Source organism: Notolepis coatsorum (assembly GCF_963971535.1).
Source record: "Notolepis coatsorum genome assembly, chromosome: 10".
NCBI classification, from domain to species: domain Eukaryota; kingdom Metazoa; phylum Chordata; class Actinopteri; order Aulopiformes; family Paralepididae; genus Notolepis; species Notolepis coatsorum.
The window spans coordinates 35,163,354-35,307,532 of record NC_140174.1 but is presented as its reverse complement, the minus strand read 5'-3'; the positions used below and the strand labels follow the sequence as shown (position 1 = coordinate 35,307,532).

At 44.3% G+C, this 144,179-nt stretch overlaps 8 protein-coding genes across 11 annotated transcripts; 5 read left to right on the top strand and 3 right to left on the bottom strand.

The window, feature by feature from the left end:
• Nucleotides 1-24,777: 24,777 nt before the first annotated feature.
• LOC311236257 (catechol O-methyltransferase domain-containing protein 1-like) lies at nt 24,778-39,246 on the top strand. Of its 2 annotated transcripts, none has more exons than XM_084323918.1 (7): nt 24,778-24,950; nt 27,831-27,961; nt 28,119-28,224; nt 28,400-28,518; nt 31,101-31,155; nt 34,837-34,970; nt 38,579-39,241. In XM_084323918.1, the coding sequence occupies exons 2-7, from the start codon at nt 27,857-27,859 to the stop codon at nt 38,729-38,731; spliced, it is 672 nt and encodes a 223-aa protein (XP_084180044.1). In that variant the 5' UTR covers nt 24,778-24,950; nt 27,831-27,856; the 3' UTR covers nt 38,732-39,241. The 2 variants fall into 2 exon arrangements, with proteins under 2 accessions (XP_084180044.1, XP_084180043.1); XM_084323917.1 differs by lacking the exon at nt 24,778-24,950 and adding an exon at nt 25,502-25,649 and having other exon boundaries at nt 38,579-39,246.
• Nucleotides 39,247-39,376: 130 nt separating this feature from the next.
• On the bottom strand, nt 39,377-48,654 carry LOC311236256 (non-selective voltage-gated ion channel VDAC2). Its single transcript, XM_084323916.1, has 9 exons — nt 48,570-48,654; nt 47,099-47,170; nt 46,423-46,472; nt 44,366-44,518; nt 42,899-42,951; nt 41,942-42,169; nt 41,504-41,654; nt 41,271-41,328; nt 39,377-40,326 (listed from the first exon to the last, which is right to left on the bottom strand). Exons 2-9 carry the CDS (start codon nt 47,163-47,165, stop codon nt 40,235-40,237), a joined length of 852 nt encoding a protein of 283 aa, XP_084180042.1. The 5' UTR covers nt 47,166-47,170; nt 48,570-48,654; the 3' UTR covers nt 39,377-40,234.
• Nucleotides 48,655-49,725: 1,071 nt separating this feature from the next.
• Nucleotides 49,726-73,659, bottom strand: samd8 (sterile alpha motif domain containing 8). Of its 2 annotated transcripts, none has more exons than XM_084323914.1 (6): nt 73,494-73,659; nt 72,017-72,595; nt 68,550-68,645; nt 59,142-59,259; nt 55,001-55,151; nt 49,726-53,295 (listed from the first exon to the last, which is right to left on the bottom strand). In XM_084323914.1, the coding sequence occupies exons 2-6, from the start codon at nt 72,571-72,573 to the stop codon at nt 52,991-52,993; spliced, it is 1,227 nt and encodes a 408-aa protein (XP_084180040.1). In that variant the 5' UTR covers nt 72,574-72,595; nt 73,494-73,659; the 3' UTR covers nt 49,726-52,990. The 2 variants fall into 2 exon arrangements, with proteins under 2 accessions (XP_084180040.1, XP_084180041.1); XM_084323915.1 differs by having other exon boundaries at nt 72,017-72,588.
• Nucleotides 73,660-74,154: 495 nt separating this feature from the next.
• Nucleotides 74,155-76,510, top strand: LOC311235533 (dual specificity protein phosphatase 13A-like; the record flags this gene model as incomplete). The annotated part of the gene is made up of 3 exons (XM_084323001.1): nt 74,155-74,291; nt 74,482-74,699; nt 74,825-76,510. The coding sequence occupies 3 exons, from the start codon at nt 74,155-74,157 to the stop codon at nt 75,034-75,036; spliced, it is 567 nt and encodes a 188-aa protein (XP_084179127.1). The 3' UTR covers nt 75,037-76,510.
• Nucleotides 76,511-78,213: 1,703 nt separating this feature from the next.
• Nucleotides 78,214-79,760, top strand: LOC311235266 (dual specificity protein phosphatase 13A-like). The gene is made up of 3 exons (XM_084322683.1): nt 78,214-78,355; nt 78,608-78,825; nt 79,426-79,760. Exons 1-3 carry the CDS (start codon nt 78,228-78,230, stop codon nt 79,638-79,640), a joined length of 561 nt encoding a protein of 186 aa, XP_084178809.1. The 5' UTR covers nt 78,214-78,227; the 3' UTR covers nt 79,641-79,760.
• Nucleotides 79,761-84,740: 4,980 nt separating this feature from the next.
• Nucleotides 84,741-86,912, top strand: LOC311235532 (dual specificity phosphatase 29-like; the record flags this gene model as incomplete). Its single annotated transcript, XM_084323000.1, has 3 exons — nt 84,741-84,895; nt 85,381-85,604; nt 86,716-86,912. 3 exons carry the CDS (start codon nt 84,741-84,743, stop codon nt 86,910-86,912), a joined length of 576 nt encoding a protein of 191 aa, XP_084179126.1.
• A 773-nt stretch (nt 86,913-87,685) lies between these two features.
• On the top strand, nt 87,686-112,724 carry LOC311235531 (uncharacterized protein; the record flags this gene model as incomplete). Its single annotated transcript, XM_084322999.1, has 7 exons — nt 87,686-87,816; nt 89,975-90,192; nt 103,437-103,636; nt 105,008-105,068; nt 105,609-105,804; nt 105,912-106,135; nt 112,447-112,724. 7 exons carry the CDS (start codon nt 87,686-87,688, stop codon nt 112,722-112,724), a joined length of 1,308 nt encoding a protein of 435 aa, XP_084179125.1.
• Nucleotides 112,725-113,046: 322 nt separating this feature from the next.
• kat6b (K(lysine) acetyltransferase 6B) lies at nt 113,047-139,295 on the bottom strand. Of its 2 annotated transcripts, none has more exons than XM_084322562.1 (16): nt 138,631-139,295; nt 130,257-130,365; nt 128,991-129,106; nt 128,662-128,743; nt 128,044-128,173; nt 125,507-126,486; nt 124,187-124,308; nt 123,907-124,019; nt 123,596-123,737; nt 123,303-123,464; nt 122,926-123,019; nt 120,779-121,010; nt 120,336-120,495; nt 119,577-119,846; nt 118,289-118,622; nt 113,047-117,581 (listed from the first exon to the last, which is right to left on the bottom strand). In XM_084322562.1, exons 1-16 carry the CDS (start codon nt 139,258-139,260, stop codon nt 114,379-114,381), a joined length of 6,879 nt encoding a protein of 2,292 aa, XP_084178688.1. In that variant the 5' UTR covers nt 139,261-139,295; the 3' UTR covers nt 113,047-114,378. The 2 variants fall into 2 exon arrangements, with proteins under 2 accessions (XP_084178688.1, XP_084178689.1); XM_084322563.1 differs by having other exon boundaries at nt 119,577-119,843.
• Nucleotides 139,296-144,179: the final 4,884 nt, after the last annotated feature.

Genomic DNA, 144,179 nt, shown 5'->3' with positions numbered 1-144,179 from the left:
TTGGTCAAACATTGAGGTGAAACATTAGCCATAGGTGAGTGGACGCAGATGGCGAGTGGCAAAGGGGGGGGGGGGGGGGGCAATATTCAAGATTCACTCCAACTACACTATACGACTCCCCACAGTTTACTTGATAGCCTCTTAAATGTTCATGACTGTGGAGGCAGGGTGGGTTTAACGCCCACCATGTGTAGCATTTCTATCCGACAAATCCAGCACACCCACCGCTCAGCTTACACTCAGTGTACAATTGCTCTCTTGATTAGCATAATAATTGAGCCCTGTCTAAAACCACTGGAGGTAAGAGTGATGTGAGTATATGATTGAATTAGCATTTGATTATACTCAATTGATTCCTTCATAATTTCTCCAGCACTTGTTTTGATGTGAGCCCTTTGAAACGAGCCATTCGCCTCCTTGAAGCGAGAGTGACGTTTGCAGAGCTTGTCAGACTTCCTGTCGTTATTGTTGTAGATGCCTATCAGTGACATGTTGAACACGCGCAGAGTTACCTTTCAAAACACTTAGGCTACAGTGAGAGTAACACAAAAAACAGTAGTTGTGGTTATTCAACAGAGGGATTCAGAGGGGTATATATTATGTGGCTGAATCACAAAGGACACAAACAACCCCGCTTTCCCTCTCTGGACTGAAAGCAAATAGGGTGCTCAATAAAAACATTGCACCGGCCCTTTCTGTTAAAAAAGAAAAAAAAAGAAAATCAATAGCAAGAGGACAAAGAACCTATAGTCATCACTTAATTCTCTTATCTCTGTGATTTAGGGGACACGGGGGATGTTAAATAACTGTAAATTCTTATCTTTGACTTTGTGGGTGGTTTATGGCAGTTTCAACAGCAGTTCAGAGACAGAATGTCCATACCTTCCGCAGGAGACACGATTTATAGCTTTATTAGTCTTTGTCTAAAAAAGGAGCGGAGAAACATATAATTGAAAGGGAGAGATAGTAGCTAGCGAGTGGAAGAGCTGTGTGTGTGTGTGTGTGTGTGTGTGTGTGTGTGTGTGTGTGTGTGTGTGTGTGTGTGTGTGTGTGTGTGTGTGTGTGTGTGTGTGTGTGTGTGTGTAGGGGGGGGGGTTTGAACATCATCACTAGAGACCTATCACAGTGACAGTTTTATGGCTAAGAAACCGGCCCTCTGTTTTTTTTGGGGGGGGGGGGGGGGGGGGGGGGGGGGGGGGGCTCCTCTTTATGAAATGAACAAGATCCAATTTTCTGATTCATCTGCAAACTGTCCAGGAGGGTTTTTTAGTAGTCCTGTGTTAGTAGTTGTCGTGCCCCCCCCCCTCCCCACACACACACACACACACACACACACACACACACACACACACACACACACACACACACACACACACACACACACACAGACAGAGAACACGCCTGCCTTGAGCTTAGAGGTCACGGAGAGGACTAAAAGCAGGGAGTCGGAAGTCATGAGTCTGCACTCGCGCACTGACACAAGACCCATGTGTAATTTTTGTTGTTGTCTCAGTGACAACCGGCTTATTGTTCCGCCTGGTAAGGCCTGGATGTACACGGTAATGAGGATTAGGGGGGGGGGGGGGGGGGTGTAAGTCACACGGAATTGGGTGACAGCAGATCAATAGATAGTGGTCGGGTTCTTCGAAACCCAGAGGGGCCATTAAGTGGAGGGGATCCTCTTTGTTTGTCCTGGCTAGTGGAGAAAGTATTAAAGGGTGTCGTTCTGTTGGGAATTAACTGCGTAAATGAGGGGAACACAGTGAGGTCAGAGGTCAGAGAGGTGCTGGGTGGGACAAGATGATGAGACTATATAATCCTATGCTTTTCCCCCTAAACACTGGGCTATCAAATGTATAAATCCATTTATACAACAGGTAGGTCCAACCACGCATTGTGATTGGTCGAGAGCGTTCTAAACCGTGAGTATATTCATGATACATGGTTAAATCACCATGAATATACCACTGCGCTGGCTTTCGAATGTTGTAGAAAGTTTCAACTGCATCATCATCAAATTCATCAAACAGAAACATGACCTACTCCACAGACAACATTACGTTTGATTTAACGTACCCGTTAAAGGAAAACTCCAACATTTTGGGAAATTAGCTTATTTGCCATCTACCCTGGAGTTAGACAAGAAGATGCATACCTTTTTCTTCTCTGTGCATGCAGTAGGAGTAGGAAGACGTTGGGAACTAGGCTAATGGAGGAACCTACTTCCAGTGACTGACGCTAAGCTAGGCTAACGGTGCGCGTCTTCCTACTCCTACTGCATGCACAGAGAAGAAAAAGGTATGTATCTTCTTGTCTAACTCCAGGGTAGATGGCAAATAAGCTAATTTCCCAAAATGTTGGAGTGTTCCTTTAACTATAAACGAGTGGATAGATATATATAGAGGACAGGCCTACATCTAACGGTATTCATAAAAACAGAATTATTAGACATGCCAATCCAACAAAAGATGAGCTGGACGCGCTGGAGAAAAGCCGCAATTAATCCTTCAACACCACCAAGTCGACGGCCTGGGCATTGAACTGGCCCAACTCCCGGAAATGTCCGAGGTGCTGATGACTTTTTCCGACTTTCGCTTGCATTAGAGTAGACTAATACGTAATTCGTTTGCGTTGCCAAGCTTTTTGATAGCCTGCTCCATTTGAAATTCCATAGCAACGAGACATCTTTAGGAACTATTTTTCTAGTTCACTGAAATCAATATAAAATATCCTAGAATTGTCTGTATTCATCCTATATTTTCCAGACGCAACCTGATGTATAAAAGCAATAATACACTCGGAAGCCTGTGGGATGTCATGAATATTGCCACGGCTGTGATGCCTACGCCACTCGAGCTTCGCTCTTGTGGCTGCAGGCGCATCACAGCCGTGGCTATATTCATGACATCCCACGGCTCCTTGTGTATTATTGCTTAAACATGTTCTATTTCATGAAGAGTATATATTGTGTTACAGGTATAAACGGTTTCACCGGAATTCTGTTGCTCCCGCCTACCTCTGGTCTCTAACTACACACCCTCAAGACCCCTCCGCTCTACATCCTCTGGCCGCCTCAGACCCACTCCTATCCGAGCTCCTGGGGGGTCATCAAAGAGAAGCCGTCTATTCTCGGGTGCTCGCTCCACAATGGTGGAACAAACTTCCCACCAGTTAGGACAGCCGAAACCCAACCAACCATCTTTCGCCGTCGACTAAAAACACACTTCTTCAATCAATATCTGACATTTTTTAAATAAATAACAACCTTCTTACTGTCTTATACTATCATGCACTCTTCCTACTATACTGTTATGTCTTTACTACTATGCACTCAACACTGCAGCACCCAAGTTTCAACACTGTTTGATGAACATTGTTACTCAGCTGTAAGAGTTGTACCCTTCCTGCTGACTTGTCATACAGAACTTGTAAGCTGTTTTCGGTTTGGAATGAGTGCGTTGCCACGGTACTGAGGGGTAGACTGTGCTTCTGTGCTGTAGGAACGGTCTGCTCCGCTATTAGAAAACCCCCGCAGCTCTACACTGGGAGCCGGAGAATGGAAATGCATTAGCCCTAATCTTTACAGTGTTCAGAATGATTAGCCAGAGCATGTGACAATAAAATAGAGGACCCCATTAAGTTCTCAAGGCAAATGCATATTGTGGCCATCACCGCAAGACTTCCCCACTCAAATGCACTGATAATTTGTTGTTGCGTTGCATTATTCCTAACCCATAACTAGACTCCAGCTGAGCGAGCAATGTGCCAACGATAACGAAAGATATTAATTAAGTGTGTTATGATGGCGGCACATGCGTCTTCACAATTAATAAATTCCAATCCATCGGGTTGTGATTTAATTATGAATTATGTAAATGGATGCCATGAATCATTTAGGCCTGTGCGTTTTATGAGCCGAAATGGGAGAATAGAATGGGGCGCATCACAATGATGAGGATGTACACTCTCCCAAGTGATGACAGCCGAACCAGGAGAGTACTCAGTGACCATATCACACTGCACACAGGCTGGCCCTCTCTAATGGCTTAACACATTTCAGACCAATGAATAATTGACAAAAGAGGTGCTTTAATGGCTGTTAACGGGTCAGGTTTAAGTCTTAATACATGAATTGGTGTGAATGCATTAGGTTTCCTGTGCTACATTATACATGAACACAAAACATTCACATTGGATTATGTCACAAAAGGTGCAGACGTAGCTAACTTGTACCGCTTTCAACTTTACGCAACAGTGCTGCCGCTGTGCCCCCCCCCCCCCCCCCCCCCAAGCAGAATTTGTGAAATAAAAAATGTGGTCCCTTTTCGTGTGATTGTTTTTCTCCCAATTCTATTCTAGAACTCTGTAGCTTTCAACGGCCCATATAGCCACTGTGATGATGTCATTAGAATGTCCCGACTCCAAACAATTCTAATGTCAACGTGAGCTTGTACAGCTGAAAGGGTTAACAGGCACAGGTACTGTGATATAATAATGAAGGTTAGACGGAGGACAGATGCATGACGGGGGATTTGGAGCTCATGATTTGCTGCTATACTGTACATGTGTACACACATAATATGCTACATTTCTTTCATCCTCTAGTGAAATGTGTGGTAGGATGGAGATATCTACCTCAAGTTCTCTCTCTCCCCCCCTCCCACTTCTTTTCCCTCCACCGTTGTCAAGATGATGTAGTGCCGGGAACAAGGAGTATATTTAGTTTGAAGAGGGCTGTCAAATCAAGCTGTCAGGCTGCACTTTTTTGATGGAGTCGTATCGCTCGCTCATCTGTCAATCAAGGAGAAAAGAGCTCTGCCAAAGTCAAACTCGGAGAGTTGAAAGAAGCGGTTACATGACAAGCCAACGTTTCACAGTCTGAGGGGGAAAGAGTGGAGATGTCTGAAGGACGTTGCTAAACTCTTTTTCTTTCCCCGTTGTACAGTGGAGAGAGTGACAAGAAAGATGGCAGACAGAGAGAGTAAGGAGGCGACAGCGGTCGTCATTTGGACTCGAACTCACCGGTGGATGTGTACAGGAATGTCACATAGCCCACTGAGCTATGGAGTGCACCATTGTTAGAGACATACTACACAGTACTGTAACCAGATGTATGAAACAGAATCTTTTCTCTTCATTTTTATGGGCATACCACATATCTCAGAAGAGGTGAATCGTTATATTGGGGCATGCCAACGGCTACTTTTCATATCCGACAGATAGTGTATTCTCTGAATTGGCCAATAAAAACCACATCTCCTGCTGATGATTGTGTGTGCCTGTGTGTGCCTTTGTTACAGTGTTTACCGACATCAGAGGGTCGCCCCAAGGCAGTCTCTCCACACCTCACTGGCCCAGTCGTGAGTCCCCCGCCCAACCCTCCACCCCCTCCCTCCCTCCCTCCCCTGGAGATAATACTCTATCCTCCCCTGCCATCCGGAATCTACTGGTAACCAGCATCTCCAGGCAAGCAGCCAAACCTGCCTTGGGAAAAGTGGAGCCCACTGTGGAGTGTCTCGGGCCAGTAAGCTATTCATCAGCTTGAGTGGGAATGAATAGCTGTAATGCAGAGAGCAGCTCTCCAGTCCGAGTCTTGCCAAGGCTGGTCTCAGTGGGGAGGGGAGGCCACCCCACGCACGCTGTTATCCTTCAACAGGAGCCTGTGGTATGATGACCATGGCATAGGAATAGAGTTGGTGTCATGGGACTGTCCACATTTTGACATATGTATTTTGATATGGGGACTTTGTTGGTCGTTAGTCCTCATAATGCCCATTCAGTTGGTTATATTGTATTACAAGGAGATATCATAATTTCCAGGCATCCAACACTCTGTTGGCATGTCTAGTGATGCTCATCAGCACCCTCTAGTGGACATACCTCTGCCAGTGGAACTCTAAAAGAAAAGAGCAAACCCCACCATGACACTCACGCATGCTGTTTCAACACAGTCAGCCAGTCAATCAGTCAGTCAATTAGGGGCATTCATTCATATTGTAGGCCGGCCCTCCGGGTCCAGCAAAAGAATAAGCCTTAAATTGTCAACTTCTTTAACTACACTATGTGCTACATGTATTACCAGGTTACAGTATAATAATTACAATACAATAATTCTGATATTCAGCTAAATAAAAAGCATACAATTCAAAATCCTTATCATAGTGAAGTAAATTAAAGGGTAAAAGTTCACCACTGTTGGCACAGCTGACACAGATTTACACACTGTGATTACTCAGAATGATATATTAGCCATTTCAGAGTGAAGTAACATATTTGACATGCATTTTTGCACCCTTGTATATGCCTGTCTGCTGGAACCCCCTCCTTCTCCGCTGAAGTCAATTATCTACAGCACTTCTCCCTGACATCATGGTTAATAACGGGAGCTCCTCTTGACCCGCTGCTCATGTGTCTTCAGCAGATGAAAGGGAGCACCGCTCCCTCATGACTGGATTAACAGCAGATACAGAGTGTGTCTGGGGCTATTATACACGTCTACGTGACATGCACACACGCACGCATCGGCTACACAAACATGTATGTGTATGCACATGTGTGAACTCACACACACACACACACACACATGCGCACACACACACATGCGTGCACACACACACACATGCATGCACACAAACCCTGTCTCCCTATAGGTGGGTGTATGACCACACAATCATAACCACACACACACACACACATATACACACACACACACACACACACACACACACACACACACACACACACACACACACACACACACACACACACACACACACACACACACACACACACACACACACACACACACAAAGACACACACAAAGACACACACACACATACCCTGTCTCCCTATAGGTGGGTGTATGACCACACAATCATAACCACACACACACACATACATACACACACACAAAAAGACAGCCAGACAGACAGACAGACACACGCGCACACACACACACACACACATAGCCTCCCTGGTGAGTGCATGACCACGCTATTACACAATTATAAAAACAAGCTTGACAGCAACTACAAAAAGGCTAACAATGGCTAAGTGTGTCATTGTCACCACAATTTATAATCTGGCTTTATGGAATGTCTAAAGCCTAATGCCTTCCAAGCTGCAATCAGCATAGTGACTATACTAGATCAATAGTGTGAATCTATCTCAGATCTGGGAATTTATATGAGCTTCATTCCCATGACAACACTGCCCCTCTCAGTTTGAAAGGCTGCATCGCATTTCCTTACCCTCAGCTTTCTTGTTGCTTGTGTAATTTATTTTGTATTAATGATGATGAAGCCTTGTGGATGACCTGGCATTTGTATGTGTTAGAGACAGTTTCACTGGAATTCTGTTGCTAGGGAACAGTTTGGACCCAAGTATATTTCCTGTTAACGATTGCATTAGCTAACATTGCAACAAGGAAACTATAAGAGAAGGAAGGGTCATCACGTCAGAATACCAGTGTTCTATGCTCTGCTTGGTGCCAGACTTTGCTGCCAATTCTATTGAAACCTATATTAAAATTCTAAATATAGCAGCTATCTGAGGAAATATACATCAACCAATATATCAAACGTTAACTACCGTAGTTAACCATGCACAAATTCCAGATGATTCTGACATTCCGAGGTAATAACCTGTTTAAATGACGGGGAGATGATGATCCCATTCAACTCAATGTCAACCGAACTGAACGTTTCCACACTTGGCACCAGTGTGCGTTCACACACTACAAGGTGACGCGATGACCCTTCTTTCTTTTATAGTTTCCTTGCATTGCAACAGGAAATAAACGTGGGTCCTTTTTGAATACCATTGTTGTCACTTTTAAACCATCTATATTCTATAATCTATACCATGGTGAATGGCGTGCACACACACACACACACACACACACACACACACACACACACACACACACACACACACACACACACACACACACACACACACACACACACACACACACACACACACACACACACACTGCATCTCCTACCAACATGGATCACAGCTGCATGTGGTGGGTTCCCACATGACCACAGTGCTGGAAGCATTATGTATTAATAGATCTGGGTACCAGGGTGACATTGTACTGTTTGGCCCCTGTTATCTCTTCCCTAAAGTTAATATGCATTTAATTACATTAGGCCTAAAATAATACACATAGGTTATATATATAAGAGAAAGAAGTTATAGATGTTATAAATAAATTTGTAAAAACAAAACATCCACAGATGGGAATGGGGTCAATATGGCCTTAATTAAGGAAGTTGTTGATGGAGTGGTAAATCCTCTGACATACATCTGTAATTTGTCCTTTAAAATAGATACATTCCCAAGCTAAATTAAAACGGCTAAGGTTATCCCTCTGTATAAAACAGGAGATAAACATATTTTTACAAATGATAGACCTGTATCTCTATTATGTAAATTCTCAAAGATCTTGGAGAAGCTCTTCATTGTGAGACTGGATAGCTTAATTGAAAAACACAACTTGTTAACTGACAGCCAATGTGGATTTAGAAGAAATAGATCAACAACAATTGCACTAATGGATTTGATGGAAGAAAATAAGAAATAACTAACTGTATTGACAACAAGGCATATGTAGGAATATTTATAGATTTGAAAAATACTTTTGATACCATTGACCATAACATATTACTGTATAAAATGGTACGATATGGGATGAGAGGTGTAGGCAGCATTGAGCTGGTTAAAAAGAAAACGGTTTTTGGGTGGCCGGGTAGCGCAGCGGACTACGCGTCTGTCTACCACCACAGAGCCAGTGGGATCGAATCCGGCTGTGGTGCCTCCGGCTTGGCCGACCGTCCATACTAACACAATTGGCAGTGTTAGCGGGTGGGAAGCCGGCGTGGGTGGGTCCTGGTCCGGGCGCCTGGACAGCAAGGGAAGGATCTGGGAGAGGTAGTGTGACCTTCCACACGTTACACTCTCCCAGTGAGAGTCCACGCTGCCAGGTGAAAAGAAGAGGTGGGCTGGCTACACATGTGTCGGAGGAAGCATGTGATAGTCTCCGCCCTCCCAGACCGACGGTAGGGGGTAGAGTGCACAACGACCAGGAAGGGGATTGGGAATTGGCATAACGACTAACGAAAAATATAATTCAAAAAATTAAAATTAAAAAAAGTTTGTTGGGTTAAAGTCTAGACATTTCCTGTGGAGTCCCACAGGGGTCAGTGTTGGGCCCCATATTATTTATTTTGTACATAAATTACATTTGTGAGGTATCAACTCTCTTGCATCCCTAGCAATGGTGGAACTCGCTGGGCTTAGGAGATGAAATGATACATCATGTTTAAAGCCATATAATTTTAACTGTTTACTATTTTTAAAACATTTTTCTACCCATGATTAACAGTAATAGCATAATCTCAATATATCTCTCAACAGATTACTCATATTTATGAATTATAACCACTCAAACCTGTGTTTGTTTGATACAACGTGTTTTTTCATCGAGAAAAACGGATAAATGTTGTTTTTGACCATATTTCTCATATTTTTTTTTGATAAATTACATTTAGAAATATCTCGACGAATTACCTCTGAATACGAATCAAAAAAAATATTAAAGATTCAATGACTAGTTCGGCCAGAAACGGCGTTGAGGCGAAACGTTACTAAGCGCTCAACTTACCCAAATCTGTTGCGAGCTGTTCCATGTTGTTATGCAGCAGAAATATTGGACACGCCTCGCTGTTGGGAAGAGAACCAGACTTGCTCCGTGCATGCCACTTCCTCGTTGGCGCGCGCCGGCGATGGGGGGCTTGTATTTCGGCGTATGGCGCGCTGTCGACTGCGCGGTCCGGTTCGTATCTGGTTCTGTCTCAGAAAATCCACTCGCCCCCCCCCCACCACCACCCCAAACGATGTCTCCGGCGTTTCAATCACTATCAGCCCGGTACAGCATATCTCACCTCCCTTGAATTGTGGCAAAGTTATCTGTGGAGCGATTACGCCACCATGCGTTTTACATCGGTAACAGGCTAACAGCACATCCCGGCCTAGACAGGGTCCTTAGCTTGTGGAATATGCAAAGGTTTGGAAGATATATCGAGAATTGAACGAATAAGAGCATATTTAAAAATGGTTAAAAATGCCGTTTTAACATGGTAGCGGACGGAGAGTAGAAAAAGGGACCAAGGGTAAAGAAGGCAGTAAATACTGTAACTATTCTTCTAGAGTGTTTCATGTTATAAGCTTTTCACACAATGAACATATATGTAAAATTAAGATATTTACCCAATTTCATGAAATAATAATAAACACAGACACCGCTGTGCTCACACACACACTCAAAATATTTCAAAAAAGTAGAAAAAGGGACCTGGGCCCTGGGCCCTGTTTCATGTACGTGGTTCAACTAAGTCGATCAAGATGTCCATTATCCAGCTTCAGTTAACCCGATGTTCGAAGCCGGGATTTTCCTGTTTCACAAAGGTGGATTCAGTCTCGTTAACTCAAGCCAGACTTGCGAGTCAGGCTAAATGCGCGCGGCCGTTTTAGGTGAAAAGCCAGCACGTATCGATGGCAGAGACCCTGATTCTCAACGGCATTGATTGATTAATTGATTTAAGACTTTATTGACAGATTGCAATACGGCTCAATCGCCTCGCCGACAAGTTAAATGCGTTATCTATAGGCTAATTCTAAGTCCCTCATTACCTCAATCAATCAGATTATATTTCTTTAAACTTGCCTGCTGGATTGAATAATCAAATGAGATCTTGCTAGCGACAATAATAAGTTAACTGTTATACAGAATTACGATACGGCCCTCTTGCCCATTGATTGATGTATAGTCAATCTTTAACTTATCTCCAATGTGGTCTAACGGGTTGTTCTTTTGACTTTCACACGGACGACCGGGGTTCAAGACCCTAGTCGTCTCCTTTTTTTTGCAATATAGGAATAATTCAATTTGGTGCACGTTGAGAGCTATATAAAGAATGACATCCTCAATGCATGTAGATTTATAATATTTTAACTTAAAACCAGGCTACTTTGGCGTATAATCATTAATATTATATTCAAAAAAATCATATTGGAAACACCGGGATTTGAACCCGGGTCGCAAGGTTGGCAGGCTTGAGCACTACCGCTGGGCCACTGTGCCAGATGGGATAAATTCATTGTTTATACATTAATGAACGAGAGACCCGTGTTTAGAATATTCCTTATTTTGAATGAAGTTTTATTTCTTTATCCTCATTCATTCATGTGACGTCAACGGCTCATTCAATTTCTCAAATCCGTCAAACAGCGCATCTTATCAGACATCTTAATCCCAGTTACAATTAAAATAACCACATTTTTGTGTACATCGCACGAGCGAGCGCCACCGTCGCCACGGTATATATAACGTGCATTATTTAGGACAAAGTGAATTTAATATCAGCATTTTGGGTCTATTTTACATTTCAAAAGCCCCCTCTGGAAGAATGGAGCACAAAAACGTAATTCAGAATGGTATAATGCAGATCGTAGACTGTGGGAATAGTTTCAGGAAACGAGCTGTCACTTCTTTGCGGGGGCGTGGCTCTGCGTGATCGGGCTAACTTGAACTTGAACTCTGCTTTCGAGCAGGCTCAAACTTTTGGATCTGTTGGCATGGTGATCTGGAAAATCCACGTACATGAAACCGGAAAGTCCGGCTAACCCAGTTATCCAGCTAAAGTTATCCGGCTAACTCAGTTATCCAGGTACATGGAACGGGGCCCTGTTTCTTTTCCAAATCACCATGACAACAGATCCAAAAGTTTGAGCCTGGTCGAAAGCAGAGTTTAAGTTCAAGTTAGCCTGTGAACCATCGCCACGCCCCCGCAAAGAAGTGACAGCCCGTTTCCTGAAACTATTCCCACAGTCTACGATCTGCATTATACCATTCTGAATTACGTTTTTGTGCTCCATTCTTCCAGAGGGGGCTTTTGAAATGTAAAATAGACCCAAAATGCTGATACTAAATTCACTTTGTCCTAAATAATGCACGTTATATATACCGTGGCGACGGTGGCGCTCGCTCGTGCGATGTACACATTATGTGGTTATTTTAATTGTAACTGGGATTAAGATGTCTGATGAGATGCGCTGTTTGACGGATTTGAGAAATTGAATGAGCCGTTGACGTCACATTAATGAATGAGGATAAAGAGATAAACTTCATTCAAAACAAAGGATATTCTAAACACGGGTCTCTCGTTCATTAATGTATAAACAATGAATTTATCTCATCTGGCACAGTGGTGCAGCGGTAGTGCTCAAGCCTGCCAACCCAGCGACCGGGGTTCAAAACCTGGTGTTTCCAATATGATTTTTTTGAATATAATATTAATGATTATACGCCAAAGTAGCCTGGTTTTAAGTTAAAATATTATAAATCTACATGCATTGAGGATGTCATTCTTTATATAGCTCTCAACGTGCACCAAATTGAATTATTCCTATATTGCAAAAAGAAGGAGACGACTAGGGTCTCGAACCCCGGTCGTCTGTGTGAAAGTCAAAAGAACAACCCGTTAGACCACATTGGAGATAAGTTAAAGATTGACTATACATCAATCAATGGGTAAGAGAGCCGTATCGTAATTCTGTATAACAGTTAACTAATTATTTTCGCTAGCAAGATCTCATTTGATTATTCAATCCAGCAGGCAAGTTTAAAGAAATATAATCTGATTGATTGAGGTAATGAGGGACTTAAAATTAGCCTATAGATAACGCATTTAACTTGTCGGCGAGGCGATTGAGCCGTATTGCAATCTGTCAATAAAGTCTTAAATCAATTAATCAATCAATGCCGTTAGAGAATCAGGATCTCTGCCATCGATACGTGCTGGCTTTTCACCTAAAGCGGCCGCGCGCATTTAGCCTGAGTCGCAAGTCTGGCTTGAGTTAACGAGACTGAATCCACCTTCGTGGAACAGGAAAATCCCGGCTTCAAACATCGGGTTAACTGAAGCTGGATAATGACATCTTGATCGACTTAGTTGAACCACGTACAAGAAACAGGGCCCAGGGGTACACAAGGGTTAAATGTATTATTTTTGCAGACGACACCAACATCTTCTGTTCTGGAAATAGAGATTATTACGACTGAATTGTCCAAACAAAAAATATGGTTTAGATGTGGTTGAATGTTAGATAGTAAATGCTGTTGGAAATCTCATATAAGATATGTTAGAACCAAAGTAATAATAATAATACACTTTATTTGTATAGCACCTTTCATACAGAAACTGCAGCTCAAAGTGCTTCACAACAGAAAAAAAGACAGGCATAAAATTAGCACATAAAGTGCAGACATATAAAATAAGTTTTTCACATTATGATCTATACATCCCAACAGGCCACATTGTTTATGGTTTGATTCAGTTTTAAATAGACAATAATAAAAAGAGTAAGATAGAATAGACAGAGTAAAATAGTGCACATAAAGTGCAGACATATCAAATCTGTTTTTTACAGTGCAATAAAATAGTTATAGTCTATTAATAGTCCTCAAAAACAAAAACAAAAATGGCCACTTTTTGGGGCGCCTGTTAAGAGGTTAACAGTTTAAAGTCGTCTTTACCTTCTGTTTGGTATCCACAGTTTAAAACTTGACAGTCTTCCCTCCTGTTTGATACTCACTTTGACCCTTCGAACCTCCCACTCAGGGCAAACCTCCCTCTCAGGCCGCAGTTCCCTCTCTCAGGGCGCAGAGGGCCGGCTCTGACCAATTGGCTGCCCTAGGCAGGATTTTGTCTGGCACCCCCTTGCATCACAGTTTATTCACTATACCAATAACATGACAACTTAAGCTAACTCTTAACTTAAGAGTAAAACAACTTAAACTAAACCACATGTATAACATTGTTAACGACAGGGCCCCTGAATATTTGAAAGGTCATGTGGTTATGGTAAGAGAGCTACACGATCATAACACCAGAGCTAGCATTATGTCTTGCAGTGTTCCTAAAGTTAGGAGTAAGATAGCAAGAAGCTCCTTTTTTACACAGGTGTTGACTTTGGAATGAACTACCTCTGCCTACCAAGCAAAGTCAAACCAAAAGCATTTTTAAAACAAAGGTAAAGGCTCAATTATGGGAAGAGCAAATGGCTCAGCAGTCATAGGGCATAAAATCAGATTCCAGGGCTAGAGTAGACATGGGGTACTGAAACTCTAGTTCTTCCTAGTAGGCTATATATGTGCTGTGTTTTTATGTTTTTATGTCTTCCATCAAGGACCACCTTGGAAATAAGTGTTTTAATTAATGCTTGTTTTAGGTGATATCCTCAGGAATACAAATTGGTCATGATACATTTTTGTATGTGTTTGTAATTTCCAAATAAAAATCAAATCAAATCAATGCACTCACACTTTTGTTTAAAAAAATCTGAAAGCTCCACCTCTTTCAGAAAGTTGCCATTGTATGGTTTTTTTTTTTATTATTATTATTATCTTTCTTCCCAGCCTTTTTCCCGATTTTTTCTCCCATCCCACCCTTCCTGGTTGTTGCGTACTTTCCCCTACTGTTGGTCCGGGAGACCGGAGACTGTCACATGCTTTCCTCCGACGCATGTGCAGCCTGGGGCAGGCCAACCTGGCCGCGCAGGTTCTCACTGGGGAGAGTGTAGCGTGTGGGAGGCCACACTATCTCTCCTTAGTTCCAACCCTTGCTGAGCAGGCGCCCCGACCGAACTGTAGGGGTCGCTGTCCACAACGCCCAGGACCCACACTTCAGCTTTCCCACCCCCTGATACAGCCAATTGTATCAGTGTGAGAGGCCAGCCAAGCTGATAGCAACGCCGGGAGCTGGATTCGAAAAAGCTAATCCAGTGTCTCCCGGTGTTGGTGACGAACGTAATCTCCGCGCGCCACCTGCCCCCGTATGGTTTGTTTAATGTGTCTGTGGACCCCCTTAAAGACATGTTTCTTTCAGCTAAGGACTGAATTATTGCCTGTGTGAAGCTGTTTTTTATTTGGAATGGTCCTCTGTGAACTAACTCTCTTCTTACCTTATCAGTTAGAGGAGATGGCCAGTCAGCGGGGTCTATTGGTGGTGCCTTTATTCCTGAGGCTGCATCACTGGGCTCTTCTGAGGTGGAGGGGGTGCTCGATGGTGCTGTGGCTGTCCGTTGTGAGCTGGGTTGTGCAGAGGTGGAGGGGGCAGGGGGAGTGCTCGATGGTGCTGTGGCTGTGCGTTGTGAGCTGGGCTCTTCTGAGGTGGAGGGGGTGCTCGATGGATGGTGCTGTGGCTGTGCGTTGTGAGCTGGGCTCTTCTGAGGTGGAGGGGGCAGGGGGAGTGCTCAGTGCTTCTGAGGTGGAGGTGTCTGCAGGTGGCCCAACATTTGCAGGGGTGGGATTCAAATATTTCAGAAGTGCATCTGAAGAGAGAAGAAGAGTGTGATTGATTGATTGATTGATTGATTGACTGATTTGATTGATTGATTGATTGAAAACTTTACTAACAGATTGCAGAATGGGTACAGTACAGTACAGCTCAATACATACAATTGTTAAGGGGATGCAGACCAGAGAAAGACTTTCGTCTTGTTTACATCAGGGTCCCCCATGTGTATGACCATTGGGTGTTACAGTCTATATATTTATTTTACAATAATACAGATGAAAAACTTGCATGTCAATGTCTGCTATACTGTACATAAGATGGGCATGCATACTAATGACTGGTACTAGTTTTCTTATTTGTACTATTAGTTGTTATGTAGCCTACTTGTAGTTGTACGCATACTGTATGCACGCAGTAGCCTAGTCTATGTATTTTAGCTAACGTTATTGTCGTCCAAAAGTAAGCTAGCAAGTTAACATTACACTCTGTTACACTAGACAATTAATTTCATCATATTAATGTTACTGTACATCTGCCCTTTTCACGTTGTTCCTCCTCTTCTTTCCTTCTTTTCCTTCCCTGAGCACCGGACTGCTTTGGTCTTTTCGAAATGCGAGGGTCACGTGACTCACGTCAGATAGCCACACTTTACCATTGCCCAGAGAGGCGTCTATATTAATCCCAGCCGAAGAGTGCAAGAGCGCTTCCGCATTCTTCCCCATTCGCCGGTAAGCATTGCGCATTTCCTTTTCCTTCGCCCAGGTGCTCGCCGCGCATGCGCATGAGGTCCTCGCTTGGTTCAGACGCCCCATTCAACACGGTTAATCACAGATGCCAGAACGCGCCATATTAAAGCCTTTGGTTCATATTAGCAACGCTGGTCGCAACCAGGCATGCGTTCTTATAAGATAAGATAAGTACTCACTATTTGCATATCAATAGCGCCAGTCGTCAGGTGTGTTAAATACGTTCTCAGATACATTCACACCTAACATGTGTTACATCCCATTCATAGAGGCAATTAGGCACTGTCTTTAGTCTGTGCTCAAGTGAGGGGACATTAAATGCTCATTCGCGGGAGCGCGCGCACGCACCGGGAGTGCACATGCACGTGGCGCCATTAGGTGCGTGCAACCCCAGATATAACGCACCACTGGTCGCAATGCTGGTCAATCACATTAACGCTGGTCAATCACATTAATCACAGAACACGCCATATTAAAGCGCTAATACGGTATATATATTATAATATATACGCGATGGACGCAGCAGGCAATGTTTGCATACTTCATATATGTGTCTACCTATTCTTGCTGTCATTACATCCATGTATGTGATTGATTGATTGATTGAAAAGTTTATTAACAGATTGCAGAATGGGTACAGTACAGTACAGCTCAATGTGCATCTTCTGTGTTTGTTTCCTTATTTGATCAATTGCAGGTATGAAAAGTACCTGCGGTACATTGTGTCGTGTTACTTCACACGGTAACAAATACGTGAGTCCTCTGCTTTGGTTGTTAGTATCTTTATTAGCTTATGCCTCGCTACATTACACGGGTGTCTTCCCCTGACCCCCAGTACGGTGGCCTGTACACTCGTGTATAGCGCACACACATTAACATAACACCACATCTCCCTTTCTAGAATCAATGGGTAGACTGCCATTGATTCCCCAGACCTTAGAGGATTATTCTGCCTCTATATCTAAAAGGTCTGTTCCGATCTGAACTGATCTAAACAATTTCTTTAACGCCATATAAACCATAGGCTATATTAAACATAGCAATTGCTTTCTTTCGAACATTATATCTAAACGAATATATATATAAACATGAAACACATGTCTTAGCTTAACCATAAACCTCTTTCATTCTATCGCAGGAATGTCACTTTTCTTTACTCTCTCTCTACTGTCTCTTACAAGTCCAACCTAGTTGGTTTCACCACACATCTCCCAGACCTGGTTCTGGGAGTAGCTGGTGGTTCCAGGACCTCCTGCTCCGTAGGTTCTGCTGCACTCTGCTCCGGTGAGGGCTCCATGGGGACGAGATGGCGACGGTTTCGCCTTAATGTTCCATGGGGTCCATCTATGATGTACGAACGTGGAGTGGGGTGACTGCTGACCACAACTCCAGTTGCACTTTGATCTGTGACCCACACCTCCTTTCCTGGAGTGAGCCTGTCGAGACTTCGCGTACGATGACGCCGGTTGTAGCTTTGTGCATCTCTCATTCTCTTCTCCTCTTCCTTCAGAACCAACGCCTTACTGTCAGGAAGAGTAGGGACCAGTAGAGCAGGAAGCGTTGGCACCGTTGTGCGGAGTCTCCTCCCCATAAGAAGCTGGGCTGGACTGTATCCGTTATGCAACGGGGTGGCTCTGTATGCCAGCAGAGCACGGTATGGGTCGGCTGCCTTTTTCAGGAGGCCTTTTATCGTCTTGACAGCACGTTCTGCCTCCCCATTACTCTGGGGATATCTCGGGCTGCTTGTGACATGGCGAAACCCATATAATGTCGCAAACGCTGCAAAGGCCATTCCGGAGAATTGCGGCCCATTATCTGTCACCAGTTCCTCCGGGATCCCGTGCCGTGCGAAAATTGACTTCAGGTGGTGGATGACGTCTGTTGATTTTGTGGGAGTCAGCAGAGCGATCTCCACGTACCTTGATGCATAATCCACGACCAGCAGGTAAGTCTTGCTCTCCAGCATGAACAGGTCTGCTCCCAACTTCTGCCACGGTCGCCCCGGGTATTGAGATGGCATCAGGGGCTCCCTTTGGTTCTCTCTCTCTTTGCTGCATGTTCGGCAGTTGAGGACCAGCTCATTCAGCTGCTGGCTGAGCCCGGGCCACCATACAGACTGCCATGCGCGCTCCCTGCACTTTACCACCCCCTGGTGGCCTTCATGCAGCCTGGCAAGCACGCCGTTTCTCATTGTTGAAGGGATTACAAGCCTGCTTCCCCTCAGCAACAGTCCATCCTCTACTGTGAGTGACGCCTGTTCTGCCCAGTACAGCCTGAGAGCCGGTTTACTGTTGTGTGATGGCCATCCCTCTGCACACCGCTGCTTCACCTGTGCGCACACACTGTCCCCCTCCAACTGCTCTCTCAGCTCGTCCAGGTAGGCAGTGCTCGCTGGCAGGTTCTCCATTACCATGTCCACATAGATATTTGTATTCTCAAATAACTCCTTCTCCTCTGGTGTCTCTCTCCTCTTCACAGGAGCACGTGAGAGCGTATCAGCAGTCCACAGGCTCTTCCCTGGCACATGTGCAATGGAATAGGAATAGCGCATCAGGCGCATCCGGAAGCGCAGAATCTGTGGAGGGAGATCATCCAACGCCTGAGACCCCAGGAGACTCAGGAGAGGCTTGTGGTCCGTCTCCAGCTGGAAGTGTCTGCCGATGAGAACATTTCTAAACCTCTCGCAAGCCCAGGTCAAGCCCAGGGCCTCCTTCTCAACCTGTGCGTATCTCTGCTCAGTCTGTGTGAGAGACCGCGACACATAGGCTACTGGTCTCCACACTCCATCCCATTCTTGGAGAAGCACACTCCCCAAGCCGTACGACGACGCATCCGCTGAGACCTTGCACTCCCTGTGGTTATCATACATGGCCAACACTGGTGGAGATATTAGTGCATCTTTTAAATCTTGAAAGGCTCTGGCCTGCTCGATGCCCCACAGCCAGCAGTTCTTCTTTGACAGAAGGTCTCGCAGGGGCTTGTCTCTCTCCGCCAGCCGCGGGATAAACTTCCCCAGCTGGTTTACCATGCCGAGAAAGCTTCTCAGCTCACTGACATTTGACATTTGTCGGCTCCTCCATCCTCCTCACGGCATCCGTCTTACTCGGGTCGGGGTTAATGCCACTGCTGGAGATCACATGGCCTAGAAAGGTCACCTCTTCTTTTGACAGGTAACACTTGTCTGTGTTCAGGGTGATTCCTGCTTTCTCGATCCTCCCCAGCACGACATGCAGACGAGCGTCATGCTCCTCTTGTGATCGGCCCCACACCAGCACATCATCCATGTGGCAGACGACACCCTCCAGCCCCTCTGTGACCTCAGTCACCATTCTGTTTTGGAAGTGTTCTGGGGCGGAGGCGATGCCGAAAAGTAGGCGATTAAAGTGGTAACGACCAAACGGCGTGATGAAGGTTGTATACTTTGACGACTCCTCAGTCAGGGGTATTTGCCAAAATCCCATGTTTGCGTCTAACTTGCTGAATATCCTGGCTCCGGCCAGCATTCCCAGTGTTTCCTCGACTGTTGGCAGGGTGTATTTCTCCCGGCACACTGACTCATTGAGGTTTGTGAGATCGACACATATGCGTACGTCACCCGTCTTCTTCTTAGGGACTACTACCATGCCAGCACACCAGTCGGTTGGCTCCTCGATCCGGCTGATCACTCAGAGGCTTTCCATGCGGGACAGTTCTTGCTTGACTTTGTCCATAAGTGGCAATGGAATCCTTCTGGGCGTTTTCAGTGAGAATGGTTGAGCCCCCGGTTTCAGCCTGATTGCATACGGCTGTTTCATCTCACCGAGACCACTGCATATCTTCGGGTAGGTCGTCTTGAGCGTCTCCATCGTGATACTGTCTAGACGTGCCACAAGCTCCATCTTGCTGATAGCAGGTCTCCCCAGCAATGCTGAGTGCAGGTGTCGAGCGACGTACACGTCCTCCAACACCTCTCTCTCTCCTCTCCTCAGCAACAGCTTGGCGACGCCCACAACATCTAGTGGACTCCTCCCAGGTCCCATCAGTGGTTTTGTTGCTTTCTGTAGGGTAGGTGGATCCTTGTGTCTGTATATCTCTCTGAATACAGTGTGAGGCATCACAGTAACATCAGCGCCAGTGTCTATTTTGAATGGCACACCTCTGCCATTGATGTCTATGTCGACCATCCATGGCTCCCCATCAGTTGTGATGCTGCCCAAGAACATGTGCTCCTCCTCCCCATCACAGGAGCAGGAATAGTCTTCTTCAACCTCATGTACATTTTTGGAAGATTTACACACACGTTTATAATGCCCCATCTTCCCACATGAATGGCATTTCCTCATTAGCAGGGCAATCGCGCTGTGGGTGGAGCTGAGAACTGCCACATTTATGACACTGGACACTTCTCCCCCTCGAGTACTGGGTACTGAGTGGTTTGGCTGGGTAGCTGTTGGGGGCTGTTCTTAGCATAATTCTTGCTACTGCTCTTAAACACCCTGTCCACCGATTTAATGTCACTTGCCTCTGTCCTAGCGTCCCCTCGCAGAGAGGATTGCTGTCGTTTCACCTCCTCACTCTGCCTCGCCATGTTCAATGCCCTCTCCAGGGTCAAGTCTGGGTCCAGCTGCATGCGTTCTGACAGCCGCTTATCCATCAGACCGACGACAAGCCTGTCACGTATAAGTTCATTATGTAACACTCCGTATGTACAATGCTCCGCCAGCGCATACAATGCCGTCACAAAGGAGTCGACTGTTTCACATTCTCCCTGTTTGCGCATATTAAATTTGGCTCGTTCATATATCACGTTCTTCTTGACCACGAAGAAACCTTGCAATCCATCCCGCACTCCTTGGTACGTACGTCGTAGATCAACAGCCAGATTCAATCCACGTAAAATATCGTCCGCCTCATCGCCCATACAATATATTAGCGTGTTGACTTGATTATCTTCAGAGCTAGCATTTAGGTTACTTGCCAGACGAAATCTTTCGAACCTGCGTATCCACTTGGCCCACTCTTGCGGGTTTGAGAAGTCGAAGGACTCGGGAGGCTGCATGCTAAACGTAGCACTTGAAACCGCTGCCGCTACCGGGGCTACAGCGTTATCAGCCTGCATCTTTTTTTTTCTCCTTCTGCTTTTCTTCGTCATCAACAAGTCTCAAATGGCACTTTAACGTCCGACCGAACTCATACACAACTCTAGCAGGACTTCTGACACCATGTCGTGTTACTTCACACGCGGTAACAAATACGTGAGTCCTCTGCTTTGGTTGTTAGTATCTTTATTAGCTTAGCCTCGCTCCATTACACGGGTATCCATCCTACAGTAGGTTCCTCTCGAACTCTACCTGACCCCCCAGTACGGTGGCCTGTACACTCGCGTATAGCGCACACACATTAACATAACACCACAGAGCGCCCTCCAGTGGAGACAGATATATATATATAACTGGCTACATCTGGTAGAGACAATGATATACACAGGTAGCCTGTTACAGGTGTAAACAGTCATACACAGTCACTAACATCCCCACACAGAGTCCCTTAATTCAACAGACTGGATTTCAGTTTTGTCCTCATTTAATTTTAGGAAGTTGTTCGTCATCCATTTTTTTATTGCTAAGAGACAGGCGTAAATTGAGTTAATTAAGTTAATGAAGAATTATTGGTAATGTGGATATTCTCCATTATATAATTGAATAAGTAATTAATGTTCCCACTTGGAAGTGGCGGATAGGGGAGGGGATGATACGCTTAGGCTTCTTCCTACTCCTTTTCGAACAGTGTATATTTTTCGTTGTTTGTTTTTCCCTTTATGTTCGAAATAAAGATTAATTCATTCATTAATTCATATATTAAAAGGATACATTTTCTTAATAAGCTGCTACCATGCAAATGTAATAACCATGATAACATGGGTGATTTGTTAACACGACTCTGTGCTCTACAGTCCATATTAGCAGTAGGAGTTAAATCATTTTGTGTCCTGTATGTAATGTTGTAATTGTGTAGGGACTGTCCTGCTCCACTAGGGGCAGGCTTTTCTCATTCACTAGGCTGGGCGCGTGATTTTGCGCGCCGCGTGGGAGCAAATTCGAGACACATATTCGGTTGCAAAAAGGTGTCCCACGGTCTCCTCTATGGCCGTGAATATTTTCACGCGGATCGGAATCACGAGGCGCCCGTGGGACACTTTACCGTTTCGGCGAGTTTATTCCACGCTTTCAACTTTCCTTTTCTAAGCGTTTTCGGGGCTACATGTGAATGGGTAAAAGTTGCGGGACGCCCAGATGTACCCACGGTAAAAAGCTTGCATGGAGCCTATAATAGGCTCACTTAATACAGCGTTTTTAAAATCACGCGACATTTTCAGGGTCGCAATCCGACCTTTTCCCCTCGTTTTCGATGATGGAAGTGATTTAGGAAAAGCTTCGGCACCCGTGGATTTAATCTCGCAAGGATCGGGGTAATATTCGGCCCGTGGGAGAGAGAGAGAAAGAGAGAGAGAGAGAGAGAGACAGAGTGAGAGAGAGAGAGAGAGAGAGAGAGAGAGAGAGAGAGAGAGAGAGAGAGAGAGAGAGAGAGAGAGAGAGAGAGAGAGAGAGAGAGAAAGAAAGAGAGAGAGAGAACACAGAGAGACCAAGCCTCACCCTTGTATTTACTGTATGTCACAAACAGGGACGTGCACAGGACTTTAGAGGGGCCCCTTTTTATGCTTTTTGGGGGGTTTTGGTGATCAAATATTGAATATTGAACTATAATAATCAGTGCAGGAGCTCACTTATCCTTGAAAGACACTTTTATCACTGACTTAAAAGGCCCATACATCTCCATAAATGTTCAGGGGGGAGGGAATAAGTGCTTACCCTACAGACCCCAAGAAGTGCTGTATATTCTGTATTGTTTAATATAAATGCAATTTTTATTCCAATCCCGATTTGTATTTGAGATTCCCAAATCCCATCGGACTTGACTTCTTCGTGTCCCTCAATGAGTGTAATACCAGCATTCAACTGTATGCGCCACAGTGGTTTCTATCATCATCATCATCACCACCCACGCTATGCATAAAATATATAGGTCCATGGAGAGGCACGCTGAGGAGGCCGTGCAAACTGCAATGGAATATGGGGCACCTCTCTCTCTTTACCTAATATTTTGATTCTATCCTGACATTTTTCAGTTGGAAGGGCAGTCTATATGCGTAACGGTAAAAAAAGAAATTTATTTAATTTTTTTCAAAAAGGGCACTTTTTGGATGAGGCTGAAAAAGGCAGGTGCTCAAGCACCCCATGACCTCCATGTGTGCACGTGCCTGGTCACAAATGTAACAGTACTGCATTGAGGTCTTTCTCTGGTCTGCATCCCCTTAACAATTGTGTGTATTGAGCTGTACTGTACCCATTCTGCAATCTGTTAATAAAGTTTTCAATCAATCAATCAATCCCGCAGTGCAATACTCCAATTCAGCCATTGGGTGGGACGATCACGTGACCCTGTGACGGTCATGTGACCCAAATCAGCCAATGGGAGCGAGGGTCCTGAGAGTGTCTTAAAGGGAGGAGCCTCGTATGGGTCCTGAGAGTGTGGAATACACCTTTAACTGTCCTGCTACTGTTGAATCACTGTGATCCACTGTCCTGCTACTGTTGCATCACTGTGATCCACTGTCCTGCTACTGTTGCATCACTGTGATCCACTGTCCTGCTACTGTTGCATCACTGTGATCCACTGTCCTGCTAACCATTTGGGTGGAATACACCTTTAACTGTCCTGCTACTGTTGAATCACTGTGATGTACTGTCCTGCTAACCATTTGGGTGGAATACACCTTTAACTGCCCTGCGACTGTACACATACTGTACTGCTACTGTACTGCTACTGTACACCTACTGTACTGTGAATGTACTGCTACTGTATACCTACTGTACTGCTACTGTACACATACTGTACTGCTACTGTACTGCTACTGTACTGCTACAGCACACCTACTGTACTGTCACTGTACTGCTAATGTACACCTACTGTACTGCTACTGTACTGCTACTGTACACATACTGTACTGCTACTGTACACCTACTGTACTGCTAATGTACTGCTACTGTACACCTACTGTACTGCTACTGCTAATGTACGCCTACTGTACACCTACTGTACTGCTACTGTACACACCTCCTGCACATTGTGATGGGGCTGTCCTGCTAACCATTTGGGTGGAATACACCTTTAACTGTCCTGCTACTGTTTAATCACTGTGATCCACTGTCCTGCTACATCACTGTGATCCACTGTCCTGCTACTGTTGCATCACTGTCCTGCACAGTACAGGACACAAAATGATTTAACTGCCTCTCCATATTAGGCTACTATACTCAAACATACTGTTCAAACACGTTCAAAAGACTGAGGGAAATCAATGGTGAAGTTACACTCATCTCTTCTTATGCAACCATGACAAATCTATAACCAACATTCAGCCAACTGTACTTTTTCATATAGTTGAAGGTGGTGGACTTAGACTTAAGTATTATAAAGCGCATCACTGTCCGAAGCCGCATACATTGAAAGCATAAACAATGAAATAATGGAATAATGAAAAAAGAAATGTGAGGTTCGATTATATGCACCAGTGAACTGTAGCTATCTGGGCGGGGACATTGAGTGATCTAGCCTAGATCAGCTTTTGCAGTTACCACCGCGGATGACTGCTATTCTCTGAGGTTGGCTACTTTGAATTCAAGAAAAGCTACTGTAGCACAGAACCTTCCATCATTATTTCCGAACCATATACTACTTATCCAGTGTACGGTAGTCGATGTAGAAGGATAATAAGCGAGAGCATCACAACCAGAGGTGGTAAGTATACATGATGGCATAATTTCTTCCATCTACTATGCAACATTTTGAATGTTTCGATCATGCTTGCTGTCTGCGCCCCTGTCCGCACTCTAGGCGTTGTTATCATTTATCATAATAATATGACATTATCTATTGACCTATATGGGCTATGGATACCCAATTTCTGATTTTGTCATTTAAAGACTCGGTTCATTCTTATTCTTCTAAATACGTGTTTTTGAACACAGCTAAATACATATTTTGAAAGGAAATGTTGGACTTGACCAAACATTCAACATATGTCATGGTATATTATTGTACACCCGTCAATTTAATTTTGGTAGTCTAATAAATAATACAAATTTGTTTCTCTGAAGATGCATGCACCATGAATGACGGTCACATGACGATCATCACACTACTCGTTTAAAACCCGTGTGTAATACAAGCGCAATACAAATCCTTAGTAGGTTCTAACTAAGAGCTCATTGTCATTATGGAGCTTCACACTTAATCCCAACATTACGGTAGCGTGTACATGTGCAAAGTGCAAACAAGGAAATGGTCTATCTGTGTCAAGACCTTGATGCTTTAGGTCAATTTAATAGTCGAATAGGCAGTGAATCCGTTTCACTATGCCTTTTCATAATATTTCCAAGGAGGCATTATTCGGATCCGCAACACTAGGAGTGGTATTTGTTGCTGGTTACTACATTGGTAAGAGATGGGAAACATGAATGAATGAAAACTGTATTTAACAGATTGCAGAATGGGTACAATACAGTACGGCTCAATACACACACAATTGTTAAGGGGATGCAGACCAGAGAAAGACGTTTGTCTTGTTTACATCAGGGTCCCCCATTTTCAATTCATAGTGACATTTATGACATACACAACATATGACATCATGACATTTATGGCATAGCTCCTTAATATTCTCCTAGGCTACAGTATAATCATGTAGTAGCCAAGTTGGATTATAAACAGTTTAACTGTCTATGTGTGTATGAAAGACACGGAATGACATGGTTAAAGGTGCACTATGCCGTTTTGTGAGAGTCAGAGTAGTGAACAAACTGTCCTCAGAGGAACATTTGATCCCTGGAACACTGTTCGAAGCTAAGATAAGATAAGATATTCCTTTATTGAGCTAAAGCTTCCTGAAAAGTGGCTATTACATTGCCGTCATTTACAAAGGCAGGGCCCACAATTTTGTTAACAAACATATTCTAGGCTTGCATTTGGTTCACAGTGCCTAAAAATATTTTGTTAACATTTATGATAACAAAATAGAAAAATTGCAGTAAAAATTATATTTAGCAGGCTCTGCGAACAAAACCCCCTCCTCCAAAATGGTATAGTGCACCTTTAAGAAACTAGAAACACCTGCTGTGTTAGTATAGTATTCACTGAGCTGGTTTCTGTTGTTAACGCTTCTACGCATTATCCCTCCTTAGAAGCATGGTGGTTATCTGTGCTTTTGTCATGCAGTAATAATAATATAGAACATAATAAAAATCATATTTTTACTGTAGCTTCAATAATCCAAATCACTGGAAACCCAAACCATAAACCTTTTCAGCTGGTGCCGTCCGGCAAACGGTACTGCAGCCTCAATGCCCGGACCAGCGGACTCTGGGACAGTCTTTCCCCAGGCAGGCAGGCAGACTCACTCACTCACAAACCTGCCTGCCCACTACTCATATATATACACACACACACACACACACACACACACACACACACACACACACACACACACACACACTCATGGACACTCCATACTGCACTTTTCACACACTACACACACTGCATCCACACTCGATAGATGCTATTTATTGTTGTTTTTAGGCTGCTATTTGTGCTGTTTTTATTGTCTGTTTTGTCATCTCCATTTCTGCTGTGAGGCTAAGGAACCAAACACAAATATATTGAGTATATATTAGGCTTGGGCGGTATGACGGTATTACGGTATACCAGGGTATTTAGAAATCCCGACGGTATTGAAAATCAATACCGTCAAAATCACAGATGCGTTTCAGTTTATATTACACTGAAACGGAGTTTTGACAGTGGTTGGTTGTAGTGCACACACACGCCAGCAGAGGGCACACGCAGAGCTGGTTGTCTTCTACACACAGGAGGAGGGGAAACCCCGCTTCAGTGGTGGAAATTAAATGAGACACGCTTACCGTTGCTGGTGCTGCTGGCTAACTGGCTATTCTGAGAGCTAACTGTTGTGTATGTGGATCACAACGGTGTTCACGCTTTACGGTAATGTTGCGACAGTGCTGTGAAAATACCGTAAAGCGTTGTGGTAACGAGACTGTGTGTTGTTGTGCACTGGTGGCGCAAGCAAATAAACGGTAAAACGTTACGTCGCAGTCCGGTGCGTTTTTGAATACACAATACTAACGTTACTAGTACTAGGGTGCTGCAGGCTTCTGGCTACCATTCTGAGAGCTAACGTTAGTAGTACTAGGATGCTGCAGGCTTCTGGCTACGATTCTGAGAGCTAACGTTAGTAGTACTAGGATGCTGCAGGCTTCTGGCTACCATTCTGAGAGCTAACGATAGTAGCACTCGGATGCTGCGGGCTAATTGGCCATCTCCGTGATTTGTTTACTTGGTAACACGGGTTGCCCCCCCCCCCCCCCCCCCCCCCTGATGAAAATGAAAGTCATACCGTCATATACCGTATACCGGGGTATTAGGTCATCAAGGTATGAAGGTATGAAAAAAATTATACCGCCCAAGCCTAGTATATATATAATAACATTATGTGAGGAAGATTCTGATCTGGTTTCCGGATACGATCTGAATCCGGCGCCATAGAGTCTCTCTTACTGTCTTACTACAGCCTCTAGTCTATACCATGTTTATGTTCTCCCTCAGGGAAGAGGAAATCCACATATTCCAGCATGGACATTTTCAAGAGTCACTCCGGGGCTAAAGATAACCCCCTGATGCAGTACGTCCTCAACCACTCAATGAGGGAGCATCCGGCCCTGAAGAAACTCAAGCTGGTGAGGAAGGCATCTGGAGCATGGTTATTAAATACCCATTGTGAAATGTATGTGTATGTCATTAAAATGTGCTCTGGCACAGAGTGATAGCGTGGGCTCTTAACTGTGTTTTACAATGCTATTTGAGAAACTAACGCAATCTGTCTTGTTTTTTCAGAGGACAATGGAGCATTCCTGGAATTTCATTATGGTTGCTTGTGAGCAGTCGCAGTTCATGGCTAATCTTGCAAAAGTAATACAAGCCAAGAAAGCGATCGAGATAGGTAACGACATTAGATTCTATTATTTAATGCGTCACTTTTGTGGTCGGGATCAGACTATGATCGGCCCATTAGGAGAATGTTATACAAGCCTGTTTCTTTTGCTTTATACAGTTTTCTATGCATTAAATACCTGTGTACATTATTCATCCTGATTCCCTACATGTGTTGTTTGCAGGGGTGTACACAGGCTACAACCTTCTGAATCTAGCGTTGGCTTTGCCTGAAGATGGAGTTGTGGTGGGCTGCGACGTCAATGAAGAATACACCGACATTGGCAAACCCTTCTGGAAAGAGGTACAATTTTTATTTGTCTTTGACATTGTATTTTTTTTGTATGCTCCACTCTGTATGATGGCTTGTACGGGCTAACACTACCCGCCAATGGCAACTTTGACTAGTTTGTTATCAACATCTTGTGTAAAACTTGTGTTGACTACATCTTGTGTAATACTGTGTGTGTTATTCCCATTTTGCTAAGTGCTAATCAATGCAAAGGATTGCACGGCACCCCCAGGTAAAAGATGGCTAGTTGTTTCAAACAAGTCTTTGCATTTGCATTGCATTTGCATGTGTATCAGAGGATTTACATGTCTCCCATGTGGGAAATCAGACATATACAAATCTAAGATTTGGGCTTTAAAGGGCAAGAGCTGTACTCGCTTTCTCTTGCCCTTCTCAAACTAAGAAACCCAAGTCTGGTGCCAGAACAAAATTCTAATCTGGATTTCTCACATGGGAATCCAAACATCTACCAGTCAGCCCCAGGAGAACCCCCCCCCCCCCCCCCAATGTAGGTCAAATGTAGGTCCCAGGCTGGGCTACACCACGTGCATGCCATCATGGAAGTCACATGACCCCCTCCTTGCTAGGGTATTTATGACTTTGCCATTTGAGTGCATACCCAAGTATTTTGTTGATATAGATACTGTACATATAAAACACAAAGCAGTGTGGTCAGTTAACTTTAGACGTGCAGTTTGTAAGATTTCAAACATTGGAATATCTCAAAAATGTTATTGATAGAAAGGGATCAATGAGAGAAACTCCTCCGTGGAAAGTCTATTGTCTTCGAACAATGTTTTATCCTCCATGCAACACTTTTGAATAACAAGGTGTTTGCCAGGCACATCGATCAGGAAGTCATGTCGCCTGATGAGTACCTTATGGTGAAAATCTGAAAATAAAATAAAATGTATTAAAATAAAATGTATCTGAAATTGAATTGGTATTCTTTTCCATTGTTGAACCAAAATGTGATTGGCGGGAACCTACTGTGGCAACAATGTTGGCGACAGTATGCTCAGGCAAACATCTACTGGATGATGCACTTTTGTCAAATTTACAAACTGCATTTTTAATATTTCATCTTTTTTTGTGATGGGTTCAAGTATGATAACACCAGTTTAAAGTGGTGAACACAGCATGTTTGTAAATAAATTTCACGTCAACAAGATATTAACTTTCCAACGTTATGATTTAGTCTATATATTATGGACTGACTGAATTTATATTGATCTGTCCCAGTCCTGGAATGCAGATCAACACCTCTGCTTCTCAATGTGTGTTCACATGCAAACAGTATTCAGGCATAAGCTGTTCCATCTTCGTCTCCCGTTCATGGTCATCCCCTTGTATACATGAATAAACAGCTCATTCTGAAAATTGCCATGGTAACTGAGCCAATGTGTATCAATGTGGACCATGAAAGCCAGCAGTAAACTGGATGAGTTCTACACACATGCCTCAGTGTCCAAGATAATATCTGTAAATCCCAGAGCTTATTCGGGGGTTCCCATAGTCGGGATAAGAGTTTGACTGGGTTATTGTGGATGGGATATCATGTTTACATGATCCAACTGCAAAATCATGGAACAGCCTACCTGAGAACAGAGCTTGGCAGTATATTGATACAATATCCTCTTAGGTATGGACAATTATTAGCATTGCAAGCCAGAAAAAGAAAACTTGCATTATTATTTCTCAATATTGTGTTTTTTTTCCTGGCTTGCAAGGCTAGAAAAGGATGTGATTGTTCATCATATTGGACCACAGGATAATGGGACTGTAATTTATAAAAGAAAATTTACATTCTGTGAGAAATCTGACTTTACTATTGAATCACAATTCACAATATTTAAAGAAATCCCATGATTGGACAACGCGGATAGATGATACACGTTGCCCAGCCCCACTTGAGAATCCTGAATGATGATTGGATATTGATGTGCATGTAAACACCCTTAAAGGGATATTTCACTTTAGTAGAATGTTGTCTTGTCTCACAGTCTTACCTTTATCTACTGTAAGTGCATCTACAAGTAACCTAGCGACCACTGTTGTCCCTGTCAACACCACCATTCCTCCCAGGTGTCAGGCCCCTCATTCACTTCCATTCATTTTGAGGACCACGTTTAAATATCATACAGAAGTAAAAACAAACTACTGCTGTGCATATTTCAATAAAACAGACAATTCTGAGGCAAAGGTACGTGTTTTGGCATTTGGTGTGTCTTTACAGAATTATTGTCTTTAAAAAATAAAAGCAGATCCGGTCAATTTATTGTAGGTTTGAGTGTGCTGTGTGTCTTTGCCTTGCATGGAATGTTCTGGGAATAGTGGTGTTGACAGCGGATGACAGCGACAGCAGTGGTCACTAGCTTACTTGTAGATTACTTTAGATAGAGGTAAGACTGCTAATGAAAACAATACAATTCTGATATAAGGACTCATCTTTCTGTCCTTATATCATCTGTCATCTGAGATTACTCACTACTCTATTACGTATACGCTCAACCAAATCTCTTTATTGATTATATAGAAAAGTGTCTTTTTATATAGAAAAGTGTCTTTTTAAAATGTTCTCCTTCTGTTCACAGGCTGGAGTTGATCATAAAATTGATCTGCGCATACAACCAGCATTGAAAACTCTAGGTAAAGTTACTCTCTGTGTTTCCTGGAGTCAGTGTTTAGCAAAAGGGGCAATTTTGCCTAAATGTTTTCAACATGATGGATCCTAACTAAAGGGATGGCCTCATGCTATTTAGGAGGCCTGGAGGAACAAATACAGCCCCAGGTGATCTTGGTTACTGTGAGCAGCGTCAAAAAGGGGGGAATATCCGCACTCACAAAATAAGTTAAATTGATTTAATTTAATGCACAACAGCAGACAATAAACACATGTGTTTCAGCCTTCTGGCCTTTGTCAGCGTTTACACCGCCTAGGTGGAAATTATATTGTCTACTTAGCTATGTTTCACCCATTTCATCCCACTCGCTAGCAGGGCCCCAGATTTACAAACACACCCTGCATTGATGAAGCAAAGGCATACACTGTATCAATGTGGATAACTAATGCGTGGTGGAAACACTTGAAAAGGCACATCACCAACACAGAAAGATGTTTACTGACATCTTTCACCTTGTAGAAGAAACCTTGCTCCTGATATAAACCAAGTATCCAGGGTCTAGTTGAGCTCCGTCGTGGTGAGTTTGGCACAGTGGCTACAGTAGCTTCTCGCCATATGTGCAAATTTGCATAAAACATTATATTTTCATCGGCTTCCTATTGTTAATATAACATAAGGGCCCCATATCTGATATTGAAATGGACCCCTGAACCCTGAAGCAAAGAAAATAGAAAATACCACAAGAGAGCTAGCCTTGAGGGATTTAATTATTTATAAGAAACAATTGAATGATAATCAATACCTCATTCAGTCTGTAGAGCGTGAATCCAATACGCTACTACTTCCACTACACCACTAATTGAATCCACTACTTCACTGGCCCCCGTAAATGTCAAAATCCCCCCTCCCACCCACCCACCTCCTCCTAATGTAGTTTCCTCCCCATCATATGTATATATTTTCTGTTAGGATCTCTGTTTAACAGTACTGTATATCTGTATGTCATGATATATATCTGTATATCTGTATGTTGTGTACGGTATGTCATAAATGTCATTATGAATTGAAAATGGGGGACCCTGATGTAAACAAGACGAAAGTCTTTCTCTGGTCTGCATCCCCTTAACAATTGTGTGTATTGAGCCGTACTGTATTGTACACATTCTGCAATCTGTTAATACAATTTTCAATCAATCAATCAATCAATCAATCAATCAATCAATCAATCAATCAGTGCCCTGGTTTACAGGGGACTTTTCATCGTGATTTCTAATATTGCTCTCATGTTCAGAGACTCTGGTACTCAATTCTTTGGTCTATTGTTTGGAATAATACTGAAGCATATGAACAGAGATGTTGAGGAACAGAGACGTGGAACTCCCTATAGCTACTTCTGTTACCAGCTCTGGGGAAAATAAGCAAACATGGGGACTATGAGATGAATGGAGTGCAGTAAAAGTAAGAGGAGGCTTATTCGATTGAGCAACATATTTGCCATGTTTAGGGTCTTAGAAACATATTGACATTTTAAACTCGGAATGTCATTCAGCGGATCTTCTTCAAATGGGATTTTTGTTATATTTTGGGATCATACTGATGACGTATTTTCTTTTATGACTTACAAACAACGAGGGTACAGTAAGCCAGGCTAATGATTTGGCTAGTTTAAATATTTTATTTACAATACTGAAATCGACATTCCTGATATCTAAGCAGTTGATCGCGATCTCACAAGTCAGTTTCACTAATGACGTGAATTTTCATTTTCATTTAATTTTTTATTTTCCCGCCTGTCTCCCCTCTTCCTATATTCCAGCCTCTTTGGTATAAATATTGTTTTTCCCCCCACTCATCTCTATTCCCCTGCTACTTTGACCTCTGACCCACAAAGTAGATCTTTGTTCAGAGCATGACAAGCATGTGCCATATTAGACATGCAATTCAAAAGTCACTGCTCATAGGATCCCATTCAAATCTCCTGCTAACAACTATCCTTGTCAGTCCAAAGCTATAATCATCAGTGCAACAACCTGAACCCCCCCCCAACAGCTTCCTTGTCAAATACAAGGAAACTATAAAAGTAGGTCAGAACAGTGTTAGTAGTACTCGAGTCCAAGTTCTGGACTGATTTTCAGGACTCGTGACTCGACTTGGACTTGAGCACTGATGACTCGGACTTGGACTCGAGCATTGACTGCATTCGGAATCGGAAGGTGCAGACAAGGACATGGACTTGTTCATTGATAAATAGTTATTTATATAAAAAAATTGAATAGGCTCTAATCATTAAGCATAAGATATTGATGGCTAGTGCATTTGTTTGGCTATTGTGTCACAAAGTAAATAAACTCCCTTTGAAATGGTGACTGCTGTGTCATTTATGTTTAATGTAGACTCTTTTTTTATTTGTATGTCAGCTCTTTGACTGCCAGAGTGGAGTGGACTCAACCTTGATGACTTGGACTCGGACTAGGGTAATGGGGATTCGGCTCGGACATGACTCAGGGGCCCTTCTTTGATGACTCGGACTCGAACACTGGGGACTCGAGATTTAGTGACTCGACTACAACACTGAGTTCCCACACTTGGCACATGCCACAGTGACGTAATGACCCTTCCTTCTTTTATAGTTTCCTTGGTCAAATAGCTATCAAATAAGTTTGCTATCTGCCAATCTATGGCTGAGTGTTGTTTGAATACATTTGCCCAGTAGATACTGTAGAGATCATGTTAGCATTGAAAGCTACACGTTTATTTGACAGATACTCCTTATCAACCAGAACATTCTCAGCTACCAGGCAGCCATATGGATAAGCATCATATGACCTCACATTAAAGGAACAGCACCTCCCTAAATTATAACAAAGCCATGCAATGGGAAATGCCCCATTTCACAGAGTGAAATAGAAGAGTGATGATGAAGGGAAGGAACCCCCCCCCCCCAAAAGAAAAAGTTAAATATACTATATACAGTAGTTATTTTCCTTAAAGGTGAACTGTTAGGGAGAGCAGCTTGTGTACATCACTTTCCTAAACATGTAATTCTTTGAATTTTACCATCTTATTTGTATCATTGATTGATTGATTGATTGATTGATTGATTGATTGATTGAAAACTTTATTAACAGATTGCAGAATGGGTACAATACAGTACAGCTCAATACTAACAACTGCTAAGAGGATGCAGACCAGAAAAATACTTTCGTCTTGTTTACATAAGGGAGCTCCATTTTCAATTCCTCAATACATTTATGACATAGGCCTACAAGACCTACAAATATACAGTAGGGCCTACTGTTGTAAGAAAAAGAAATCATAAAATATTGACCGAAGGGGAAGAAACTGTACATTGGAGGGGGTTGGGTGGGTGGGGGGGATTTTGACATTTACCATTTATCATGAATCAAAACAAAATAATTTTGAGACTTGTGAACCAAATGTACGCCTAAAAGAAACGTACGCGATACTTACAAACAAAATAATGAATAAACATTGCTTTGTAGCTTCAGACGGTGGTCCGTGGAGCCAATCTTCCTCTGAGGACAGTTTGTTTATTCAGTTATGAAAACATACAATAGAATTCCTTATTTCTCCGTTTTTAAACGTCTCCCCAAACGTACATAGTGCACCTTTAATCTACGGGAGTGGGTTCTTTATATTGTGTGAAAGTATATTTCCCTCTCATCATTGTACTCACTTCTTTCAGACGATCTTCTGGCTAAGGGGGAGGCTGAAACCTTCGACTTTGTCTTCATCGACGCCGACAAAGTAAACTATGATAACTACTATGAAAAGTCACTGCAGCTGCTGAGGAAAGGAGGCATCATTGCCATCGATAATGTAAGTGGTATATTTACCGTTATTGTTCCATTCAGTGGCGTCGTGAATGCGGCGGAGGGCCCTTTTCCGGATCAAGAAATCCTAATACAACTTTGCATTAGACATCGCTGCCATCTATTTCCTGGCTGAAAGAGTGTCTAAAAACTTTGATTGTGAGACTTACAGTAGTATTTCGTCTTTGTATTTTATAAGGGGCACTTATAGGGACCAAGGACTACGACTTAGCCCCTTTCGTGACTGTGATGCACGCCAACAAGGTTTGGCCGAGTGAATCCACAGTCCCTTGCTCCCCCATAGGAAACCACCCTATTTTAACTCTGAAGAACTGGTCCGACGCGAAACGTTCGTTATACAAGTATCGCAGAGAAATGTCAAAGGTACTCACAGTTGCACGAAGGTCTTGGACAGAGAACGGCAATGGTTTGAAAGCTCGCCGTTGTTATCAAGGACCAGTCTCACCCAGCACATCACCTCTTTCAGCTCCTTCCCTCAGGGAGGAGATACCGGTCCATACATGCCAAGAGTTCAAGATTCATGAACAGCTTTTTCCCCCAAGCAGTCAGACTGTTAAACTCTCATTGACTGTCCCCTCACGTGCACCATGCACTTTACCTGGACTTGATAACCACTATGTTTACCGCTCATCATGCACTTTATTATTTAAAATATTCTGTTATATGTACAGTGTTATGTGCTACATGTATATTGTACTACGGTCTGTGGGAGCTCCCCTGAAATTTCGTTGTATACTTGTGTGCAATGACAATTAAAAGTTTATTCTATTCTAATAAACATTTTAAATAATGTTTAGTATTATTTAGTTTTATAGTATTATGAGGAGTAGGGTATTATCTGCAGAGCCGCACTGCCGTCTCGGTGATGTTTACACGTTTATAAAAATTATTTAAAATGTTTATTAGCAGCAACGCCGAGCTTTCAAACCATTGCTGTTAAAATAGGGTGGTTTCCTATTGAGGAGCAAGGGACTGTGGATTCACTCTGGCAAACCTTGTTGGCGTGCATCACAGTCACGAAAGGGGCTACCTACGACTACACCTGTTTTGATTCATTCATTGGCAACAGTGGCTCAGGAGGTAGAGCAGTCGTCTGGTAATCCGGAGGTTCCCGGTAAGTTTCCGACTCCTCCCGGGCAGCGTGTCGAAGTGTCCTTGAGCAAGACTCTTAACTCCTAATTGCTCCCGATGAGCAGGTTGGCACCTTGCATGGTCGCCTCCGCCGTCGGTGTGTGAATGTGTAAAATGTGAGGAACAAATTGTAAAGCGCTTTGGATAAAAGCACTACATAAATGCACCATTTTACCATTTAACTTAATCATCAAATAAATTCTAGATGTTTATGGCACTGCAACAGAGCAGATGTAATGAAACCATACCGGCCATTTTGCAACTATGATGTTCAACCTATGCTAAAGACTGTCCTCTGGTTTCCTGTAAACCAGAGGACCCCCTGTAAATGTCCAAACCCAACCTCCTCCAATGTACAGTTTCTTCCCCCTCAAATGTATATACTCTCTTTTTATACTCATAAACAGTACTGTATATTTGTAGATCTGGTATGTCATATAATCAGTGGTTCTCAACCGTTTTACACCAAGTACCACCTGAGAACGTAGCTGGCTCTCCAAGTACTACCATATGACCGATGTTAAAATACAGTCTATTCAGCTATGCACAGTTCACGCAGGAGGCAAATGTATTCCTAATACCATTATTTATTGTTAACTTTTGTCAGATACAGCTAGGGCTGCACGATTTTGGGAATATCTGACAGATATTGCGATTGCGATTAAATTTGCGATTATACTTTTTTTTTAACCAGTCCCACAGAGGTTTATTGTAAAATGCGGCTTGCATCTGGCCTACACGATGGGTCTTTTCAGGACACCGAGCCTGAAAATGTTTCTCGATACTAGTACCCAATGGTACCTTTTTTTCTGTACTTTACTCTCCCTCTCTGAAGTCTAAACTTCACAACACACAATCTAAAACCCCTTACCTCCCTCTCCCAAACCGATCTTGTATCTCAATGGGACTTTGATTTGATAATTGCATCATTCAAATCGCGATTTACATTTAAAATCGATTAATCGTTCAGCCCTAGACACAGCCACAATGTACAAAGGGGTAGCACTAGAACTAGCAAACTCTTCCACACAATTCTCATACAATGCAAGTGAGAAAATTAAGAACTGTATTTCAGCAAATGTATACTTAATTCAATCTCACACTCTCTCACACTCACACACACACACAAAATAGAAAATACACACAACATAAGCAGGGCCGGACTGGGGAAATAATTCAGGCTGGGAAATATAGTGTGTTTGTGATGGGCATCACAAATTATTGTGAAAAAAAAAAGAACACAAAAAGGTAAATATCTTCAATATATCAAATGCAAAGTGGATTTTTCTGGGGGTGATTATTACAGCCTAGCATAATGTCAATGATTAGCAACAACACTGACTTCGATGGATTTTTTGTTTTTTTGTAATGTCATATTGAAAAAAATACTCACTCTTACCATTAGGGAAATAAATTGTCCTTTTCAAAAACGGCATAAAAATATTATATGCTGAAATTTTTTTCTACTTTTACTTTCATAAATCTTTTATTAAACTTCAGCCCATGATCTGATTTTGATAGATTTTTTTAACTCTTTTCAGAAAAGTGGGATTTCTTTTTTTTAAGATTTTCTTTAGTGTTTATCGCTTTTTACTACTGGGCAGTCCAGTAGAGAGAGAGAGGAAGAACGGGAGACAGAGTGGGGGGGAAGACATTCGGCAAATGACGCCGGGTCCGGGAATCGAACCCGGGTCGGCCGTGCCGTGACGCAGCACATTACATGGTTCGCCACTTGGGCGCCCCAAAAAGTGAGAGTATTTTATTTTGTATCTATTTCAATAAAATGGTTATGATCAGGGCTGAAGTTGAATAAAAGATTTATGACTGTTTAGACTGCATTACTGTGTCAGTGATCTCCTGGTTGTTCCCCACTTAGGTTATCTAACTATTGCGCCACTGCAACTAGAAACACTGGCCTGGCATGCTTCTAAGTTCAGTGGCCTGACTGCAAAAAATAGAAAAAAATATATTTTTCCCCCCCAAAGTACCACCAGCAAGGGGCCCCAACTACCACCAGTGGTACACGTACCACAGGTTGAGAACCACTGTACATATATGTTATGATGAGTTGAAAATGGGGGACCCTGGGAGCTCCAGTAGCTCACCGCGTACCTCGGACGCTATTTCGGCGTCGGGGACAACCGTGCGCGTCACGGATCTGGGGTACACGAGTTCGACTCCCGGACTCGCCGTATTTTCTCAGTGTCTTTCCCCCGATCTATACCCCATTCAACCTGTTTGTCGGTCATGCTTGACCAGAAAAAGCGATAAACGCTAAAAGAACCAGCTGACTGGTCAAAGTTTTAAAAAGAAAAGAAAATGGGGGACCCTGATGTAAACAAGTCTTTCTCTGGTCTGCATCCCCTTAACAATTGTGTGTATTGAGCTGTACTGTATTGTACCCATTCTGCAATCTGTTAATAACACTCAATCAATCAATCAATCCTTGGCTGTGTGCTGCAGGTTCTGTGGAGCGGGAGGGTGGTGAGTCCGGAGCCTGACGACGTGGACACCCTGTCCATAGACAAGCTGAACAAGAAGCTGCACCGGGACATCCGGATCAACCTCAGCATGCTCACAGTGGGAGACGGCCTCACGCTAGCGTTCAAGTTGTAGTTAAACCACAGTCATCTGGCGTAGCCACAAGGCTTCGTGGTGCAGGTCAGGTTGTGTATGTTAACTTGCCGTCCATCAATGATACCAATTCGACTGTTGTGTTGCCTTCTTGAGCGTGATTCCCATGCGGTGGTACAATCAATGGTGTGTCTGACAGGAAGAAACCCGAGTTTCTTGCATGTCAGGCTCGTCTTTCAGTGACTCAATATCTTGTACTGCAATGACGGTGAAACTATTTGTACTTTTAAACCATTCTAACTCAGAAAGTAGCATATTTTACTACCTGAACATCTCACCAAAGACGGGGACAAAACTATAGGATGAAATGAAGTAGTAGTGGTAGTATTGTTTACAAGTTACAATTAAACAGTGAATACAAGGCCTTTGAGTAGTGTTTGAAAATTACTTAAATGACAAAGCAACCAAAGACAAATGTTTACCAAGTTTATAAAATGTGTTTACAATTAAGTCCTTAAAACACTGATTTTGTTAGATGGATGTATTAAATAAATAAATGCTGCCATAAAATGAAAAGGTTGTTAAGTTAGTTTCACCGTTGCACAACATTATTCAACCACAGGTCCATGCTGCTCAAAATTTACATTACCTTTCCCTGACCATCACAAAACAACAAAAAACATTACGGTAGTTTCAAGACTTTATTGCAAAGATAGACGTACACAACAAGGACTTGGTTTCTGATCGGTGTCCCGGTCCAATTTACACAGCTATGGGGAGGGGATGTGAAGGATCCACTCGGATATATACTTCTTTGCCTTCTAGCCACACTGAGGAAAAAACCATTTGGCATTGTCTTGCAACTTCATTTTAATTTATAATAACTTCGAGAAGCAGGTACTCATGATAAAGAGGTCCGAGAGTAGTTTAAGACCTCCCTAAAAAGGTAATAGATAAATATAGATAAACCAATAAATTGGCATCTACTTAGATAAGCATATGTAGGAGCGATTCCGACGACGGGCAAAGCATCACTAACAAGAAAAGGAAAGTGCAAATGAAACGGGAAGAAGGGTTTAAATAAAAGGTATCAAGGTATTTCCTACTGTGCAAAATAAGAGCTCAGGTTTACATTCCTAATTCCTATTATTTCATATATTATGACATTATCACACTTAAGTAAAATAAAAGGAGGTGGATGGTTCCTTAAACCATTTTTCGGATTGTCAAACCGATGAAGCCAAAGTGAAACATAGCAGAAGTTTCCCCCCGGGAGAGAAGGGTGTACTGTGGAGGACAAAGCAGCATTGGTATCGACATAAAGTTGATGAGTGAGTGACTAGAACCCAGGTGGATGAATGGATGGACAGTGGTACAAAGGTGTCCGCCTGACAGTACTTGAGAACTGGGCTTCTTAGTGTTGCTTTGGATTCATCTCTTTGAGGAGATCCTTTATTATTTTTACTGACCGGGTAGGAAACACATAAGGCCAGATGCTGTTGTTGATCATTTCCCTTAAAATGTGAAAGTGGCCGGGGCGGTTCCTCATGCCTCCAGCTCCAGACCCAGACCCAGCTTGTGACCGCCGGCATTGATGCTCTTGCCGTCCACCAGCGCAGACAAGATGAGTTTCATACCTGGGAGAAAAAGGAAGATAAATTATTCAAGGAACAGGCCAACATTATGGGAAATGTGCTTACCATATTCTCCAGAGTCAGACGAGAAGATGGATATCAATTTCCTCTCTGTGCGTTCAGTAGAGCTATCCAGGCTAGCTGGTCTATCCACTTCCATTTCCAGTTATGCTCAACATTGACTTATAATTGTGACAAAAAAGCCACGGCTAACCGGGTTTCAACTGGTAAATGGAAATGGCCATTTCACTGTATGCCCTGGTATGTATGTGATGAATAAAACTCTTGAATCTTGTTAATGACAGCAGGTAGTCAGCCCTCAAAATAACTGATATGAGCGGCGGCCGGGTAGCACAGCGGACTAAGCGTCTGTCTACCACTGCAGAGACACTGGTATCGAATCCGGCTGTCAGCGGTGCCTCCGGCTTGGCCGGTCGTCATACGGACTCAATTGGCAGAGTCAGCGGGAGGGAAGCCGGTGGGTGGTAATCTGGTCGTTGTAAACAGCGACTCCTACAGGTTGGTCAGGGCGCCTGCACAGCGAGGGAGGGAAATGGTGAAGGTAGTGTGACCTCCCACGCGTTACACTTCACCAATGAGAGTCCTCGCTGTCAGGTGAAAAGAGGCTGCTGGCTGTCTCCTATGTATCGGAGGAAGCATGTGATAGACTTCAGGGCTCCCTAGACTGACCAGTGGGGGGGCACATGCACGCAACAACCAGGAAGGGGAGGGGGGAATTGGCATAATGACTAAATTGGGATGAGAGGAAAAATAGAAAAAAAAAAGTAGATACAAAATAATATAATAATAACAGATATGCACATCCTGTATTGCTTGTAGTTTAGTTTATTAGGATCTCCATTAGGTACGACCTGTGTAGCAGCTTAACTTCCTGGGCTCCACACAAAACATCACAAGGACATCATAGAAGAGGAGCATGATCTTACCGGGCCGTAGTGTCTGGCTGTAGCCAATTCCCACCAAGCTGGAATTATTCACTTTAGCCTAGAATGAAAGAAAAACACCCTCAATCAATCCATGAATCCACCAACCACCACTAAATGTGCCGTCTCATTACGGAGTACACAGTTTCTTATAGAATGAAATGACGCGACATCTCCACTCAGCGGTTGTCCAGAGGGGAAGGGACACAGCGGGACGCAGTGCAAGAGGTACTTACCGATATGGAGGCACTGTCGTCCAGCTGGTACTTGGCGGCGATGCCAAAGCGGGTGCTATTGCTGCCCGCAGTCCAGGCGAGGTTCACAGCCGTCTCCAGGCTATCGTTCACCTTCTGGTAGATGGAGCCACCGAACTCTGCGCCGTCATTACTGCAAGGTAGACGAGAACAGGCACATAATGAGACACTAATGAGGTCCATGTGGATGACCACCAAATCCTTGTAGAACCAATTTACCTATTTCAAGGCCCGCCCTCTTTTATTGATCCTTCCATCACAACTGCTGCTTCCCTCGGACAAACAGCGACAGTTGTGGTTGGAGGATCAAGGAAAGAGGGCGGGGTTTGAGATAGGTCAACTGGGATTATTTCAACTTGGCCACCCAAGCACACATTTCCAGGGTCAAGGGTCTAAACTTTTGTCGATGCCGAGACGTACACGTTGGTGTGCAGCTGGAAGTCCCCGGTCTTGTAGCCGACAGCGAAGTTGCTCTGGGTGAGCTTGGACTTGGCCGAGTCGAAGGTCATCTGGTAGCCGGCCAGCCACCCCTCGTAACCGGCCACGGCAGCCCCGTGAATCGCAGGCCCGGCGAAATCAAAGTCGACGTCGACGCCGAGATTCACGTATTCCCTCTTGTAGGCCGTCTTCACTTTACCGCTCTTCTTGCTGTCGGGGACGAAAACAAAAAAAGAGAAAAGTGGACGGAGTGACATAATTTTACTATTAACTGGTGCAGGACTGTTGCCAAGTAACACAGGGTATCTGCAGGTTTCAACAAGTTACATTTTAATACCACATAGAGGTAAATTTAATACCAATTTCACAACTACTAGCATTTTTTTTAAACACTCCTGGGAATAAAAGAACATTTCCGTTTTAGGCTGGTGAGAGAGAGAGCACATTCACAGATGCATCCTACTGAACTCTGCTATGTGTGTGTGCCATATTATATCTAATGAGTTGCTAGTGTTGTTACAGCTTGCCATTAGTATTACCTAATCATGAAATCAATCAATGAAATACTCAATGTGTCACTGTCAAATAGTCCAACACGATAGCATCTTTTTTCAATTGCCCTCAATGAGGAGTGAGCCTATGCAGCAGCATGCGGCCGCATGGAGAAAAAGTGCTGCAGCCAGCTTCTTTTCTCAGAGCCTTTCTTGTGCTGGTTGAATGACTTGAATACAAAATGTTTTAATATTATTGCATCTCCCGACAGCCGGGCTGCACCCCCAAAAATAATGTAATACCTGTGCAAATTAAGATTTTATAATACCTTTTAAATTGAGGATTATGAATTTAATACTTTAAGACTTTTTAATACCCTGCGGATACCCTGTAAACAGTTTCTGTTTTGTTGTTGCGTTTCCATGTAATTGTCAAACTAAAGCGTACCCAGTGTTTGGTGAGAACGTGGTGTCAAACGTAAGCTTCAGTCCTTTGGTGAGCTAAAGGAAAGAATGAAAAATGTCAAGTACAACTCAAGGTCGCTGATTTTATTAGATATATGCCACAGCTATTGTTGTCTGAGTATATACTATATCTATTGTTAGATAGAATAGAATAGAAATACTTTATGAATCCCAAGGGAAATTCAGCAGTACAGATCGCTCACAGTAAACATTTAGGTAGAATAAAAATAAGAATAAAGAATAAAATACGGCCCGGGATATACATACGGAGAACCAGACGAAAAGTACAGAAACAGGTAGAGCGATCTGCAGCAGCGGCCTACTCAGGCGATGCATGCGCACATGATGTTGTCTGAGTATATACTATAACGGAACGTAGGCCAAATGCGTCCACATTTTTATAGGATTCTATCACATTTTCATAACAATAGCACCCTGCGACGTTTTCATTGAGGTTTCTTACAAATTAACAATGCTTTATCTTGTCCTTTATATGCCGATTATCATTAGAATCTTAAATTGTACCATATGTCCCCCTTTAGACAACATATGTAACTCTACCAGCGCACTTTTGTTAAGATAATTAGTTGGCCATTCTCGGTCGCTATACCGAGGTTGCGGTAATAGTTTAACGCTGTTCAGATCACGTCGGAGAATATAGACACATCCCAGTGACCTGCGACCTGTGCTAACGCTTTCAGCCTTTAATTTTAAACCAATGCTGCCATCTACTGACAACAAAAAAGTGTTGTCTAATAGTCACCTTGAGAGCTACTTCCGTATACAGCGTCGCCCCAAACCCATTCTAGAGATTCCCACTTTTTGCTGGGAGTGGGGCGTGGCCGTATTTGGTCCCAGACAATAAGAGTGGCTGCAATTGGTCACCGTGACGTTAGCTATTGTTGTCCGAGTATATACTATAGCTATTGTTGTCCGAGTATATACTATAGCTATTGTTGTCCGAGTATATACTAGCTATTGTTGTCCGAGTATATACTATAGCTATTGTTGTCCGAGTATATACTATAGCTATTGTTGTCCGAGTATATACTATAGCTATTGTTGTCCGAGTATATACTATAGCTATTGTTGTCCAAGTATATACTATAGCTATTGTTGTCAGAGTATATACTATAGCTATTGTTGTCTGAGTATATACTATAGCTGTTGTCCGAGTATATACTATAGCTATTGTTGTCCAAGTATATACACTATAGCTGTTGTCCAAGTATATACTATAGCTATTGTTGTCAGAGTATATACTATAGCTATTGTTGTCCGAGTATACACTATAGCTATTGTTGTCCGAGTATATACACACTATAGCTATTGTTGTCCGAGTATATACTATATCTATTGTTGTCCCGAGTATATACTATAGCCATTATTGTCCAAGATTATACACTATAGCTATTGTTGTCTGAATATACTATAGCTAGTGCCGTCTGACCTGGTCTTCCACACAGATCTCAGTCCCCAGAGTGTTGTCGGTGGTCCACTTCTCTGTGAAGGTCAGTCCATATTCGGCCCACTTGTACTTGGTCTCCAGGGTTCCATTGACTTTGCTGGTGTCCGTGTTGGACGAACCAGAGGTTTTGAATTCCTGAACAAGAAATAAAAGAAAAAGAGGATTAGGCTTTTCTGGGGGATCTAATACACAGTGGAGATGGGAATTTGGACTGGGTTCCCCCACGTTTGAACCGAAAGATATAAAACCAACCGTCCAACAACACTAGTCTAAAATTATGAAGACGCCAAGACACATGGGACTGAGGGCGTATGGCAGAATACAATAGACCGTGAACAATGATGATCATGGAGGCCTTGGATTAGCTGACCATTAGAAATATCTGCAAACTTATATTTTTAGCCCATGATATGAGCTGAGGATATGATATATGGGCTGTTGTCAAGAGGAAACTGAACCTCCTCTCCAATTTTCTAGCCCTCAGCATCTTTCACTACAGGGAATATTGCCAAGTGAGCCACGACACTGAGCAGTGAAAATACCCTTCAAATGCCTTTAGGTGGCAGCAACGCGCCAAGGGTCCAGATGGACCAGAGAATCCTTGGTCTTTATTAACCAAAGAGCAATTATGATCATAACACTCAGGACTACGGGTCATAATGTGCTTAGGCTGCACTTGCATTATAAGAGCAAGAGAGGAAAACAAGAGTCAGGTTATGAAATGCAAGGAAATAAGTGCTGGAATTGATTAAACCAACTATTTTTTTTTTTTTTAAACTTTATTTTTTTTAGCGTTTATCGCTTTCCTGGTCAAGCATGACCGACAGTTGCAGGGTGAAACGGGAGAGAGAGCAGGGGGAGACATTCGGCAAATGACGGCGGGTCCGGGAATCGAACTCGGAGTCAACCAGATCCGTGACGCAGCACGGAGTCCCGCGCGAGCGCGGTAACATGGTGTGCTACTGGAGCACCCCAAACCAACTATTTTCACTGTTAGCAGGTTCCCCCAAAATTATGATTTGTTGTGTAAAGGTTGATCAATTCCATGAGTCAATTTAAAAGGTAATGCTGTCAAAAGAGCCCCACTTGGTATTGCACTTTGTTTACACATTTCATTTTGGTCTGAGGTGTGGATTGGATTTGAATAGGGTAGGGGTTGCTACTGCTGGCCACACCTCAGTCTCTTGCCAAGAGAGGTCTGGAGAAAATCACAGTATAATAAGTTACTAAAACTCCAACATCAGCCCAAAACAAAACCTTTAAACAAAGTGCAATACCAAGCGGGGCTCTTTCACCTAGAGGTCGCCGTTTGACGACATTATAGTACAGTAAATGCACTTACGGTCTTCTTCAGAGTGAGACAAGAAAATAGAGGCCAATTTCATCTCTGCAAGTTCAGTAGAAAGCTATCCGGCTGCAAGCTAGCCTAGCACACATGAAAAAAAAATACAGACCACTAGCCTAGCTTAAAAAAAAGGTGTTTTTGGCCAACAACTAGGCAGCTGGTCCATATCCGCTTCCATTAATGAATGCTAAGCTAGGCTATCCATCTCCTCGTTCGACTCTGGAGAAGACAATAAGTACATTTCTCATGATGTTTGTGTGTTCCTTTAACACTTTCAGTGCCACGGACGACATATCTAGTTTTATTAGCCCCCCCACTGAGTGCCGATGACGACAAATATCATTTTATTAGCGATCTGAAATCATATTTCATCAACAAGTCTCCCGTTGGTACAGCAGCCCCTACAGGAGCTCAGAATGGAAAAAAGCGCACCCTATCGTCTATCCCTGTGTAACTGCAGGTCAGTCGCTTAGACTGACCTGGGATCTGTAGATATGTAGGGGCGGAGCCAGCTGGTTCCTTGTGCTGGCAATAAGTCTGATCAACAGATTAGGCGTTTTTAATGCTAACATTAAAGTGGGTCGCGGCATTCAAGGAGGTTCTGGGGCACCGAGCTCCGGCACGGAAAGTGTTAAGGTGTAAGAAGAAGATAAGATTAAGGTGTATTGTATGCCTGTATGATGGCTCAACTCACCACTCCAGTTGAAGACTTGGTCTTCACATCGAGCTTCACCATTCCAAACCCTGTACAGACATTCACAGCAACAAACCCATTACACTTGGCCTCATTCTGAATTTGTAAACAACAGGAGGCCTAGCACTCTTTCCATATAAAATTATATTTTTTAATAGCAGACTCGTAAAGACTGTCGTTTAAGATTACCATATCCTATGGGCGGCTAGGTGGTGCAGTGGGCAAGGCGCTCACCACCAATGCAGGAGACGCTGGGTTCGAGCCCAGCTCTCCGCATTGCTATCAGCTTGGCTGGTCGTTCATACTAATACAATTGGCAGTATTAGGGGGTGGGAAGCTGATGGGTGGGGATCGGACGTTGTGGACAGCGACTCCTACAGGTCGGTTGGTGCGCCTGCGCAGCGGAATCAGGAAGCGACGGGGGCAGCGTGCCCTCCCACGCAGACCCCCGACGCTGAGAGATCGCGCTGTGCAGGTGAAAAGATGAGACGGCTGCTTCCTCGAGTACCGGAGGGGACACGTGATGTAAGGCTTCGTCCACATTGCAGCCGGCTTGTGGGAGGCATGGCCTAACAGCGTTCGAGACAGGGGAGGGTAGAATTGGACAATACGAAAGTGGGACGAGAGAAAAAAAATTAAAATGGGAGAAAAAGTAGATAATAAAAAAAAATATTACCATATCCTTTGTTGAAGATGTCCTTCGCAGATTTCCCAAGGTCACCATATGTTGGAGGGACAGCCATTCTTCCTGTAACACAACATTTTAGAAGAGGGTAAATAGTGGATAAATTTACTATGAGACGGTCGTTCGTATGTGTAGACTAGACTGGTAAGATTTTATTTACGTTGACGCTTTGATGGTGAAATCTAGTGCATTCGTCCGAAGCTGGTCATAATGGTTGTCTTGTCAGGAGGCAAAACAATGACATCCATTACCACTCTGACGGCACAGCAACGCACCAGAGAAACACCAGTAATGCTTCTGGTGAAGATTTCAGTCAAAAACACCAAGGTAAAGATAATTTACTAGTCAACACATGATGTGACCATATTAGAATAATTTAAGTAAAAGTTTTTCCAAGTGTGTACATCAAGTGTTTTCGAAATCCAGCTTTATTTAAGATCATATTTATACAAAGGATAGAACAAGAACATGCATAGAAAATAAACACATATGAGGGTGGATGTTTAGCCCTTATAGTACGGGGGACCCTTTGGAGAAAATCAAAGACTTGTGTCAGGGCGAGGTGGCTTTTAATGCGACATTAACATAGTCATGTTTTAAGAAGGATTGGGAGCTCCCGAATCTGATATAGTGCACTAGGGGGGAACCAGGCGAAGACACACACACTAAAGGAAAAACTCCCATGTTGTTATATGAGCATTGACACCTGACCTGACACCAGGTAGTCATGGTACTCATCATGTAACGTTAGGCCTCGTTTACAGACAACTAGGCGTGTTCACCTCAGTGACATTGTCTATGTGCGTGGTGGGAGCTTGCTTAATGTTACTGATTACGAACACATCATTATTTTATACGATACGAACGATATAAAACAAGTAACAACCCAAACAAGTCAGCGGTGGCAACCGTTCTGTCGTTCTTCTGTCCTAGTGTCCTTCTGATCAGCGCTTCGTGACTGGGGGGCAGCCTTAGCACTCGGTTTTTAATATGTAACTAGCAGTATCTTTAGTAATTTCTCACTTGCAAGCTTTGATATCACGGGTGGTCGACAGGGCACATCGGTGTTTTTGGATTTCAACATGAATACTACTACTGGTCACAGTGCCCACTAGCAGTTTAAGTGTCGGCTACTAGGCGTGGTGGACATAACGTTAGCTAGCTAGAGCCTGTTTGGCGTTAGCCGGCTAGCTAGTGGTAGCCAAACGAGTAGGGTATATCTGCAGAGCCGCAAGCCCAACGTCTGGGCGGGGCTTCGTGGCTTGGACTAGGTTTGACTGTTGGGCTTGCGGCTCTGCAGATATCCCATATTGAAACGACGAGCTTGCCTGCTAGCAGCTAACTAACTAACGCAACAACCTTAACGTTTCAAACAACCGCAGACTCTGAAAACATTTTGCCCACTTGTATTGATCGAAGCTTTACGTAAAGCATAATAAATGAAATAAAAATAGTTGCTTACCTTGAAATGTGGATTGACCGACTGTCTGCTGCTCTGCGCCGTCAGTGATGTCTGTGCAGCTGGAGGGCGATGTGAAGGAGACACTGCAGCCAAACCCTCCTGACCTCACTGCCGCAGGACCACACGTTATAGCTGCCTTACTCTATGCCTGTTCGAAATGCAGATGTTTTAGGTGAACATTATAATTGTGTCCACAATTCAAGTCGTTGTCCGATTGTTCAAATCGAATACATGCAATTCCTATCAATTACAAAAAGGAATATTGGTGTCTGCGAACAATTGTGTGCAGCAGTGATACACGGCAAATGTATGGACGACTATGTCACCATGGTAACCGATAAGCTTGGCCTCTTGGAATCGTGACACATGATGGCGTGCCGTGTACATCCCATAGGATAACCGTTGAAACCGTGTGAAACATTTATGGTCTGTATAAGCTACCAAAGTCTGCTATAACCACTAGGATATCATCTTTTATTACATGGCGTTTTAACATTCGCCGAAATGCTTGATTGTGATTGGTCAATAGCGCTCGGCAGAGGTCCGTTATTACTCGATAACGGACCTCTGCCGAGCAATAATGACTGCTGTTCGCAGCTGGAGCAATCAAGCCCACTGACACACACCTGCCGGCTGCCGGCGATAATAATAACTTTATTTGGGCTGACAGCGGACGGAGCCACAGAACAACTGCGTCTGCATTTGATCTCGTCTTGTCGATGGTGTAAAATGAATTAGGTATATTGTTAGTAAGTTAGCCATGTAATAAGCGGGATAATGTATAGCTATACTCGGTCATTGTCGCAAAATAATTGACCTTCACTACGTTTAGAACACCTCGGTGAGGCGCCTCGGTATTCTAAACTCTGTGTCGGTCAATTATTTTGCGACAATGACCTCGTAGCTATACATTATCCCTTACTTAATCACTGCAAGTGCCTTCCGAATTCATCGTGATTGGTTTGGTTGACTTGCCTGGTAAACATTCACAATACATGTGCATCTCACTCACACACACACACACACACACACATACACAGCAGTTCTATAAAAAAAGACTAGATTTCAACTCAAAATATGATTTCAACTGTTTAATGATGTTAGTGAGCCATGTAAATCTATCAATGTGGCTATGCAAGAGCATTTTCAACACAACACCAGCATCATGCCACAATGGATGGAGGGTTGTGCTAACATAACTGTCAGTAGCTGGTAAACCGTATCCAGAAACATACCATACCATTATCACCAAATCAATTACAACAACTCTGTGTTATAGTGTCAAGTAAATGCAAAACAATAAGAAAAGAGCAATCGTGATCAAAGTCAGCAGCAAGTTGCCCACATGTGTATTGAGCCTCGATGCCATGGATCACTCGGCAACTGTGAAGAGAAATACAAATAAATCACTTGCATTGAAATGCAAAACATGAACCATGAATGGCAGTTCCAGTGGTTTCAAAGTTGAACTGTAATTGTTGCAATTACATAAGTGAATTAAGCGGAGGCCAATCTGAAATCAATCTACTTAATAAAAGCACATCGTGTCTCAAACAAATACATAGTCATGAGCAACTGTAAACATATTTACGTCCATGTGCATGTTGCGAGAATCTCGAATATGAAATATAAAAATACCTATTAACATTTACAAAACTAAATAAATTAAGACAAAAAAAACAAATACATAAAAATGTGAGGGTTCTGTTGAGGAACTAACACTAGGAATTCAGAAGATCGTGTCAAGAGATTGATATCCTGATAGGTTAAAATTGTACGGAAGTCTGCTCATTTACACTAAGTTACAATGATACAAACTGATCACAGTTACACAATATTCAACACTAAAGATGTGGGATATTTCTTATACCGAAAAACTTGACTGTAACACCTAAGGTTCATTATTGGCAAATGGAATATTTAAAGAACCAGTAGAATAATGTTAATTCAGTCAGAAAATCTTATTGTGGAATGTTAATGTCAGGAGTGTAATTTTTTTCATTATTTGATTTGTTATAACTGTTTTAGTGGACACTGCACACCCTCTCTGAGCATAGCCAACTCTCAGGATGTTGAGGGGGCGTGTACTTCTGTTCATTGACAAGAGATGTTAAAGATCCAGTACAATGTTTTAATTCAGTCATACATTGCTTAGTGTGGGATGTTAATGTCACAAGTATCATTTTTTCAGCTTCAGATGTTATCATTGTTATAAGTGTTTTGGGCCACTCTCTCTCCGAGCACAGCCAACTCTCAGAAGGCCTTCTATAACAGAGCGATAACTCAGTCCCACACCATAGGGCACTGTAGTAGTGCTAGTAGACTAACCGACCACTCAGCTAGATGTGACTGATGAGCCAATCAGACATAGTGGTATATTGACTGATGGTCCAATCAGAGCAGCTAGATGTGACTGATGGGCCAATAAGAGTAACCGGTGCATATTATGTAATATTTAAGAGAGCAGATTGGAAGTCTGAAATGGGGGATAGATATAAAATAATTTTCACAACCACACAGTTCTAACATTTTGAGTAATTTTTGCAAAGATTACCCAACATTTTCATTGTACTGTATCTTTAAGTTATTATTATCATAATATATGAAGCTTTCAATTGTAAACAAAGAGACCAGTGTGATTGATTTCTATTCTACAGTTGCAGTGTAGTTTGAACCACTAAAATTAACTAAATTGTAGCAAACTAGTTTCATTACTTGTTTGTAGACTAGTTAAGCCTACTACTGACAATTGACAGGCTGACTGGGTTAATCAAGCAGGCCTAGATTATACAATCTCTTCAGAGGAAGCAGATTGGATATCTGAAATTGTTTAATTCTGTTGCTATCCAGGGGTATAGATATCAAAGAGCTTTAGTCATCAACAGTTCTAAAATGTTTGGTCATTTTTAGGGGTGTAAAGGTACACGTATCCTTACCGAACCGTTTCAGTCTGTAACGTACCGTACCGAACAGCTGTGTAGTGTACCGAACGAATACAACGGTATGTTAACCACTAACAACTGCCCACCGGGGGCTGTTTTTTTCACAATCTAATATAATAATTATTATATATATATATATTTTCTTTTTTTACAAGTCGATTATTTATTTCAATATAGAATATTTGTTGACAGCCCTACAAGTACAATTAGTTACTGCACACTACATCACCCCTGAGTGGAACACGGAAAGCCAAACTTTCCCCCACTGTACCGAAAACACGTACCGAACCTTGACTTCAAAACCGAGGTACGTACTGTACCGTGGTTTTTGTGTACCGTTGCACCCCTAGTCATTTACATCAACATATCTTCTGTAAAAAAAATTAAAATTAAATGCGATGAGATTGAATAACAAGACTTTCATTGTACTGAATCTTTAAGACAATACCACAATGTTTTTCATTCCATACTTTTGGCTGATTTAGAAATGTCCTCAGTAATGGCCCTCTTCTGTGCTAAAAGAAAAGCCAGGACAAAAGAACAGAATAAACATGAAAGAAGTCAACGTGTGCTGTAGTTTCATACAATGAGCCACGATTTGCTCATTCTGTATTTAGTAACACTGTCAAAAAGCACAAATGTAGCCTATCTTATGGAATGCAGAAGCCTTTGCACTACTCAAAGCACTGGCAATCAAGGAACAACATCTGTTACACAACAGTATGAACCTAATATTGCTATACAGAAAATCAGCAACAGTGTTCAGTAAATGTTTTAAGTATTGCTTCTAGTGTGGTCCAAAGAGATCAGTCCAGATAAATGATAAAAGGGGGGAAATAACACAAAATACCTTCATTTATGTGTTCACATAAACGTAGACAGTCAAGATATTTCTATCCTTCAATACTGTATAACTGCAGAATGTGATTTGGTAACATGACGCCTGAGAATGTTGTTATTGTGGCTGGTCTTCAACCACTAACAAGTGTTATCCAAATACTTCCAAGTTGAGAGGTTCAGAAAATTCCAGTACATCCTCTGACATAACATAAAAAATCCTGGTTAAAAAAAATAAAAGAAGAAGTTTGGAAACAAAATAAACACCTAATCAATGTAATGACTCCTGTTGTGTTCACGCTTCTCAAGCGAAGCACGGGGGAGCCGACGGGACTCCCGTCTCAGGGGATTCCGTCGAATCCCTTTCAATACGCGGACAGGGGGGAAGAAGCGCGCAAACGGCTTTAAGTCCCAGAATCAGAGGAGAGTTTTGGCTCTGTGTCTGTGTAGTGTACCCTGTCAGACCCATGGCACTGATGGGCTCACATTAGTCGTTTCCCCTAGTCTGGAGTTAATGTCAATGGACATATTCACATATCACCACAATTGGCAACTTGCAAGAGCAAACAACACAGCACAGGCTATTAAAGCAGCAAATCTTCCATCAGTCCTGCTGGCTGCTGCTGCCACATGTCCCCCCCTCTACCCCACCAGTCTCCTCAACATGGCGGGCCAAGTGAAGGGCCAGCAGTACTCATTAGGCACGGGTCCGTTGACGTTGCACTCGAAGAAGGAGAACATGGGGAACCAGATGCGGGCCCTGCGGCTCTGCTGGTAGGCCCGGGTGTTGGCCAGCGTGTGGTAGTAGAGGAAGAGTCTGGTGGTGATGTAGAATGCGATGAAGACGTCGATGGAGTAGTGTTCGTGGGCGGCGAGGATGAAGAAGATGCCGAACAGGTTGAGGACCCAGGACAAGGTGTGGATGGAATGCCAGGTCCTCGGTGTGTCTGTTTTTTCAGGGAAACAAAAGGGAGTCGATGGAGACGATGTAAGGAGGAGAGAAGAGAGTCAAGACGGTCCTAACAGTTCTCAAATTCTCCAGCAAGGATTAACTCTTAAAACTGGATTAAATCATGGTTTATCTTTCAATTCTGTTGCACTAAAGGTTAAATGTGAAACTATCTTTTAAATCTTGGTTTAGCTTTTACTCTAAACCTAGATCTTAATTATGTTGCTCCAGAACTTTAAACTCCAGTTTAAACTTTGATCAGCGATTAAAAATGGACAGTTGAGGCGGTTTAACTCTTGCAATAGCTGCATTTTATAGGTGGATGTTGCAAAACGAGTTCCGCTGAGAAAGACAAGGGTTACAGTCTCAGCCCAGTTTGGTCAGCCCAGAAGACAAATTTGAGCTTCTCTGCCAAGCCATGAGTTGACAGAAAGTAACATTAGTTAGCTAGCTAACACCAGGCAGCAGAGCAGAGGAACGTTAACAATGTACATTTTAGCTAGCTAGCTAGGTCAACTCAACTGTAAGAAAGTACAAAATAAAAAAACAATCTCAGCACAGTAGGCTGTTTTTTTGTGTGTGCCAGAAATCACCATCATCACGATTTAAAAAAATAATTCAAATTAGTTTAAAATCATTCAACTTACATTTATGAAACTGTGATTACATTTGAGCTGTGCAACATAGCTCTGGTTAATTTTAAATCTGGATTTACTCATTCTAAATCTAGATGAACTAATCTCTGATTAGAGCTAGTTTTAGATCAAATTAAAACTCTAATCTAGTAGACAAGGACTAGGAAATTCACTGGAACGACCCAACATCCATAATTTCCTGGTTGAACAGATAACTATTGCCCAATAATGACTAAGGCAATCTGGTGGTTTTTGTTAGAGCTGTAGTACCATTGAGGGACACCGGGTGGCAGCAAAGGGACAATGTTTTCAAAACCAGTTGAATGGAGAATCTATCCTCCCAATGTCATTTATTATGGTGTAAACAAAACGCATGAGGGGTAAATGTCAGTCATCCTCGTTTATAAAAAACAAGACCTGTATTGAAATTAACTTTGTAAATTTCCAAATTATAACTGTTATATGTAAATTGCGAGTGCATAGGAGTATAATTCTGTAGTGCCGAATTTCCCTCTGGATTATTAAAGGATTTCTATTCTATCTATTCTATTAGTATAGACATATTAGCATTGATAAGTAGTAGTAGCATAGTAGTTGGGTACATAGTTAGGTACACAAAAAGACGGTAAGGTTAGTTTTTTGTTTGAATTTTATCTCCTTTTTCTGCAAATATTGTTTGAAGATGTGTTTTTAGTTGATGGTGGAAAATTGTCAGAGTTTCAGCTGTGCCAACTGGGGTGGGAGTTTGTCCCACCATTTCTAAATGTAACCTATTCAATATCTATAATCTACAGATAATTCATAGCATTCTATTTCATATTCATTGTTAAGATATATCTCCATCTGCTCTGTCACACCTGGCGAATTTCTCACTCAAGTTCAAACATTTTCAACGTGAGCGAACGCCGTTCACGCCGCCTAGAGCGAAGGCACGTCCGTCTGGCCACCACAAAATTTCACCATAACAGATTGGGCGGCAAATAGGGAAAGTCTGTCCTCTATACATGAATAAACCAAGCGTTATAACCGACCACCACCGGGTCGGCACGAGACCATGACGTCACTCACACTCTGTGACGAAGAAGTTGAGCATGGTCAGGACCACGGTGTGACCGCTGAACATGTAATCTCCGCACGTGTGGACTCCCGTCAGGGTCATCCCAAAACCGCTCCAGATGGCCACGGCCCGCTGGAGTTTGGCCCACATGTCACCGTATATCTAGAGGGTGATAAAGAGAGAGAGACGCCACAATCAACGCTTCGACCTGTCAGGGAGACAGAGAGAGTGTTTTAACAGCACCATGCATACTAGTCGACAGCCTATAAAGAGGATCATGATGAGAGAGCGAGAGAAGTGTGGTCTGTATCACCTTTTTAGAGCCAGGAACACGGCTTACCTACTGTACTGGCCGGTTTATAAAGTTTTTTTTCCTGTTTGTTTGTGGGGTAGCCAAGCAAGGAGGGAAATAATTAATTTAGAATTTGGTGTGTGCTATATCCACCAAAAACAGCGTGTTCAATGCAAGGGAAGAAAGATATGCGATTTACAAGGGATGATGTCTGTGTATTGTTTGGCGTGTTGCTAGGCGACAACTACGGCCATAGTTGACCTCCAGTCACATTTATTGCAGACATGGCCAAGAGGAATAGTTATAGCGCTCCTTTTCTCCATCCAGGGGGCCTGTACGTTAATGCCAAGCAAGCAGTGCAAAAATGCTTCCGCATTCGTCACCGCACGCTAGTGCGGTAAAGCGCCCTTCTTTTCAGACAAATGCTACCGTGCGTGCACCGGCGGCGGCGTGCTCGCTCAGGTGCGTGCGTGCGCGAGGTGCCCGCGCATGCGCATGAGATCCGACACGAGCGGAGCTCAATATATATAAGTCACCGCCCCTTATTCAGTATCTAGCAATAGCTCAATTGGCAAGGACACATGGCTGTGGATCCTATGGCTTGTTTGCTGGCGAGTTCGAATCCCATCGAAAATATTTTTTAACGTGATTTTTTTTTAACGTGTATTCTTTCGCCGGTTAAGGTTAGGCATGGTTAAGGTTAAGGTTAAGGTTAGGCATTGTTTCGGAGTTGGTTAAGGTTAGAACGGTTAAGTTTAGGCGCTGTTAAGGAGCTGGTTAAGGTTAGAGTTTGTCAAAGAGAATGGCAATATAATTTCTATGGTTAAGGTTAGGCATGGTTAAGGTTAAGGTTAAGGTTAGGCATTGTTTCGGAGTTGGTTAAGGTTAGAACGGTTAAGTTTAGGCGTTGTTAAGGAGCTGGTTAAGGTTAGAGTTTGTCAAAGAGAATGGCAATAGACAGCCTATTTCCGCGCGACCTGGGCGCTGGGCGGCGGAAAATGAAAGGCGCATTACTGCATGCCACTACGGTAAATTTTTGCACTGCTTGCTTGGCATAAAGCTACACGCATCCAGGGGTCTCAAATAATATTAGTTCTACCAGTGGTGGAAAGTAACTAAGTATTTCTACTTTGTACTTTACCTGAGTATTTTACTTTTAGGGAACTTTGTACATTTACTCCATTATATTTCAAAAAGGAAATATTGTACTTTTTATTCCACTACATTCATCTGAATCCACCAGTTACTAGTTACTTTGAAGAAAAATATTTTGCATAGAAAACATGGCAACAACAACGAAGATGATCTATTTTCTAATTTAAAGCCTGCCCAAGTTCAAGAAGACGAAATTAGAGCAGCATAACTGATTCACACCACACACCACTTTAACCTTTAGAGGTCAATGGTTCGAGGTTTGAACAAGCACTGGAATACTAGGGCTGTCTTAAATACTTCGAAAAGCTTCGTTCGATGGGCATGGGATTCGAATATGAAAATAAAATTCGATTATAAAAAAAAATAAAAAATTATATATATATTTTTTTTGTGCAAAATCAACTCTGCCTCTCTACAACAAGCAATGCTTTTTGTTATTTAAGATGAGGTCGGACTCTGCACTGACAGATTTGTGTTCATTGTGCTGCTTTTATAAAGCCTCAAATGACGGCTTACAATATTTCATGAAAGCAAAGTGTTGTTTGTCTAAGATTTAAAAAGGTTTAAACGTTACAGCACTGACTAAGTTGAACAAAGTGCTGTACAAGTCCCACAACTTAAAAAAAAAAGTTCATTTATTTTTTTATAATTTTTTTTTCTCTCTCGGAGCTTCGAATTAAAATAGAATCTCGGCCCCGAAGCTTCAAATTCCAAAAAAGGTCAGCCCTATGGAATACACAAACATAGTGTAGAATGAGTATTTTTACTTTTGATACTTGAGTACATTAAATAGCAAACACTTAAGAATAAGTAGAATTTTGACATTTACCAGAGTACTATTCTACCTTTACTTAAGTAAAGGAACTGCGTGCTTCTTCCACCACTGGGCTCTACATATTTTTCCATCAACGTCAGTCAAGAGGAAAATGTGTTCCATCTTCATGTCAGATGATTTTCAAAAAGGTGCATGCAAAAAAAGAACAAGCAAAGATACTGTTGAAAGTTCAGAACGTTGAACATTTTTCACTCCATAGATTAATCTAGATACATTTTTTTTAACGCTTTAAATAATTTAAATTAATCTCCAAAGTTAAAGCATTAACTTTGACAGCCCTATATATATAAGAATTTAGAATGAGAAGGAGGACGGCTCACAGATCCAGACATTCTCACACCCAAGTTATTCAGCGGCGTCCGGGAGACGACACCACTATTACAAATGCGATGTGGCTCCCAGTAGATAACAGATCAATACAACGGGGGGAGCCATTTTCAAACTGACCCATCCTCTTCTTGTAATAATTCTAGTATGAAATCCAATGTTTAACATCTTAAGCCTGATCAGCCCGGCGGGCCGAGATTTATTTCACGTCACAAATAGATGAATACAGTTCGTATTAAGTGATTTTGCGTTCTTTTTCAAATGTAGCCAAGAGTAAAGACCCTAACCCTATCTAAACAGCAGTCAAAGTGTATATTTTCAGCACTACGTTTGTTAACCAATGACTTTAAGTGTTATTAGCGAAATATGAGCTTATAAAAATCTATGCGCATTGCACCAGAAAACAGACGATTTAGACGAGAGAAGAAGCACTCGTGAATTCGTTGTAGTCCTAAGAAAGAGGAGACCCAGGGCTTTCGATGGATGTATCTCACGGGTCGAACAAACCTCAATGTTATTGCCATAAAATACAACGTATATTGTTTCTTTACCTTTCTGTGAACATCTAGGGGGGAAAAACGTGTCGCAATGAGCTAGAAAATGGCGGAGCTATGGACATTACACAAAAGTAAGTAGATTTCATTCACGTTCTTTGCTGCCCTGTAACGGGCGCCTGGTGGTACTAAATCCAGATTAACTCAGCCATTGGAAAGAGGAGATTTGGGCCGATCCATAGATCTATGACTTGGCCATAATAAGGTAATTTATACGACTGATATTCCATATTCTATATTCATATTTCAAATAGCATGTGTCTGGATGGCAAGATTCAGTACTGCATCTACAAAAAACCCTGTAAATAATCTACCGTTTGTTCATTTGCTTAGATTTTTAGTACACTTGATCTCAAGAAGGTGCTGAATGAGCTCAGTGGCTATTCTTTATGTTAGCATGGTGTTATTCGCAGTCAAAGATGAAAAGAAAAACAAAATACTGTAATAATAATCATTTATATTCTCCTTTGGTTCATTACAATTTACTCAAGCATACTAGTAACAGTTACTAACAGACACAATATTCCTGACACCGGGACTACACTCCCTGAGGTCCATAGATGTCCCTAGATACCAAGAATATGCAAATGACCCTTAGAAGTGGAGCAATCTTCCATTTACTTGGGTATGTACTTTTAGGCAAACTTTCTGAAAATATGGCTAGGGCATAACAGGTTAAAGGAACACGCCAACATTATGGGAAATGCGCTTACCGTCTTCTCCAGAATCTCCATACCAATTTCCTCTCTGTGCGGACCACTAGCTGATGGCCAAAAACACCTCTCCTGGAGGTTTATGCTAGGCTAGCGGTCCATATCCAATTCCATTCATTTGTGCTAAGCTAGGTTAGCTTGGAGCCAGATAGCTTTCTACTGAACGCACAGAGAGGCAACTGGTATCTATCTTCTTGTCCGACTCTGGAAAAGACAAAGCCCATAACGTCGGCGCGTTCCTTTACAATGCGAGTGAGTAGGACTGTCTGACGGTACCTTTCCTGAACACTGCAGGTGGTGTCCCGGCACAGACAGCGAGGTGACGAACATGGTGATGCAGCGCAGCATGAACACCGTCCCCATCAGGCTGCAGAGGCGACGCAAGAGGATGGACCTGAGCGTGAAGAAGACAGTCCACACTTTAAATGTTCTTCCATTAAAAAGGGTAGAATCTGCAACTATCGTCAAACAGCGGCCTCTAGGCAAAAGATGACAATGTGGTACTACTGTGTTTGTTTAGGTTTTTGTGTTTGATCTGATGATGCGTTGGGTCGAATCAAGCACATACCCTTATTTTATTTACCCTTATTTTATTTATCCCAGGGACAAATGTTCTTTTTCAGCAACGTCCCTGCTTCACACTCGCACAGTTACACACTCACACCTGGGAACTGTCCAGCACTGTGTTGACAAGTCTGACACTGTTGGCCACTGTGCAACTCCACTGGAGCAGTTGGAGGTTAACTTGCTCAAGGGCACCTCAGCGGTTGGTATTGAGAGTGGGGAGAGAGTTATTCATTAACTTCCCTGCCCAGTGGTGCAGTCCTAATATGGGAACTGGTAACACGCCACGTGCACGCGCGCGGGTACGTGCATGCGCACAGAACTGATTTATACACACACGCACGCACACACACACGCACACACACACACACACAAGCGCATATACGCAAGTGCAATCTTTCTATCATACAAGCTCTTCTTGCTCTCTATTTGTGTGAATGTGCGTGTGGAAAGCTGGCGTGCAGCACAGACGCTTGATTCAATATCATAAGCAGGTAGACCCCCATCACGAATTCCGAGCCACATTAGTATTCACCTCCACTGCCTGTGTCACACAGAATGAAGGGGGAGATGCATTCAGATAGCCAACACCCAGACACTTAGTCTACCTGCGCTTTTTGTTATGTAAAATGGTGACCGGGTACTTAGTCACAATGAATGGATACAGCGCATTTTTGTGTGCGCGTACACGCGAGTACACATCCGTGCGCGATCGCGCGTACTTCTGCCTCAGTGATCTGGTAACACGGCGTGTAACCGGGTGTGACCGCGACTGCACCACTGTCCCTGCCCATGATATTGTACCAGCGACCTCCCGGTCACAAGCCTGCTTCTCCAACCTTTAGGTCACCGCTGACACCCGTGCCATTATGTGTAATAAGTAGGGATGTCCGATATTATCGGCCGATAATGGCATTAAAATGTGATATCGGAAATTATCTGTATTAAAAGATTTTTTTTTTTTTTTTTACATTTATTTCACCTTTATTTACCCAGGCAAGCAAGTAAGAACAATTTCTGATTTTATTTATTGTCAAAAGTATGCATAATGTTGTGTTAATTCCATGACAAGATGTAATGTTAATTACCTGAAATTATTCAGTTTTTTGGGGGGGAACCCTGCATATATCGGTATCGGAAATTAAGAGTTGGACAATATCGGTAAAAAAGCCAATAGAGCATCCCTAGTAATAAGTATTGGAATTTAATGGTTGAGTTTACACGGCCCGACGGCATGAGAACAGCATAGACTGAACCACTACCGTACTGTGCTATTGTATCGCCATCTCTCCTACTGATTTGCACACACTACACTTGTATTGTAAATAGATGCTATTCTTTTTTTTGGTCATTGCTATGCTGCAAATCCTTTAAAAGGAACACGCCAACATTTTGGGATTAGCTTACCGTCTTCTCCAGAGAGAGACAAGAAGATAGATACCAGTTTCCTCTCTGTGCGTTCAGTAGAAAGCTATCTGGCTGCATGTTAGCCTAATTTAGCACAATGAATGGAAGCGGACAGTGTCGGTTAGCCTAGGCATTGTCCAACTAACACCTCTCCCGAAGGTTAACCGGCACTGTCCGCTTCCATTCGTTGTGCTAAGCTAGGCTAACATGCAGCCAGATTGCTTTCTTTAAATCTTATACTGTTTTTACTGCTTCTTTTGTAATACTTTGTGTTGACGCTGCTGCTAGGCAGAGGAGCCAGGAAACAAAACATTTATATAATCTCTAATACTGAAAAAGGATAGGGGGACGTGACAATGAAGTTGATTCTTTGGTTGATTCTGACTAAATGGCGTGCTTACCGTATTCTACATAATTGTACGTGGTTGAGTCTACACAGCCCTCATTTGAAGTGAAGGAAATTCCTACTGTAGATAGTAGGGGTGGGAATCGCCAGAGACCTCACGATACGATACTATCACGATACTTGCGTCACAATAGTATCACGATATTAAATATATCGCGATATTTTGCTATTTTTTTATTTTTTCAAATTAAGTTTATTATCTTTTTCAACTGCAAAGTAAAACTTTGTCAACATGTTTTATCTAATAAAATAAAGTTCAGTCTGTTCATCTCACTTCAATCATTTTTATTGCAGAACATGGTATTTTCTTAACACATTGAGGACCGGCCGACGGCCGTCGCCGTCTAATATGTGGCTGGAGGACAAAGCTTTGTAAACAAACCGATGTACTTTTGGAGAGCTATATCTATACTTTATAGTATTGCTATCTGTCCATTCTCATTGTCACTTGAGTGCATAAACCGTGCCTTCATAATGGCTTAAAGAAAAAAAATCCATCGGTTGGTTGTCATTTTATAGCGTTGTGAATATAAGGTTTATCGCACTTTTCGTCTCAAATATTTTCTGGGAAGCTAGATATAGGGCTAAAGGCTACTAACGTTATATCGAACGGCATTTCTGTTGTATATATTCGAATGAAATAAAACAAACTGCTTATCATCCGGACTATTACAGAGCATCTATGGATGAAATGGGGGCGGCGGGGGACGCCGATTAGTATTATTGATTAGCAATAGAGTGTCCGTGCAAGTAGCCACTGGTCGATTGCTTGCGTTTTACAACAATGTCTGATCCGGCTGTAATTTGGGTGAAGAGGGTCCTACCGTCAGCCCATGTGATCGCCGGCAGCATTTCCCCATTATTCATCGGCATCTGGTAGATCGATATGTCCATTGGCTGATCATAAATCCCATTATTCCAGGCTGAAATCTGCGCTTCAAACCGTGATCAACGGTGCATGCTGTTCGCTTGGGATCAGGCTAAAATGAAATGCCCATAGACTGTAAAGAAAAAATAATAATCCACTCGCCCACAATGATACTGCAGTGGAGCGATGGCGCCCCTAAGAGGATCTGGCCGGTATTGCATGTCGCCGATTTCACAGAGGTGGGTAAATCTGCAGATTCGATCGGGGATCTTGATCCGTTTATTAATATGGAATAAAACAATAACAACTTGCCACGAGTTAACTCGTGGCTCTGGTCCTCAACGCATGGCACCGAAACCCGAGTTAACTCGTGGTTGGGCGGCCAAGTGTTAAGCAGACAGATGTAAACACTGTAATCTGTGTTGCATGTACCTGACAAACTGAACTGTTTGTATTACAGTCATATTCCAACTTAACTGAATGCACATGCATGTGTGTGGACTACTGTACTATTACAGGTATTGAAATGAACAATGCAACTTCCTTATACAATTTTTTTTTATAAAAAATATAAAAATATTTGTTTTTATGAATAATAAAAAATCGATACTTGGCACAACCCCCACTATTATAGGAGGTTAAATTTTTTTTTTATTAATTATTATTATTATTATTTTTTATAAACGGAAATGTATGGTTGAAACATGCAAACGTTCAAACGCACACACACTAATAAGCATTGGAGGCTTTTAACCAGGGCCGGACTGGGGAAATCATTCAGGCCAGGAAATATAGTGCGAAATATAGCCCCAGTCATTTTTTAAGCGGGGGTCTGGGGGTCCCCACCAGGACATTGTTACAAAGACTTCATTTCCTGCATTCTGGTGTAGGCATTTTTTTTATTTGTACCCTTTAAATGCCAGTGTTTATGATGGCATCACAAATTATTGTTAAAAAACAGGCTAGCTATGTATGATTAGCAACAGTACTGATTTTGATGGATTTTTAGTTTTTTGTAAGGGTCCCGCCTCCACCAATCACATGCGGCTCCCTTTGTATGTGTGTGTGTCTGTGTGTCTGTGTGTCTGTGTGTCTCTGTGTGTGTGTGTGTGTGTGTGTGTGTGTGTGTGTGTGTGTGTGTGTGTGTGTGTGTGTGTGTGTGTGTGTGTGAGCAAGAGAGATAGAGAGAGACAGTTCTCCAACTTGTGTGGGTTGCAGTGATCTCCTGGTTGTTCCCCACCTAGGTTATCTAACTATTGGCCTGGCCTGATTCTAAGTTCAGTGGCCTGACTGCATTAAAAAAAATTAAAATAAAAATGTACACAGTATTTGTCGATGCCTGTGTAGAGGGCATTGCAGTAGTCGAGACAAGTGGTGACAAAGGCATGTATGACCGTCTCTAGGTTACTTTGGGAGAGGTATGCCTTTGTCTTCGCCAAGAGTCTGAGGTGGTAAAAACTGTTTTTGACTACAGCGCTGACCTGTTTATCAAATTTAAAATAGCTGTCGAAGATGACCCTGAGGTTCCTGACAGAGGTGGAGAGGTTTGGACCCAGGGGACCAAGTGCGTCAATGAGGGGGGCCGGGGGGGGGCACTATTAAAAACAATGACCTCGGTTTTCCCTTTGTTTAATGTCAGATTGTCAGGGAGTTTTCAGACATCCAGCACTTGATTTCTGCCAGACAGTCAAGTAGTGGTTTTATTGATGTTTTCCCTTGGGTGGGTTTTAAGGGGAGGTAGACCTGCACGTCATCGGCGAAGCAATGGAATGAGATGTTGTTTTGCCAAGATCTGGCCTAGGGGGAGTATATATAAGAGGAAGAGGGTGGGACCCAATATCGAGCCTTAGGGCACCCCGCAGGTGAGGGGGGCCACAGAGGAAGTGAAGTCACCAAGTTGGACAGAGAAAGTCCTATTGCTTAGGTAGGACCGGAACCAGTCTAAGACAGGGCCCCTAAGGCCTACGTAATGCTCGAGGCAAGCTAAAAGGATGTGGTGATCTACCATATCAAAGGCGACTGTGAGGTCAAGGAGTAGTAGTAGGGATGGGTTGCCTGCATCAGCAGCTGAAATCAGGTCATTTAAGACACGGAGGAGGGCCGTTTCAGTGCTGTGTCGTGGTTTAAAGCCAGATTGGAATTTATCATGGATGTTGTTGTGTTCAAGGAATGATTGTAGCTGTATGTAGACTATGCGCTCCAGGATTTTTGATAAAAATGGTAATTGTGAGATGGGTCTAAAATTGGCAAAGACAGAGGGATCGAGGTTGGGCTTCTTTATCCGGGGCTGGACCACAGCATGCTTGAAAGCAGCCGGGACACATCCAGTGCTGAGGCAGGCATTTAGTAGAGGTAATAATGCGAGGAGGACAGGGTCAGGTACTTCCTTTAGGATGCGCGAGGGGAGTGCGTCTGAGGGGCAATTTGTTGGTCGCAGGTGTTTAATGGCATCGGAAAGGGAGGAGAGGGAGACCGGGGCAAACTGGTCAAAAACAGCAAGCAGTGGGTGAGTTGGGAGAAGAGGGGGTGGGGGGGGCAAGGGGGACAGAGATCTGAGGGCAGAGACTTTGCTGATGAAGTGTTGGAAGCCTTCACAATAGAGCTAATGAAGGTACGACAGAGGGAGTGGCACAGGGGTTGATGAGGGAGTTTAGGACTTTGAACAAGGCCTGGGGTTTATTGGAATTTGTTGGAAATGTAAGTTGTTTTTGCAATTTTGACAGCCGCTTGGTAGATGGACAGAGCGCTGTGTAGGATTTGGAGGGAGACATGCAACCTGTCCTTCCTCCACTTCCTCTCGGCACGTCTACATGCACATCTAAGAGTACGTGTGGATTCATTTAGCCAGGGTGTGGGGAGGGGTTTTATGCGTTTAGTTTTAAAAGGTGCTACAGTATTTAAAATATCGGTGCATGACTCGTTGAACATGGCGAGATAGTCATCGATATTTGGGACACTGTTTGCATTTAAGACACAGATTGGGGAGCTGGAGAAGGCATCAGAAAAGTTGGCAGCAGTGTCAAAGGTAAACGTGCAGGATTTTTTTGTAGGTACATGAGGGGAAATAGCAGAGCAGGGGATTTTAGTGGAGAAAACAATAGGTGAGTGGTCAGAAAAAGCAGCAGCACATATATCAATTATATTGACAGATAGTCCAAATGACAGAACGAGATCAAGTGTGTGTCCTTTTTCATGCGTTGGTGCTGTGACAGATTGGGTGAGGTTGAAAGAGTCAATGAGATTTAGGAAATCTCGCGACAGGGGATGTGATTCGCAACACACATGGATATTAAAATCGCTGCATAGGAGAATGTAATCGTATCTCACCATCAATCCGGAGAGGAAGTCCATGAAGTCGTTTAAAAAGTCCTTGTTGTATTTAGGCGGGCGGTATATGACGGTGCAGAACACGACGGATGACAAGTTTAGTTCAAAAGATTGAACTTCGAAGCTAGCGTACTTCGCTGCCGGCTGTGAGATAACAACATCAGAATTATGATGTTGTGGAATCCACAATCCAAGGGTTTCGGGTTTGATGCCACACTTTACATTTCCATGTAGTTTAGTGGTTTAGTGAACAGCAACTCGATTATTTAACATGGTCTGCATACCATTTATTGTGATATAAATTGAATCATTTGACCAGATTATTCAGAGGCGGACAACAAACAGAGTCTTTGATTAAGGATGGTTTACTGACAGAATGACATGTTGCAACACGGAGAGAGACCTAGCTTACAGCAATAGTATATAGCCAAACTATAGCATATAACCAAGCCCTGCAAGAACAAGCTCAAAAACCAGTGGAAGAGCACTGGAACAACCTGAAAACCGTATGGAAGGAGACATGCCTAGAAGTGGTAGGGAGAAAGAAAACAAGCAACAAACCCTGGATATCCACTGAAACACTGAAAAGAATAGAGGAGAGGGCAAAAAAAGACACAATAAACAAACGCAAAACTCGAGCAAAAAAGGGAGCAGCTCACAGAGACTACGAAGTAGCAAACAAGGAGGTGAAGAAAAGCATCAAACGCGACAAACAGAAATACATAGAAGACTTGGCGCAAGAAGCAGAGGAAGCAGCGGGAAAGAATAACCTCAAGGAACTCTACCTGACCACCAAGAAACTAACCGGGAGGTTTAGACAGACAAACACACAAATCCGTGACAAACAAGGACGGCTGCTCACCACCAAGGAAGAACAACACCAAAGGTGGACTGAGCACTTTAGGGAGCTCCTCAACAGAGCTCCCTGTCCAAGAGGTGGAGATTCCGCCAGCTGCACACATGCTGGAGATGAACTGTGCCCCCCCAACAAGATATGAGGTGAAAAAGGCTATCAATGCATTGCGATGTGACAAGGCAGCAGGGCCAGATGACATTCCAGCAGAAGCTTTAAAGGCAGATGTTGAAACCTCAGCCACCATGCTACACCAGCTGATCAAAAGGATCTGGGAGAAAGAAGGAAATGTACCAACAGACTGGAAGGACGGGCTCATTGCTATTATACACAAGAAAGGAGACCTTAAGAACTGCAACAACTATCGTGGGATTATGTTGCTCTCAACACCAGGCAAAGTTTTCAACCGCATTATCTTGGACAGACTGCAAAAAGGGGTCGATGATGAACTGAGAGAAAACCAAGCCGGTTTCAGGAACGGTAGATCGTGCACTGACCAAATTGCCACCCTCAGGATCATCATCGAGCAATCCATAGAATGGCACGCACCTGTCTATGTCAATTTCATAGATTTTGAAAAGGCATTCGATAGTGTAGACCGCGAGCTGCTTTGGAAACTCATGGCACACTATGGAATCCCTAAAAAATACATCAGCATAATCAAGAACATGTATCAGGACATGAAATGCCAAGTGTTACATAACGGATGTGCACAAGAACACTTCAAAGTGCTCACCGGCGTGAAACAGGGCTGCCTACTTTCCCCCTTCCTCTTCCTCCTATGCATCGACTGGATCATGAGGCAAACCACAACCAATAAAAAGACTGGCATCCAGTGGAGTCTAACGGAGCACCTCGAAGACCTGGACTTTGCGGATGACATCGCACTACTCTCACACAACCATCAACAGATGCAAGACAAAACCCAGCTGCTAGAAACAACTGCAGCTGGACTTGGGCTCAAAATAAATGGACACAAAACTCAAGTAATCAGAGTCAATAATAAAAGCACAAACCCCATAACCATCGGGGGCCAGACACTGGAAGAGGTTGACAAATTCACATACTTGGGTAGTGTTATAGCTGTTGATGGCGGGACTGAGGAAGACGTAAGGGCAAGAATAGGAAAAGCAAGAGCAACATTCAACATGTTAAACAAGATATGGAAAACCCGAAACATCAAACTCAACACCAAGCTCAAAATCTTCAACTCCAATGTCAAATCCATTCTGCTATATGGCTCTGAAACCTGGAAAACCACCACTAACATCAACAATAAACTGCAGACCTTCATCAACCATTGTCTGAGACGTATCCTCAGGATCTTCTGGCCAAACACAATCACCAATATCAAGCTGTGGGAATGCACCAAGCAAGAATCAGTGGAGGTCCAGCTGACCAGGAGAAAATGGAGCTGGATTGGGCACACACTTCGAAGACACAAAACCGCAATAACCAAACAGGCATTAACCTGGAACCCACAAGGCAAGCGAGGCAGAGGAAGACCCAAAAACACCTGGAGAAGAGACACTGAGCAGGAACTCAAGACAAGGGGACTGACGTGGAAACAGCTGGAGAGGATGGCGCAAGACAGACGGGGTGGAAACTTTTCATCAATGGCCTATGTTGCGAAAGGAATAAAAAGGCCTAAGTAAGTAAGTAAACTATAGCCTAGTTCTCTAAAGAACAGCAAGCTAACAAAGTATTCAGAAACTATAGTAGATCAAATAAGTGGAGCATTGACATGCATGATATGATATGATATTATAGATATGATGTACAGACTATAAGAGGATAACATAGTGTGGAATAATATAATGATTCCCCAACTCCCTCATGTAAAGACATTCCCCTCCCCTTTCTCCCCTATCCTGTGTCCCCCCCCCCCACCCATTTGACCTATCAAATGGGACCACATCCCCCCCTTTTAACTATATAAGGCTCCTCCCGACAGCAATCCTGGTCGCTACCTGGGTCATTCAGCTGATCACCTGGGGCGCCAGCCTCAGCCATTCTCTCTATGTACTATGTATGTTTCTATCTGTCCAGTTAATAAACCTTGTTATTAACTGAACCTCGGTTGACTGAGAACCTTCTTCTTCAGGATATCCACAATATCCCACAATAGACAGAAGGCTATGTGTGTGTACAGCTTCAAGGCTATCTGTGTCTGTAATACACAGAGAGAGAGCGAGAGAGCGAGAAAAGTGTGTTGGTAAATGTCCCTGTCAATCGATATTGGGAAACTGTTTACTGTACCTGTGTTTATGCAGCAATAGGACCATGATCCAGATGTTGCAGAGGATGACTCCGCACGCCTCGGCCATGGCAAACGCCCATGGTATCCTAGGCACACTGTGGAGAAGAAAAGCATTACCCAAATCTTCTCAAATCAAGGTAAGAAAACGTTTGCATAGTGCAAGCAATATATATGCTAATTACCACCGCTGACATTAAACACCAATGTTTAATTGGTGAATAAAACCAAAACAGTCTTATATAATTTTTCTATGGTATATATCTTTTTTTGTTTAATCACAACTCATTACAATTTATATCAATTATCAAATGGGCCAATGTGCAGGTTAAATAGATCTTGTTTGCCACAAAATGGGAGTCCTTTCAATCCATCCATAAAGCACCAATATCCAAAATAAATTAATAAAACAGTGGACACAGAAAGGATGACTCCTAGTTTCAGTTTAGAATCCATGTAAAAGCCACAAGGCAAATGGTTTCTCTCATTTTCACATATGAAGTGTCAGCTCTAGACGAGCAGTTCTGTAGTCACTGGCAGCCCGGAGAGCTGGTTTCAGACACACACTAGTGCCTCATCTCGCCTACAGCCCTCTTGACATTTCCCCACAGTATGGGTCTGAAATCAGCCTCGCGCAGCGAGCCAAGACATTTCATGGAACGGCTCAATGCTGGTCGTAAACATCAGGGTCATGCCCTATACATGAAGTAGGACAATGTTAGCTTATTGTCGAGAGAGAGACAAGAAATAGATACAAGTTTCCTCTCTGTGCGTTCAGTAGAAAGCCATGTGGCTGCATGTTAGCCTAGCTTAGCACAATGAATGGAAGCGGACATGACTGTTAGCCTTGGGGAGAGGTGTTGGACAATGCCTAGGGCTAACCGGTCATGTCCGCTTCCATTCATTGTGCTAAGCTAGGCTAACGTGCAGCCAGATAGCTTTCTACTGAATGCACAGAGAGGAAACTGGTATCTATCTTCTTGTCTCTCTCTCTCGATAACACGATAAGCTAATTTCCCAAAATGTTGGCATGTTCCATTAACCCATTCCGTGCCAATCACGATGATAGTCGGGTTAACTCGCCATCGCTTGCGTGCCAATCACAAGTATAGTCAGGTTTTAATCGTTATTTCTTTTATTAGCAATATCCATTAATTTTTCATCCATCCAGCCTGACGTTATCATTGGGAATGGGTCTGAGCTCGCAAAGGGCAAACGCCACCTATCGTCTCCCGGATGGTATTGCACATCATTGGATTGGATTGGCTGGGACTGTGCATCAAAAAAATAAGTCCGGTCCAGGTTTTACTTATCGGGCATGCAGCTGGATACTATTGCATTGACTGAGGACACTCAGAGCAGTTGGATATACCTGTTTTGGATATATAACGTTGGATCAATAAACGCGATCAATATTTGGAATGGCGATCAGGAATTGGATTAATCTTTTTGCATGACATCAGATGTGAGGTAAGGCCTTTATGTTACGAATCTTGGGGTAATCAGATGTTCCTTTCTCCGCCATCGGAGCGTGTGTGTGTGAGGTTCGCGCCGACCAAAGTACGGAGAAGCGATTTTTCAGACCCCGCTTCTCTTCGTACATGAGGACACATACATATACTATCGATAATCTAGCGTTTATTTGAAAACTATTCATAAATCAGCAAAAATGACGTGTTTTATGTATTCCACTAAAGGGCTATTATCGTGTCTTTCTCTGGAATTACTAGAAATCTCCAAAACTATACTTGTTCATTCAAAACGGCATACAACGGAAATGTACAGATGAAAAAACAATCCGTTTCGTACATGTTGACTGCAAGCAAGTCATTGATAAGCGACGGGTGTATTTCTTTATTTTACCTTTATTTAACCAGGAAGTCCCATTGAGATACAATATCTCTTTTGCAAGGGAGACCTGGCCAAGATGACAGCAATAACATTTGCATTTGCAATATATCAGACAGCAATCAAATGTGTGATACATCACACAAGAACATAATAAAAGTGCATGTATACAAGATACAATACATCACATGTAAACACAAAAACACAAAACAGAATAGTCTACATAATAGTAAAAGTGTACAACAGTAAAATACAGGGTAATACAGTAATTTTGCAGTTTTTCAGTTGGGACCCCGACATTCTTCTTGTAGGAAGTTATGTAATACAGATTTAAATTTGCAGAGAGAGACCAGGGTATCTAAGTGGATATGGTCCTGTAGCCCATTCCATGCCCAAGGTGCGAAGCTTGAAAAAGCTGTTCTTCTTAGTTCAGTGTTTATTCTCGGGTTTTTTAAAAGTAGCCATCTTGTGGACCTGGTATGGTAGCTGCTAGAGGCAAAGCTAATTAGGTTGGAAAGATATAGGGGAAGCTTCCCTAGGATGGCCTTATATATAAAAACAAACATGTGGGATTTCCTCCGTACGTACAGAGAGGTCCATCCTACCATTGCAAGCAAGTCATTGATAAGTGACGGGTGTATTAGACCCATAGCCATAATTTAAGATATAGTTTAAGTGTTCGCAAATATCCCCGTCCTGAGCGTCCTCCCATTGACTACAGCACTGGCCTACAAGCCCTAATTTGGTCATATGGGCGTGGCTCTGAATGAGTTTAAGGTTAGTCGATTTGGGGAAATTATATGTGAGGATAATAATAGAATATTAGAAAGCAGAGCAATCACAACGTCCATCTGGTCTGATATTCCTTAACAGCTGATTAAAGATGCAGAGCAAGTGGCGTCTCGCCCCGGGGCCCGGAGCACTCACATTGAGATGCTGGACCATCGTGTTTCATTTCACCTCGCTATTCAAGAGCTCACTTCATGTTGCCAGGAAGGCAACACTTTTGTGGTTCTTTCCGAGCCAAGGCTGCCTGATCTCCGGATTTGCCTAGTGCAGTGTGGTTCTCAACGAGGGGTCTGGGGACCCCCCCCCCAGGAGTCCTTGAGGTGGTTCCTGGGGAATAGTTTAAAATGTAGCTATTTCACTCACTAGAAGCTAAGCCCAATGAGAGGATAGGAGTGACTACTGTAATCCTAGGTTTCAATATCTAACAGCAAATATCTCCTCAGATGCTCCGCGGCACTAATAGAATAGAATAGAATAGAAATACTTTATTATTTATCCCAAGGGAAATTCCGCACTACAGCTCGCTCACAGTAAACATTTAGGTAGTCAAAAACAAAAGTCACAAATAAGAATAAAAATAAGAATAAAGAATAAAATACAGTCCGGGATATACATTCTAATATGTATATATACATTCTAAAATATACAGTCAAAATATACAGAAATATACAGTAAGTGTAAATTGTAAAATGTCAATGTGTATCGATGCGAGGGTCGTTGACATGCAAAAGGTTGAAACCACTAGCCTAGTGAGTGAATACTGTAGGGAATAGAAATCAGGCTTTTATGTCACTTTATAGCACATGAGAAGAACAGTAATTTTGTAACCCACCTGTCCAGGAAGATGTCTGGCAGGGGAGGGTAGGTGCGCATGTCGGGGACCCTCTCGTGCACGATGACCATGACGAAGGAAGTGAAGCCAAACACGAACATGACGTAGACAGAGCTGAGCGCCGTCTTCCAGTACTCCGGATCCAGACGCCTCGTCTGCTGCTTGTACTTCCCGTTGGTGTACTGGTGGTACTCCTCCCCGACCGGCGCCGTGTCTGCGTTATCGCAGTCTCTGCCCGGCTCGCCATTACACAGCCAGTCCAGATTACCCCCGGAGCCCGTGGGAGACTGTCCATCAAAGGGGAGGCCCAGCTCCTCCAGCAGGTCAAGGTTCTGCTTTTGGAGCTTGCGGATCGACACCATCAGCCGCTTGATGTCGCCCAGCACCTTGAGCTCCAGGGGTGGAGAGCGGAGGTCGTACTCGCTGAGGGTCAGCAGGCTGCTGCCGTCCAGCCGGTGCCTGTTGCAGAGGAGGTCCACATAGTCGCAGAAGCCCTCATCCTTCAGCCACTTGGCCACGTGTTTGGTGGTCCAGCGGTGGACACTCAGGTGGGTCATCTCCTCCCTTCTAATCTGAAAGCTGAGAAGAAAATTCAAATTAAAAAAACATTTAAGTCTTTCGAAATGTCATGTGATTTTTAGACACTCTCGGTGTGAATCTGACTTGCTGACCAAAAAAAAAGCAATAGAGAAGTAAGTACTAGGAAGGGACACAAATTAATTCCACCAAATCGCCAATACTGGTTCCATGCCATTAAATTAAAGCAAGCTTGCTCACATTTTGTCAGAGAGATTTTAAGAAAAGTCTTCCTTACCCAGTCAGGCTTGAGACGTTTAAGGCTTTTAAGCAAACTTGTCAATAGCAACAGAATGTGTGCAAGAGAAGTTTGCACAATAAACACCACGCCCTCTGGTCTTGATGAAACCGTTATGTAGGTGAGGAGGGAGCGAGGGAGTCTTTAGGCCACCAGCCCAATGAAGACAGGCTCTGGGTTGAGTCATGGATAATAAATGTCTTGTCTAGTCCGAACCGCACGCCTGATTACAAGCCAACAATATCCCACACTTGACACATACAGTAGGCAACTCCGGGTCAATGACCTAACTAAGCACCATCTGGGCTCATCGGTGCTCAACTTTAGAATCCCCCTGACATGATGACATTCACAATAGCAGCTTAGTTCTTTCCTGACAGAGAGACAACCACTGCCATTAGTGTGTTGATGACATTTTCCTCTTAATTAACAAGCCGATGCATCGGGTGAAAAGGTTCTGGTTATCTTGTTGTGTCAAACACAGAGCCAGACAAAAACAGGGTTTGACAGCATTCCAGCCTCCAGCCCATCCCTGATCAGTGCATGCAAGCTCATAAGCAGACACTCCTTAACGGCTCATAGCGTCAGATGGCTAACGTTAGCATGCTCGCTAGCTTAGCTACTCGCTAGCCTATTCAATGTGGATCGGGTGGGGGGACTCACCGGAATTCAGATGCAGAACAGACGTTAATGAGGTGAGCTATTTGACTAGCTAACTATATGGCATTTCACACGAGTCCGTCTGACAAAAGCCGATCGACATTTTCTGCAACCATTAAGGTTTACGGGTAATCATTTCGCCTCGGCATCGCCGCCGGTTAGCATCAATGTTGACAACACACCGTCGTAAATTCCAGAAGAGCTGCGCAAAATGAATTTGGTCACATTGGTCTTGTCGTCACTAACACCAGCCAAGCAAACAGCGGCGCTTACTGGTCAAAACTATGTGTTGCAACGTGGTTATCTGCTGCAATACTATGTGATTTTCTATGCAAAAAACGGGCATTTCTAGGATATTGTGTTACTATATATTTCCATCATTATGACAAAAGATTAAATAATATGTATATAATTGAAAGTAGGTCTTTAGATCCAACGTTGACCAAGATGCAGAAATTAGGTCACTGATTTTAATTTTAGACTAGGCAAAAGGACACCTGCCCTTGTCACTACCAAGTACCAACATGGTTGTAGTAAAGCTCCAAAAGGTAGCCTGTCTGAAATGTAGTGGCTAGCAAGCTCACAAGAGCTCAATCAATGGCTATTTATACACATTCTGTTGTGTTGGCTAGTGACTACTACACATCCGAGGGGTCAATCAATCATGAACAATGTCCAGGAGAGGAATAATACACCCTCTGACACTCCTTCCATCAAAGACTTGGAGAAACTTTTGTTTGGCGGTAGAAGGTTTGGCAATCATGTGGATGAAGTCTGGCCAAACCTATTCATTGGGGACATGTAAGTCGTATACAGAATGCAACACAATACAAGTAGTATAAGTCGTCTTGCTATAATTGTTCCATAGACTTATTTTTGGTTGAAGATTATTTGAGCCAATAATATATGAGAGATTATTATGCGTAGGGGGATTCAGTATAGGCCTTGAGGGGCTTGTAATGTAGTTTTCCTGTTATCCCTTTTAAAACAGGTCAGTGGCCAATGATCGTTACAGTTTATGGAAGCTGGGAATCACACACGTTCTGAACGCGGCTCACGGAAAGATGCACTGTCAAGGAAGCCACGACTTCTACGGAGCGACTGTCGACTACTATGGCGTTCCAGCCGACGATTCGACTTCCTTTGACCTCTCACACTATTTCTCCCCCTCCGCAGAGTACATCCAGAGTGCGCTCAAGACGCCCGGGGGTAATAACTACACAATAATTACACAAATATTATAGGCACATGTGTTATTCATTGAATATGCACAAAGTGGGTCATAGTTTGACAGGTTTGAGGCTATGTTTAATAGTCCTATTCTTCTTCCCCAGGTAGGGCCATTGTCCACTGTGCGGTGGGGGTGAGCAGGTCGTCCTCCCTCGTCCTGGCTTACCTCATGATCCACCATCGCTATTCACTACTGGATGCCATCAAGAAAGTCAAAGAGCACAGGTGGATTTTCCCCAACCGGGGTTTTCTGAAACAGCTTCTGGCTTTAGACATAAAATTACGCAACGCAATGTCACAAGAAGGGAGAATGTGAACAATATTGTTGCACATAAACGATGTGAAATGTGTGCTTTGAGTAGTCAGAGCCATGAACTGGCAGCATAACAAGTCAGTAATTATTAGGGATGTCCGATATTATCGGCCGACCGATATTATCGGCCGATATCGGCAGTAAAATGTGATATCGTAAAATATCGGTATCTGTTTAAAAAAAAATTAAAACAATAACAATATTTGTTATATATATATCCAGTGAAATTATTAGTTACCTGAAATTATTCTGTTTTTTGGACGGGGAAACCCTGCATATATCGGTATCGGTTGATATCGGTATCGGAAATTAAGAGTTGGACAATATCGGAATATCGGTATCGGTAAAAAAGCCAATATCGAGCATCCCTAGTAATTATGTAAATGTGGTATTACAGTGGTGAAAAGTAACTACCATACTTAAGTAAAGTTCTGACGTACTTGTACTTTACTTGAGTATTTTCTTTCTTCTTTTTTTTTTCTACATTTACTTCCACTACAGAAGAGAGCTATTAGGATTATTTGTAAAGCAGACCATCGAGAACACACCAACATATTATTTATTAATTCTGGATTATTGAAGTTGCAAGAGCTAGTTAAGTTACAGACATTAGTAGTTATGCACAAGGCCAAAAGTAAAGCATTACCAGCCAATCTACAAAACAGGTTTGTCCTCATATCACAGAATGGAGAGCATAGAAGGGAAGGTCATTTTAAACATCAGTGTGCTGCACGGACAACCCTGAAACAGATGTGTATATCAGTGGTGGGAGTCAAACTCTGGAATTCTCTTTATAATGAACCCTAACTAACCTTACTGTCATGCACTTGTCCTAATAAACTAACCTACACTGTAGCACTCAACACTTTGATGAACATTGTTACTCAGCTGATAGAGTTGTGCCCTTCCTGATGACTTGTCGTCAGGGGCGGATTTAGGATTGTAGGAGATCCGGCGCTTAGCCCAGATGGGCCCCCCTTCTTTTTTTTTCTTTTTTTTTTTTTTTTTTTGCAGGCAATGGGTGGTTTGGAGGGGCTCAGGCACGACCCCCTCCACGACAGATTTTTTTTGAATTTAATGTACCTGTACGTGCAATTTCCTGCAATATAGAGCCTTCAACCTTGACCAATAAAGCTGCTCTTTTCACTATAAAACTCAGTTAACCATAACGTAGTTATGGTTAGATTTATATATTGGGGGGGGATATATCATATTTTCCATATAATCAAAAAGTGGTGAAGCAAGATTATACCTTTGCTCCCCCAAGTTCAATAGTGGGAGAGCAGAGATGCTCCGAATGCTCTTATGGCCAGGCGTCTATGATTCACTGATACAAAGTAAAATAGTGCAGTGCAATAAAATAGTTAGTAAAATAGAATAAAATAATGCAATAGTGCATTGCAATAAAATAGTTATCATCGTATTTAATCGGGAGGCCGGTAAGGAGTGCATTACAGTAGTCGAGTTGGCTTGAGATAAAGGCATGGATCTGGTTTTCAGCGTCCTTTTGATTTATAAATGGCCGTACTTTAGCTATGTTTCTAAGGTGGAAGAATTAAGTTTTTGTCAACTTGTTGATTGTGATTTAAAGCTTAGGTCTGAGTCTACCATAACACCAAGACTTAACTCACTCAAATACAGTTAGCAGCTGGATAGACCACAGATGGAAATTAGCTTCTGCTAAATCTGGTGCAAACATATTTTCATGTAACAATGATGAATTGTAAAAAAAAAAAAAAAAAAAAATTTAAATAGATTCGGGGCTTTTCAGAATACATCCGGGGCTTGAGCCCAGGTAGCCACCCCCTAGCTCCGCCCCTGCTTGTCGTACAGAACTTGTAAGTCGCTTTGGATAAAAGCGTCAGCTAAATGACTAAATGTAAATGTAATGATGAGTTGAAGTACTGTAAAAATATTTTCCAACTAAAAAAGACCTTTAAAGACAGAACAATGAGAACATATGAACAGCAGGTATACATTTCTCTGTATCTGATTTAAAAAAAAAAAAAAAAAACTTTTCCATGCATCTGAGGCTCGTGATGTAGGTTCTTTGTTTTGTTTTGTTTATTGGTATCTAGCAATATTATTATTGTTATTATTATTATTACTGTTATTATTATTCATGGTCATATTATCATTATTGTTATCATAATTATGGTAATGGTTATTATATTATTATTATTATTATATGGTATGAAGCTGTAAGGTGCACTTGAGCTGACTATGTTCAAATAAATGTGAAGTTTGGAAGGGGGCAGGAAACAAAAGTTTTCTTCATTCTGCTCCTTTTCGGCCATGGGTGTATCATGTTAAAAAAAAAAAGATGTTGGTGATATTGTGCAAAGATGAACTGTACCCCCATGTACGAAACAAAATAAAATGAATGAATGAACATTTCAAAGGAAATATTGCACTTTTTACTCCACTACATTTTTCAGAAAACATCAGTTACTAATTACTTTGAGGGAAAATATTTTGCATAAAAAACATGGCAGAATTTATGAAGATAATGTACTTTCAAATTTGAAGCGAGCCAACTTCTTCAAGAGGACGTAATCAGAGCAGCATAACTGGACCACACACCACCCTAACATAACCTTTAGAGGCCAAGGGATCGAGTGTTGAACACTCCCAAGCACTGGAATACACAAGCATCGTGGAGAATGTGTACTTCCACCTCAGACACTTAAGTACACGCAATATGAAATACTTCACTACTTTTACTTTTTTTTTTAAGTAGAATTTTGAAAGGAGGACTTCTACATTTACCAGAGTACTATTTTATTTTAAGCATTTCGACTTTTATTTAAGTAAAAGAGTTCCTTCTTCCACCACTGAGTTATTAGTATTACACTACACATCGGTCAGTGATCCGGTATAAACAGTGCACTTTGCCATTTATCCATAATTACATGCAATTATCAGTGCTGCTCATCATCAGATGATTCATCTCCGTTTGAGGTTCATTAAATCCAGCGTTCCAGAGTGGTGGGAAGAGCAACTGGGGCAGTGGTGTTTGTTGTTGTGCCCTCTACTGGGGGTAAGACTACACGCTAGGCTGGCAACTTGTCCAGTGACGGCAGATCGACACCTGCTCACACAGATCATCTCGAAGCGAGAGAGGAGACAGCATACAACAAACATTTTGGAATAGTAAATCGATTCGAGAGAGAGAGTGGCGTGTGTGTGTTAGAATGTTAGCTGCGAAAGACAAGAGAAAAGAGTACCTGTCTGTGAAGGATCTGCAAAAGGTTTTGGACTCGTGCAAACTGCAGCTCAGTCAAATCGACGAAGTTTGGCCCAACATATACATAGGGAATGTGTAAGTAATGCATTTGATTTGATTTATATGTCACTGTGTGTGAGTTGACAGTTGTTAGAAAAGGTGAAAAGCATGTTGAATAAAGCAACTTGACACAATTCTGCATTTGTGCAAATGTGTTGTAAGATAAGATAAGATAAGATATTCCTTTATTAATCCCCTTGGGGCAATTCCAGTGACATTGTGACATTGAAAGTCATGTCAATCAGAATCACATTGTTTCTGAATGTCTCCCTCTCTTTGTCTTACCAGGGGAATAGCCCAAAACAGGACTGCCTTGCAGAAGTTAGGCATCACACATGTATTAAACGCTGCTCACTCCAAGCGCGGCAGTGTAGGGGACCAACGGTTTTATGGCAACGCCTTTGTGTATTGTGGCATTCCAGCAGATGACTCGACTCACTTTGACCTGGACGTCTATTTCAAACCCGCCACCGAGTTCATTCACAAGGCGTTGAAATCACCCGACGGTAAGTCTCCATACGACAATGCGATATTATGTGTATCGACTAGTGATTCAATTAGGATGTAATTGAACAGGTAGGAAGGGGGGGGGGGGTCCGACTGAGCAGAATTTGTCCTAATTTGTTCATTTCAATTCCCTGACCTATGCTATGGTTGTACTTTACGAATCCTGAATAAAACACATTCATTTCACACACCCCCCAGTGTCCCTATGCAGTCCTTTCAGAAAAGTCACCTCTCATTACAGTTACATGTGCGGCTCGTAATGGCATAGAGCGGTGTGATTATCTCCACCCGGCAGAGTCATAATAAGGGGTCTTACCTTCGCGGAATGTAAGTCTATAATGTAACCATGGCTCCTTTCAGAATAGCTCTCAGAGCAGAGGGAAGTATGGGCTTAATGTGACAGGCCCCAGTCTGCAAAGGGACCCAAGACGGAACAAAGGCAGTGAAATGTGCAGACTATTTTTAGCTCACAGCGGGGGAATAGTTAGGCCACAGTTTGCGACGGGCAGTCATGTATGATATTAATAAGATGGAGGTCCCTTGCTAATCCGTTCCTTCACTTCCCTCTCTCCTCTCTTTTTCTCCCCCTCGTGTCCCAGGGAAGGTTCTAGTGCATTGCATCATGGGAATGAGCCGGTCGTCTACCTTGGTGCTGGCGTACCTCATGATCTACCATCGCATCCCCCTAAAACTGGCCCTTCAGAGAGTGGTCCAGAAGAGGGCCATCTATCCCAACAGGAACTTCCTGGCGCTGCTGCTGGATCTGGAGCTACAGCTGAAGAGGAAGAAGAAAAGAATGTGTCAGATCCTGTAGACGTCAGGATTCTAAATCTTCTTTTGGATCCGTTTGAAGCAGCGGGGGAAAAAAGAAAGAAAAACTTCCAGTTTGGTTCCAAATCAAACACCAACGCTACTGTGAAGTAAGAATGAGAGAATAGCGTTCAAGGGGGGGGAAGGGACAAGGGAGGGGGGGGGGGGGGTGGGGGGCATTTATTTCTCATGTTTGTGAGACAGTCCGTTTCATCACCAGCACCTCACTACTGAATCACCACAGAATGGACCAAATGTCATATAGAAAGGTGCTAGTCGACCGTACGAGTGTAATGTCCTAAAAGAGGTTACATTTTGTGTGATGAAAAGTTTGTAACAAAGCACTTACCTCCTCAGAGTGTGAAACGGATGAGAGAAGAAAACATGTGGTGTTTTAACTTCCCCATTGCTACTGGTACTTATACTGTATCTGGTCACGTATAGGCTACTCACTCAGGCCGTGGTATAAAACATATCCAAAACAAAAATCCATAACAACACATGTCAGTGGGGAGCACATTTTGTATTTTATTTATTGTTTTATTTTTGAGGCTGCAGAGTTGGTCAGAAACACAGTATCTTCTAATGGATAAATGGTTAGCTGACATTTATCAGCCCTCGTTAGTTCCTAGTTAGCCTATTTAATCATCAGTTGGACATCCTACAAGTAAAGTATTAATGAAAAGTGTAAACAAAGTTAGAAATAGAATGCTTGAATGGGAATCAATCTGTACAGTACACTTTTTCACTTTTTCTTAAGACTACATAAAACAAAAGAGTACCTCTATTTTTCTGTTCCTAGTGTTGAATAACTAACTTGTTGCAATGGGTTTTGCAATGACTGAAAGTTATGGACGGTTATAGGTTTCATGTCTCGTCTTCTGTGTCCTTCAACTAATCAGTACACAAACTGAGTAACGTCTGAAATTAAGTTATGATGTGACACAATGTACAAATATGGATGCAAATATTAGTTTAAAAAGGGGGACTTATTATGGAAAATGGGCCTTTGGTTGGATTTCGCAGTCCGAAATGTTATTTAGACATGGGGGGGGGGGGGGGGTCTTCAGATTATCAAGCCTGTTCAGATCACAAGAGGGACACAAGCAATTAATGAGCTTTTATTATTTTATTTTGGAGCCAGGAACGCTACACATACTGCCTGGATTGTAAAAGTGTTTTCCTCTTGGGTGTGGGGTAGCCAGGCAGGGGAGGAAATAATTCACACAAAAAAATGTTGGTTTGTGCTACACAAGTGTCCTTCTCCCACTCCCCCATGCCGGTAGCTCAAATAACCTTTTCTGGAATGCCAAAGGACGGTGCCAGAATTATTTTGAGCTGCGATTTCAGATGTTAAAATAGCAAAAAAGGTTATAGGGTAGATTACAGAGGAGAACGTCAGACGGTGTGTGCTGTCGACCTACATGTTGCTCTTGCGAGAGAGAGAGAGCGAGAGACCTTGACGACCGATTTTTTCAATCCAAGGCAAGTGTGTCTACTTTACGACGATATACTTCCGAGTGCTGTTTGAAACATGAGCCTGCATTGCACAGTACAGTATGTGTCGGTATGCACGTAGCCTACAGTAGGCTATGTATAAACACCAAGTATAGAGTCTGTATTTAAACACATTGCACTGTATGCACTTCATTCATCTGCAAGTTAAATATGTTCACAGCACTCATTCTTACAAATGAGTACTTATTGTGATGCACCGGATTGCATGATGAATCAATGATCCCCCCACACACACTCTTTTATTAATTTGCTCACAAATCCAGACGAAGCGCATCCCCAAGGCCAACAGAGGGAAGTGTAATTCATAAAGCCCCAGCAAGAGGCCCGGAGGAGGCAAAAAAAAAAAAAAAACCCATTTCTATTTGCCCCCCCATGTTAACCATGGGCACTTTCCCCATACATAGCATCTTTAATTACACAGAAGTGGAGCAGGAAGGACATGTTAGCCTAAGGGGGGGGGGGGGGGCTGTGAAAGCAGAGCTGCAGCTCAACATGAGCACCAGGGAAATCAACTCCTAGCCTAGACTCTAGGAGGAGGAGGAGGAGGAGGAGGAGGAGGAGGAGGAGGAGGAGGAGGAGGAGGAGGAGGGGGGGATGTACTTATAGATCAATGAAGAGGGAGAAGAGCCTCCAGGTGCTCCAGCACATGCGCTGTACGGAGGGGACACACTTCTTACACTCTCCTTCAACATTGCTCTCATGTGAACTTGTGCGTACATGTACACACACACACACACACACACACACACACACAGAGAAGATACAAACACACGCATGACTTCTTTTGCATGTATTTGTTCTCATATGCACAAGGAAGTGAGTACTGACCATGCACGCACACACACACATTAAATGTTTTATTTAAATCCCCCAATTGAATTATATATATTATATATACATTTAGAATGTGTGGGTGTGTGTACAGTACATGTGTACGCACACGTGTGTGTGCGTGCGTGCATCTGAGTGCCATACAGAGACAGAGAGATGGATAAAGCCATCACGATGCTTAAGTGCTCCTCCATATGCCGCAGCCGTTTCACAAAAGGTCACTGAAACAGATTTGGTCTCTATGGAATATACGACAATAAGTCCTCAACCCCACTACTGAGCAGCACATTATGTCTCCATACGCTGGCGGAATGAAAACAGCTGAGCAGCCGCCCGGTTTCAATGACAACGCATGCACTACGTGTAGGATCCCAGCCTGGAGCGGAATCACACAGCTGCCTAAATGGATGCAAATGTATACAGTATTAAGATGAGAGATGAGATGAAACTTTAGCGTCTGTTGACACGGAAATTTGTCTTGCATCACACGCTCTGACACATTGTCAGAATAACACAATGAGACGTAAAATTACATCCGTATGATCACCCTCCAGCGTGCGTCAAGATGACATGGGATGATATACTGTATGGGCGACATGGGAGGAAGCACTCAGTCCTCCACCCGACCAGTCTGTCTTCACCTGTCTCTCGTCGTGCACACACACACACATATACACACACACGCATGCATACATACACCCACATACATACATACACACATCCTACATCTAAAATGTCACATTATAGCAGAAAGAAAAAAGAGCTCAGCCTTGTGTGAGGACCATGTACATAGTCACATGCAGTATTCATATACAGTATATATATATATATATATATGTGTGTGTGTGTGTGTGTGTGTGTGTGTGTGTGTGTGTGTGATCACAGTCCCTGTCTGTGTGGGTGGTTGCAGTCCATGTGTGAGTGTATGCATGTAGGGGGGGGGCACAGTCCAAGTGTGTGGGTGTATGGAAAAGGGGGGGGGGTTGAGCAGTTGTTACAGAGGAAGGAACAAAAGAGTGCTTGTATTCACTCTTCCTGCAGCCCGGCACCTAAAGCGCCTCCCGGAGGGCAGAGGTTGGTACTCCTCATGTGGGACACATCTTTTCAGTGCAGCTGTTTGGGAAGGAGCTTTCCCAGTGACAAACCACCTTGGAGCAGATCTCCAGGAGCCGCAGAGTCCCGGCTTGTGGAAGTATGGATAGTGTGGAGTCTCACCGACGCCCAGTGTGTAAATGCACAGGTTGAGCTCGCCTGCAGGGACAGGAGAAGCTGCAGCTCATCGGCCTTGAATACCAATCTAGTACATCTTAAGGAATACATCATTTGACCAGGAGCTGCTGTATACTGGATGTGGACATTAAGTCTTCCCCGCCACCTTATTAGTTCTAGCGGTTCTGTACAAGTGTGTGGGGTGCCTTTCCTGGCATGTACAGTCCCCTCCCCATCATATGTATATACTCTGTCAGGATCTATGGGTAACAGTACTGTATATTTGAATATCGTATATGTCACAAATGTAACTACTAAATACCTGGATGTCATGTATGTCCCTATGCCATAAATGTCATGTATGTTGTGTATGTCATAAATGTCACTATGAATTGAAAATGGGGGACCCTGATGTAAACAAGACAAACGTCTTTCTCTGGTCTGCATCCCCTTAACAATTGTGTGTATTGAGCCGTACTGTATTGTACCCATTCTGCAATAAAGTTTTCATTCATTCATTCATGGTTTATTATGTCCAATCATGTCTTAGAACAGCAGTTCTCACGGGGACCCGCAGGAGGTCCAATACAAATGATTCCAATTCTCCCCTCCCCTGTCTTGAACGTTGCTCGCATGTGCCCCCCCACTGGCCGGTTGTAGGGAGGATAGAAGCCTGTCACATGTCCCCTCCGATACATGTGCAGGCAGCCAGTCGCATCTTTTCACCTGCCAGCGCGGACTCTCATTTGGCGAGGTGTAACGTGTGGGAGGCTCACACTGCCCCCGCCATTTTCCCGTCTCTGCTGTGCAGGCGCCCCAACCGACCTGTAGGAGTCGCTGTTTACAACGTCCAGATTACCACCCTTCGACTTCCCACCGGCTAACTCTGCCAATTGAGTTAGTATGACGGCCGGCCCAAGCCGGAGGCAACGCCGACAGCCAGATTCGAACCCGGTGTCTCTTGCGTTGGTGACGAGCGCAATGTCCGCTGCGCCACCCAGCCGCTCAATAGTTATGGAATTCTAAGACTAAATCATATGTAACTAGAAAGGTGTGCTCAGTAGAGTGCAAATCTCCACTAGGTCACAGCCAGACATTTCTTATCTCTCCCTTTCCGACTGTGTTAGGCGGGGCTTACGTGTAGGAGGCAGGGCAAACATAGACCAATGAAAGCAGATCTCCCCACACTATTCCTATTACACATTATTACACTACTAAACACTATTACATTATTACACTGTTCATTCTTTATTTAAACTCAAGGATTCACTATTACAATATTACATACTATTACAGTCCATCTAGCATGTTTACCATTTACTCCATTTAGCACAATTGAATGGAAGCGGATATGCACCAGCTAGCCTAGGTGTCGGCCAAAAACAGTCTTTCTACTCCACCTGATAACTTGTTTAGCACTCGGGTAATAAGTTTCCAACACATCCTGATGGTTTAAAAGGTACTCGTGCTTTGTTGAAATTCCAATATGCGGTTGTGAATATCTTGCAGGTTGTGAAGCCAGAGGGTGGCTGAGTGCATCCAGAGGATGCTGCGGGGCCTCAGCTGTCTCTCTAGCCCGGAGAGGGCAGAGGGCAGGTACGAGACGCCCCCGGCATCAGAGCTCCACAGGCTCATGTGGACGAAGAAGGGGACCAGTGGACACCTGGATGAGGTCCAGCCCAGGATCTACATAGGAGACATGTGAGGCTCCACACAGTGTTAAAGGAACGCGCCAATTTTTTTGGAAATTAGCTTATCGTCTTCTCCAGACAGAGACAAGAAGATAGATCCCTCTCTGTGCATTTAGTAGAAAGCTCTCTCTCTCTGTGCGTTCAGTAGAAAGCTATCTGGCTGCACGTTAGCCTAGCTTAGCACAATGAATGGAAGCGGACATGGCCGGTTAGCCTAGGCCTTGTCCAACTAACACCTCTCCCAAAGGCTAACCGGCCATGTCCGCTTCCATTCATTGTGCTAAGCTAGGCTAACATGCAGCCAGATAGCTTTCTACTGAACGCACAGAGAGGAAAGTGGTATCTATCTTCTTGTCTCTCTCTGGAAAAGACGGTAAGCTACAGTAATTTCCCAAAATGTTGGCATGTTCCTTTAAAGTCACCATGTCCCACAAATACCATACCTCTTCATGCCCTTATCCGTGGTGAAAGACAATTTGTGTTTTCCACCATTAGGTATGCGGCCAAAGACAAAAGGGCTCTCCAGGCACGCCACATCACCCATGTGCTCAATGCTGCCGATGGGAAGTTCAGCGCCGTGAACACTGGGGCCAGCTTCTACAGAGACACCCACATCATTTATCACGGCGTGGAGGCTTTTGACATGTCAACATTTAACATGAGTCCCTTCTTTTACCCGGCAGCCAGTTTTATCAAGGGCGCTCTGAGCTCTCCCACAGGTAGGGATCGCTCACCATGTGCAAGGCATCGTTTTGGAAATTGCCTTTGAATGGATGTTATTTCAGGAGGAATATGTTTTTTTTTATTATTATTTTTTTTATGCATTTGTCTGTCAATTCCCATTACAGCAGCCCTCCCTTGTAATAGTGGTTAAAATGCAAATCAAACCCTAAACATAATATCGAGCTAATATCTTCCCCCCGACGGTAATCTTTCCATAAGCCGAGACCCTGGACAGGAAAATTGGTTTTAAATGGATTGCCCCGGTAATTTGTAAGCAACACTTTCATTGGACATGGAAATTACACAATTATGTTTGTGGCCCGTGCGCTGCTCCTGTTATGCAAAGTGCAGCCGGTATCAGACATGACAGTAATAAGATGAGGCCTCCTCCTTCACGTGCCGGCTGGTCCGGGGCTCCAGTGTGTGGCGGGGCCTACAGTAATCCCCGGTGGAAACACACCACCGCCATGACAGTTCAATTACGCGCTCCTCTAGGCCCTAATCCTCAGGCATGATAAGGAACCGGGGATTACCGTGTGTAAAAACATTTGTTGCAAACATTGAGGGGAAACTTTTAGGGAGTAGTTGAAAGTACTTCACCCGGTCATGTGCCGGGGCTTCTGATCCACAGAGGAGGAACGAATTAGACGGTTTGCACCGAAACGAACAACAATAATCCAGAGAGGTTGTTTCTCGACCTGTAAGGATGGACAACGCGGATGACATGGAGCTCTCAGATGAGATGCGTGTAGGAGGGCAGGGCTTCCTCGTGCTGTCAACATACTATTTTTATGTTTTTGTACCCAAGGAAATACGTGACTCGCTTCTTAGAATTTGTTCCTCACATTTTACCCATTCACTCACACACCGACGGCGGAGGCAACCATGCATGGTACCAACCTGCTCAGGGGGAGCTGTTAGGGGTTAAGTATCTTGCTCAAGGACACTTCGACACGCTGCCCGGGAGAAGCGGAAATCAAACCGGGAACCTCCGGATTACCAGACGACTGCTCTAGCTACCTCCCTATAATCGCCCTATAATAATGATGAACATGTTAGTAAGTGGAGAAACCCCCAATGTGTTCATTGTGTTTGACTGATCACCAGGTAAAGTGATGGTCCACTGTGCGATGGGGCTGAGTCGCTCCTCCACCCTGGTGCTGGCCTACCTGATGATCCATGACACCATGACTCTGGTGGACGCCATCAAGGCGGTCAGTGCCAACAGGAACATCTGCCCCAACGAAGGCTTCCTGGAACAACTCCGAACGCTGGACAAAACACTCCACTGCCAGCGGAGATGACCCAGGCCTAGAAGAACATCAATGGATGAACTTCAGATGCGAGAAATTCATGAATCCAAGAGTTTTGATTAGCATACTACCTGCCTGTCTGTTTTATATCAGAGATTGATATAGTAAAGAATAATGAGAATTAACTTTTTTTTTATAAGTATATTTTCATTTAAAGATTTATTCGAGCTATGCCCGAGTACATTGTAAAGTAATCCATGTGCTTGATTCCACAATAAATCCTTTCTTACTATTCTTAAATTTGTACAATTTCATATTGTACATTTTGAATTGGCTGTGAATGCAACCTGAATACTTAGGAATGCTCTGTGTTTCGACTAGACACATCACATCTGGAGACACTAGTGTAGTCCGACAGCACCGGTTGTCACAGCATTCTGGCTTCTGTCACCGTCATCCGAGGCAAAAATAGCCCCATGCTCTGCTCCTGCTGTCCAGTCAGAAATACCCAGCTGTCCTCTCCAACAGGGAAACATTCAACACGGGTATGTACCAAGTCAGACGTGAAGCAGACAAAGCTCAGCCAATAAAGGTCAGGTCTGTGTCTTTTAGTGACAACAGGAATAAAGTCTCAGGATCGAAACAAGGACATCTCAGAGAGGAAACATTGAAAGGGGTTGAATTTCATACAAACCCAGTGAATCCATCAAGAAAAGTAAGTACACAAACTGATTTGCATTTATGCTAATTGATGGTAATCATTTGGTACATTTTACTACATTTATAGAATATGCTAAAGAGTTTGCCGTCTCAAGGATCCAGATATGAGCCAAGAGGAGGCGGAGCCTGGCTACCAGACACCGCCCACCGTCGATCTGCTGTGCCTTCTGCTGAAGAACAGACGGCCCACCGGCGCCGTCAACAAGGTTTGGCCAAACCTCTACATAGGAGATGCGTAAGTGACACTCGCACTTCGGGGATTCATCTGCAATATGACAATTTGAATGTGACGCTGTCACTGCAAGGCTCTGTATTAATTAGCAGCATTAGAAATATGCCTGTTTGAGTCACTACGGATGCACATTAGAAAACATATGATTAGCACTGAGCCTGCCACACCAGGAAGACATTCCGTATTCCATTTCAATCCATACCTCTAACCAATAACAATAACCAATAACACTTTACACAATCCGTGATTATTATTTTTTACATATAAAAATAGATTATATTCACATATAGCATTGAAGAGTTTGATCTGTAACTTTCTTAACCCATTCTAAATCAGAGTAGTTTAGTTTATTAGGATCCCCATTAGCTGATGCCATGACGGCAGCTAGTCGTCATGGTGTCAGACACACAGGGTGTAACAAACAATTATATACATTCAGACATTACATGACACACAAAAGACATGACAAACTATTACATAAGCAATGGAAAACATCAAGTTTTACTCCAATGTGTACAAACATTCCGTGAATAAAGTGTTTACACTACAACATGCTGCTAATACAATTAAAGATACAATATTTACCTGCCGTCTAGTGTTTTAATTCCTTGTATCAAGAGCTCAGTCAATCAACTAGAAAATGAAAACTCCATTCCCATTTCTTATATTTGGTGATGCGGCTACCAGTGCCCATTTGTTTATGTTTGGATCACTGATTGGGCCTTTAACTCAATCAGCGCCAGAGGGCGCTGTGTACTGTGTGGTAAGAAGGCCACCGCTTTAAAGTATAGGAATACGTGGCTGTGTTTGCAGGGCTCAAACTATATTATATATCATAGCTATGGATATAATACTATTGCCCATTTGACATCGAGTATCTATCGTTCAATTTGTGAAAAAGAAATAATTTCTTCATCCATACATTCCCTTGAATATGAGTATAGTTTTAGAGTAATCCTGTCTAATCCCAGAAAACTACGCTATGCAGCAATAGGCGCATTTCACTCAAAACCGCGCCGTTTCTCGCCTGTATACGCTACTATTTCGAAATCAACGCTATATTATCGGTATTATGTTTCATCATGAATGCATGAAAGGGTGGGGGGGTGGGGCGTTTTTCTATGCTTTGATCGTCACCAACGGAATACGTTACACACACACACATTACACACATATGCTCGGATCGCATATGTTTGCGATCTCAGACTCACTCCCAATGATAACACAGGCTCCCTCGATGGACTATGAATGGGAATATCGAATAAAAGAAATAACGATAGAAAACCCGACTTTTCTCGGGTTTGGCGCTCAAGCGTTGGCGAGTTAACCCGACTTTATTCGTGAGTGGCGTCCAATGAGTTAAAAGGGGCTATTATAGATCAAATGTTTTTGAAATTATAAAAAAATATACATGTATAATGAATAATACATCCACAAAACGTTTAGAAGTGTGTAATAAAAGTATTGTTATTTTTATTTTTTCTCACTTTTTCTGTATTTTTGCTCCCATCCCAATTTAGTCGTTATGCCAATTCCCTTCGTGGATTGCCCCACTGTCGGTCTGGGGAGGGTGTAGAACTACCACGTGCCTCCTCCGATACATGTGGAGTCAGCCAGCCGCTGACTCTCACTGGGGGAATGTAACACGTGCAGAGGTTCACGCTATTTCCCCCCGATCCCCTCCCTGCTGAACAAGCGCCCCGACCGACCAGTAGGAACCGCAGTTTACAACGACCAGGACACATACCCCGCCGGCTTCCCACCCGCTAACACTGCCAATTGTATTAGTAGGGACGGCTGACCAAGCCGGAGGTACCGCTGACAGCTGGATTCGATCCCAGAGTCTCTGCGGTGGTAGGCGAGTGCATTCTCCACTGCGCTACCCAGCCGCTCCGAAAGTATTGCTTTTCCTCCACAAATATTATTATTATTTTTAATTTTGGCGGGTCCAAAATTAATGTCGTCTTAGACACGTTGTGTGCACATATACCCTCCCTACTTCCCATTTTCCCACGTGGGAACGCACCCGATTGGATAAATGACATGCTGGTGCTCTAGTGTGACATGTAGTGGCTGAATGTTATCTACAGCACCTTTAAGTGTAAAACCTTAAATACTAAATATAGTTATAATTGTCCCCTCCTTGTGTCATCTCTTGCAGGGCCACAGCTCGTGACATATCCCTGTTAGGGACTCTGGGAGTAACCCACGTGGTCAATGCCGCTGACGGACCACAGCACATCGACACCGGGCCTGGCTTCTACACAGACACCGACATACACTACCACGGAGTAGAGGCCACAGACCACAGAGACTTCGACTTGAGTCCTTTCTTCTGTCCAACTTCTGATTTTATTCACAGCGCTCTGTCAGAAAAAGGTATGTCGTTTTTTAGGCATTGGTTGACTTTAATGTCAACATATTCTTGTGATAGATGTAATTGAAACCCATTTATGTTAAAGGAATACGCCAACATTTTGGGAAATTAGCTTATCGTCTTCTCCAGAGAGAGACAAGATAGATCGATACCAGTTTCCTCTCTGTGCGTTCAGTAGAAAGCTATCTGGCTGCATGTTAGCCTAGCTTAGCACAATGAATGGAAGCGGACATTTGATTGATTGAAAATTGTATTAACAGATTGCAGAATGGGTCAGCCCAGATCGGTTTATAGTCCCCAGCGGAACAAAGAACGAAGCAGACATCTTTTTCTTCGGCCGGTATCCTCAACTGGTTTCGTCTGCGTAACGGTACTCGTCTGTTCCATTTTCGGGTATCGTGAGGCTAACCTCATTCCCAGTTTTATCTCCGTGCGTGAGGCTGGACGAGGCGGCAATAACGAGGTTGTTTCTGGGGGGAATGCATTTTCATGAACACCGTGTTGTGATTGATCCGTTCGGAGGCAGCTTCCAGGGGAAGTACATACACCGGAAATTCTACCCCATAGACACTTTCGGCAGTAGTTCTTTACCAGGCTTTATCTCATGGAGATAAAACTGGGAACGAGGTTAAGGGGATGCAGACCAGAGAAAGACCTTAGTCTTGTTTACATCAGGGTCCCCCATTTTCAATTCATCATGACATTTATGACATACACAACATACAGATATACAGTACTGTAAAATAAGACAATATATACATAAAACATACATAAAAGAAAATATATGCATTAGAGGGGGAAGAAACTGTACATTGGGTGGGTGGGTGTTTGGACATTTACCGGGGCCAGTTTTGAATTGCAGCCTCCCGTAGGTGCTCTTTGAGAGCGGTTTTGAAGGAGGGTAGGGATTCACATTATTTTACGGCTGTGGGTAGGGGCGTTCCACATTGTGGCATAATTGTGAAACGTGTTTAGTCCCTTGTTTGAGCCGAATCTGGGTTGAACATGATTTGTGGAACTCCCTCTGGTGTTGTGGTCGTGGAATTCAGACCTTTGGGAAGTATTTCGACATGTACATGGGTACCTTAGTGGTGTAGTGTATCTTGTACACCAGGCCTATTGCAAGTTGCTGTACTCTGTCGTCTACTCTAAGCCATCTCCCTCTCCGGCCACACTTCTTCCCCCTCCTCAGTCACACAGGTGGTCCCCCAAGGCTCAGTCCTCGGCCCCCTGCTCTTTATCTGCTACATTCTCCCCCTTGGTCACATCATTCGTAAATACAACCTCAACTTCCACTGCTACGCTGACGACACATTGAGTCACATTGAGTCCTGCATTTCAGAACTTCAAACCTGGATGACTCATAACCTCCTCAAACTAAACAGCGACAAGACGGAACTCTTCATCATCGGCACCAAAACCACCCTCAGTAGATCCGGACCCATCACACTCACCATCAATGATTCTACCATTACCCCTTCCCCCCTAGTCCGCAACCTTGTGTCATCCTCGACCCACCCTCTCATTCGACCCCCATGTCCGCTCCATTGTCAAAACCTCATACTTCCACCTCTGCAACATCGCCAAAATTCGACACTGCCTCTCCCCCCCTGCCGCTGAATCCCTCATACACGCCTTAATCTCCTCCCGCCTAGACTATTGCAACTCCCTCCTCACTGGCATCACCTCCCGCTCCCTCCATAAACTGCAGATGGTCCAAAATTCAGCCGCCCGCCTCCTCACAAACACCCGGTCCCGTGACCACATCACTCCTGTCCTCCACTCTCTCCACTGGCTCCTGATCAAGGAACACATCAACTTCCAAACATTACTCCTCACCTTCAAAGTCCTCCATAGCCTGGCCCCCCCTACCTGACTGATCTCCTTCTTCCTTACCGCCCCACCTGTTCCCTCCGGTCCTCCTCCACTACTTCCCTCACTGTCCCGTCATCCAAACTTAAAAACGTTGGTGATCGGGCCTTCTCACGCACTGCACCCAGACTCTGGAACTCCCTCCCTCAGACCATCAGAGACTCCCCCACACTCTCCACCTTCAAATCCCGCCTCAAAACCCACCTGTTTTCTCCCTAGCCTTCAACCTTCCTCACCCCTTCAACCTGTTTTGATGTTTGTTACTGTGGCTTTATGTTTCTGTGTATCTCATGCTGTTTCCCCGTGGTCTTATGTTCTTTGTTTCTTTGGCCATGTTTAGACGGAAACGTTCGCGGGTGAATCTGGAAAAATATTTTTCCGGATGTGCCTTTTGTTCATACGGCAACGGCGTTTTTGCGGGGAGAATCCGCAAAAAAGTTAAACCACCTTCCTGGGTGGAAATCCTAGAAACGATACACCTTCGCGCTATCATCTGAACAGTCAAACCGCATAAAACTATGACGAAAGGGTTCTCAAGGCTCTCGTCACGTACTGCTTACATCACAGGCATGCGCCAGTAGCCTAGAAGCGTAAACAAAGCAAACAAGCATGTCTGATTCTATCCACGGAGATCACCACATTGGCAGTACTTTTAAATACACAAGAATCAGTCCAGCGGCTATCACATCTAGTGACTGGAGCCACTGTCTGTGAGTGACTCTGCTTTGGTCCAATCACATTCCCTCACCCATATTCTGCGAATCAGAGACAGAGTAGGGCGGGTCTTCACAGCACGCTTGGTTGTCTCAACTACCTGAGGCAGTGTAGCGGGGCTCCGTCATCTCGAGTCGACTACACTTTTACAGCCTCGTCTGCACGAATAATTCCCTCCCAAAACACTAGTCTAAACACAAAATTAAAAGTCTCTGTTGAGACTCTCTCCGTCTAAACATGGCCTTTGTTTCTCTGCCTACTGTCAGCGACTTCGGGTTCTTGAGAAGCGCTATACAAATAAAATTAATTATTATTATTATTATCCTAGGTTGTCAAAATGGGCAGGGGTGAGGTGGGTTTTAGCAGTAAGGTCCAGCAGTAGTCTGACCAGTTTGTTTTGTGATGTTTGTAGTCTTGTTTTTAGGGCTTTTGAGGTGCTGTGATACCATGAGGTGCAAGAATAGTCGTAGTACCCTTGAATGAGTGCTCCTGTTAAGAGTCTTCAAGGTAGGCGGCTGATTGGCGCAGTGGGCAAGGCGCTCGACACTAACGCAGGAGACGCTGGGTTCGAGCCCAGCTCTCGCCGTTGCTACCGGTTTGGCCGGTCGTTCATAATAACACAATTGGCAAGTGTTAGAGGGTGGGAAAGCCGGTGGGTGGGGATTGGACATTGTGGACAGCGACTCCTACAGGTCGGTTGGGTGATGCCGGTGCGGCGGAAACAGGAAGTAGCGGGGGCAGCGTGAGCCTCCCACGCGTTACTCCTCGCCACTGAGAGTTCAAGCTGCTGCGGTGAAAAGATGCAACAGGCTGCCTCCTCGTGTACCGGAGGGGACACGTGATGCAAGGCTTCTATCCCTAACCAGTGGGAGGCATAGTCTAGCAACGTTCAAGACAGGGGAGGGAAGAATTGGATAATAGGAAATTGGGATGGGAGAAAAAGAAATAGAAAATGGGGAGAAAAAGTGGATAAGAGTCTTCAAGGTATTCTTGTTTACCAGAGGGGAGATCCGTTACAAGAATCTTGTTTGTTGGTTGACTTTTTTTATTACATTGGTTGCTGTGATGTACTAGGTTCGGATTTGAACCTCTTTGTCGTTGTTATTGTGACGTCACCAGGAAGGCGACACACACACGAGTTGAACGTGACAGACGTGAGCGACATGAATGGATGCAGATATACGAACGAGTCAATAAAGGAATCTTATTGAACCTCGGGTTAAGCCTCGTCAATATAACATGGTGTCAGAAGTAAAATTGGAATAAGAGGATGGCGCAGTTTCAACCTCCGATGCCATTGAGTCTGCAAGGCAATCTTGCTGAAAATTGGAGGAATTGGACACAGCGCTTCGAACTATTTAGCATCGCCAGCGGCATCTCAGAAAAGTCTCAAAAAGTGCAGTGTGCGACGTTTCTTCATGTCGCCGGAGAGGAGGCGATTAAAGTATGTAATACTTTTGTCTTTACTGCAGAAGAAAAAGACAAAATAGACATACTGAAGAAGAAATTTCAGGACTATTGTGAGCCCCGGAAAAACTTGCCATATATAAGGCACATATTCTTCACATGAGCACAGAAATAGTCAGAAACAATAGATGCCTATGTCACGGATTTAAAGTATAAAGCCAATGATTGTGAATTTGGTCAGTTGAACGAATCCCTGATAAGAGACAGGATAGTGTGTGGCATAACTAATGACCAAGTAAGAGGCAGACTGTTAAGAGAAGCAGATCTGACACTAGCAAAAGCCTTGGATATTTGCCGTGCGAGTGAGATCACAACCAGTCAAGTGAAAGCACTGACAGAAGAGGTGGATGTGAACAGACTGAGAACAGTCAGGCCAAAAGACAGTAAAGTTGCAGATAGCACAGGTCATACTGAACCAGATGAGTCAAGTTGCTACAGATGTGGTTACAGACATGGAACAAGGACATGTCCGGCAATTGGGCAAACATGTAAATCATGCCACAAGAGAAATCATTTTGCCAAGGTGTGTAGAGCGCAGGGCCCACAACAGCACCAATATAAAAAAAAGCTGCATGCAATTGAGCAGAGTGAGAGTGATGAGGAGGAAATGTTCATCGGCACAGTCGAAGTGGAGCAGGAAAAACACATCAGACTGATGGAGACAAAATTCAAGGAAAATCCGTGGAATGAAACAGTGAGGATAAACAGAAAAGCAGTGACTTTCAAACTGGATACAGGCGCTGACCAGGGGCGGATTTAGGATTGTAGGAGATCCGGGGCTTAGCCCAGATCGGTGCCCTTTATTTTTCATTTTTTTTATTTTTATTTCTTTTTTTTTTATTATTATTATTATTATTATTATTATTTTTTTTTTTTTGGGCAGACAAGGGGTGGTTTGGAGGGGGTCAGGCACGACCCCCTCCACGGCAGATTTCTTTTGAATTTAATGAACCTGTACGTGCAATTTCCTGCAATATAGAGCCTTCAATCTTGACCAATAAAGCTGCTCTTTTCACTATAAAACTCAGTTAACCATAACGTAGTTATGGTTAGATTTATATATTGGGGGGGGATATATCATATTTTTCATATAATCAAAAAGTGGTGGAGCAAGATCATACCTTTGCTCCCCCAAGTTCAATAGTGGGAGAGCAGAGATGCTCCGAATGCTCTTATGGCCAGGCGTCTATGATTCACTGATACAAAGTAAAATAGTGCAGTGCAATAAAATAGTTAGTAAAATAGAATAAAATAATGCAATAGTGCATTGCAATAAAATAGTTATCATCGTATTTTTTCGGGAGGCCGGTAAGGAGTGCATTACAGTAGTCGAGTTGGCTTGAGATAAAGGCATGGATCTGGTTTTCAGCGTCCTTTTGATTTATAAATGGCCGTACTTTAGCTATGTTTCTAAGGTGGAAGAATTAAGTTTTTGTCAACTTGTTGATTGTGATTTAAAGCTTAGGTCTGAGTCTACCATAACACCAAGACTTAACTCACTCAAATACAGTTAGCAGCTGGATAGACCACAGATGGAAATTAGCCTCTGCTAAATCTGGTGCAAACATATTTTCATGTAACAATGATGGATTGTAAAAAAAAAAAAACAAGAAAAAAAAACATATATATATTTTTTTATATAAATAGATTCGGGGCTTTTCAGAATACATTCAGGGCTTGAGCCCAAGTAGCCACCCCCTAGCCCCGCCCCTGGCGCTGACTGCAACGCCATGTCAGTGAAAACGCTGAATGAACTGGACGTTAGAGGCAGACTCAGGGTGAGCAAATGCAAACTAGTTGCTTTCTTTGGGCAAAAGATTTCACCACTGGGCAAGAGAGCACTGACATGTGAGTACAAAGGCCAACAGCATAATATAGAGTTTGAAATTACACAGCAGGATGTACCAGCTACACTAGGCGGAGCCACTTGTGAGAAACTAGGTTTAGTAAAGAGAATGCATGACATTTCAAGGGAAAGTGACATTCTTAAGGATTATGATGATCTGTTCAGTGGACTGGGCTGCTTACCCGGTCAGCATCATATTCAAGTTGACCCCACTGTTACACCTGTAGTGCATGCTCCCAGGAGGGTTCCAGTCGCACTCAGAGACAGGGTAGTTGAGGAACTACAGCGCATGGAGAAATTGGGGGTAATAACAAGGCAGATTGAGCCAACTGAGTGGGTTAACAGTATGGTGACTGTGGTCAAACCAAATAAAATCAGAATCTGCATGGATCCTAAGGACTTAAATGAAGCTATTGAACGGGAGCATTACCCATTGCTCACTGTGGAGGAAGTAGTTTCCCGTATGCCAAACGCCAAGTTCTTCTCAGTGTTAGACGCTAATCAGGGTTTTTGGCAAATAAAGCTTGACTAAGAAAGTTCAAATCTATGCACCTTTAACACTCCCATAGGTAGGTACAGATTCTTACGTCTACCGTTTGGTATTTCATCTGCGCCAGAGGTGTTTCAAAGGGCAATAGCGCAGATGATTGAAGGTCTAGAAGGTGTCGTAAACATCATAGATGACATGCTTGTATGGGGAGACACCAAGGAAGAGCACGACCACAGGGTGCTTAAACTGTTAGACAGAGCAAGGGAATACAACTTGAAACTGAACAGGAACACGTGCGCTGTCAGGACAAGTGAAATAAGATATATAGGACACATACTCAGCGCCAGTGGGCTGAAACCAGATGGGGAGAAGGTGAGAGCAGTGACACAAATACCCCCACCACAGAACAAACAGGACCTGCTCAGGTTCAATGGTATGGTTCAATATCTCGCCAAGTTCATACCAAATCTGTCAGATGTCAGTGCACCGTTAAGGAAGCTGCTTGAAAATGACATAGAGTGGCACTGGGAGGAACCACAAAAGAGGAGTTTTGAACAAATCAAACAGCTGGTCACTAGTGCTCCAACCCTGAAGTTTTATGACGTCAACAAACCAGTGACTATGTCAGTAGATGCCAGCTCAGAAGGCCTCGGAGCGGTCCTACTACAAGATGAGCAACCTGTAGCTTTTGGGTCTAGGTCTCTCACTGACTGTCAGCGCAGGTATGCCCAGATAGAAAAAGAGCTACTTGCTATAGTCTATGGATGTGAAAAATTCCATCAGTATGTTTATGGAAAAAGCATACACGTTGAGAGCGACCACAAGCCTTTGGAGAGCATCTTTAAAAAGCCCTTACACCAAGCTCCTATGAGGCTACAGTCAATGCTGCTTAGGTTGCAAAGGTACAGCCTAAAAGTCACCTACAGGCCAGGCAAGGAACTTCATACACCGTATGAATGTGTATGCATGTGAATGAATGTTGGTGGTGGTCGGAGGGGCCGTAGGCGATGATTATTCGCCACGCTTCCGTGAGTCTGCCTCAGGGCAGCTCTGGCTGCAATTGTAGCTTACCACCACTGGTATGACTGTGTATGAACGAATAATGGACTCTGTGAAGCGCTCTGGGTGTCATGAAGAGCGCTATATAAATCCAAGTCATTATTATTATTATTATTATATTGCAGATGCTCTAAGTCGAGCGTTCCTGAAAGAGCAGAAAGAAGATCTATTGGAGAAAGACTTGGAAGTGAATATGATCACTCTGCAGCTGCCGATATCAGAGGAGAAACTGCACACATTCAGAACAGCAACGGCAGAAGACCCCGAAATGCAGCTACTAAAAGAAACCACACTCAAGGGATGGCCGAAAGACAGAAGTGCTGTACAAAATGAAATTCAACCCTATTGGACATTTAAAGAAGAAATCTCACACGCAGATGGTCTGATGTTCAAGGGAGCGAAGCTCATTGTTCTGCAGCAGTTGAGACAAGAAATGATTAACAAAATCCATGAGTCACACTTAGGAATTGTTAAGTGCAAGGAAAGAGCCAGAGACATTTTATATTGGCCATGCATGTCTTCACAAATTGAGGAGATGGTATCTCAGTGTGCCATATGTAATGAGAACAGGAACAACAATCAGAGAGAACCGTTGCTCCCACACCCAGTACCAGACAGACCGTGGTCAAAAGTAGGGAGTGATCTCTTTCATTATAAGGGATCTGAGTTCCTGCTGTGTGTGGACTATTTCTATTTCTGGACTAAGTTCCCGGAAATCACAAAACTGAGAGACACTACCAGTGGCAGTGTCATTGTCGGACTGAAATCAATATTTGCCAGACATGGCATTCCTGATGTTGTCTTCACGGATAATGGTCCTCAGTATTCCAGTGCTGAGTTCAAGGACTTTGCAGAAAGCTGGGAATTCATCCACACCACGTCGAGTCCCGGTCACACCCAGTCAAATGGGCAAGCAGAAAGAACAGTACAGACTATCAAAAATATGCTGAAGAAATCAGAAGGAAGTAATGGCGACCCCTACATATCGCTATTGGAGTATCGCAACACACCGCTGGAAGGTGTAAGACTATCACCGGCACAGTTGCTCATGGGACGGCGGCTGAAAGGAAAACTGCCCGCCTCGACATCACTGCTCACTCCAGAAGGAACTACATACGTGCGTAGGCAGTTGAGTGACAAACAAGAGAAACAAAAACTCTACTTCGACAGGCAAACAAAAAGACTGCCTGACCTACAAGCAGGAGAAAACGTCAGGGTTCAGAGGTGAAACATGGCAGCCGGCCGTGGTCCTGCACAAACATGACCAACCGCGTTCATATGTGGTTCGCACACCGGATGGGAGACAGTACAGGAGAAACAGAAAATACCTGAGACAAACGGAGGAGAGAACTTTTCCATCTACAAATGAACAGGATGCTTACCAGAACATGGACTGTGACACGAGAGAAAATCTGGCAACACGCACACGTTCAGCAGAGAACACAGGTGTTGCAGACCAAACAGAGACACATGATGGACAATCTGAAACGCAGCCGTATCAGACTAGGTCTGATAGACCAGTTAAACTACCTCCTAGATACAGAGAGTAACTGGAGTGTTTTCATATGCATGTTGTTGGAGTATTTTCATATTCAAGTTTTCGCATTAAGTGCTTTGCATTATGTCATGGTTCAAGTGGGTTTAAGTTACAGGATCCTTTAAAGTGAAAGTTGTCCGTGACTAACATTGTTATTTCATTTACAGCAGGTGGATGCTCCGAGTAAACATTTAAGTTGGGAAATGTTTGTTAAGTTTGTTTTTGGGAAATAGGACGTGTTAGCAAGAGTTCAAGCTAAACAAAGGTACTAAGTTCTGTTTGAGAAAAACAAATATTTAAAGAGAAGGATGTGATGTATTAGGTTCGGGTTTGAACCTCTTTGATTGTCGTTGTTATTGTGACGTCACCAGGAAGGCGACACACACACGAGTTGAACGTGACAAACAAGAGCGACATGAATGGATGCAGATATACGAACGAGTCAATAAAGGAATCTTATTGAACCTCGGGTTAAGCCTCGTCAATATAACATTTGCCATTTTGTCACAGGAAAGATTTGCCTCTAGGATGGAACCCAGGTAGGTAATTTCATCTTTCCTTGTGACAATATTGTCACCCACTGTAACAGATAAGCTGTTGGCCTTGCCTGAGTTTGTTATTTGATCCAAAGAGAATGGACTCTGTTTTACCCAGGTGTAATGATAGTTTGTTATCAGCGAGCCAGGTGCAGATTTTGCCGAGTTCAGAGCTGAGGGCTTTTTCAACCTGCAACTTGTCCCTGTCAGAGACCAGCAGGGCTGAGTCGTCCGCAAACAGGAACAAGTTGCAGTCACAAGCTGGCCGGTTATTGTCCAACTAACACCTCTCCCGAAGGTTAACCGGCCATGTCCGCTTCCATTCATTGTGCTAAATTAGGCTAACATGCAGCCAGATAACTTTCTACTGAACGCACAGAGAGGAAACTGGTATCAATCTTCTTGTCTCTCTCTGGAGAAGATGGTAAGCTAATTTCCCAAAATGTTGGCGTGTGCGCTACTTATTTATTAATCTTATTTTGGTGTTAACAAAAACTCTGGGTCCGAATGGACCCGGTGTGTAACTCAGTACCAACCACCCCAAAAAATAAAGATTATTATCCAGTTTTGTTTTGTACTTCATTACTAACTTATTAGCTCATCATAACCAGTACCCATATCAAACATTATTTTATATGGCCCCAAGACACAATATACATATTTTTTCAATCGAAAATAGGATTACATTCACTCATGCTGTTTCCCATATTGAAGAAAATGGGTAAATATTTATGCAATCTGACTATAACAGGCTAATATATGAAGACACTTTATTGAGTAAACTGCTTTGTGGGTTTTAGAACTGTATTATGGAAATAAATCAAGGAACAAAACAACTCCACCTCCCCATCACTCTTCCTTCTCTCCCTCTCCACCTCCCTATTGCTCTCTTCCTCCTCTCCCTCTCCACCTCCCTATCGCTCTCTTCCTCCTCTCCCTATCGCTCTCTTCCTCCTCTCCACCTCCCTATCGCTCTCTTCCTCCTCTCCACCTCCCTATCACTCTCTTCCTCCTCTCCCTATCACTCTGTTCCTCTCCACCTCCCTATCACTCTGTTCCTCTCCACCTCCCTATCACTCTGTTCCTCTCCCTCTCCACCTCCCGATCACTCTGTTCCTCTCCCTCTCCACCTCCCTATCACTCTGTTCCTCTCCACCTCCCTATCAGTCTGGTCCTCTCCCTATCACTCTGTTCCTCTCCCTCTCCACCTCCCTATCACTCTGTTCCTCTCCACCTCCCTATCAGTCTGGTCCTCTCCCTATCACTCTGTTCCTCCTCTCCCTCTATCACTCTGTTCCTCCTCCCTCTCCAACTCCCTATCACTCTTCTTCCTCCCCCTCTCCACATCCCTATCGCTCTGTTCCTCTCCCTCTCCCTATCGCTCTCTTCCTCCTCTCCCTATCCACCTCCCTATAACTCTTCCTCCTCCACCTCCCTATCACTATGGTCCTCTCCACGTTCCTCTCCCTCTCCACCTCCCTATCACTCTCTTCCTCTTCCTCTCCACGTCCCTATCACTCTCTTCCTCTTCCTCTCCACCTCCCTATAACTCCTCTCCCTCGTCACCTCCCTATCACTCTGTTCCTCCTCTACCTCTCCACCTCTCTGTTCCTCCTCTCCCCATCACTCTGTTCCTCCTCTCCCTCTCCACCTTCCTATCACTCTGTTCCTCCTCTACCTCTCCACCTCTGTTCCTCCTCTCCCTATCACTCTGTTCCTCCTCTCCCTATCGCTCTGTTCCTCCTCTACCTCCACCTCCCTATCACTATGTTCCTCCTCTCCCTCTCCCTATCACTCTGTTCCTCCTCTCCCTCTCCACCTCCCTATCAATCTGTTCCTCCTCTTCACCTCCCCATCACTCTGTTCCTCCTCTCCCTCTCCCTCTGTTCCCTATTCCCCCTGCTCTTGGTCCCATGAAGGGGGGGGGGTGAAGTGTCTAGTAAAATATGAACCTTGATTGACATGTGATCCACAGAGCTAGCCGTAGCATTTCTATGAAGCCAACTGATGTCTATAGCCTTTTTTCTATACACTTTGGACCCGAACACCACAGATGTAAAACTAATTCTAGAAGAGATTCAGAATTTTCTAAAATGGTAAACATGAGTGTTTTTGTGTTTAAATAGCCGCCATGAGCACATACTCAAAGCCTTGTTCCGGAAAAAAAAACGAGATGGCAATTATTGCATTTTAGATTCTTGAAACGGGTCCGTTTGGCCCCTAACACCACACAAGGGTTAGGTTATTTGGTTACAACACATTGCTTCTGGAAACCAGTCAGTTGAGGTGATATTTTCCCTTACAAGGCAGGTCCCAATCAGTGATCCAAACGTAAGCAAATGGACAGTCCCCGCCACCATAAATAAGACAGACATGTTTTCATTCTCCAGTTGATTGACTGAGCTCTTGTTACAGGGACTAACACTAAACAACAAGTAGATGAGTTATTAATAGTATTTGCTGTATTTTGTAATAGTAAAAGGGTTGTTTATATGTAAACACTGTTATTTATCTTCATAACTCAAAATAGAGTTTTATCAACAGCCCTTGTATCAAGTAAAAATAATCCACCAGTACCAGATTTAGATTTTCAGTGATGAGGCCACTCTTTTGTTTATGGATCGGTTGAGGATTAGGCCTTGAATACAGTACATTCATAATTTATACTATTAAATTATACTATTATTCATAATGAAAAAGTTTAACAAAAGTTAAAATACTCAAACTAACATTACACAATCTGAGTCTGGAATCTCATAGTTACATGGAGCAATGACTGAACTGACAAGAGTGTGGGTGCGTTTGATTTAATGACTAGTAGGGCACAAGAAACCTCACTTCAGGCATGCCAGAGGGTATGTTTTAGGGAGAGGACAGGGAGCAGTTGGTGAGATGAAATGCTACATTTCTCGGCGATATCCGGTTTGTAATTAACTCCTTGAACCACATGACTCAAAAGTAGCTAACTACTAGGGCGGCTGATTGGCGCAGTGGGCAAGGCACTCGCTACTAACGCAGGAGACGCTGGGTTCGAGCCCAGCTCTCGGCGTTGCTACCGGCTGGCCGGTCGTTCATACTAACACAATTGGCAAGTGTTAGAGGGTGGGAAAGCCAGTGGGTGGGGATTGGACGTTGTGGACAGTGACTCCTACAGGTCGGTTTGGTGACACGGGTGCGGCGGAAGCAGGAAGTATCGGGGGCAGCGTGAGCCTCCCACGCGTTACTCCTCGCCACTGAGAGTTCGAGCTGCTGCAGTGAAAAGATGCGTCAGGCTGCCTCCTGTCCTCGTGTACCGGAGGGGACACGTGATGCAAGGCTTCTGTCCTCACTACAACCGACCAGTGGGAGGCATAGTCTAGCAACGTTCAAGACAGGGGAGGGAAGAATTGGATAAATACGAAATTGGGATGGGAGAAAAATAGAAAATGGGGAGAAAAAGTGGATAAAAAAAAAAGTAGCCAACTACTGGAAAAAAGCAACTGCGATTTGAATGTAGTGTAAACAATATTGACCCGCAGTCTGACCTCTCTGATGAAATGCACAGTATGTGCGGGGGACTGTGTGTATGTCTAACTAGGAGGGATATGAAAAGAGAAAAGATGAGGGAGAGAGAAAAAACTCATTTCAACTGCCTTGTGTACATCAACAATAAATCACCCGACTACTGCAAAATGTAGTTAAACTTGAAAACACCACCACCACCACTGACTTTGTTGTCCATGCAGGTACGGTGCTGGTCCACTGCGCCAGGGGCATAAGCCGCTCGGCCGCTCTGGTCTTAGCATTCCTCATGATCAGAGAGAGACTGACCCTGGTGGATGCCATCGAGGCCATCCGTGCCCACCGAAATGTCCTTCCAAATGCTGGATTTCTGAAGCAGCTCAGCCACCTGGACACATGCTTGGCACTGGAGAGGAGAGGGGAAGTGATACGGACTGGAAGATGACATTTTTATTTTTATTGTGAAATGGTTCTTTATAGAAAACCTCCTGAATGTCTCCTGAAATGTCACAGACTAGAACATGTGTCTAGTCTACAACTATCGATGTCATCATATATCTGAATATCAGTTTCTGCTTGTTAGATCCACACGAACAAATTCAGCACGGCAGACTGAACCTTCCCCTACGTGAACGACACTCGCTCCCAAGTATATCTATAAATAAACAATGCACTCCACTTATTTATTCGCTTTCTCAAAATACAGCGTCTAAACGGCTGAAATTTGCCTGCCGAACTGTTGTCTGAGAGGCTTGATATCGGATGACAGAAATATGCCAGAGTGGTTCACAGCGCGTGTGTACAGATCCAGGTCAAACTCTGAACAGAGATGAAACGGTGAAGCCATCTTAATAAGAGATGCTCTCCAGAGCACACAGAGAGACGGAGAGAAAGGGGGGTGGGGAGAGGAACGCTGTCAAAATAAAAGGAATTGGATATCACAGGTCTAATGATTTCACTGTCAGAATGAATGATGGCGGAGCACGAAGATGCGAGGGTAAAATAAAGGAGCCCGATGGTGTGAAAACTCAGTCAGACATGTTACCAGCTTCATTCAGTCATTCCACATACAGCCGGCATCACACTCTCTTCTTCCAGGGGGGGGGGCTTACATTTAAGATGAGTGAATGGGCCATGCATATCATATAACAGACTCCCCAGACATACACCGTCTTGTGAAAAAACATATGTCTTTAACAGTCAAAACGTGTTTTTCTTTATTTTTATGGTTAACTCCCACTTGGGAGGCATGACTTTGACTATACAGATTGCTATTGGTGCAGAACTTGTCACCAGAGAGTGCCTTTACTCACATTCTTCCCCTGGAGAGCTTATCTGTACTGCCCTGAAATCTGAGTTGCATGTGTGATGTCACTAATGGGTCAAACCTCCCATGGTCCAATAATGTGGTAACTCGACACCTTTAGCTCCAGCATAGGCCTACACAGAAAGCCGAGTAGGTATTGACATGTCAAAATATAAGCTGCCAACATGGGATTCCTGGTAAATATCAATAGGTGCTTGTTTCCTAATTTGCATACTATGGAATTATTATTCATAGATCTTGCATTCGTAATGAGGGTAAAGGTGTATAGAACATTTCTTTAAGGTTTTAACATACACCTGGAGGGGATCTTTAACAAGAATTGTGAGGCAGTAGGCTCTACGAGTAGTACATGCTTCTTACAGGGCAAAAAGCCACCATAAGATATCTCCCAGAGTCTCTCTTAGGATATGCAGGGAAAGCGGAGAGAAACTGACACAATGTCATGGAATCACTCATATGGCTGAGCAGAAGACGCTCCGGAATGCCCTGTTCATTCCGGCGGAGATGGGCATCCTTTGGCAAGTGCAGAGTTTGGATAAGCGGCGCACAGCTTCCTGCCAGGAGCAGAGATTAAAGTTGTGTGTGTTTAGGAGTGGATGGCTGCTACAGCGGGAAGGACGTTTTCCCCACAGGCAAAAGGAACTCGTGGTTAAGGTCAGAGTGGCTGCCACATCACAGGCCTAAAAATATCCCCTTCATCTGATGCCTGTCACAGAGCAGTTACACAAGCTGACCCTCCCGACTCCAGCCTGCCACATTCAAACCTTAACTTGTTCTGCTTTTCCCAAGGACCGCTTGACAACACGTTATCAAATTGAATAAATCGAATACTCTGCCTGCAGTAGGACAATAAAAGGGATATCAATCCGCTGGTGAGTTGTTCATTGCATTGTGGTGTTGGTAATGGTTGTAGAGCGGGGGAAAGAAAGCACAAGAAAAGGTAATGTTTTAATGAAAATGTGCCGTTGGATCAAAAGGGATTGTGCACCACAGTGGGAGAAGAATTATGTGGTAAATCGAATTGGTATGTTTTGCCTCCCTCCTCAAGGTTATGTCTCATGTGTGAAAGAAAGCTACTGTGAGGGGGGGGAAATGGCTTCTCGCAGCTCAAAGACCGGCATGAAGATAAATGCAGCGAAGGCAGCTGCTCTAGAGGATGAGTACGTCACACCTGGGGGCTATGAGCTGGAGAAAATCCTCAACCGCGGGAGCGTGGCGTACACGCATGTCAACGAGGTCTGGCCCAACGTCTACATCGGGGACGAGTGAGTACAATGGTGAACATCCCGATTCACTTTTTTACCAAATAATAAACACAGTAACAGATCGAAATGACCCGTGTTCGTCATAGAAATGTAAAACCTTTTCACAGGGAGACGGCGAAGAACAGGTGTAATCTCAAGGAGAAGGGAATCTCGCACATCTTGAACGCGGCAGAGGGGACGTGGAACAACGTGGACACGGGAGCGGATTACTACAGAGACATGGACATAGTCTACCATGGGGTGGTAGCGGAGGACGTTACCACCTTTAACATCAGCCAGTACTTTTTTTCTTCTGCCCAGTTTATTGACGAAACACTAAGCAATCCTCAGAGTAAGAAAATATTCTTAAATTTACAAAAGAATATGAATATTTTGATGTAGAGGTGCACCATTACTCCTTTTTCAATGACCAAGTACTTGTACGAGTACTCAGATACAAAGTACCGGAAAGAGTACGTTGTATGAGTACTCACAGATACAAAGTACCAGAAAGAGTATGTTGTACGAGTACTCGGATACAAAGTACCAGAAAGAGTACGTTGCTTGATATTGACCGTTCTTGACTACACTATTCTATTGATTCACTAGTTCGGCTTATACCAGCGATGACAGAAACACAGAGATTAACTTTACATATTTAATAGAAATACGGTGGCATTGGGTTGAGCTACAATGGGCAAATGTATGCAGCTTGGGGAGGACTCACTCAGAGTGCACTGCACTTGGGGGCAGGTGCACTCGGCAGGGGAGATGGGGAAGGGCACCTTCCGTTAGGCACTGGCCTCCAAACCGAGTGGCCTCCGGGAGGGGAAATGATCATCGTTAGAACAATCGAGCCTTCGACCCGGTGGACTGGTCTCCGGTGGGGAAGCTCATCGCTTGCCCCAAATTGTTATTCAATATAGAACATTTCTTTAAGGATTTAACATACATCTAGAGGGGATCTTTAACAAGAATTGTGAGGCAGTAGGCTCTACATGTAGTACATGCTTCTTACAGGGGAAAAAGCTGCCATAAGATATCTCCCAGAGTCTCCCTTAAGATATGCAGGGCAAGCGGAGAGAAACTGACACAATTTCATGGAATCACTCATATGGGAGTTGGGTATCCTTTGGCAAGTGCAGAGTTTGGATAAGCAGCGCACAGCTTCCAGGAACAGAGATTAAAGTTGTGTGTGGTTAGGAGTGGACGGCTGCTTCACGGGGAAGGACGTTTTCCCCACAGGCAAAAGGAACTCTGTGGTTAAGGTCAGGTCAAGATCACAGTAGGAACAATCGAGCCTCCAAGCCGGCGGAGTGGTCTCCAGTGGGGAAGCCAATTACTTGCCCTAAAAAGGGGAAATATAATAGAGGCGGGATGGGACCCTCAAAAGTGTGCATCCTACCGCCAATACTGCCACACTAGGCGGAAGCGATCTCTTTAGTGAAGAATTGACGATTGGGCTTGGGCGAAGATCGGAGGGGTTTGTATGGATGCATGAATTGTATGCATTGGATGTCCAGCGGTCCAGGTGTTTGTGGGCCTGCTGCGGTAGCGCCGTCTATGGGAAGGAAACCCATCAGCTTTGAGACCTCTACGGGAGATAGCGGCTTTGCAGTGGGACTGGAACCAGTTGTCGGTAGCAGGGCTGGGAGGTGCAGGAGGTAAAGAGGACAAGTTGTGTTCACACGAGGTGTGAATGATATTGGATGTAAGATGACAGGGAGTGAAAGTGGTTGATGTGGGATGGGACGAGTGACCGCATTGGTCCTTTTTACTGTATTTGATGACGTATTCGACGAGTTCTAATCGGAGAAAGGAAGGTTCTCGCCTAAAATATGTAAATCAAGTACTAATCGCAGGAAAAAAGGTACTTATTATACGTTATACCATAAGTAGTATATGTACGTAATAGTATCTTATCAAAAATGTGCAATGTGTTACAAATAAGTACATATATTACATATTCAATTAAACTTTTAATGTTTTCAGAAAAGTTTCCCTGCTGGGGAGCAAACCACGAAAAAAGCTCACGTGGGAGGCAAGTGCCTCTACCTCAAGGCTACCAAGACACACCTTTCCAATAGCCTCTAACCATCAAACCATAACTTTATATCTCAACCACATCCATTAAATGTTAAAAAACGAACCATACTGTAATCATAATATTGCTGCGTTAGTATCAGGGTGGGTGGCTGGTTTAGTCTAGTGGTGGGAGCACTCGTCCGTGACCACAATTGGATTTTTGCAGATACAAAACGTAAATATATGAATTATACAACACATAATTATATTTCTTAATGTACCTATTTTCGATTAGTACTTTATTTACATTTTCTGAGGAGACCTTGTTGTTGTGTGACGGGTTGAAGTTGAGTAGTGAATTCAGAGCAGCGGAAAAAGCACCAAAAAAAGGTTATGAATGAATAAAAATGTGCCGTCGTATTAAAAGGTGTTGTGAAAGAAAGCTACAGTGAGGAGGGAAAAAATGGCTTCTCGCAGCTCAAAGACCGGCATGAAGATAAATGCAGCGAAGGCAGCTGCTCTGGAGGATGAGCACGTCACACCTGCGGGCTATGAGCTGGAGAAAATCTGTGTGGGAGCGTGGTGTACACGCATGTCAATGAGGTCTGGCCCAACGTCTACACCGGGGACGAGTGACTAAGATTCACTTTTTACCAAATAAAAAACACAGCAACAGATCGAAATTACCGTGTTCGCCGTAGAAATGTAATGCTGCTGAGGTAGGACCTAGTGGTGGGCGTAACACACGTGGAGGGAATCGTGGGAAAAGGGGAGGAAAGAGGTGATGGCGGGGAGGTCGAAAGAAGGAAAGGGAAGAGAGGAGGATGTGTGGAAGGATGGGAATGAGTTCCAGGCTGTCCAGTAAGAGCTATGGGCGCTCAAGGCTGCTGAGGACGCGGAGCCGAGACTGATGGATGAGCGGCAGGAGGGATGGGCAGAAGCTCAGTTGTAGATATGGTGGTACTGGGGTCGGGTTCCGGTCCGCGTGGGGGGCCGATTGCAAGAATTCCTGAGAATTGAAAATGGGAGAGAGCGTCAGCAGCAGTGTTGGATCGGCCGGAAACGTGAAACGCGCAGAGGATGAATTGGTGGCTGAGAGATGACCAGGTGAGAGATGACCAGGTGAGAGATGACCAGGTGAGAGACGACCAGGTGAGAGACGACCAGGGGAGAGACGACCAGGGGAGAGACGACCAGGGGAGAGACGACCAGGGGAGAGACGACCAGGGGAGAGACGACCAGGGGAGAGACGACCAGGGGAGAGACGACCAGGGGAGAGACGACCAGGGGAGAGACGACCAGGTGAGAGACGACCAGGTGAGAGATGACCAGGTGAGAGATGACCAGGTGAGAGATGACCAGGTGAGAGATAACCAGGTGAGAGATGACCAGGTGAGAGACGACCAGGGGAGAGACGACCAGGGGAGAGACGACCAGGTGAGAGACGACCAGGTGAGAGATGACCAGGTGAGAGATGACCAGGTGAGAGATGACCAGGTGAGAGATGACCAGGTGAGAGATGACCAGGTGAGAGATAACCAGGTGAGAGATGACCAGGGGAGAGACGACCAGGGGAGAGACGACCAGGTGAGAGACGACCAGGTGAGAGATGACCAGGTGAGAGATAACCAGGTGAGAGATGACCAGGGGAGAGATGACCAGGGGAGAGATGACCAGGTGAGAGATGACCAGGTGAGAGATAACTAGGAGAGAGATGACCAGGTGAGAGATAACCAGGTGAGAGATAACCAGGGGAGAGATGACCAGGGGAGAGATGACCAGGTGAGAGATGACCAGGGGAGAGATGACCAGGGGAGAGATGACCAGGTGAGAGATGACCAGGGGAGAGATGACCAGGGGAGAGATGACCAGGGGAGAGATGACCAGGGGAGAGATGACCAGGTGAGAGATGACCAGGGGAGAGATAACCAGGTGAGAGATAACCAGATGAGAGATGACCAGGTGAGAGATGACCAGATGAGATGGAGCGAGAAGGGGTTTGTGGTGATGATGTCTATGACTGCAGTGTTGTCTGAATGAATGAGTATGGGTTGTTGGGACCATGAGTTCCCCCGAAAGGGGTGCTGCTGCCACCACTGGGTAGATTTTGTTGAGTGCGTATGACGAGACGCTCTGGCGGTGATGGAGAGAAAGTCGTCTGGGAGGAGCCCAAGGAAGGGGGTGTTGTAATTGTTAGTGAGTATCCAGGCGAGGGCTACGGAGTGTGTCGGAATGCGAGTCCAACTGCAAAATCTTGCCACCTCACACCAAACGGGTGCCAAGAATCAGGAGACAGGGGCATGACTATAAAGGTTATGTCGACCTTTGCCAGCCACGCCCAGCGGCCTGCTCCTTTAATCTAGGCTATCTACAGAGGAGTAATTGAGAGAAAAGTCTGGGGAAGGAACGATGCTGTTGATGCTTGGAGTGAAGGAGGCGTGAGGGGCAGAGAGATCTACTATTAGGCGTTTCTTGCCAGAGTATTTCCATGTAGCTATATGGGGTTTGATGTAGGAAAATGGGGGAACAGAGTATGGGCCAATCACGAAACAGGAGTCCAACGCCTTCGGGCAGCAGCTCGTCCACTGCTTCTGGTCCGGAAAGAGTGGACAGTACTGCAGGTCATTGCAGATGAAAGATGCTTTGGGATGCGTGACGAGACCGGGATTGAGCTGTAAAATGGTGCAGCCGTTCCGATCGGAGGTATTATTCTGGCCGGGTGCGGAAGCCGAGGAAATGTGAAACTGAATTGGGTGCCGGGAGAGAAAGCAGTGGGGTGGGGGCGGTAGGGGACAGGATGCAGTGGGGCGGTAGGGGACAGGATGCAGTGGGGCGGTAGGGGACAGGATGCAGTGGGGCGGTAGGGGACAGGATGCAGTGGGGCGGTAGGGGACAGGATGCAGTGGGGCGGTAGGGGACAGGATGCAGTGGGGCGGTAGGGGACAGGATGCAGTGGGGCGGTAGGGGACAGGATGCAGTGGTGCGGTAGGGGACAGGATGCAGTGGGGCGGTAGGGGACAGGATGCAGTGGGGCGGTAGGGGACAGGATGCAGTGGGGCGGTAGGGGACAGGATGCAGTGGGGCGGTAGGGGACAGGATGCAGTGGGGCGGTAGGGGACAGGATGCAGTGGGGCGGTAGGGGACAGGATGCAGAGGGGCGGTAGGGGACAGGATGCAGTGGGGCGGTAGAGGACAGGATGCAGTGGGGCGGTAGGGGACAGGATGCAGTGGGGTGATTGTACGAGTTACCCACTGTGCAAGTCAATTGGTTCCACTGCGCCAATCTGACTGCACACCTGGTGGAAAAGTGGTAAGAATACAATGTCCTCACCATGGCGGACGGCCAGGTCGGCAGACGGAAAAATAGGAGAAGAACCGAGAACTCTCAACTGGGAATGAGAGGCAGCATGCGAGTGGGCTCTTCCCCTCCACCCAGATGGACGACAATCGGAATCAATTAATTTGGTCTGGGAGTGGTGGAGAGAGTTGCGTGAACATTTGTCTGAGGACGGGTACAGGGGGAGGAAATCCATGCTGGCCGGGTTGGTTGTGTGGTTCCTTGGGGATTGCAGACAGATCTAGAAATGACGAGGAGAAAGTAGTTAGGCAGTTGTGTGTGTGTGACGTACTGTAGTGGCAGAGATGGTGGTGAATACATGGGAATAATTACATGATATGAATTAACTTACCTTCCGGATACAACCTTGGAAGAAATATTTTGACGGGTATATAAATGAACTCACCAAGTGTTTAATAATGGATATGAAATTAACCTACCTTCGGTTTCAGCCTAGGAAGAAATGTATGACAAGGGATAGAAAAGAAAAGGAAGGGGGGGTTAAAAAGGAAGCGGGACGAGATGGGGACGAATGGCACGCCACCAGCAGCATGGCCTGGGAGGTCAGGTGGACTGGCTTGGTATAGCCGCCAGCAGCATGGCCTGGGAGGTCAGGTGGACTGGCTTGGTATAGCCACCAGCAGCATGGCCTGGGAGGTCAGGTGGACTGGCTTGGTATAGCCACCAGCAGCATGGCCTGGGAGCTCAGGTGGACTGGCTTGGTATAGCCACCAGCAGCATGGCCTGGGAGCTCAGGTGGACTGGCTTGGTATAGCCGCCAGCAGCATGGCCTGGGAGGTCAGGTGGACTGGCTTGGTATAGCCACCAGCAGCATGGCCTGGGAGGTCAGGTGGACTGGCTTGGTATAGCCACCAGCAGCATGGCCTGGGAGCTCAGGTGGACTGGCTTGGTATAGATGCATGGCCAAGTGTGGGTTCTGCGGAGCAGGCGAGAGAAAACACAGAGGCGAGGAATAGGGGTACATCCTCCTGGAATTTGTATAATTACTCAAAGAATGTGTGGAAAGCATTCTTATAGTAGCATTAACTTTAAAAATCCCAGCCTCCAATTGTGTTTTCTAATTTACCTGAAAGATAAAGATACTTTCATAAAAAGACAAAAACAAAAACAACAACATTGTGCTAGTAATTATTTCTGTTTGTGACCTTCATTGATACTAAGCACAAGAGTATTTTAGCCTGGGCCAGTGCCCAATACCGGTATCGGTGCACCTCTAACATAACGTTTAGATACCATGGTACATTCCCGATTCAAGCCAATGTCATTTTCTGCATCTCCAGATAAACTCCTGGTGCACTGCGTCATGGGAAGAAGCCGGTCTGCCACCCTCTTCCTGGCGTACCTGATGATCTGCAAGAACATGACCGTGGTCGACGCCATCGACCACGTGAAGACACACAGGCACATCGTGCCAAACTGGGGCTTCTTAAAGCAACTGAGAGAATTGGACACTTATCTCCTGGAACAAAGGAAAGGCTTGACAGATGGACCGGAAAACATCGAGGAGAAAGACGACCATGACGAGGGAAACACGATGCACCCCGTAGGAAGCATTTAATTCGGATCAGTTCCACAAATACTGCATGTTGTGTACAGAGATGATAAAGACTAATGACAAGTAGGTAATGAGAAGTAACATGAAGGTTTGCTTTTATTACTTCAAAATACTTTCCTGTAAGCGAAAATAACTGCTTTTACATTTCTATAGATTCCATTATCTACCGTGTTTAACCAAACCACTGAACATACAGGAGGATAAAGGCTTTTCCCACATTGTGGTTTTTATCTCCCGTCCTTCTACAGCGGGGCCAAGCCTTAGCTTGGGGGGGGGGGGGGTTCATGTTTCTAACCGAAAGAAGAAGAATCATGTACATGGTCAATCATAATTTATTCTTATGCTAAAATGTACAGCATTTAAGTGACTGACAAAAGGAGAAAAGTCATAAATACAAGACTGTCATTCTGTCCAATTATCTGTGCACATAGCCAGGTATTTCCCCCGTTTTTCCTACCAGCAACTCTGTACAGGTACAAAGGCTACAAAAGAGCAATATAAACAAAAACACAAGTACAAGTTGCGTTTTACATGCAAATCCATTAGCTTAGTTTGGTCTATTCACAGGCTCTACTCTTCTACACTTCGGTAAAATATAAATCCAACATTTTATAAAGATAGAAAACAAATCTACAGATGGAATGAAAATGGAACTTTTTAAAGGCATTATGTAAAATATCAACTTTGGACTAAATTTATATTTCTTTATTGTTATTCGTCATTATAATCATTTAGTTGTTTTAAATTCTGCCACACTTCCGGACATTGGTACTCTTTGAAATGTTTTAGAATTGTCAGGGTACAAACACTGAGATATGCTTTGTTATTTTTTTGACAGAAATCAGTCTGCTTTATAAAACAGAAAGCTGCCGTGAGGAAATCTGTTACAAAAGACTTCAGAATTATACATACAGAGCAATAAAACCTCTCAAAACAGAACAGAAAACAGGAACTAAGTTTACAATTTTTTTTACATTATTAGAATTAACAAAATATAGTTTCATCTTTTTTCCCCCTATGAAGGGGAAACCTAATAAAGGCCAGATATCTTTAAAATGGCTTTGCTATTAAGCACAACACTTGTACAGTACTACTCAATGCACTGTCACTAACGAGAGAGACTGAAGCATGCTAATTGTCACTTTACAAAATAAGTACAATAATTTAAATATACAAAGGCATGAGTATAGTACAAACTAACTGTCAGCACTGTTAGACAGGTACACTGAACAGGTTGAAAAAGCCACTAACTCCACTTGTAGCAGGCACATTAAATGGCTTCATTTGAGGCTGCTACACGACTGCAATACCACCGATGAGATCCCTCCCTCTGAAGCTCTGAACCCACCTGCTCTAAAAAGAGACATCAGAGACGCTAACACTAATTAAATAGATTTTTCATCTTAATGATATAAGGCTTCCCGTCTGGAGGAACAAAAAAAATAAAAATACTTATACATAGCTTCAAAGTTTACTCATTTTGATGAAACTTTTTGCATTCTTTCCAAGTGCTGCTGGTTTTTAAGTAATTATAAACAATGACGACAAAAAAACAACAACGACAACGACGACAACAAAAAAAGGCGAAATCCGTGCATCTTGAAGTAGCAAAAAAAATAAATGCACACGAGAAGAACCAACCCAGTCTGACTGAGAGTTACCGTCTGATGAAAGGCCCTTTGAGGGGCTGCTTGGACATGCCCGTGTTCATGTAGCCATGGTGACCAGCTGGAGTGTACACCATGTTGCCATGTGGCGGAGCCTGCATGGGCTGCTGGGGGTATGGCTGCGTTCCCATCATGCCCATCTGCATAGAGTACTGGGGCGACTGGTTCATGTAGGCATGGTTGCCATGGTAGCCACTGTTCATCATGGGCTGGCTCATGCTGTAACCATTCATGGCATTGAGGGAGGGCATGTTCATGGAGTTGACATTGTAGGCTGGCGCCGGCATGATGTTCACCCCCATGTTCATGCGCGGCATGGCTGCCAACGTCCGGGAGGAGGGCGCCTGCATGGCCACGGTCTGGGGCGGCCGGGCGTACATCTGCTGCTGGTGGTGAGACAGCGGGGCCGACTTGGAGCGCATGGAGAGGTGGCTCTTGGAGGACATCTGAGTCTGGATCCTCTGCGAGGAGGGGGGGATGCCCATGTTGCGCTGGAGCATCATGGGGGGCGGAGAGCCGAGGTTGGGGGGCGGAGTCATGGTGGCCTGCACCTGCGGGTTGGGGACCCGGTGGGGCGCCTGGGACAGGGACACCAGGCCGGGGTGCTGCGACGACAGGGAGGGGCTGTTTGCATAGGATGGGATGGGGTGCGAGGCCGAGTGGTTGAAAGGCAGCGCGTGGGGGTGAGGGTGCGAGTGAGTGTGCGGATGGTCCATGAGTGTGTTGGTGAGCTGCTGGAGCTTGGCCAGGCTGAAGGTGGCAGAGGGTTGAGAGTAGTGCCCGCCGCCATAGTCACCCTGGTGGTTCATCCTCTCGTACATGGCAAGGTTTGCGTTGCCAGATTCGGGAATGTCTGCCAACTGCATGGGCGCGGCAAAGTTGGTGGGCATGCCACACTGTGCCATGGACTGCTGCTGGCCGTGTTGACCGTGTTGATTGTGAAGACTATGCTGAGTGTGCTGATTGTGCTGGCTGAGCTGATTGTGCTGGAGGTGGTGATTGTGATGGTGGCTAAGCTGGTTGTGGGGATTGTGTTGACTGTGCTGTTGGCTAAGCTGATTGTGTGGACCGTGCTGATTGTGTTGGCTATGCTGATTGTGAGGGCCGTGCCTGCTGTGGGGGTTGTGTAGTTGGGTATGTTGACTGTGTTGACTATGCTGGCTGTGTTGGCCGTTGCTAGGGGGCCTCTCCACCACCACGCAGCCCTGGGGCGACTTGACGTTGCAGTGCTGTGGCGAGCTCAAGCTGTTCTGCTGAATCATGCCACAGCTGCCCGGGTTTACGGCAGCCATTTGCTGGCTGACGGCACAGCTGCTCTGGGCCAGGCCACTGGGGGGGATGCTGCCATAGGAGCAGCTGTTCTGGGAGGGGCCTGCCCCGCAGATGCTGCCTCCCAGCGTGGAGTCGTAGCTGCTGGGGTTCTCGTAGTTCTCCGTGGTGCTCTCGATGCTGCCCAGGTCACTGAAGCCGCTGTCCACCACCTGCTGCGAGTGGTCCGACACCGACGGCACGTCCATCATGGGGCTGGTCTCCATGTTGTGGAGCGACGGTACCGATATAGCGCCGTGGTCCGGACTGATCTGGGTGTAGCTGCTCTCCAGGATGGAGACCGCCGGGCTGCTGACCGAACGCACCGACTGGCTGGGGTGGGAGTGGGCCGAGGACAGGGGGCTGCTGTGCTCCGACGGGGGGCAGTCATCCAGGGAGGTCAGGTGGGGACTCTGGGCCACGTGGGTGTACGTCTGGAGGCTTCTGCAAGCCTCCCGGGTCTCCACACAGTCCTGGAACACACCCTCCTGCTCGGTGTCTTGCTGCGTGAGCGACTGGACAGCCTGGGCCGTCTCAGAGTCGACCTCTAGGCAGACCGGAGGCTCCTCCTCGCTCAGCACGGGGCTCAGAGGTGGCCTCTCTGCTGGCTGTGGATGGGGGTGATCAGGAACAGGACTGGGGGCGCTCTCCTCCTCCCAATCAGAATCTACAGGGTGGTCAGAGTCCATGGCTGCTACTGGTGCAACTGCTACAGCTGCTGCTGCTGTTGTTGTTGTTGTTGTTGTGGCTGCTGCTGCTGCTGCTGCTACTACTGTTGATTCCGTCACTGCCTCCTGGCCGCTGTCTGGAGTGGTGGTTGGTAACTCTTCCTCACAAGGTACGGTAGACACCTGCTGACTCAGGTCAGAGTCGTTGTCTTCTTTTGGATCTAAAAAAGTTGGGGTGAATTCAGGAAGTTCCTTCGACGTCTGCTCCGGCTCCGCCTCGTTTTCTTCAGGCTCCGCCGCCTCGATGTGACCGTCGTCTTCGTCATCCGCGTCCTGATCCTCTACGCGGGTTCTGAGCTCTTCGTCCTCGTCCTCTTCCTCATTGTCACGCGACGTGGCCTCCTCGGCGCGGCGATCCGTGTCTTTGGACGGCGAGTCCTGCTCGCTCTCGCTCTCCTCCTGGTCGCCCTCAGGCGGCTCTGCGGAGTAGCGTCTGTCCTCCTGTCCGGGGGACATGGCGACGGGAGAGCAGACGGGGGAGGAAACAGGAGAGCAGACGGGAGAGCAGACAGGAGAGCAGACGGGAGAGGAAACAGGAGAGCAGACGGGAGAGCAGACAGGAGAGCAGACAGGAGAGGAAACAGGAGAGCAGACAGGAGAGCAGACAGGAGAGCAGACAGGAGAGCAGACAGGAGAGCAGACAGGAGAGCAGACAGGAGAGCAGACAGGAGAGCAGACGGGAGAGCAGACGGGAGAGCAGACGGGAGAGGAAACAGGAGAGCAGACAGGAGAGCAGACGGGAGAGCAGACAGGAGAAGCCATGGGGGAGCCGTCGGGGGAAACATCAGGGGAACCTTCGGGGGAACTCATCTTGGAGGAGCCCATGTCTGCAGGGCTTTGTGCCTCGGAGGGAAGCCTCTCAAGTTCGGTGTCTAGACTCTCTGCGTCTCTGCTGGGTTTGCTGGCCTCCTCTGTGACGATGGGGTCCTCCTCCTCCAGCTCCTCCTCCTCCTCCTCCTTTGGCTCCCCTGTCTGGATGTGGTGCTCCTCCGCCTCCATGGGCGTCTCCGGCGGAGTGTAGAGGTTGAGCTTGAAGCCCATCTTGCGCTCGTTCTTTAGCCTCCATTTGGGAGGCCCCCGCTTCACTCCTTTGGGCCAGCCCTTCTTCCGCTTCACTAGTCGTGGCCGGCCGGGTTTCCTTGAGAGCACATCAGCTCCTAAAGTAGAGAGACAGACATACATCTACTGTTAGTATGGCTGCTTTGTTTCCTTTTCCTCATTATATACCGTTAATATGTTATTCTCCTCTCCTTTGCCCTCTTGTACTAAAAAAAATAAAATAAAAAAAGAAATAAAATAAAGATTGTTCTTGTTACTGACTCGTGTCAATCTTCCATGCTTTCGCTATAGTGTCTGCCTTATGTCTCTGATCCTGTTTTGTAGTTTATTTTGTAGACCATGCTTACATGTATTTCGTTCATATTGTTTATGGACAATGAGATGGGAGTGGAACTTTGTACAAGCCCTTTGGCTTTGGGCTTCGTTTCCTCCTAGCACTGTTTCTTTCTTTTTTTTATAATGTGCTAAAATAAATAAACTAAATTAAACTAAACATAATACCATACATTAATATTTTGCCAGTCAAACTCAGAATATAGTTTTAGTAAAACAATATTTAAAATGTTTTAGCTCCAAATTATATATATATATAATGATTATTACCATTTTAAGTCTTTTAATACCTTTTATGGTCATCATATCCTACAAATGCTTTGTAGCCTATGTAATAATAATCCTTTTTTCCCTTCTTACTTCAGTGATATTCAATTGTTTTACTCATTCTTTGTATACGAGCAGACGTGAGGTTTAGTCTACATCTCATGTTTTGGGATGCGACGGCCTTGTACAGTAGTAACAGATGTACCTTTGTTCCAGGGTTCACGCTTGTCTTTCAGGATGTTTTTCTCCAGCCTCGGACGACCTCTCCGGCGTTTCACTGGCATAATCGGCGTCTTCTCCTCCTCCTCCTCCTCATCCTCATCCTCCCCCTCCTCCTCCTCCCCCTCCTCCTCCCCCTCCTCCTCCTCCTCCTCATCGCCCACTCTGCAGGTGCGCTCCAGCAGGGGCATGGGCCGCTCGTCCTCGGAGTTGTCAAAAGGCTCGTTCAGGACCTCCGTCGTCTCCGAGATGGTCTCCGTCGTCACGCTGCTGTTCGCCCTCTTCCTCTTCCGCCCTCTCTTCTTAAGCACCATGGTTCTCTAAAAAAGGCAAAGCCAGCACAACGTTACAACATGAGGGAAGACACACACAAAAAACTGTTGGGTACAAACAGAACGAAACCTCACCATCACAGCCAATTCGGTTTTATATAAAATCAAGAGGGAAAAGGGGCTTTGTAGTCGGATGTCTGTCTCCTATAAGCACGGAGGGCATCCCATCGAGCCGGGTCTTTTTTGTGCTAAAATGTTAAAATGGTTGAAAACCACACTGTGAGCCTGAATACTTGAGCAATGCATTCCCACAGATGAGGACGGCCTGGGTTTCGGAGAAACCACAAATGAGACAGGCAGAGCAAAGTCCCGACCACAGGCCATATTCCAAATTCTCCCCAGCTTTTCCACCGACTGTCTATTACATGTATCAGCTCAGCTGCATTTCTCACTGAACCCGTCCACCGAGAGGAGAACACGAAACCAAGTCCTGGAAAGGAATTGTAGCGAATCACAAACGCGAACCAGTCGTTCTTCGTCGAATTCCATACTGTGTTGGTTCCTGTTCAAAGGTCTTGGGTGACATTAGGTAGTAGGCTGTAATATCATCTCCAGCACAAGGGGGCAGTGCCATATAGACAGTACAGATGTGGGCAACAGAGAGGAGGGTAGTAAATTAACCATGACCATTGAATGGTACAAGGTTTAGCCTGCGTAGTGTCGACACTAGCAGTGAAAACACAATCTATTATCTACAGTACAGCTACAGGCCCACAGGGAGGCTACAGATGACATGGGGATTGCCGTTAACCCTCCAGTGAATTCATGAATATCTATCAATCTCCTTCAATCTTCGCCGTGGACACAATACATAAGAGCTATAATTGTATTCCCTTTCTGTTTATTATCATCATACCACAAGGTCAATGCCACTAATCCTATTGGAGGGGGGCAGAACCAGAGTATGCGTCATGTGGACAGACAAACGGAGCGCTCGCTCACCTTTCTCTTAGCTGCCAGCATGGCGTGAGCCTTCGTCAGGATCGGTGGCGAGCCGTCAGAAGAGACTTCGTCATCCTCGTCATCGTATTCGTCATCGTCGCTCCTGTTCTCAGGGTCCCGGAGGCTCCTGTCCCAGGACGAGGAGGCGGCGCGGCGCTCGTACGTCCTGTAGGGCACCTTGCAGTGCACCTTGGTGGGATGCCGGTAGCTCTCCCTCTCCTCCTCCTGCTCCTCCCAGCCACTGGCCCGCTCCCTCAGCCGCTCAGCCTGCTAATTAAACAGACAAGACACCCATTATCCACCGGGAAAGACGCGGCATGCGCCCCCGACATCGGAGCAAACGAGGCTAAACGGGGGGAAAAAACGAGAGATTGGAATTAACATCATGACAAATTAATCACCCACAGGTTTCCTCCCGATGATAAAAGGACAGGCCTCTTGATTGGATTGTTTGTCGGCTGAGGAGGGAACACTCCCCCCGTTAAGCGACCGTGGCGAGATTGCATTTCATGGAATATTCAGTGCTATCAATTATGTAATGAACTGATTTAGGGCGATTTTGCACAACATTAAATGCCTACCGACATTGAACATGCTTCGCCCATTAATGGCCTCCGTTTGAACTCCCGGACTAATCAGACAAGTCACCCAATAAAAGCATTACAGGGTGGAACCACCGTGACACACATCATCCCCCCCCCCCCCCCCCCCCCCCCCTCGTCTCTAACGCTAGCGCCAGGCGGCGGGTTTGGAACATACATCCATCTCGGCCTCCCTCTCCTCTTCCGACAGGACGGCGTGGAGGGCCAAAGCGGGGGTCCAGCGGAGGGCGTGCGGGTCCACCTCATTGGCGCGCGGGTCCGCCCTCAGCTTCTCCACGTGCCTCTGGATCAACCGGTCTCTCCTGATCACCACGACCCTACGACACACAGTCACACAGCCGCCACCATAAGTCCATGTAAAAAAGGGAAACGGCCTACTATTCACGAGGGGCACGGTGTGGTTAAAGACGGCCATGAAAGACCTGGCTCTTTAGGATAGCAGGTGTCCCGCGTCCTCGGGGTATTTAACCTGACTTACTTCTGTCAATATTCTGCGGGCATTAATGGATACGCTGTTAAAAATACCCTGCTGGCCTGGATGAGTCACCCCGGCGGCGGTTAGAGGCGGGAGGAGCGGCGGCGGTCGGCGTGGCGACTGACCTGCCATCCTGTCTGTCAATCATGCCGAGGTGCTGGAGGGTAGCGGCGACGTCGTGCGGACACATCCCCGTGGCCCTGCTGATTCCTCTCACGCTGACGTGTCTATCAGGGTGCGTATAGAGGTACTCCACCATGACACTTTTCCAATACGCCAGGTAGGATAAGCGACCCAGATCCGACAGCGGCTTCTCTGGGGAGCCGGCTTGTCCTTCTCGCCTGGTGAGCAGGTAACCTAAATAAAGAAGAAAGAAAGAGAAAAAAAAGACACAATTCAAACAAAAACAAAATGTATATTTATTTGTTTTGGTCAAGCTACCCCGGTAGACACTGCTGCTGAGCTATTTCAGATTGCAGTCTCCCCTCCACCCCCCCCCCCCCCCCCTCCCCTCCTCCCGCATGAATTACATATTCATGTATAAGGATGTGACACGAAACCCTGGTTCGGAGGAGCTCCATTTTCACCTTCAAATAGTATAAAGGGGAGGTGAGGCAATCAGTTTTCCTCTGCTTCAACCTCTGTCACATGCTATGATACATGCTGGCAAGGGCAACAAAGGAGGTTGAGAGAGAGAGAGAGAGAGAGAGAGAGAGAGAGAGAGAGAGAGAGAGAGAGAGAGAGAGAGGAGGGGGTGAGGAGAAAACAAAGCAGCAGAACAAATGGAGAGAAGCAGCTGGATGTCATTGCTCATGAGAGGCTGTACTTAGGAGCGATAATGAACGGGGGGGGGGGGGTGGTGGGGGGGGGAAACTAATATTAAACAGGTATCTGTATGTAATTAGTTTTATAGCGGTCCAGTCAAGGGTCATCCATTATGAGCTGCATGGAAATTAATTAATGCCTTTTAATGTGCACCCACTACCGGGAACCAAACAAGCAAATCTAATCACCAAACACTGAATACATAATATTTCCGTAATCACGACAATATTCATTACCAAAAGCCGAGGAGAGGAGCCAATGATAACAAACACAGAAGCGATGAATATTCAAAATGCGCTAATTACAAAAAAGTCATATTTCATTCTGTGTCAGTTTTACAAATGTATTACCATTAGTAAAGCCCCCCCCCCCCCCCCCCACCCACCCAAAAAACAATAAAGAGCTACACTTAATCCTTTGAATTATGATTTGAAGGAGGGGGAAAAAAAGGAACATCTTTCACACCCGCTAATGTGATCCTTCCTCTCGTCGCTACCTGAGGTGACGTGTTCCTCTCCGACACGATCCAATATAACAGCAAATCTCAATCTAAACAACTTCCCGCTCCAAAGCTACATTTTCCAATAAAGCCCTCAAAGAGCTCAGAGCTCAGCTGTGTTCAATCTCCCTTAATCCCCGCCTTGGTTATCAGCGCACTCTCAATATCGCAGATCCCCTCACATCTCTGCGTCGCGATGGCTCTCCCAAAGTGAACAGGAAATCAAATGCTCCATTACAGCTCGCCCTCCCCTCTGTCTCTCTCCTTCTCTCCTCACACACACACACACACACACGTATACAAACACGGCAAAACCCTTGAACTAATAAAAGCAGCTATGATGACAAAACTGTCCTAATCCGTGCTGCCTAAACACAGAAACGCACTCAAGGAAACACTCGCTTTTCTCACAAGTGGACCGCGAGGCCTTAAATATTACATGTGTTGCATTTCACAGGACTAATCCATAAAGACCAAGTCAACCTCTCTACCTCATCAGAATTCAGAGAGAAAGGTGGTGGGGGGAGGGGGGGGGGGTTCATTTTCAACAAAAGACCCCTTGAGGCAATAGCGAGGCCAATACTTATGGCCGTCAAATACGAATGTATGCAGGGAGAACCCAATGCTGCCTTCATTCCTGATCATACTTGATTGCCTAAGAACTGTAGTAAACACTCTAGAACTGCCCTATTTCCAAACCCTTTAACAAATAAAAGCACCTTGCACAAGCCACAAATGCACCCCTTATGATTATTTTTTTTTACATTAAAGATGAAGAAAGGAAGAAAGAAAGAAAGAAAGAAAGAAGAAAGAAAGAAAGAAAGAAAGAAAGAAAGAAAGAAAGAAAGAAAGAAAGAAAGAAAGAAAGAAAGAAAGAAAGAAAGAAAGAAAGAAAGAAAGATAGAGAAAAGTCAGTCTGATGTTCTTAAAATACATGAAGGAACTTACTGAAATCAATAAGGAACCTTCCAAATCCGTGCCTTTGGAACTGAGGCATTATCATTATGCAGGAGACATTGTACTTCTGCTGGCAAAGCTTTTCCTGAGGGAAGGCGAGACAGATCAAGTATGTCAGAGCTCTGCTGAAGCTGCCAATTTATTGCACCTGCCACTGTCCTTGTCTAAAACGCATGCGCGCACATACACACACACACACACACACACACAATGATAAGCATTCATTAAAAACACCACTCCTGATGTGTATAAAATAAATCCAGGCAAAACACTCTAAACATTGACGAATTATGAGTAATGTGTCTCAGCATCCCTTTCAACACACAGAAATTATGATGAGCTGTGTTTCTCCCCATGTTCACAGTTACCTTGGAAAAATAACCCACGAGATGACAGCCTTTCTCATCGTTCTTTGTGAGGATGTAGAAGAGGAAAGGCTCCACATCATAATACAGGGTCTTATGGTCCAGGAAAAGCTTGGCTAACAGGCAGAGGTTTTGGCAGAATAGTTTGCTGACATTTCCATCAACCTAAACGTGGGGGGAAAAAAAGAGCAAACGGATATTGTTCAAACAGTTGTATCCACCCGCCCACCCCCCCCCCCCTCCCAGATCTCAACCAGCACACAGTTATTGCCATATTGCTGTAAAGGGCAGCTGACCTCAAACACAGAAAGGTCATCCCTCCGGTAGATCTCATTGGCCGGCGGGTGGAACCAGCCACACTTCTTAGCGTGTCTCTGGAGGATGTTCTTGCTTCTCATGTACTTCAGACAGAACTCGCAGATATAAAGCTTTTGCAATCTAGACAAGAGATGAGGCAGAGAGGCACGGGATTTGTAGTAGCATATTAAGCAATATATATATATAATATACACACACACACACACACACACACACAGGAGATTGGATTATTGTGGAGTTTGAAAAATGAGCAAATGAGAAAATGAGCAAATGAGAAAATACGCAGTACCTTGAGTATTCTGGTGGGTAAGGAGAAGAGTACCAGGTTTGAATCTCGTACTTCCCGAATTCGATGACGGAGGGGTAGCGAGCCAAGTCGGTGCCCATCAAAGATCCCGTCCTCTGAACCGGAGATTAGAAAAAAAAGAAGAAGACCGTATGAACGCTATGTTCCCTAATAAGAGCGACTGCTAACCTGAGATTCCAGACGGTGCTCTAAAAAGATGCTTTGCTTGAGACGGTGAGGGGGGGGGGGGGGGGGGGGGCTTCTTGCCCAGTTTGACCCTCACCTGCGCAGAGAGCTCCTGGACGCGCGCGAACACCTCCACGTCCTCCTCGGCCACGTGTTCCCTGGACACGGCCGCAAGGCCCGCTTGGGCCTCCTGCTTCACGCGCAGCTCTCCCTCATAGCCTGTTGCAGGCAAAGTAACACGACATCAACACCAGACGGTTGCAGCAGCGACACCAGGAGACGTCTGAAAGTACTTGTGTGGCGAAGAATAATCCTATAAATACATTCTATGCTAATGCCATTGCGCTGTATGTATTGTTGCTGAGCCTGTGTGAGGCCATGTCTCTGAGGAATCCCATAATGTATCATGTTTGCATGTTTATATGAAAATCCCTAATGTAATGAAGTGAAACTAAATCACCCTAATTGCATAACCGCTTTCATGTGCTTAGTCATCCAGCAGACAGTTTCCCATGAATTAAAAAGCAGATGCGGTGAAGGGGAGGCTAGTGTAGACATGAAAAGCCAGTGATGTTGGAAAGCAAGCAGCAATTTCACAAAATGCATCCAAACCACAAGTTAACCCCCCCCCCCCAAAGAAGAAAATAAATAATCCATCACAAATGGAAGTTATGCGTCATTAGCATGTTTATGAGTTAGAAATGTTAAGTTGTTTGTTTAGAAACACCCTTTGATACACATAACCCCCCCCCCCCCCCTCTCCCTCCAAACTGCGACTATCTCAAGACAAGCCCGAGTGTAAAAGGGTGATTGGGTTTGTGGCTGTAATCACCCTGTCAGCTCTGAGCCAAACCCCGGGTGGCTGAATCACTGGGTCTTGTGTCTAATGATCGGTGGAGGTGAAGCTGCGCGGCGACAGAGTTTGTCAGAGAGGATGGAATGAAGAGGAAGAGTGCTGATGCGACTACAGTCACGACTAGGCGGCGATCACAATGGGCGCACTACTGCAGAGGGTCAAGGACAGAGCAAGGAGCAGCATGAGGGAGTTAGTGGGCCATGCACTATGACACACAAAAAAAAAGGGAAAAAAAAGCCGACGGGCAAAAGGAGAATGGAAGCCACGCATAAGAATCGGCAGCCAAAGTCAAAACGCAACGTAATCGGGTTAAGTAACGAAATCAACTCAGAAGTAGGCGGTGTAAAATTAGTAGGAAAAAAAACGTTGTTAAAATGCTGAGGAAAAAAAGAGAGCGCAAAGATTTGCTTCTCTCTCTCTCTCAAAAGAAAACATTAGCTCAAAGTCTGGAAAAAAAAATAATAACTGCCAGTGTCAAGCGTTGGGTAAACAAAAAGATATATATATATATTAAACTTGTGGAAGACGCAGGTTTGGGTTGGAGCTTCGAGCCGTGCTTACCATGGTGGTGCTCAGGCTTAAGTCTTCCGTCTGTCATGTCTCCCTTTCCTGGCGTAGGGGTTCCCTTCTGAGGGCTCACTTTATATCTCAGTCTGGCTAGCGTCCTGTGTTTTTTAAGAAAGGGGTTACGTCTGTAATGACTGACCATCTTAAAGGGGTGTCCCCTGGGCCGCCCCGGACCGGGAGAGGCGGAGTGAGACAGTAACCTATTTTTGCTAATCTCCGCGTTTCCAAGGCGCTGGGGACACGTTTTGGACGCGTAGGACAGATCCTGCTTGCGGTGAATGCGCTTAGGCGGCGCGTAGCAAGGCAGTCCCTTTTTCCGCGATTGTCCCTGAGTGGTGTATATGTGCGAGAGTCCATCGAAGAGTCCCTTAAGTTGGTTGCTATTGCAGAGACTACTCAGGGAGGGAGCGCTAGACTGGCTGGAAGAGCTCTGTGGGGAGTTAGCAGAGGTCGAGCTGTTGGACACCTGCGAGGGGGGGCTATGTCCAGGCAATGTGGGAGAGGACAGAAGTGCAGAGGGGGAGGGGGTTAGCTTTTGATTGGCATCTGCAGCAAAGGCAATCGACTGCGGTGGTGGTGATGGTGGTGGTGGTGTGGATAATTTCTGCGGACCCTCGTCCCTAGACCGTTTGGAGGGTAACCCCAAGGCCTCGACTCGCGACCTGCGGCCGACGGGGGAGGGGGTAAAGAATTTGGAAAGCCCATCGATAAGCCCTTTGGTTTTCTTGTGAACAGTGAGTGTAGCTGGGGTGGAGGTGGGCGTGAGGGGGGAAGTGGTTGTGGGAGTGGAGGTGGTGAATTGGGGGGCATCGCCCGCCCAACGGGGGTCTGCAACAGCCAATCTGTCTCTGGCGTCCTTCACAGATGCAGCATGACCAGATGAAGGTGTGGAACAGACGGTAATCTTTTGACCCCTACCAGGTGACCCCCATCCTCCAAGTGCTATGATGGAGCCGTCACAACTGGTCACAGACCTGTGAGAAGAGGGGAAGAAAAGAAGAATCAAGATTCTAATCCACATAAAAAGGACAGCAGGTGTAATATAATGTAAAACTATAGTAGTCGGATGTGAATATATAGCAATATATTGACCTATTGGAGGATCAAGAAAAGAGGGTGGAGTTTAAGCCAATTGTAACGCACTAAACTGTTGTCTTAATGAGTCTTTAAATGTCCAGTCTGGAACTAGCTATATGTATGGTTGCTCTTCTGGGCCAGGTCTCTTGAAAAATATATTAAAAAAATTAAAGCGGGATGGATAGCAACGCATTAGAGCAATAAACACTGCAAGGTGTGAAAAGTCATGGAGATCACGCAGTTACGCAGCGGGTGGAGCCAGTATGCAGGAGTGCAATATCCCTCCTCTACCAAACGACCGACCGCGTTCAGGACTAAGAGCCCAAAAGAAAACGTCTCGTCATGTTATTGATGTTCAGGTTCCCATGACTCAACTCATCATAAAGTAAAGACTCTGAGGTATTTATTTTCCAACACACTTCACCCCATCAGTCATTGGTTAAGCAAGCCTCGAGCAGCCAGGCTCGGTCATATATCTGAACTCTGACATCTCTGTACTATCCCTCCAATCACAGAAGCTTTATGCTTGGACTTGTAGACTGTACCTGGCCATTATATATCTTTTTTGTAGTTGTAGTTCCGCACTGACAAGTGGCAGGTGAACTTGCTAGGGTGGAATGCAGTGGAGATTTGCATATAGCAGGTTTTTCCTGGGGACCCACATTTTCAAAATAAATATTCCTATGACCCCAAACTCGATTTGGCAGATTATTATCCAAGTTAATTGGACAAAGACATTTTTTTTTTTTTTTTTTAATTAGAGTTGAGAGGATTTCATGTGATACTTGTGAATAGTTTGGGGACCCATGTTAATGTCCCCCAAGACCAATATGTGGGTCCCAAACCACACTTCCCTGATTTAGCCTTTACATTATGTATATCGTCAGGCTGTCAGAATGAATTTCAATATTCTAATTAGAAGAAGAAAATAAATAATGCGCCAGCAATACAAAAAAAACAGCTGAATGCCTAATGATAGTTTCTTATAGGTACCACAAATACAACAGACAATGAACTTATTCACCTTAAGCAGTTTACGCCTGCTTCAATGGTGTTAATGTCTCCTGAATTTCCCCAAGGGGATCAATAAAGGAATATCTTATCTTAATAATATGTTATCGATAATATTAGAATTTAACATGCCTCATTTCAGCATATTCATAATCAAATGGAATTCTTGGAGACAATTGACAGCCCTAGTATATATTGTGCAAAGTTTCAGTTTTTTTTGCTACAGTATGTATAAATATAACTATGTATACATATGTCTGTTTATATTGCTTATATATCAGTGTATTTGCTGTACGTGTCGGTCTATTTTGGTTATTGTGCACCAACAAACACACCAGGCAAATTGCTAGGACATGTAAAAATGTACATGCATGTACATCCATACAAACTTGGATTTGAAGAAAAAAAGAGAAAGGGCAATGTTCAGATCGTGGCACACTCACATTCTTTGTTTGAGCTTATTTCTGGGCCTTCCTATAGGCTTTGCATATCGACGTTTGATCTGATCGGCTTTCTTGTGCAGCAGCTTCTTCCCGCTCTCCTTCGGCCTGCAGACTTGGCAAACCCAGGTGCCTGGAGGGCGTCCACACACAGAGCCCGTCGGTTAGTTGGGGTCATCAATTCGGGAGGACATGTATTCATTTGAAACATTTCCTTTTATACCGCGGGCTGGCGAGCGTCCCTCCCGCTCACAGTGACAATCAAATACTCAGCGGCACAAAGGGAAAACGTACAAGAGAACCGGGTCAATTCGCTGTCCACCGAAAACAGATTTCCTGTCAGCTTGTGTCGTGCAACGCTATGCGACTTGTATGAATTGACTGCCACTACTACTACGTGTACAACCATTACAAGCCTCGCTGTAGGGCCTGTACTGTAATCCAGAGATAGCGAATCTCCCCGGGGACCCTGGAATAATTTGATATGCATGCAAAGCTCCTAATAAGCCACTGCTGCCTTACTGTGCTGAGTGACAGGCCCAAAAGGCCTTCGACAAAGAAAGGGCTTTGAATTGACAGGAGAGAAGGAAGCCCAGGAGCCAGACAGTGTAAACACTTTACCTTTTGGCATCCTTGAAAGCGGCGGGTCACAGCACTCCATGTGAAAGCCCCGATCACATGAATCACAGAACAGCATCTCATCCTGAAAGGGAAGAAGAGGAGGCGTGTGTTTGGGGGGGGGGTGTCCCTGTTGCATACATGTAACACCTTCCGTCATGTAGGCCTTAAGAGGAAAATAGACGCCCCATTTGTGCACAAGAGAAGCTGTACAAACCAAGTGGAAAAACCAACAAATCCTAGAGGATAAAACCCAGAAGGAGCTCTACCTCAGACACCATAACATGGGCTGAAAATGCTTGGTAATGAGAAATGGCCGGAATAGTACTTACAGCATTTTTCCCCTGTATTCGACAGGAGCTGCAGGTTTTGCATTCAATACATTGCCATCGTAATCTCTTCACATTGGCGGTTAAGTCGGGAGAGAACTTCAGACATGATGGATGCCCTTTAGGAGGTAATTAAAAACCATATTAGTGCAACACATTTCAACCATCTTTTAAGCACCAATGTCACAAGAGAGAGCGGGAGACATTAGCTCCTCCAGAGTGTTTCACACGGGGGGAAGGTTAAACATTAAACACACTGCTGCATCATCAACAATGGTGAGGCCGCAATGTCCGGGCCTTTTTTTCCCTCTTTCTCCCACTCTCTTTTCACAAGCGGTGTCTAAAAAACAGTATGATCAAACATCTGAGCTGCTAATTACAGATAATTTGATGTTAATGAGGCAGAAACAGTAGCGGCACTCAGTCTAATGGAAGCCGATCCATGAAAGTCATGTAAAAAGCTTGCCTTCTCCCCTCACCCGGCTCCCTCGCTCGGTTGTAAAACAGCTGTTTTACAGTCGGAGGACAATTTGTGTACACTACGAGCGCTTAATGAAAACCACCTCAACGCTACTTAGTCAAATTTGAGCTATAAAAATGTCACCGGGAGAACAATTCCTTACGGCATTTAAAATAATTGTTCAAACACCAAATGACTCCTTGGGAGAGGTAATTTTATGGAGAGTTAGCAATTTCATCTGGAACACAAGAAAAACGCTGCCGAGGAAATGCCACCAATCTGCGGCAAAACGGTTGATCTTTGATCCAATCTGGCTGGTGCGCTTCATACGAAGGCTGGTGCAATTCGACGCCAGTGAAAATAATGACTTGAGTGATTTTAAATTCTAATGGCCACTTTAGGTGCGGTAGCTGCCCTTCTCGTAGCAATTTGGATCCCCTAGCAATTTGGATTCCCCTCAAATATCTTATTTCAACAACGGACCTCACAAATAAATTCCTCAAGGGGGTGAGCATTTCCCCCCCGAGGAACTAAATGTGCCGCGGTAATCCCGTGTCTCGGTCCTCCGGCACCGCTGCGAGTTTCTGCTACTATTCCCGAGGCGTCATTGCCGTGTTTAATAAGGACACATTCACACGTTGACCTTGTCCCCGGCAGAAGACCCGCTGGCCCGAGCCTCGCCAACATTATTCACAACCTTGCGCTCAAGACTACGGCACGGTGTTATACTATGTGGAGGGGCCGGGCTCACGGGGGGCTTCCCTGTCATTGCAATATTATGAACTGGAGCTCCTGAGGCAACAACTTACCGCTGCTCCCACAGTCTGCACAGGACAGCAGCTCCTCCGGCCGCTTGTCCCGATTCGACTCCCTCGTTCCCAAACAGAAACTGCATATTGGGATGGGGTCAACTCGTAGCTGGGAGGGGAGGAAGGGGGGGGGGGGGGGGGTACAAACAGAGAGGGACTGTTTAGAAAACAGTGATGGGCATGGAGCCGGCCATGTAGTGCCTATGATCCTGTTTGTTTTGGGCCCAACTCTCTGCCAGTGAACCGTGGTTTTGGAGATCATCACTGCGGGCATGCTGTTAGTTAGTGTGTTGAAGCAGAAGACAGACCTTTGTACGGATGTAAGGAAACAAGACACAAATGGATGAGCTGGAGACGCACAGGCTCAGTGAATTGGGAAAAGATCATCTCCTGATTTGAGTTCCTCTCACCGACTAGGAACTGAATAATTAACACGTCTGGTCCACAGAAGTACTGTGCACATAAGAGCCTACACCCCCCCCCCCCCCCCTATCCATTACATCTGAATGGGTATGCGATCACGGTAATCATAGTTTAAGGGTTTAATCCAATTGTTAAAGCTTACACTACAGTTTGAAGGGGATTAACCAGCATGTAATCAAATTACCAATAATAAAACATGTTCTCCTTTGTTGCCACGACGATTCAAAATCCATTGTAGTTGCTGCGCGCGCCTGAGAACAAACACTCATTTAAGGGCTTAAGAGTTAAGTTCAGACGTAGTAGAATATGAGCTCAAGGTTTTAAGGATTTTCCCCCATTGATCACTTTAGAAACTAAGAAGGCAGACTTCAGCAAAGACTTACTATTGTGGTCTCCGGATATATTAGCCTGGCGAATCACAACCAGTGTTAGGCGGCTGAAATAACCACGGTAGCATATTTCAAACCGAATGAAATGGCTTCAATATCAAGCACCTTGCACCTAATAACACCACAGGCATATAGGCCTCCTGAGAGGCATCAAACACGCTGCTGCTGCCTCCTCCTGAGAGGAGCTTCTTACCGGAAAACAACACTCACAGGGCGTGACCATAAATAACCTGCCTCATCATCGCTTTGCACACTAAGGCCTCATCAATTGACTGGGGCTTCGGAGGGTGTGCTCTGGGGACGCCCGTAATTAGTTCCTAGTCTCTACGAGGGAGATCAACACCCTGACCCTGAAAACTAAATGTTTGACCTCCAAACCTCAAAATTGACCCAGAGTCCCCTTCTGACCTGCAGATGCAATCAGGGAGAACTTGCTTCCTTTCTTTCTAGGAGGCGTACGACAACAAGGCCATTCTGTCATGACGTCGCCCGTCACAACAAAAGACAACGAGGATACAGAGGGAATGTGGTCATTTCCCGACTGTTGCATCAACTGATTGATAGGGCAGGAGAAAGCGGTTTACTGCCACATCAACGATTATTCTATTTTCCAACATGCCAGGTCAATATTTGAGAGCTGTTACTAGCGTTCGAGGCTGATTGCTGCTCACACAGCCATGAATATAAAGTTGCCACACAAAGACCACCGGCAACACTTAAGACACTACCATTATGAGTCAGTCACTGTCTGCAGGATGCTATAGTGAGAGAGAGACGCAATAATCACTGGTATCTGTATACCCATTAAGCCGTGGTCAGAAAATTATGATCGTATATAACATCTATGTTACAAACCCTGGTTCACTTTTAACTTGCTCCAGTGGCTGGCTGGTTCTTCCTCCAGTACTGATCTTGGAAAGACTGCTTTTAGTGCAGCAGAGTAGACTCATGGAATCTCTTGCAAAATGACGTAAAACACAACACATTTATTTATATCTCTTGGATGCTTTAGGTTAGCACTTAATAACTGTCCATTACCTGCCTGTAACCGTTTTTAACCGATTTGTTTACTGATCTTGTATGTTTGTATTTTTATTTCTGCATCGTTGTAAATGAAGGCCACCTCCAATTGATTCTCAGAGTATTTTAAATAAAAGGTTGATGATGATGCAGCACAGCTGGGGCACAGTAGGCAATCATCTTCAACTGGTAAAGTAGTGTTTAAGAAAATGACAACAAATGACTGATTAGAAAGGAGCTTGATGAGCCTTCAACTGGAAACGTTATCTTTCACTCAAATGCATTCATTCTCTCACATTCATATTCTAAACACAGACACACACTATGCCATGTTTCCTTTAAAGGCCCAATATGTGATCCAAATGTAAACAAATGGGTAACCCCACGGTCCCACCACTAAAAATGTTAAAATAGGAAATGAAGGAGCCCTCTCCTTGATACAATAACTAACACAACAGGTGAGTTTGTGATTGATCACACAACACAAATTTGTTTGTATTCAGTTGATTTGTGGCTGCAAAGTGTTTGTTTACTCTGGTAATGTTTGTAACAACTGGTGTAAAATGTCTATATTCTGCCTTTATGTTGGGTTAAGACAGTTCCTAACAGCTTATGTTCCATCTTACAGATCAAGCTCTACAAGAATGTAGGTGAATATATCCTAACCCACATTTATGGTAAGAAAGAAATCACGGATCTGGGCTTGAATGGACGTCAAAACAGGGCTCATCAAAGTTCCAATCACATTCTCTACAGAGCTCTCCATCACAAACACGAGCAGGAAGCCTTTGTTCCCAATCACAAGCCCTAGGCCCATCATTTAATTAGTCCTAATTTGACTTAAATATAAAATATTGCCCAAAAGCTAATTTCATGCGAACGGTTGTGTTGGGCTCACACGAATCCCAACATCCCAACCTCTCTGGTAAACAAGAATACCCTGAAGACTCTGGCAGGAGCACTCATTCAAGGGTACGACGACTATGCTTGCACCTCATGGTACCAAAGCACCTAAAAGGCGCTAAAAACAAGATTACAAATACAAACATCACAAAACAAACTGGTCAGACTTCTACTTGACCTTACCCCTAGAACAGACAGACAGCAACCCCCGACAGAGTACAGCAACTTGCAATGGGCCTGGTCTACAAGATACACTACACGACCAAGGTACCCATGTACATGTCAAAATACTTCCCAAAGGTCAGTGAATACCACGACCACAACACCAGAGGGAGCTCCACAAATCATGTTAAACCCAGATTGGGCTCAAACAAGGGAATAAACACGTTTTGCTTGTTTGTACAGTGTTCCCCCCCCCCCCCCCCCAACCCCCTCCAATGTACAGTAAACTAACTAGTATGGTTGTCAATATTCCAATGTACAGTTTTGCTTGTACAGTTGAACAGTGCCCCCCCCCCCCCCCCCCCCCACCCAACCTCCTCCAATGTACAGTTTTTACGTCAAATGTATACTCCCTTTTCTGGACTCTTTTTGTATCACAAACAGTACTGTATTTGCAAATCTGGTATGTCATAAATGTATAGATGTAGCAGTACTGTCTATCTGTATGTCATGTATGTCATATATGTCCTGATGAATTGAAAATGGGGGACCCTGATGTAAACAAGACGAAAGTCTTTCTCTGGTCTGCATCCCCTTAACAATTGTGTGTATTGAGCTGTACTGTATTGTACCCATTCTGCAATCTGTTAATAAAGTTTTCAATCAATCAATCAATCAATCAACTCACCTCACCCCTGCCCCCTTTGACAACTTAGGATGGCTTAGAGTAGATGACAGAGTACAGCAACTTGCAATGGGCCTGGTCTACAAGATACACTATACGACTAAGGTACCCATGTACACATCAAAATACTTCCCAAAGGTCAGTGAATACCACGACCACAACACCAGAGGAAGCTCAACAAATCATGTTAAACCCAGATTCGGCTCAAACAAGGGACTAAACACATTTCGCAATTATGCCACATCAATGTGGAACGCCCTACCCAAAGCTGTAAAGGAATGTGAATCCCTACCCACATTCAAAACCGCTCTTGAGCACCTACGGGAGGCTGCAATTCGAAACTGGCCACCGTAAATGTCCAAACCCCCCCACCCCTCCTAATAGACAGTCTCCTCCCCACCGCATGTATATATTCTCTCCCCACCGTAGTATATTTCTCTCCCACCCACCCACCCCCTCCTAATGTACAGTCTCCTCCCCACCGTATGGATATATTCTCTCCCCACCGTATGTATATTTCTCTCCCACCCACCACACCCCCCTCCCCCATGTACAGTCCCCTCCCCATCATTATGTATATACTCTGTCAGGATCTATGGGTAACAGTACTGTATATTTGAATATCGTATACGTCACAAATGTAACAGTACTAAATACCTGTATGTCATGTATGTCCCTATGCCATAAATGTCATGTATGTTGTGTATGTCATAAATATCACTATGAATTGAAAATGGGGGACCCTGATGTAAACAAGACAAACGTCTTTCTCTGGTCTGCATCCCCTTAACAATTGTGTGTATTGAGCCGTACTGTATTGTACCCATTCTGCAATCTGTTAAATAAAGTTTTTCATTCATTCATTCATTCAACAGTCTCCAACACTACTGATGTTGCACTAGATATTACATGGCTTTATTGTTGTGATCACCAAATGGTTAGGAGTGCGTTTCAACAGAGCACTCCAGATAAAATATTGGCACTAAACATGGGCCAGCTAAGATACCATAATAATTGCTGTTCATTTTCTGTGGTACCTACCTACCTATGGTATTGCAATTTGACGACTCAATTACTGGATGAAATGCAAGGTCTTTCAGTGTTTCAATCAGGTTTTATGATCTTTCATTAAAAGCCATGTACAATATTGTAGGAGAATGCATCCCAATACTACTGTATCCATATTTTCCAACATGGGAATAAGGAAGCAAACAGAGACATTGCCAGACAAGGTATTGCTATGGGCATGGAGTGGACCCTTTGCCGACTATTGGTACAGTATGAGTCAGAGTTACCATAATAACTTCTGTCACACTAGGCTGCCAATCTGCCATGAAACAATTTGGCTATAATACACATGCATGAGTGTCATACTAAAATGTCATGCTGGCTGCAGAAACAAGAAAGCTGAAATCCCCTAAAAGAAATAGGCTAACTTTTCCGTGAGGCTATTATATATAGTGTTTTAAAACAGATACACTAACGTCAAAAACACATCCCACTCTTTCCACTTGTCAGCTAACTTCTATGGAGCATTTTGTCAAAAGAGGGCAAGTTCAAGTAAAAGGTTTGAACAGAGGAAACTGACATCACCACTGACGACAAGTGATGTGCTGTGTCTGTGTGTCCACTTCCGATTAAAAGCCTATGCTTGATAAGGCATTATTTTTATAATATGGGTATATAGACAGACTGAAGTATGAAGTCTAGTCAAAAAGTCATAGGGGAATTTCTTTCCAGTGGGGAAATGCTTCAGTCTGTGGTGATTAAAATGATAGAGAGATGAATTGCTCAAACTGCTCATCTTAAAAAAAAAGTAGAAACAAAACCCAAGCTGAGGAGATGTTACCGATTGACTTTGGAGATTCCAAATTAAGTACATTAGAGGAAATTACATTGCTTCAAAGAGCAGCCTGTCCTGAGCCAGGGGGTGGGGTCCTATTAGACTGCTGTTAAGAGAGCTGGAGTGGTTGCATAACAGAGAGAGAGAAAGAGAGGGGGGAAAATAGTCTCATTCCTTGCCTTTGTTCCTGCCAAACTCTCCTCAGAATCTAATAAACTCTGACCCAAGACTGATCTTTTTCCAAGGATCTGTAATTCCCAACACACACCAGTTATGCTTCGATAAACTGCGCAGGCAGAGATGTCTCATCCTTTTGAAATAAACCTGAACTAGGCTAGGCGGTGATGTCATCAAGCAGAGAGAGCAATGGGTTGAAATGTACCAAATGGAAACAGAGTGGGCCTGAGAGAGAGAGAGAGACTTCCACTGCAGGACACACTGCGTCTCTCAACACTTCTGTTTCACTCTTGGTCTGACCACAGACACAGTCACAGTTGTGGCTGCAGTATCAAGGTGTCACTTCCTGATTATTCACAGTGAAACTAGCAGATAGAGACTAGCGCCGTAGCACACAGACCATTTGTGATGCATAACTTGGAACATGCTACTCGGCGCGAGTCGGGCGGGGGGGGGGGGGGGGGGGCACACAATTTATTTGGATAGGTTTTCCCCAGATATGCAACTAGACTTTAAAAAGACTCGCAGACGCAAACCAATTTAAGCACAGCGATTTCAGCTATATGGGAAGGGGAGAGAAAACTATTTTCCCCACGCAACACTTGCTGCTCTTAACGGTAGCCTTCAAATTGTCAGACGAGTACAAAACTGCTGCCATTGTAGAGATAGGCTCATCTCATCTGCAGTGTGTGTAGTGTGTGTACTAGTGCCGAATGTCAGTGACGGACACGCAATCTCTGCAAACTGAAATGGGCCCCTCTTCTGTGACAATGTCAGTGGAAACAATGCAACCTAAAAAGGTCTTTATGTTTTGTTTTGTTTTTTTATATCTCTACCTCTCAGCCACCTCAATAAACACATTGCCGGGTCACAGCTACTGTAGCTGTGTGTGTACTGTGTAGTCTCAATAACTGAGTGCTAATACAGTGCTACCTAACGTGTCATGTATGGTTAGGGGTATTGAAATTCTATACTCCTATGGTATCAATCAAATTGCTTCGATACTATTGCGTATCGAAAATATGCTGTGGTATAAAAATTTGGTATCGAATGACCGACTGTCAATCGATACCCAAGTAGTTTCTCTCATCATAAATAAGCATGTTTTTTTTTTTATCTACCTTTTCTCCCATTTTCTATTTTTCTCCCATCCCAATTACGTATCGTCCAATTCTACCCTCCCCTGTCTCGAACGCTGTTAGGCCATGCCTCCCACAAGCCGGCTGCAATATGGACGAAGCCTTACATCACGTGTCCCCTCCGCCTAAATATTAAAGGCAACCAACTTGTGTCTAGCCACGCCCAACTTGCGTCTAGCCACGCCCCCACGGCGACGCGGCAGCAGCAGAGCGGGCAGCTCCGCTCTGCCACGGAGCTCCGTCGCGGCAGCATTATGTAGCAGTAATCCCCCCTTTTTTACCATCGACAACTAGCTCAACTGGCAGCGCTGCCTTGCTGTGGATCATGCGGTCCGTTGGTGACAAGTTCGATTCCCTTCAATTTTTTTTTTTCCCCTTTTAACATGCATTCTTTCGCCGGTTAAGTTTAGGCATGTTAACTTTAAGCATTGTTTCGGAGTTGGTCAAGGTTAAGGTTAGGCATTGTTTCGGAGTTGGTTAAGGTTAGAAGGGTTAAGTTTAGGCGCTGTTAAGGAGCTGGTTAAGGTTAGAGTTTGTCTTAGAGAATGGCAATATTCTTTCGGAGTTGGTTATGGTTAAGGTTAAGGTTAGGCATTGTTTCGAGTTGGTTAAGGTTAGAAAGGTTAAGTTTAGGCGCTGTTAAGGAGCTGGTTAAGGTTAGAGTTTGTCTTAGAGAATGGCAATATACAGCCTATTTCCGCACTGCAGCTCTCTCGCGCTGCCGCGGTCACATGGGCGTAGTGGCCAATCAGAGAAACGCTAAACACAAGTTGGTTGCCGAAAATATTCACGCGTCCCCTCCGGTACTCGAGGAAGCAGCCGTCGCATCTTTTCACCTGCACAGCGCAATCTCTCAGCGTCGGGGGTCTGCGTGGGAGGGACACGCCGCCCCCGTCGCTTCCTGATTCTGCTGCGCAGGCGCACCAACCGACCTGTAGGAGTCGCTGTCCACAACGTCCGATCCCCACCCATCAGCTTTCCCACCCCTAACACTGCCAATTGTAATAGTATGAACGACCAGCCAAGCTGATAGCAATGCGGAGAGCTGGGCTCGAACCCAGCGTCTCCTGCATTGGTGGTGAGCGCCTTGCCCACTACACCACCTAGCCGCCCCAATAAGCATGTTTGTTCAAAGATATAACATGTCTTCTGTTCGATCACAATCCAACATCATTCAAATGTAACAAAGCCTCTGATTGGCTCACACAGCACGTGTGATGCACACAACAGGCTAGGTATCGGGGGGGAAAAGCATAATTTTGGTATCGGTATCGAATCCCAGGTATCTGTAATTCTATATTGGCACCGGTATCAAGCATTTCCAAATGACACCCAGCCCTAATAGGTGACTTCCTGCTGGCTCTAATAAATGCTTTCATCCAGTGTTTTACTCATTAATTCAAGGCCACTCATAAGACAACTATGAACCGGTTTCCTTCCCTGCCATCATTAGGCTAGTTACATAAGTCACACTTTCACAACCCCTCAACTTGACTTTGTGATTATTCATCAGGCTCTCTCATTACTGAGATCAGTAAAATCCAGAGGAACACTCAGATGAAGATCAGTACAAGGGACGTTGTGAGTGTGAATGCAGAGGTCACGGGACGGGCAGGGCAGGGGGGGTGTCTACCTGATCTCTCTCGTGAGGGAGAAGTGTCACACATGATAGGGCAAAAGGGGAAGCACTTGGACACCTGGAGACCCTCCCCTCTGCGTTCCCGTGGTTGTTGAGTCTGTAGCGCGGGCCGTTCTTCAGCAACCGGCCGTTGTTGACGGAGCGCTTGGCCGCCAGCCGTAACCTCTGCCTGAAGGCCGGGTTGTCGACGATGTTCGCCAGGTCGCCCTGGTTCCTCAGGTACCTCTCCATGTTCTTCAGCGAGGACCCGTGGCCGTCGTCCAGGCCCTCGATCGCCCTCCTGAGGATTTTACTCCAATCAATATGCCGCAGATCGCTCAAATTCCATATAGATCCCTTGGGCGGGACCGCCGGGACGGGCGGCGAGACGGATGGGGGCGGTCCCACCCTCCCGGGGTTCCCCGGGTCTTTGTACGACGCGCTCCCTTTGTTTGTGACTTTGAGAATAGAGCCGTCGTGAACACTTAACTCCAACTGCTCCAGGACCGTCCTCTTGTCCAGGCCGTGCGACGTCGCCACCGCGTGACATATCCGCTCCTCCGAGGGCCTCTGCTTCTGCCTCTTGATCTTCTGTATCGCCTCCAGGACCCACTCCGTGTACAGAGGGTTGGCAAGTTTTACCATGGTTGAAGAATTAGATTCACGAAAAAGCGATCCATACAGATTCCCCTTTTCTGTTAGACATTTGGTAGTACATCCACATGGTTGTAAATAAGAAAAAGGTCAAAAGGGTTATGTTCCACAACGCCGTCCGGAGATGTCGCTTCTCGATCCTGGTGATGAAACTCACGTGAAAACCCTCACAAAAAAAGATGGCACTAGTACATTCCAAAAAAAAAAAAAAAAAAAAAAGGGTAGGTCACCAAAGCACTATTCCTTCACGTTCCAAATGAAACCTAAAAAAGGAAACAAGAAAACACAAATTAGTTGAATAAATAGGATGCACATGGACCAGCAGCATCTTGTCGCCATAACAAAGTGTGCAGCAAACATGGGCAATGTGTTCATTTTTGTTTTGATGTTAAAATAAACTTTTGGTATGATGGGGATTGCACAATCTACTAAACTTTAAACCACATTAACTAGCCAATCTGGAATAAATAAAGAGGAATAGGCCTGTGTAGGATCCAGAACTTTTGTAGCAGACCAAAACATGGGAAACAGATGGATAAAGACAGATGCAGGTGCAGACATGGCTACTAAGGAAATTACAGTGACTTAATCCATGGTCTGATACCATAATCCACAGACAAACCCTGCTGATGTCCATTTCAAAATTGACTATTTTTGTGACAGAAGTGGGCCTATCCCTATATAACTTCAAAACAGTCTTCTGGCCTAATAATAACCAAGATATTATCCTTACAGATCAATAAAACAATTTATTTCCCACCAGCAACATGAATCAACAATTTAACATGTATGCTCAACGCAATGCTGATAAAAATGTCATGTCTATCATAGTCTACAGTTAAAATACACAGAGAGGAACATCTATGAAGTTTTAGTTGCACCACGCGACTTTTGACAGCCAGGGATCTGTCATGACAATCTGATCATAATGACAGCTGCATACAAATAATCAATGCACACTTTCTGACAGCTAGCTGTCGCGAGAGATGTTCATGGGGAAGAAGAAGATCTGTCTGCAAATCATTATACACCGACAAACGCGCGGCGCGAAGTGAGCAAAATAGATAATAACTATGTGACAAACCTAGACGTGTGTCCGGCGTTGAGTTGCAGATAATAACAATGTTGCCAGTTATTACTGATGTCACCTAAACACAGTCGCCATTTTGTTACAATGTTGTAGTTTACATGAATCCGACATGACGCTGATTACAATCCAATGGAGTGTCATTAAACCTCACCTACACTAATGGGCCCTCCCTCGCAACTTCAATATTGGCTGTAAAGACGAGATCCGATTTCTGGTTTGATAAAGCACATGTCAATCTTTATGTATGAGCTCACTCGAAGAGGCACGGCACTGGCTGCGTGATCTGTCACTTCACTCAATTGACCCGCCCTCTTAAGGTGGCCCCCGTGTAATGGACTGCTATCATTTACCTTTATTATCACTCGTGGCATTTGAACATGCAGATGCAGTTTAGTGTAAAGTAATTATCTGAGTATATTATAAACCATTGAAGAACTATTTGCCACAATATTAATTGCAATCGCTTGGGGAAATTAATGTCATTTTTTGCAAAGCCTTAATTAAAAAACACCGGCCCACCTTTAACTTAGATTCCTCCTTGAAACAGTTGGTTACACTTGAAAGTGATTTGGATCATTTTAGACTTTAATTGGTTGTTTGTCAAATCCATCATTTGTTTGCATAAAACCTGCACAGACTCGACCATTGATTTAAAGCGGCACGTCCCCCCCCAGCCCCCACATGGCACAATCTTGTGATATACTGCAGGCTAAAAAAATGTGTGCAAGCTATGATCGCCACTTTACCACACTGTGCCAATGTTCTCGTATTTTCTCCCCTTATTCGCCCAGTCAGTACCTCCGAAAACTGTCCCTGATCGCACCAATAATCAACGAATAAAGTAGACGATGACATTTGGGACCAATAAATAAATATTACGTTGTTTACTGTGTGACGGTGGAAGAAGTGTGCTTTCTGTGTGGCTCAGATCCTGCCAACCAACGAGATGATTATTAACCCCCTATGTAGGCTAGGCGAGATTCAGATGACATGATGATGATGACCTCTTTTATTATCAGTATTAATAACTACCAAATATTTCCGATGAGAAAATAATGAACACATGGGAGACAATGTGTTCTGGGCAATAGGAGTTCCCTGAGTAATCGGAGAGTAGCCCCTTCATCACTGTTCCTCAATTATGTATCGCTACAGTCTCTCGCTCCCATTTCTCAGTCGGTCCATTTTTCCTCCTCAGATTATATTATTAGGCAATGATACACAGCCTCCCTGGATCCACACCGTTTACTAGATGTAACACAAGTTTCATGCAAGGATGAACATGTATAACTAGTGTGGAGAGGAAAGGCACAGGCTACCGTCAATAATCGCTAGTATAGTTACCTCTTCCAAGTTTCCCCTCGGATACTCCTCTTCGTTATTATCAAGATGATTGAAACGTCGAAGGATTCACACACGGCGTCATCATATATATATCCATTGGATTTTGTTTTTGTTTGATCTCCAGACGAAACGCCGAAAGCTCGCCGCTGAGACAGAGAGGACCTGATAAGAACTAATTGAAAGGTTAATCTACATAGCAGCCTGTGACAGAGTGGTACCCTCCCCCTTCTTCTCCTCCACTGGAGACATCATCCCTACTTCAGTGGAGTGCAGCGGACCGTCGCCCCGTCTTTAGTGCGCTCCTCTTCTACAATGATCATACTGTGTCAATTTGACTTTTTTTTTTTTATCCCAATCAAAATGTCCAATGATGAGCACGAGAATGACACACTGAAACATGATTTATTTGTATTTCTATAACTGGTAGTGTCACTGGTCATATATCATGCCATGCCACATATTTTAAGGTTATAACCCAATAATACATGCGCAGACTAGGGTAACAATGACATTATCTGTACTTCTCCTGTGGGGAATTATAACTTCGGTGGATTTTTTTTAAACTCCAGCAGTGTGGCTAGAACTGGACTGACCTGTTATATAAGATAAATATAATGACCACAACAATTCCGATTTTTAGTTTTTATTAAAAAAATTATTCATTGTTTTATTAATAATTTCCTTAGCTGATATAATAGCATCCACTAACACCACTAGCAGGCATTTAACCCTGACCGAGGAACAGTCATACTTATGATCAATAATGTCGGGTGAAGTTCAACCTTAAGATGCCTGCTTTTCTCATGCATGTCGTCACACTGTTTTATGTAACAGCATGCTCATTTTACAAGCAAGGCAGCAAAACAAGCCAAGAGACATTCAGTTGCAGCACATCCCATGTTATAAGCACACACAAAAAGGTCATTGATGTTAACATGTTAAGTCATTGAAAAACCGAACAACATATATTTAAAATATAAACTTGACTAAGTTAATGAAGAGACCCCCCCCCCCCCCCCCCCCCACACACACATACATAAATCTGTGCTTTGCGGTTTGTTTTGATTGTCTTGCTCTTGTTATGTCACAGTACCATGTGATACTCACTTTGTTGGCCTTGTGTGTTCTGGCTGCCTGTTATGCCATTGTCCCATTTTTACCATTTCTTGAACCACTTATTTCCCCATTCCTTTCCATTTTTACAAACAAGTTGATTCTTCTCATTGATTGTGTGTACGCGTGGTACAGGTGTGCAGTCAAATAACACTACAGACTTGTGTATTATTCATTTTGTAAGAAGTCGTTTTCGGTATACTTTTACATCGTCGTGAAAAGACGGAGATAAGACAGGAAATGGGAAGTAAAAAAAAAAATGCTTTGATTAGACGTGGCGCGGATTCGTGTCGTCGTGAGCGAGGCATCCGTCGCTGACCAAACACTCGGCTGTGTCTAGATATAATGAATGCCACCCTGGGCCCCAGCAGGTCTTCCACTGCTGTGTGGGTCCAGGGATAATTTGAATTGGAGCATGTGCCATCAGCAGTCTGCCCATCCCCCTACTCAGTCCCTGCCAACTGCCACACTGGTGTTCACAAACACTGCTGCCCATCTGCGGGGTAAAACACTGGCAGGGTCCCTAGTCACTCATTTGGCTGCATTCAAAGAAGAAACACTGGTCATGAACCCATGTGAAGACAAATACCAGATAGTCAAGTCCCCCTCCCCTTGTTCAATTCAGCCGCATAAACCGGAAAGCGGCCCAAAGCATGTTTAGATCCAGAATCCTCAGATATAAAGACTCATCATACTGTGCCATAATAACAACAAACAAGTCTCGGAAATGTTTTGAGCTCTTCAGTTTGGAGAAGGTCGATTAGGGCTCAATTTAAATCAAGTGTATGTTGTGAATGAAAAAATTTACCGTTTATATTTCTGTGTCCTGTATTCATTGAGCAAAAAAAAGTTTATTAGGAAAAGTGTGGAAAAGGTATGTTTAGCAGCTTTCGTATTGTGGCAAGCATTCTCATTACTTAATCATGGCTCCCTCTTTTTTTGTGTGTTTGTGTTTTGCCATCTGTCATCTTGAGAAGCAAATGAACCAGCTGCCACGCAGTGTGATCGCGTCCAATCAGAAATGTGGTCCTTTTCAAAGCGTATCTGTGTGAAACCTTAAAAAATGCTGATGAAAAAAAAAGTGTCTCAAAGTTGTTAATAACATTTTGGCTCGAGAATGTTTTCACCTAGCCGCCACCCCGTTGGCATAAATTCATAAACTATGTCTCATTACCGGAAACCAGAGCTCACGTTGGAAGGGGTGTGAAAATGGGATTCCTCTCCCGACATTAATGGGTGTTCTGAAAATAAGAGTGGTGTGATCTAACAGGTTGTTTTCCAGGCGTACATGAAACGCTGTGGTGGATTACCCTTTCGTTTCTCTAGGCATAGAGAGTAATGGATTGTTTGGTTCAAAAACACT

Excerpts from the sequence above, each read along its gene's own strand:
- LOC311235266 (XM_084322683.1), top strand. The coding sequence starts at position 78,228 with ATGTTAGCTGCGAAAGACAAGAGAAAAGAGTACCTGTCTGTGAAGGAT. Across the intron at positions 78,356-78,607 it reads AACATATACATAGGGAATGT|GGGAATAGCCCAAAACAGGA; the intron begins GTAAGTAATGCA and ends TTGTCTTACCAG. Across the intron at positions 78,826-79,425 it reads GGCGTTGAAATCACCCGACG|GGAAGGTTCTAGTGCATTGC; the intron begins GTAAGTCTCCAT and ends CTCGTGTCCCAG.
- kat6b (XM_084322562.1), bottom strand. The coding sequence starts at position 139,260 with ATGGTAAAACTTGCCAACCCTCTGTACACGGAGTGGGTCCTGGAGGCG. Across the intron at positions 124,309-125,506 it reads TAAGCCTGAGCACCACCATG|GCTATGAGGGAGAGCTGCGC; the intron begins GTAAGCACGGCT and ends TGCCTGCAACAG. Across the intron at positions 123,738-123,906 it reads TACCCACCAGAATACTCAAG|ATTGCAAAAGCTTTATATCT; the intron begins GTACTGCGTATT and ends TCTCTTGTCTAG.
- LOC311236257 (XM_084323917.1), top strand. The coding sequence starts at position 25,568 with ATGCCTTTTCATAATATTTCCAAGGAGGCATTATTCGGATCCGCAACA. Across the intron at positions 28,225-28,399 it reads CAAGAAAGCGATCGAGATAG|GGGTGTACACAGGCTACAAC; the intron begins GTAACGACATTA and ends TGTTGTTTGCAG. Across the intron at positions 34,971-38,578 it reads GCATCATTGCCATCGATAAT|GTTCTGTGGAGCGGGAGGGT; the intron begins GTAAGTGGTATA and ends TGTGTGCTGCAG.
- LOC311236256 (XM_084323916.1), bottom strand. The coding sequence starts at position 47,165 with ATGGCTGTCCCTCCAACATATGGTGACCTTGGGAAATCTGCGAAGGAC. Across the intron at positions 42,952-44,365 it reads AGATCTGTGTGGAAGACCAG|CTCACCAAAGGACTGAAGCT; the intron begins GTCAGACGGCAC and ends TCTTTCCTTTAG. Across the intron at positions 42,170-42,898 it reads ACGTTCTCACCAAACACTGG|CAAGAAGAGCGGTAAAGTGA; the intron begins GTACGCTTTAGT and ends CGTCCCCGACAG.
- samd8 (XM_084323914.1), bottom strand. The coding sequence starts at position 72,573 with ATGACCCACCTGAGTGTCCACCGCTGGACCACCAAACACGTGGCCAAG. Across the intron at positions 68,646-72,016 it reads CCAGACATCTTCCTGGACAG|TGTGCCTAGGATACCATGGG; the intron begins GTGGGTTACAAA and ends TCTTCTCCACAG. Across the intron at positions 53,296-55,000 it reads CAACTTCTTCGTCACAGAGT|ACACACCGAGGACCTGGCAT; the intron begins GTGAGTGACGTC and ends CTGAAAAAACAG.